The sequence below is a fragment of the Mustela nigripes genome, chromosome 4 (assembly GCF_022355385.1).
Source record: "Mustela nigripes isolate SB6536 chromosome 4, MUSNIG.SB6536, whole genome shotgun sequence".
NCBI lineage: Eukaryota > Metazoa > Chordata > Mammalia > Carnivora > Mustelidae > Mustela > Mustela nigripes.
Genome location: NC_081560.1, coordinates 81,896,117 through 82,040,295, shown reverse-complemented (window position 1 = coordinate 82,040,295; position 144,179 = coordinate 81,896,117). Strand labels below are relative to the sequence as shown.

At 36.8% G+C, this 144,179-nt stretch overlaps 1 protein-coding gene across 4 annotated transcripts; it reads left to right on the top strand.

Annotated features, from left to right (window-relative positions):
• The first annotated feature begins 50,959 nt into the window (after positions 1-50,959).
• Positions 50,960-132,090, top strand: CD36 (CD36 molecule). Of its 4 annotated transcripts, none has more exons than XM_059396955.1 (15): positions 50,960-51,096; positions 101,159-101,252; positions 101,728-101,937; positions 111,560-111,720; positions 115,947-116,094; positions 116,555-116,734; positions 117,986-118,077; positions 120,034-120,080; positions 122,889-122,958; positions 124,077-124,264; positions 125,321-125,439; positions 127,077-127,150; positions 127,712-127,766; positions 128,656-128,820; positions 131,166-132,090. In XM_059396955.1, exons 3-14 carry the CDS (start codon positions 101,818-101,820, stop codon positions 128,818-128,820), a joined length of 1,419 nt encoding a protein of 472 aa, XP_059252938.1. In that variant the 5' UTR covers positions 50,960-51,096; positions 101,159-101,252; positions 101,728-101,817; the 3' UTR covers positions 131,166-132,090. The 4 variants fall into 4 exon arrangements, with proteins under 4 accessions (XP_059252938.1, XP_059252936.1, XP_059252939.1 ...); XM_059396953.1 differs by lacking the exon at positions 50,960-51,096 and adding an exon at positions 87,234-87,340; XM_059396956.1 differs by lacking the exon at positions 50,960-51,096 and adding an exon at positions 93,100-93,159.
• Positions 132,091-144,179: the final 12,089 nt, after the last annotated feature.

Genomic DNA, 144,179 nt, shown 5'->3' with positions numbered 1-144,179 from the left:
AAGGTCTTGTTTCAGAGTTGGCTTCCTGGGGAACCACACCAAACAGCATGCTCCAAGCCAAAACGGGCTGCCACCGATAACAAAAGCACAACTTCTAGCAAACCTGTCATTTACATGGCATTTTGTGTGCTGAACGTTTTAAATCAATCAACCAAGGTATTTTTGCCACTTAATCTCACTTTATTTTCACATCAAAAAAAAAAAAAGTCTACTAATTTTTAACAGACTTTATTTTTTTTTAACAATCTAAGACTTACAGCAAAATTGAGCAGAAAACACATAGATTCCTTATATATCTCTGTCCCTATATGTATAGCCTCCCCCATTACTACCATCCCCACCAAAATGGTACATTTGTTACAATTAATGAACCTACATTGACACATCATTATCACTCAGAGTCCATGACTTTAAATTAGGGTTCACTGTTGGTATTGTACAGTCTTTGTGTTTGGACAAGTAGATAATGGCATATATTGATCATTATAGTATACAGAGTAGCTTCACTGCCCTCAAAACCCTTTGTGTTCTTTTTATACATAACCCTTTTTCCATTAATCCTTGACAATTGCTGGGGTTGTTTTGGTGTTGTTGTTGTTATTGTTTTGGTTTTCTTTTACCATCTGCAAAGTTTTGCCTTTTCCAGAATGGCATGTAGTTGGAATCATAAAGTATGTAGCCTTTACAGATTGCTGTCTTTCACTTAGCAATATGTATTTAAGTTTTCTCCATGTGTGTGGCTTGACAGTTCATTTCTTTTTAGCAATGAATAATATTCCACTGTGTGGATGTATCACAGTTTATTTTTTTCATCACTCACTGGGCAATATCTTGGTTGCTTCCAAATTTTGGCTGTTACAAATAAAACTTCTATACATCCACATATAGATTTTTGTATGGACATAAGTTTTGAACTCTTTTGTATAAATACCAAGAGGCACAATTGCTGGATTAAATGGTAAATTATGTTTATTTTTGTAGGAAACCACCAAAGTGTCTTCCAAAATGGCTGTGTCATTTTTCATTCCTATCATCAATGGATGAGAATTCCTGTTGCTCCACATCATTGTCAGTATTCTGGATTTTGATCATTTTCATAAATGAAAATGGTCACTATCTCTTTTTTAAAATTTTCACATCTCTGACATACGGTGTGGAACATCTTTTCATATGCTTATTTGCCATCTAAATAGCTATTTCTGTGTCTTTTAAGGAATTGGTCTAGGTTATCAGATTCAATGAAGCTATCAAATTTGTGGGCATACAGCTGTTCCCTCTAACGTAAATGGGTAATGATACCTTTTCTTTCATTTATAACATTAGAGATTTGTCCACTCTCTTTTTTCTGTTAGTCTGTATAGAGGCTTATTGATTTTATTGATCTTTTGAAGAACCAGCTTTTGGTTTTATTTATTTTCCTCTATTGATTTCCTGTTTGAAAAGTTCATCAATTTCTGTTATAATTTTTATTACTTATTTTATTCTTTTTTTATTCACTTTGCATTTTTTTCTTAGTTTCCTAAGATGGGAACTTAGATGATTAATTTTAGATCCTTAGTCTTTTGTAATATATGCATTTAATGTTATAAATCATCTTCTAAATATGATTTCACTTCACCCCCACAAATTTTGATAAGTTGTACGTTCATTTTCATTTAGTTCAAATATCTTAATATTTCTCTTGAGATTTCTTCTTTGACTCATGTGTTATTTAAAAGTGTGCTGATTGATTCCAAGTATTTGGTAGAATTTCTACCTTTTAGTAATTGATTTCTAGTTTAATTGCATTCTGTGATTCTACCCTTTTAAATTTGGTGAGATGTGCTTCATGATACAGACTGTGATCCATCTTGATGACTATTCCATGCAAGCATGAGGAGATTGTATATTCTGCTGTTGTTGCATAAAGTAGTCTATAGATGCCTGTTGTTTCTGGTTGACTGATGGGATTGCTTTTTCAACTGTATTCTTACTAGTTTTCTGCCTGCTGGATCTGTCCATTTCTGATAAAGGGTGTTGAAGTCTCTAACTGTGCTAGTGGATTCATCTATTTGTCTTTGCAGTTCTATTTTTTATCTTGTTTTGTTGCTATGTACATATACCTTAAGGATCATTCTGGAGAATTGATACCCTTATGTGTCAGTTATGTGACAATTACATGACACATTGATGTGTCAATATGTAACACCTACTTTATTATCATTTCTCCTTCAATTTTGAAGAATGATTTCTTAGAGTACAGAATTTTAGGGTTTTTTTCTCAACACTTTAAAATATTTTCATTCTGCTCTTTTCTTACTTAAATTGTTCTGAGAAGTTGGTTATAATTCTTATCTTTGTTTCTGTATAAGAAAAGTATTTCTTCCCCCCTCCACTGACATTTTCAGTATCTATGTTTAATCTTTGATTTTCTGTAGTTTGGATATAATAAGTCCAGGCATATTTTTGGTTTCTGTTTGTTTATTTGTTTGTTTTATCATTTGTCCTTCTTGATGTTCCCTGAAATTTCTGCATTTGTGGTTTGGTGTCAGACATTAATTTGGGGAAATTATCAGTCTTTTTTTTAGGTATTTCTGCTGTTCCTTTCTTTTTTCTCCTGGTATTCCCATATTTTATACTTTTTGTATTGTCCCACAGTTCTTGAATATTCTGTTCTGGTTTTATTCATTCTTTTTTCTCTTGCTTTTCAATTTTGGAGTTTTCTACCAAGATATCTTCAAGCTTAGAAATTTTCTCCTCACTCACTTGCTCATTCATTCAGGCTGCCTGCTTGAGAGCTTGCTTGATTTGGTATTCAGTTCAACAAGCAGCAGGTTGTCTACAGTACGTAGGGCTCTTCCTGATCCAGCTCTTCCTTCACTCCCCAGTCACATTTCCTTGCCATCACACCACACCCCTATTTTAATCATATTAAGTTGTTTATAGTCACGATATTCTTTCTTTAAACTCTAGATATTTTGCACAAACTTCTCCTTCTGTCTTGGCTTATCTTGCTAGTATTATTCACTAATAAATAAAGTTGCATAGTTGTTAATTTCTTAAGTTAGGTTCCAAAATAATTAGAGAGGATTCTTGTATTATTTACTATGCTAGTCTTTGATCCTGACATGGTATATACTCAAATTAAAAAAACAAACAAGTGATTTCTGTGTTGAAATGTTGTTGTTGTTGATTGGCTTATTTGATATAATCAAATTGTTTTGAATGTGGCTGGGCATAGTTCTAAGCTATGGACATTTTGGGGGAAATATTTTTTTCTCTTTAATCAGTTGATATAATTTTAGGGCTCTGCATCAATCAGAATAGAACAAGAAGTAATGCATTAACAAATAATGCCAAAATCTCAGGAACGTGAAACAATTATTTCATATAGTCGTTACATAGAGACAACATTGATGCAACAAAAAAACCAGAATTCTGAGAACAGAGTACTGGGGAATGTTTCACAAGTGAAATAAAGAAGAAACTTTTTCTGTATTCCAGTATAACTACATGAAGATAATTATTTCTGTATTTTCTACTATACATAAAATGCATTTATGTGCACCTATATGAATTATAAACTCATACATATAAAGTTCATAATTGAATGCTGAAGAATATTTAGATATTTAAGCCATTGTTACTAATTACATTTTCAAGAAAGTGAGACATTTGTATTCTGAGTTATAGGCCTATTTTATCTAAAAGAGTGATTATTTAATTTTTTTCCTAATATTCCAGGACAAACTTACATGAAGTATATTTTCTTTTTAGGTATATGAATTAGCAAGAATGAAAAATTTTCTCACAGCAGACCTTAGTGATAGTTTGCAAATTGTTTGCAGGTTACCATATTTTTTCCAGGTTTTATGTTTTACATCAATTCTAATCAAATTCCAAGACCTTGTTACTTTTATTTTCTTTAATATTTGGTTATAGCAGTTTATTCCTGTTATTTAGAGAACTGTTTTCTAACTGGTGTGCTAGCATTCTCGAGCTTATTTCCCAGAAGGGGAGAGAATGTCTTATTTCAGGAATTTTCGTTTTTAGATCTCTTACAACTAAGAATGCAGATTATAACACTTTAGTTAAATGAAAGCATATATTACTTCCAACTCTTGCTCAATTTCTTCTAGCATATTGCTTCTTTCTATAGGCAATATTCTCAAGAAAGAATCTACTCTGCTTATAATTAGAATAAGTGGATTGATAAGCATACCATATCTTTTGAGTGGTTCCACATTTCTCCACCACCCAGTTCCAGCATCTTACGTTCCCACATTGGCCAGGCTTTTTAAGAAAAACTATTTTGGCACGTTTATAATGTTAACTCACCCAAATATTTTTTATCTGTTTTCTCTATGTTGTTGCTCTGTTTTCACATTTTATTTCTCAGAATATTAAAAAGCAGTGTTAGGGGCACCTGTGTGGCTCAGTAAGTTAGGCCTCTGCCTTCAGCTCAGGTCATGATCTTAGGGTCCTGGGATCTAGCCCCGCATCAGGCTCTCTGCTCAGCAGGGAGCCTGCTTCCTCCTCTCTCTCTCTCTCTGCCTGCCTCTCCGCCTACTTGTGATCTCTCTCTCTGTCAAATAAATAAATAAAACCTTAAAAAGAAAAAGCAGTGTTAAATTGTTGAGTTATTTTATAACCATAAATGCAAAGGAAAGGAAGAGAGAGGCTTTAGTCATAGGCCAGAAACTATTAGCATAGCTCACATCACTCATTTTCTTGTTCCATAAAAATTACTAACCAAGGGAAGATTAGAAAGGGTCAGGGAAAGCTATCCCTCTCTTCCATGCCTTAGGAATACATTTTTTCTTCTGTGAAGGAAGATATGTATTATATATTAATATATATTAATTATCTAAGTTGAAAGGTAAATAATAGTGGAAGGCACACAGTTCCATTATAACTATTTCCAACTCATTTTGCACAGGTAAGATTATGTCTTCTGAATTGGACTGAGAACTTTCTGGGTAGAATGATTTCATTTTTTTTTTCTTTTCATTTCCATAGTACCTGGCATATCAAGGCCTTCAATAAATCCTGCTAGAGTAATGAGTGAATAAATAAATGGATGGATATACCTTAAAATGTTAATTATTAAAGAGCTTTCTGGAATAAAAACCTAGAAAGTCTATTATTCTGAGTAGTTTTTTTTTTTTTTTTTAAGATTCTGATTATTTAATTGACTCAGAGAGCTCACACAAGCAGGGAGGGCAGCAGAGGGAGAGGAAGAAGCAAACTCCCCACAGAGTAGGCTCCCCCACCATGTGGGGCTTGATCCCAGGACCCTGGGATCATGACATAAGCTGAAGGCAGACATTTAACCTATTGAGCCACCCAGATACCCCTCTTCTGAGTAGTTTTAAAGCAGATTTAAAAATTGATTTAAATTTTAAAATTAAATTTAAATTTTAATTTTAAAATTCCCAACAAGTACTTCAGAATACTCAGGTGAAATTCATAAGATTTTTGTGAAAAATAAAGTAGGTCAGACATCCCTCTGTGAAAGATATAAGGGGCCCAGTGAACGAGTTACTATTTTCAAAAAGTCTTTTTTTAACAAGTGAGCCAGAATATACTAACCAGAGAGGACACATAATCTAGGGACCAACTCGGTCAAGCAAAGCCCATCCATATCTCCCCTAGTAGCAGTGATTGGGGCACCACATATCTCCTTGGGGGAGATTAACTGCAGTGTTTATAGAAAGCTGGTTTGGTAGTGAGTTAATCTGGGGCTTCTTTTTTGAAGGGGCATGATAGGAGCCTCACAATCCCGTGTCCTCTACTCTGAATGCACTCGGATCTGCTGGGTTACTTAATTCATGCCTAGTCCTCTGTCTCTTCTTTCACATGACTGCATCTAGTCTTAGTTGTACTGGGTCCATCAGCTTTGGGGGTCTTAAACATGGATATAATTATCTTTGTGGATATATGCAAAAGATATTTATAAACACGTGCTTTAGCCTTTCTTTGGAAGAATAAAAAAAAAAAAAACTTTCAATGCATACTTACATGAAGACTTAAAAACCTTACTGTGTAGACTAGTTACCAGGCCTATCTGAGAGAAATGCAAAGGAATCACGTGAAAGAAAATATGAAATTTGAATTTAGTAAATCAAAGGAATGCAATGCCTTATGCCAATTTACCTTCAATCACTCATGCTCTCATTATTACTCAAGTTGTCACTGACAGATGAGAATTAAAACATTTTTATTTTTGCTATCATTTGTATGCAGTGTTGTTCTGTAACATGTAAGTAGTTTTAAAAGTTTGGTACAGATGGGGTGCCTGGGTGGCTCAGTTGTTGGGCGTCTGCCTTCAGTTCAGGTCATGATCCCAGGATCCCTGGGATCGAACCCCACATTGGGCTCCCTGCTCAGCAAGAGGCTTGCTTTCCCTCTCCCAGTCCCCCTGCTTGTGTACCTTCTCTCACTGTGTCTCTCTCTGCCAAACAAATAAATGAAATATTTAATTAAAAAAAAAAAAGGTTGGTACAGAAATCCAACTATAAAGTAGCTCACTTACTTCCTTTAATGTATACCTTGAGGTAAACTTACTTGTTGTTTTATTCTCGTAGAGGCAGTGTGAATGCCGAGGAGGATACTGGGGCGTCACTGGACTAATAAGAGTCTCTGATTATTTTTTCCTTGACTTCATCTGCTATTTGCCTATAGCCTGACTTCTTCAGGGCTTTCTTCCTATTAACTGATCTTGACAACCAGCCAAAAGGAATTTCAAGGCAAACATAGTAAAAGGGCACATTCAGCTTTTTCTTCACTCCTGATCACAAAGCTATTGTTGATTTCTTTTAGTTAAAAATCTCATCTAGAAAAAGTTATGGAGTAGAAAATTTAGGGCTTTCACATTTTAAACTTTTGGAAACTCATTATGTCATCCTGAGGCTCTAATCCTTATTAGAGCCCCTCTCTCTCCCTCACCTCCACCTCCCTGCCCCTCCAGACCTCAGTAGTTTTACTGCTTCACCCTCAATTTCCTGGAGGTTTATTCCCAACTGTGGAAGTTGGGAGCTGGGAGATCCTACTGAGCAGGGGATATGTTTATGGATCTTTTAAAATTTTGTCTCCCCTAGGGTCCTTGAAGCAGGGAAGACCCTTAACGCATTTTCTGACTGCTTCACTACATGTCCACTTAAATGAGAGAATAAGTAAATGAATAATTAACAGTTTTTATTACACTTTCCTACTTTGCCCTTCTTATTATTCTCTGAAGTTATTTTAAGACAACAGTCAATGTACTTAACTTCTTCATTATATTTTGAATTTTTAAAAATTTTTAACAATCTTATGGTTTATGACATACTACTACTTGTTATTTTAAATGCTTCAAATGTTATATTAAACTTTAAAAACTATGGTGCCCTTATAAATATTTGAAACTAGCGTTGTTTTCTTTTTCTCTATTCTCTCCTTCCCTTTGTACTGCAGAAAAAGAGAAAGTACAGAGAAAGCAAAAGAGAAAGCACAGTTTGTTCTTATCAAAGAGGTATTTATCAGAGGGAATAGAGTCTGCCTTCCTGGGGTTCTTTATCCTTTCCTATAAGGCTTTCTCGAGGTAATGCTCACAACCTGTTAGCCTTACGGGCAGTTGGGCAATGCTTTATTTCACCTGTTGTCTCATATTTGTTCGATAGCTCTATAGGTAATAAGAAATAAAAAGTGAAAACTTACCTGTTGGGGATGCAAATAAAAAGAAAGTGAAAAGGAAGCAATAAACAAAATAGAAGTCTTACTATGAATAAAATGAGCAAAATGCAAATAGAATATTAAGAAGTAAGATATTAATAACTTAATTGACATAAAAATCTCAGAAAAGCTTGCAAGTTTATGAAATCTGGGGAAAACAGAAGCTTGGAATTTTATGGCTAGATAATATGAGAGATTATATAATAAAAAGGGTTTTATGCCATGGAATAGAGACCTAGGTTGGGTTTTGTTTCACTTTGTTTGTTTGTTTGTTTTTGTTTTCATAATTCAGCCAGTTCAGAGCTAAGACAGAAATAGAATCCAGGTTTTCCTATGTTAAGCCTGGTTCTAAGATGACTTTTATTTTTTAATTCTTTTGTAAGATTTTATTTATTTGAGAGAGAGATACAGAGAGCAAGCAAAGTGGGGGGCAGAGTGAGAGGGAGAAGCATACTCCCCATCTAGCAGGAAGCCTGATGTGAGGCTGGATCCCAGGACCCTGGGATCATGACCTGAGTCAAAGGCTGCTGCTTACTTAGCCAACAGAGCCACTCAGGCACCCCTCTAGGATGACTTTTATAAGGTTCATAGTATAAGCTCTCTGAGAACAAGGATTTGTGCCTTCTTCACTGTGGTGTCCCTGTGTTTAAAACAATGTTTGACCATATTAGGTACTTAACTATTTTAGAGACACATGAATATGCACTGAATACATTGATTCGTTAAAACTCCATTTCTGAAGGGTTTGTAACAAAGCTCCTATGCAAAATAAGCCATAAAATATTTATTTTCTCTATATACTGAGGAATTTTTAGTAAATATATTAAATTATATGTAACTACTGATAGTTCAACATTTTTGACCTATAAAAATGGCAACATCATGGTTCAATTGAAAAATCACTGACATAAACTCAATAGTGTATAATTGTAAGAATATGAAAAAAATAATAACGCTGTGTAATGTTGGAAAAATATCAGCTCTGCTAGTGGTCTCTGCAAATTGCAAAAAGGTTAGTTTTTCTGATCAGGCTGGGTGATTGAACATAGGAATCATCCTGGAAGCGTTTTAAAATATCCATTTCTGAATCTCTACCAGTTGGGATTCTGGACCAGAAAAATCAAATCTAAACTCCCCAGCATTCCAGGGCCTTTGTACCAGGTTGTAGCTTCAGTGTGACAATATCACCATCTCTTCACCAGTCTCATTCTGCCCCTTTGCCCCCAGTCACACACTATAGATCTTAAGTCTCCTTGTCTTTGTTATCTCCATCTTTATCTCAAATGCTACATCACTGTCAAATTAAGTCATTTCTAAGCGGTTTCTTTACAGATTTATCTATTATTCTTTCCCTCTAGTAGGGAGAAAAGTTCCCCAATGACAAGCCCATTCACCAACATTTTCCAAGTTCCTGGTAAATTTTTCTGGTAAATAGGATAGAATTAACAAATATCTGTGATATCCATAATTGGAATGATATATGCCTACTTTGCTATAGTAAGAAGCATAATGACATAAATATGAAATAGAAATGCAGATTTCATGCAATAGGGCGGGTTTATTAACTCTGCTTGGGTAGAGGGTGGCTATTAGGAAAAGCTGCATTGAATTGGTGTCAAGTCAAGGTCTAGCTCATAATCAAAGACTAGGGATTTTCTCTATAGGCAAGGACTGACTGAGATTCTGATTTTGAGTTCTCTCACTCACTCACTCTCTTCTGCTGTCATTCTTTCTCTCAAAATGGCACATTTCATAAATATGGACTTTTTAAAATTAATTTCTCAACTGTTATTATCTACCCCTTATTATAGCTTGAGAGCTCAACTTTATCTTAATTGGTAGTTTATGTGTTTGTTTAATATAACCGGTTTATTACATTTTGAGAATTTTTCTCTTTTAAAGTGAATTCCTGATTGGCTCTCTCTAATTATCTTGGTTTTTGTGCACAGTGTTAAAAGGAGTTGACTTTTAGAAGCATTCTAGGATCTGTGACCTATGATTTACAACATTTACTTCATGACACAAAAGAAAACAAACAAAAGAACATTTTTTAACATCCCCAGAGACTTTCCCCATTAATGTCTAATTTTAGATTGTGTCAGTTCCTGCTATTGGCAGTCTTTGGAGCTGCCAGTTCCCATAATGCTTTCAAATTTACATGAGAAAGCAGAGAGAACATATGGGACCAAAGTTCTGTTTTTCATATTCTCCATTTTAACCTTTCCCTTTAAAATTTAATCAGCATGAGAGGAAATAAACACTTTTCGCCTCCATTGTACAATGGGAGTGACATCCTCTTCCATTTCCCCAGTGATAGTCAGGTTCCAGATGGCTGCCTTAGACACACATTTTCGATCAGGTTGACTCCTAAGAGTAACTTGGCTAGTATTTTTGCCAAATGGAGTCCAACTGTTTCTTAGATGGTGCCAAAGGGCTAAATACTAGTCCAGAACTATTCACAGGACTTAACAGTTCAAATCTGTAATAAGATAACATGTGTCAAACAACTAGTTTACATTTCATCCGAGATAGAACCCAGAAAGGAAAAATAATTAAGAGGAGAAGTTTTAGGACTCGTGGAGCATTATGTAGCTGTCAAAAAATTGGGATTCGTACTACAGAATGTCTTTTGAACAATTAACATGTAAAATTTAAAAGGGAAATGAACAGAATTATTAAAACCCCACTGCTTTTTCTGAGCTATTTCTTCTGCTTCCTTGGTGGGGGATGGAGGTGATGGGCAGCAGAAAGAAATACTGGAAAAATCTATAGATACTAAACATGTTAAACATCTTTGTTTATTATAAAAAGAAACCCCACATTCATTAAATATTAATTGCTTCATCTTGGGTGTATGTGAAGTGGAATTGCCCAGCTAGATATTTATTCCTTATAGTGTTCATACTTAATAGTACTAGATTTTATTGACATCGGACTCAAAAGTCAAAATTTTCATTCTTAAATTTTAGAGGGGAAACATTTTAAATCTAAGAGAAGTAAGTTTTGCTTTTCAGTAATTATGCCATTTTGATAAATAATTGAGTCTTTTTTTTTAAAGAAACACTTGACAAATTTTATCAACTTCTAGTTCTGTAACAATCATCAGATAAATATGATTAGAGTTTCCTTAATTATTTGTTGAGATATTTCCTTTCTAAATACTTTTGTTGTAGGTTCTTTTTCTAAATAGTTTAGCAATTAGATCATTTCATCATTTAAAAAAACATTTTCTAACATATGAGATACATGAGCAATATTTTAAGTAGCAATGATTCTTGTTAACTGAGCTCCATTTGTATATGAGAGACTGGCAAGATCTTTGCACATACTATCTGTAAAAGATTAGAATTTTCTTCTGTATAAAAGGGCATAATAATAGTATTTACCTCTTAGTGGTGCTGTGCAGAATAAGGAGTAGTTGAATAAAAAAGCACTAAGAACAGTGCGGGCCACAGAGGCACCTGGGTGGCTCAGTGGGTTAAGCATTCAACTCTTGCTTTTGGCTCAGGTCATGATTTCAAGGTCATGATCTCAGGGTCATGAGGTGAAGCCCCACATGAGGCTCTGCCTCAGCGTAGAGTCCTCCCTCTCCTTCCCTCTCTTCCTCCCTACTCCCACCCCCACACAGAAGCACATGCACGTTCTCACTTGCTCGCTCTAAAATAAATAAATAAATAAATAAATAAAACTTACCAAAAAAAAAAAAAAAGAAGAGTGCTGACCACATAGTAACCCTGTATGTGTTAGGTATTACATAATATAATACCTGATATATTAATAGAATTGTCCCATGAGGTTAATATTTAAATGTCAGGAAAATTCACACTTAGGAGTTTAAGCCACTGGGCCAATTTCATGAAGTAGAGAAGTCCCAATCTAGACTCCAAAGGCCAGGTTTGTAAATTGCCTCTCCTGTTGCTCTGGTATGCCCCACCCCCATAGCATTCCCCAGTATATACAAGGTAAATATCAGGGAGACTGCACCCAGCACACGTGCTCAGTTATGGAGATGCCTATCTTGCTTCCAGAGAAGCACCTCCCTGAATTGTGCCATGCAGATAGGATTTTTCTTACCATTTTGTATTTACGAGATGCTACTCTTTCTTCAAGTCCCATTTTTTTTAATTTTAATTTTTTGCTTTCTGGCTCTCCTGCTCATTCTCTCTCCTACTCCATCTTTGTCTGCAAGCTAAGAGGAGGAAGATTATTCTATCCAATTTCAGGAAGGTTGTCCTATCTAATCTCTCATAGCGAAAACCAGAAGTTTCTCTCCCACAACATCTCGGTCATCAGTGGGCATGGTGCTACATTTGCCTCAATTACCCAAAAACCTTCCTTAATTTGAGTTGGAAATTTTTAAGGGTGGTTAGGAGTACTTCAGATGACTCTCAAAAGGTTAAGATAGGATCCTTTGAGCGGCCATGTGAATTTATGTTGGAGAAATGAAATACTGATGCATTTTTGGTAAATACCGTCTTCAGGCTCAACCTGTGTGACTGCCGTGCGGAGGAAAGGTTATCCTTCCATGCAACGACAGAAAAGTGTTGTATTTCACGTGCTGTGTCACGTGATCTTTGTAAAAATATAACCAGACAGAAAGAAATAAATGTTTTAGGCCAGAATCCACAAATCAGGGAAAAAATTCAGGGGGGTGGTGACTACTTGGAGAATTAATTTTCATCTTTGATGGTAGATATACCTACTTATCTAGGTGAAGAGACCCTTCTGCCTCTTTAATTAACAACTTGTAAACATGTAATTACTGGGATAAAAATCAAGAGGAAAAGTCATTTTGCTACTTCCTGCCTTTCAATCAGGAATATAGGCAGACCTTCCGTTACTCTTCCTGTTAGCCTTCATTCTAATGACCAAAGATAACCTTTCCTGATAATAAAATTTTCCAGCAAGAATTATAATTTCTCCTACTGAGTTGCTGTGGAAATAGGGGCTATTTATACTGCTGTCTCTAAAGATATTACTCTTAACAATGGTTACATTGAATAATTTCATGCTTTAAATGTGCTAAATAATCTATTGGGACATAGAACTTATAATTTCTAAGAAATCCAGAAATTCACACTGCTCCATAATCTTTTTTTCTTGCTTTGAGCCCCAATTCCTGAGTGAATTGATCAGGTAGCTAACACAGCATATCTAACTTGGGAATTTCTGAAGGAGTCAAAACTATTTGTTGAGAATGGCTAAATATTTAGTGTAAAGTAAGACATTTGTAGAATAAACTCAGGAATATCTTTTTATGAACACTGAAAAACTGTAGAAAGTTTTAACTCACCTTCCAGGTACTCATCTCTCACTGATAACTTATTGATGAGACCAAATATATTCTTATGTATTTAGAAAACTAAGTCATTTTTCAATGCATCTGTGTGTCTTCTTTCTAACCAATTTCTACAACTTTGCTCAACTTAAAAATTGTATTCAATTCTCCTCTTATGACTCAGAATCTTATGATATGCACATGTTTGAATATGTGATATGTATGATCATGGAGTTTGCGGGTAAATTGGTGCTGATTTCACTTGGCAGAAAACTCCAGATTCAAGTCTCAATAGATGCTTTTGAGATGTCAAAAATGATATGGCAGGGAATGGTGCTAATGGCTAGAATTTCTTTGGTCATCTAGAAAGTTGTCAATAATTTGTGGGAAAATTTTTATTTTCTTCTGTGTAATTTTCACTGCTTTTTCACTTTCAAAAATATTTTTTATAGTATTTTATTTTTGCTTTTGCTGTTGTGTATGTTTTATTTTTCTTCAGTAAGTCTTTATGAAGCTAATTCTACTCACAGACAATGTGTGCTAGATAGATATCTCTCTTTTTAACTCAATTAGGTATGCCAGATATTAGGTGTTATGAACTGATTGTTGTGTTCTCCCAAAATTCATATATTGGAAACTTAATTTTCAATATGATGGTGTTTGGAGATGAAACCTGGAGGAGGTAATTAGATTCAGATGACGTCACAAGGACACAGAATCTAGGATGGGATTAGTGCACCTAAAAGATGCAGAGGCCGGAGCTTGCTCTCTGTGAGAAGGGAACTGTCTAGAAACCAAGAAGTTGGGCCTTACCAAGAACCTGACCATGCTGACATCCTGCTATCAGACAGAACCTCCAGAACTGTGAGAAATCAATTTTTGTTGTTTAACATTTCTGTTACAGCATTCTTTGAACTGACTCTGATACTGGGATTTACTGTCTGGGTGACCTTTTTTGAGTTGTTTATATTATATACATATACGAGTGAGGCATGCACTAAGCCCCCTCACCACTTGACTACAGTAAAGCTGAAAATTAAGAGGTCGTATGAGAGCCACAACCCTTTAGCCATGTTAAAAAAACAAAACAAACAAACAAAAAAAACCAGAAAGCATATTTCCATCTTGGATGGTTGTTTCATTCTTCAGGAACACATTGGAATTCTTTAAAATTTTTTTTTAATGTTTATAATAAAAATTTCAAAAATAGAGATACCAGAAAGGACAATACAGTGAAACCCATGTGTCCAATCCTTCATCTTTAACTGTTGTAAGCATTTTTCCATATTTGCTTTAAAAATTTAGAAATTAATAGTGGAAAAACCAGAGTGTGCATTTTAGTTAAACTTTCTAAGGTAAGGCACTAGGATAAAGTCATTCAGAGGTTGCTTAGAGATAAGACAAGAGGATACGGGACAAGAAGGAAACCAAGTTTATCATAGAGCTGATATTTGGATTATGTGAACACCAAGCTCAAGGACATGTTGATGTAAAGCACAGTGGGGACCGAAGGGATTGAACTTTTTGCATCAGGCATTATGCTGCATGCTTTCATCTATATTGTATCTTTCATACAAGACATCCTTTTTTTTTTTCTATAAGTATCAGAAATCTCTTTAGATTTGTCATTTGGAAATTCTAGCATGTTAAGTTGAATAGCTTTCAGGGAAAAAAGAATGAAATCATGGAGGTTGGTTTAGGAGGCAAGATTTGATAACCATGTGAGTGCTAATAAAGCTGGGCACATGGCATGGTGAAGGAAAAAAAGTTGCAGACACATTTTTTGGGTGAACTTTTGAGGAAGTGACAACTGGGTTGGTATGAATCATGAAGGGGGAAGGGAAGAGGCAAGATGAAGAGACTGGTAAGCTAGTATTTACTGAATATTCACTCTGTAAAGTATGGTGCTTAGTATTTTAGTAAAATTACTGCATATAATGCTTGCTAATTTCAAGGTCAAAGGTCACGGGTTTTTCTGTTTGTGAAAATAGGAAGTTGAGGCAAAGAGGAGTTAGAACATTTATATTAATAAACAGAACTTCCAAGCAGAAGGCTCTTGCAAGTTCAGTCCTGTTAGATGTTATAATCCCTCATTTGTCTACCTTACCTCCCTAAAAATGCATTTAACAGGAAAACATTGAGTCTTAGTGAAAGAAAAAAGGATAGTACTACTAATGATGATAAGAGGAAAAACTAGCCATGGGGAATGATAATAACTTTGGTTTGCACACTGTAGCAGTGGGGAATGATAATGACTTTGGTTTGCACACTGTAGCAGAAAACTCGGGTTGTCATATCCATTCTCCTTTTCTTCCATGATAAATTACCTTCCAATTTTTAACTGGTACCCAGCTGTCTAGAATGAAGAATACAATTTCCAGTTTCACTTACAAACAGGTGCTGACATGTGACCAAAGTCTGGCCAGTAGAAAGTAGGTGAAATGTTAAGCTCAGTGTCCGGGTAATGTCATTAAGGAACAAAGTTACGCTCTACCTCTGTACCTTCTCCTTAATAGAGGGCCGGTGGAGGCCACGGCTTCAACAGCAGTTCTGAATGATTTATCTTTTGGGCCATGAGACTAGAAACCACAACAGAGAATAGTAAGAGAAGTGGCTTGGATCCCTTCCACTGTGAAGTGAAAGAAAGAATAAACTTGTTTAAATTATGATTACTCTAGAATTTCTGCCATGGGAAGCATAATCTTATCCTTCCAGAAACTAATATACTGAATTTGATTCCTATTACTTCCTCATTCCTTTTCCTATTATATATAAGTAATAAATACCTTCAATGCATAAATACCTATACTTCTATTTACATGTTATTCATTGTCTTAAATATGTTGAATGATTATTTTTAGTCATATGATTATTGTTAATATTCATTCCTCCTGTGAAAAGTATTTTGTGTACTTGAACTTAGATATCAGGTATAATATAGAATTGAATTCATCTATTTCATATGCTAGCTGTCTGTCCGTGGAAAACTCCTCAGTGCATCTGGAAATCATTTTTCTCACCTCTAAAATAAAGACAAGAGTATCTGCCTGCCTTAAGCATCACTATGTAGAGTAAATGAAAAAATATATAGAAAATACTAAGTAAATTTTAGTTCTCCTCTAGCTCATGACTCGTGCCTGGCACACAAAATGTGGTAATTGTTGCGTGAATTCTAGTTTGACAAGTCAAAGCCCCAAAATAAATGTAGTTCAAGTATTAAACTCAAGACCATATTGTGAAAACTCTGGACATGAGGCTAAAGAATTCTCACAATTTTTTTTTTTTTTTGAGAGTTGGCTGTAATTTAATGCCTTATGTATTTTTTTCAATTTAAATTTTTATGAATGAAAAGACTCCACGGAGAAGTATGCTCCTGGGTAAAGAAGGACTTAAATTTGTGTGCAGATACCTCAAAATTTACAGAGTATATACTCTTGGATAGTACAAAAGTAACAAAAACCTTCAACTTTTGTAACACATAATATCTCAATTCTGATTCTTAGTTGACTCCCATGGACTACTCACATAAATTTGTAATACTGTATCCCATTTAAAAGGCAGTAAATATTTTGAGCTAAAGATGCCAATACTAGAATTATTTAGGTAATTATCATCAAATAAATAACACTACTAATAAATGCATAATGATAAGAACAGTTGGGAAATCTTCAAAAGAAAAGAAATGTTTCTGGAACCAGTAATGAGTTGTATAGGAAACATCATCTCTGGCTATCAAATGACCATATTTGATTTCTAGGAAAACTATGGGAACTTTAAGGACATACATGTTTCTTTAGAATGAACATCTAAGCATCTATCTAGCTCTTGTAGGGCTATGGATTGTTTCAAGTTATTTCCCTAAACAATATGTAATGTATAATAAATAAATAACATACAATAAATAATTGAAAAAGGGCTTACAGAGTCTGCGTGTAGGAGACATTTTGGTAGGGGACGAGAAAGAAGTTAAACAAAAAGGGTGATGACTTATTAAGGAAAGTCACTTTAGTGGCAGGAACACAAGCTTCTTTTGTCATCTTGGATGCAGTTAGGATACACATTGCTTTAAGTTACTTTAATTACTGCAGTATGTTCCTTTGAATGTGTTACTGAACACTTGGGGGGCTAGGTCATGCTCAGCATTATGTTTAGGTTGCATGGTGGTTGTGACATGGAAAGGTTTTTTTTTTTTTAATTTCCTAATAAAAGTGGGTTTTAACTACATGTAAAGAAATACTGAAACTGGTGGACCCTTTGACTCAAATATACATCAGAAACAATATGGAGCATTCATTTCAGGGACATGCATTGATGGTGTATTACATACTGCAACTTTGGAGCTAGGCAGAAAAGAATGATTGAATTTTTGGTAACTAACCTCAAACTGCTACATCTGTATTTTGTATGTGCTCCTTGTATCCTGTAAGAGAGGAAAAGCAAAAGGACTTAAAATAAAATAGGAAAACACACGGGTGATTACAGATAAAGCTATCATTCTTACTCTAAGCTGGCCATGTACTCTCCTGTAGGTAGAAATCAAGTCTCATTTATTCTTAGAACTTAGGATATGGATATACTCCACAATTATTTGTCAAATGAATAAAAGTGTAGATGGTGAATTCAAATGACCATCCCACACTATGCTACAATATCTCTTTTTTCAGTTTTATATATATATGAGTATAAACCATGAGTGAGAGTTGATATATCTATAAATGACATACATATATATACAAAAACTATGTGTAAATTATGTGTTTATGTGTTCACATATAGGTAAGATAATGAGATTGACAATAGTAATGATATCTGGTTAATATATATTAAACTTCCACTGTAGTCTAGATGCAGTACTAGGTGCTACCATTTTCTTTCTTCCTTCCTTCCTTCCTTCCTTTCTTTCTTTCTTTCCTTCTTTCTTTCTTTTTTTTTTAAAAGATTTTATTTGTTTATTTGACAGAGAGAGACACAGAGAGAGGGAACACAAGCACGGGGAGTGGGAAAGGGAGAAGCAGGTTTCCTGCTGAGCAGGGAGCCCAATGTGGGGCTTATCCCAGGACCCTGGGATCATGACCTGAGCTGAAGGCAACCGTTTGACTGAGCCTCCCAGGTGCCCACAGGTGCTGCCATTTTCTGCTTAATCATCACATGAGTCCATAAATTAAAAATTCCCACAAACATTGTACCATTAGGAAAATGAATGTGAATGCCACATTGTTAGTGGCAGGGCAAAATTTCAATGCATGTATATTTGCCCAAAGAGACTACACTTTTAACCAGTATGTATATATCTATAAAGATATCCATAAGATCAAATGAACAACCATAGTTCACTTTCTTTTTTCATGAACTTATAACAAAAGGTTTGAAAATGTTTTACTTTTGTATGCAGCCACATATACATGCACAGAATAAAGAAAACGATGTGTCATTCTCACTATCCCAGTTATATCATTTCCTTGCTTTTAAGATGTTGTTCTAAAGGAGGTAGGGGCTACACCAATGAAGCTGGTTCATTGTAATATGTTCAGAGTGAATTATAATGTAACTTGCTTTTTTGAATGAAGCAGGAATATGATTCCTATTGGTGTTCTATTATCAACACCTATATGAAGTATTGCATAGAACATAAATGTATCATTATATGGAATATGAAATCAGAATTATTTTGGCCTCTGTTCCTTTCATTAGTTTAGAGTCATAAGATTTGACCTCCAGTTAAGTCCTTAGTCCATGAAACTCTTAGCAGGTTTCTCAGCTCATAGCCTGGACATCCTCCAGAGTTCTCTCATGTTCTGGACTCTACTCAAAACTGTCAGCCTCCTGAGTCACCTGATAAATGAGCTGAAGCGGTGTTCTCAAATGTCATGTATGCTGCTTCCAAATCCAGACAGGCGAACCAAACTGTGTGCCTCTTTCTTAGACGTACAAAGTGCAAGGCCAGAGGGTCTAAAGGGTCTGTCCTTTACCTTAAGGGGGATATCCTAAAAATCAACATATCACCATATTCCTAAGACCCTCTCTGATGAGCCCATGAATCTCTGTGGGCTTATCTTGGACCCTCTAGGTCCAATGTGTCTAACAAGTCCACACAGAGTACTTGGACTTTATACACCAGTTCCAATTTCCATGAAGTTATAGTCCCTTTCTATGAAATTAGTGACTTTCTGCCGCATACAAAGAAGACCAAACATCCTGTGTACTCTCTTATGATAGAGACAGCAAACAATTGAACATGGCTTTGGACCATGATTGTAAAACCTTACGGTTGCCCTTCTTGCATAAAGGCAAGACGAAGATATAATTATCTTTATTGATAGGATTGAAAAATATCTGTTTGCCAGATCAACAGATCCATACCAAAGCCAGCTGTTGTGTTGATATATTCAAGTACGAACAACACATCTACCTTGCAACAGCAATTGGAGCCACTTGGTGAAGTTGATATTACATTGCCATCTGTATAGTTTTTTCCAAGAGCCGTTCAAAAGAAGTTAATGGAAATATAATGGAAACTACCACACCTATATCCTTAAATCTTTAAGGATGGCACTACACCTTGCAATTATGTCTAGAATATGGTATTGCTTCTGAAGTTTCAAGAGTGAGAAATTTCAGGGGCTTTCATTTGGTCCTTTTTATGCTACTTGAATGGCTCTTACTGTCAGGTCAAGGGTCAGTATTAGGGTTTTCCAGCTACAAAATGTATGAATCCCAATGAGGCAGTGGGGATTAAAGAAATAACCACAGAGTGGGTCTTTGGTTTAGGCCTTAGACTCTTTCTGTTACATGGTCTGTTTTACCCCACAGTTTAACTGAGAAGTCAAGCTTACTTTTATGTCCCTGATTTCAGTGTCAGGTTTTATATGTGTTTATTTCTTGAAGAGAAGAGTATCAAATAATTGGTGGACATATTTTAACCTGGCTATAATGTGTGATGGTAGAAAGTCCATGTTAGCCACCTGCTTTTATTTTGCTTCAGGAAATATGCCAAAGATACTCTTTAATGTATACTCCATTTATCCTGTTTGGTGTTCTGTTTCTCTTAGAATTGATGGGAACAACAAAAACAAAATGACTTTCTGACCCTGACTATCTTGAACATTTTTTGGCTGGATATTGCATTTTTTTTCTATGTTTAGGATAGATTGTTTCCACTGAATCATCAGATTATTTGAAGTGGAAATAATCTATCCTAAACATAGATAGATTATTAACTAGGTCAGTGTTTTTAAAAGCTGGCTGTGGAAATGTTTGTTGTTGTTGTTGTTGTTTTAATTGTAGTTTTCTGTGGGGGGACAGTATCTCTGCTACACATCGAGCCAAGTAAATGGAATTTCTTTTTTAATTTCTTTTTTTATTGTTAGTCACCACACAGTACATCATTAGTGTTTGATGTGGTATTCAGTGATTCATTATTTACATATAACACCCAGTACTCACTACAACATGTGCCCTCCTTTAATACTGATCCCCCCGCTACCCTGTCCTTCCACCCTCACAGATACTTTTCCAAAGAAGACATACAAGTGGGTCACAGACACATGAAAGAATGTTCAGCATCATTACCCATCACCTTACCAGTTAGGATGACAAAAAGTAACAAGGCAGGAAATCACAAATATTGGCGAGGATGTGGAGAAAGGGGAGCCCTCCTACGCTGTTGGTGGGAATGCAAGCTGGTGCAGCCACTCTGGAAAACAGTATGGAGGTTCCTCAAAAAGTTAAAAAAATAGAGCTACCGTATGACCCAGCAATTGCACTGCTGGGTAAATGAAATTTCTAAGCAGTAGGTACAATCATCTGCATTTTCAACAAACTCCACAGCTAAATTTTGCTCTATTGGTTTAAAAACTACTGAAGTCAATTAAGTTTCTCTCTGTCTTAAATCATCACTTTCAAAGTTCTGCTTTGATTTTATTTTCCTGGTTCACTAATGGTCACAAAATACAATTTGAGATAACGGTCTACAGCATCATAATTTACATTTCAATTAATTACTCTTATCATTACATGATTGTGGTCTCTCTTTCTGGGACTCTGTGGCCTTCACATAGTAGAATCATCAATTCCTGGCATTGATTATTTTATATAATGGACTTCTTTCTGAATTTCTTTCTTAGACTCTAAGTTCCAATGGGAAAAGAGATAAATGTTACTGAGAGTGTGGATTAGGTTCTATGATCTTTAAGTTATGGTTCTTTAGCCCTACGCTTTCCTTTCTGTGCACACTTTAAAATATTACTGAGAGTGGTCACAGAATTATTTGAAGTTCAAAAATGAGTCTCTTGATACATGAAGAATCATTTTATATTTATGTAGAAGTTTTGGGGGTTTTTTGTTTATTTTATTTTTAATATTAGCATAGAAACTGAAAAACAGAGAAAATGCCTCATGTGTTCTGTTAGGCTGACCTAAATATAGTCACATTACTCGTATCATTCAGTTGATGTCATCCGATACCATTCAGGCCTCTTGTTTTTATCCTTTTTTTTTTAATTTGTTGGTTTAATTTTAAGTAATATTTGAAAATGCTTTACAAAGTAGACAATATAGAACCTCTAAAAAGAAAACACATAACCTATGTTTTGTTTCGGCCTACCCCCACTCCCATTTCTCTGAAGTAACCTCTTAATTTTTTTCTAGGTTCAGTCTTGTAGTAGTTCCCGCCCCATGTATGTATGCATAGTTAGCACAATGTAGTGGCTTAAAGTGTAGAACTAAAGTACTGACTTCAAATCTTGACTCACCGCTTACGAGCTGGGTCACCTTGGGCTTAAATTTCTATGCCTCCATTTTGTCATCTATAAAATGAAGATGAGAATATCAAGTTTGTAAGTCCTAATACCTTAAAGTATTCTATTTTATTATTTTTTTAAGATTTTATTTATTTATTTGACAGAGAGCACAAGTAGGCAGAGAGTCAGGCAGAGAGAGAGGAGGAAGCAGGCTCCCTGCCAAGCAGAGAGAGCCTAATGCGGGTCTCAGTCCCAGGACCCTGGGATTATGACCTGAGCTGAAGGCAGAGCAGAGGCTTTAATCCACTGAGCCACCCAGGTGCCCCAACCTTAGAATACTGTTTGGCAAGTAGAACACTAGCTGTTCTTAGTACCTCCAAATCTCTAAATACTAAATAGTTAATAGCTGTATTGCTATTTTTTTAAGTTATCAATTTAAAATATTTTCTACTGATGGGATGAAAATTTAACTTACATAGACCAGGTTATCTGTCTGCTTCACTATAGTCATTTCTGTATCTATTTTAGGCCATGTTACTTATTTTACTTCATATTTCAGTAATTTCCAGTCCCTTTACCCTTTTCCAGAAATGTGTTGGAATCTCCTATATACTGAAAGTTCTCCTCCAACCCATTTTATTAGAGTTATATACTTATTAGGTTTTTATTACTATTTGAGTGGGGTTTGAGAAGAAAGGAGATAAGTAATATGGACGATAAATAATAAGGAGATAAATAATAATAAGATTAGATGACCTCTTGAGTTTAAAAGAGATGAATTTTCATTAAAATTCATAAGTGAGATAAAGATGGCAAAATGATATGTACTTGTATGTGAACAGGGAAGATAGAGAATTCTTTGAAAATTTCTTTCAGTTATCTAATATTTTTGATACTTAATCTCCCATCTATAAGATAAAGTACAGGAACATATTGACTTCTGAGTTCCTTCCAACTTGAACTTTTTATCATTATATTAGGGTTTTTTTTTCCCTTACAAATCTCTATCCTCCTCCTCACTGAACTCTGCTAGCCTAGTCAGTATCAGCGAAACATCATCTACACATACTGCCCTCTCCCTTTATATCCTCTGTTCACATCTACACACCAAATTTGAAAGATAACACAGAAACATTCTGCCACCTTTCATTAATAATCAACTTCTTTCAAGATTAGTAATTAAAAGGAAATACTCTGTAAGCTTTTATCTTCACTGTTGTTGAAGAATTAAGCTCAGAAATGGCCAGTGTAGTTAATGTATTTGGGAAATATTTAGTTACATATTTGGGGGATATATCTATTAATGGCTTCTGCATATTTTGACCTAATAAAGCTGGTAGAATATTACTGTCCTCAGGAAAGCTTACTCATTGATGAAGTTTGAGTTAAATGGCCCTTCAGAGGCATACATCCGGGATTCATCATGATTTTTCCAGTTTCTTCACATCCATCCAATATCAAGTCAGTTCATCAGGAACTATGCTTTACTTCTTATATGTATGTATAAGAAGTTGACCCTTGGGGGTGCCTGGATGGCTCAGTTGGTAAGCAGCTGCCTTTGTCAAGTTATGATCCCAGGGTCCTGGGATTGAGCCCTATGTCGAGCCCTCTGCTCAGTAGGGCTTGCTTGTCCCTCTCCCTCTGCCTGCTGCTCGCCCTGCTTGGCCCCTCTCTCTCTCTTTCTCTGTCAAATGAGTAAATAAAATTTAAAAAAAAATCAAGTTGACCCTTGGAAACACAGGACTGAGGACACAAAACCCCTGTTCAGTAAAAAATCTGTGTAGACCTTTTGGCTCCTCAAGAATTTACTAAGAGCCTATTATTGATCAGAAGACTTACCAATAACAAAAATAATTAACTTATATTTTGCATGTTACATGTATTATATACTATATTCTTACAATAAAGTAAGCTAAAGAAAAGATGTTATTAAAGAAATCATAAGGAAAACATACTTACTATTATACTGTACTGTGTTTTTCAAAAAAATCTACATATAGGTGGACCCACATGTATGTTCAAACCCATATTGTTTAAGGGTCAACTGTTGTATATATGTATGTGTATTACTATGTATATATGTATGTGTATTACTATGTATTACTATGTGTGACTTTTCTCAGCATTTTCACTGATACTACCCTCTGTTGGGTCACCCCTATACATCTCTGGTCTCCTAAACTAATCTCCTAATGAATCCCTTTGCTCCCAATCTTTTCTCTACATTTGATTATTTTAAAGATTTTGTTTGTTTGTTTGTGTGTTTATTAGACATAGAGAGAGAGAGAGAGAGAGACAGCGAGAGAGGGAACACAAGCAGGGGGAGGGGGAGTGGGAGAGGGAGAAGCAGGCTTCACCCTGGGCAGGGAGCCTGATGCGGGCTCTGACCTGACTGCAAGACAGATGCTTAATGACTGAGCCCCCCAGAGGTCCCTACATTTCCTTATTTTGAAAGGCTTCACAACACAATCAAAACTCCTACCACGACCTATAAACATTTCTTAATCTGACCTGACCTCCTCCTACCTTCTCTTTATCTGTTCCCACAATAATGGCTTTGTTCTTTCTCTAATACACCCATACCTTTCCATCCTTTGGACTTTAGGCTTGTGGTAGCCCTGCCTAGAATGGTCTCCCAGCTTTTTCTGTGGCTGATCTATTTTATATTCGGTTCTTTGCTTCATTGAATGATCTCAGAGAAGCCTTCCGAAAGAACCATGCTCTTCCCTCATCCCCTCCCAACATAGCATTCTGTTCCCTTTATCTTAACTTATTATCCTCATAGCACTTACCATTTTGTACTGTCACATGGAATTATTTATATTTATGGATATATGTTTGTTTATATTTTACTTCTGCCTCCGTCTCTGTCTTTGTCTCTTTCTCTTTCTCCTTCCCTCACCCAAAGAAGGTGAGGCGGAGGTTTTGCCTGCCCCCTTTTCTGCTGTACTGCTCTTTATAGCACCTAGGATAGTGCCTAAAAAATAATAGGCACTTAAGATATTTTAACATTAAATTCTAATTGCATGTTTAATTACTTATAATTCCGAGTAGTCTGGAAGCAATTGCAGAGCAGGAACCATGTCTGCTTTACCATTTGATTCCTAATTCAAACTAGAGTTCTTTTAATGGTCTTAAAAGAGAGAAGGAATAAAAGTTCTGAATTCAACAGTGAGTCTTATCTAGAAACTACTTTTTGTGACATTGATATGAAATGTTCTAAAAATTTAATTATTGGCTTCATGGCATTTCTAGGCTGAGGGGCACTTTGAATAACTTTTTAAAAATGACAGTCAACTTTTAAAATTGAAAATCCACCCCAATTTTTTTATGATGATGACTTTGCAAGTATTTGTGGTTTTCTGTCTCTTACATACAGACATCTTCAGTTTATCAATGTCCTCCACTACAGTTAGACACACTGTATTAGAAATGAGGACATTTTCAATAAGCCTAGGAATTCAGGCAAATCACTGAATCCTAAGGAACCCCATCTGCTTCATTTGTAAGCTGAGAAGAATGGTATAGAGGTTCTCCAAAATGCTGTTTTTCTTGCCATACCACATGTTTTATGTCATAATGTTATCGCTTTCCATAAAAGGGTAGTGAGTCTTTATTAATCATACAGTCAAACGTTAGTACCACTTGGAGATGGGTTTAGTTCTGCATGACTGTTTCAGGAACATTGTTTTAGTGTTTGGGTAGTGGTTAACTAGTGGATTATGCTTTCATGAGCTGAGCACACTAGCATTTGTTCTGCTGTCTGTATGGATTACATAAACAGAGCCTCTTCAGTTCAGTTAGGCAAGGTTGCTGAACCTTGACTTTATTTCTCTATTGGATTATCATGTCTTATTAAGGCAGATGACTTTGAATTAAAAAAAGAACACTCTAAAAAAATTCTAAAAACCATGTTCAATGCTTTATAGTATTGTTTCACAATGTTTGTGGGTAAAATGAATGTATTCTTTAGATGAACAAATCATATGTTCAGTGATGATTGTCACTCAGATTCTCTTATTTACTATAAACATATTCTTCATTCTAAGCATTTTGTTTACTTCTCTAAATACCAGTATTTTGCTAATCATTTTTTTTAGTTCATTCTCTTGAGCTACCCTAAAGTTCTTTAAATTTGATTTAATATAGAACCCAAACTACAAAGGCCAGACAAGGAATATGATTAATAGAGGCCATAAAGGAATGCCTTTATAAGGTGTTAATTTTCTGCTCACTAATGTTTCAATATCATCCTAATTTTTTCAGGAATAGTTAAATCTGTGGGGCACCTGGGTAGATCAGTTGGTTAAGAAAATGCCTTCAGCTCAGGTCATGATCCTCCAGGGTCCTGGGTTGGAGCCCTGCATTGGGCTCTCTGCTCAGCAGGGAGTCTGCTTCTCCCTCTCTCTTTGCCCTTCCCCTTGCTCATACTTACCCCCCCTCTCTCAAATAAATAAAGAAAATCCTCCTCCTCCTCCTCCTTTCTTTTCTCTTTCTTTTTCTTTTTCTTTCTTTCCTTCTTTCCTTCTATATGGCCCCTGCAAGGTATCTGGGTATGCTGGGGTGGGGGATGGATGGGGAAGTGTTAGAATCAGCACTTTTAGGAAAAACAGCTTAAGGAGAACTACTTTCTATTGATGATAAAGCCTTAGGCTAACCTTGATATGTGTAGTCTATACCTATGTTCTCAAGAGAGGGTGGCTAGGTTGATGTGGCACATAGGAGGCTCTCAGTTAATTGTTGAATGGGCTATTTTCCTTATATTCCTGGAGTTTCAATCTCTGCCCTTCCTCCTGACTACTTCCCAACAGCACTTCATCGTGCTTCATCTCTCCATCCCATTTCTGCTCCTCAGACCCATAGGTTCTTCTCCACTACCTTATCTCCCTTTGGCAGCCAAATTTCCTTGTGCTTCTTCTTCCCAATGTTCATGCCTCTCCAGTCTGTCTTCTACCCACAGAAGTGTGTCTGGTCAAGGTCAGCCGTAGCCCGACCTGCTAATTTCACATTGCTCAATTCTTACTGTACTTATTCTCTCCCACTTTTGAGAAATACTCTTCCATCAGCCTGTGTGACCTCAGATTTCCATTTGTTTTTTTTTCTTCCTCCCCCGGAGGATGCTCATCTCAGTCTCCTCGGCCGCTCCCTCTTTCTCTGCCGAGCCGTTAAATGTAGTGGCTATTAATATACCGCAGGGCTCTGGCCTTTAACCTCTCCTCTCTTCATTTTTCGTGGCTCATCTCACCTCCTTTGGCTTCAGTTACTAGTTATACTCTGTGGCTTCCCAGTCTACCTGTAACCCAAACACATCTCCTAAACCCAGAGGGATATTTTCTAGTACATATCAGATGTCTGGATATCCCACAGGCAGCCCAGACTCAAAATCTCCAAAGCCAAACTTGCCATTTCTCCTCAAAACCCACTATTTCTTTTTTTCTTTTTCTTTTGTTTTTGTTTTGTTTTGTTTTATTGTGTTTTGTTTTGTTGTTGTTGTTGTTGTTATTGTTCTTTTACCTTTGGACTCTTTTCACCCATTTCTCCCCTTTTGGCAGCCATCAGTCTTTTCTTCATATCTATGAGCTTTTATCTTTCTTTTTAAGATTCCACATATAAGAGAGATCTAATGGTGTTTGTCTTTCTCTGTCTGATTTCACTTAGCATAATGTCCTTATTGCAAATAGCAAGATTTCATTCTTTTTTTATGGCTGAATAATATCCCATTGTGTGTGTGTGTATACTGTAATATATACTATATATATATTATAATATATACATATGTATAAACATACTGTATATAATATGTACTATGATATATCTTTATATAACAATTTCTTTATCTGTTCATCAACCAGTGGTCACTGAGATTCCTTCCATATCTTAGCTTTTAGAAATCACTGCAGTGAAATAGCTACAGTGAACATGCAAATGTATAAATCTTTTTTTTTTTTTTAAGTTATTTGACAGACAGAGATCACAAGTAGGCAGAGAGGCAGGCAGAGAGAGAGGAAGGGAAGCAAGCTCCCTGCTGAGCAGAGAGCGCAATGCGGGGCTCGATCCCAGGACCCTGGAATCATGACCTGAGCCGAAGGCAGACGCTTAACGCTTAATGACTGAGCCACCCAGGGCCCCCAAGATTTTATTTAATTTTCAAAATAATCTTTACACCCAATCTGGGGCTCAAACAACCCTGAGAACAAGAATCACATGCTCCACTAACTGAGCCAGCCAGCTGCCCCCTAACAAGTGTGGTTTTGATTCATTTCTCATTGTGGTTTTGAATTGCATTTCCTTCATGATTAATGATGTTGAGCATCTTTTCACGTATCTGTTTACCATGTGTATGTCTTCTTTAGGAAATCGTCTATTCCGTTCCTCTGTCCATTTTTGAATTGGATTGTTTGGGAATTTTTGCCATTGAGTTCTTTATATATTATGTTCTTTATGAGTTCTTTATATATTATGGATATGAACTTCTTATCAGATATATGATTTGCAAATGTTTTCTCCTGTTCAGTAGTTTACCTTGTCATTTTGTTGATAGTTTCCTTTGCTGTGCAGAATCTTTGTAGTTTGATATAGTCCCACTTGGTTTTTTTTTTGCTTTTGTTGTTTGTACTTTTGATATCAGATTCAAGAACTCATTGCCAGGACTGATATCAAGGAACCTATGTTTTCTTCTTAGAGTTTTATGGTTTCAGTCTTTGGTTCAAATCTTTAGTCCATTTTGGGTTAATGTTTTGTGTATAGGACAAGATAGATGTCAAGTTTCATTCTTTTGCATGTGGCTGTCCATTTTTTTCTAACACAATTTATTGAGACACTGTCCTTTCCTCATTGTAGATTCTTGACTCCTCTATTGTAAATTAATTGACCATGTGTGCGTGAGTTTATTTATGGGCTCCTCATTCTGTTTCATTGATCTGTGTGTCTGTTTTAATGCCAGTACTATACTGTTTTAATGACTACAGCTTTGTTGTATAGTTTGAAGAGAGAGAGCATGATGCCTCCAGCTTTGGTCTTCTTTCTTAATATTGCCTTTGTTGTTTGGAGATTTTTATTATTGCATTCAACTTTTAAGATTATTTGTTGTGTGTCTTTGAAAAATGCCACTGGATTTTGATAGGGATTGCATTGATGCAAAGCTATAGATTGCTTTGAGTAGTATGGGCATATTAACAATATTGACTCTTCTAATCCATAAGCACACAATATCTCTCTATTCATTTGTGTCTTTTTCAATTTCTTTCATAATTGTCTTTTCAATATGCAAGCCTTGACCTCCATGGTAAAATCTATTCCCAGGTATTTTCTTCTTTTTGATGCAATTATAAATGAGATTGTTTTCTTAATATTACCCTTCCAGGATTTTGTTATTAGTCTTTGAAACAGATTTTTGCATGTTGATTGCATATCCTGCAACTTTACTGGATTTGTTTATTCGAACAGATTTGTGATGGAGTTTTTAGGGTTTTCTTTGTGTAATATCCTGTCATCTGAAAATAGTGACAGTTTTACTTCTTCACCCCCTCCCTACTCATACACTCGAACTTCAAAAAGTTTACAGATTTTGGGTCTGGGAGGCCTCAGTTTCAGACATTAGGTAACTCAAGAAAACCTGACTGCAGACTGGGTATATAGTGACATTTTATCTTCTGCATGCCTATTTCACTTCTCAGGGCTATAACCTCAGCTCTGTAGATCTTTCTGCTGGCATATCTTAGTTCCCTTCATCTCCTCACACAGCCCTTCCTAACCACTTTCCTTTGCCATCAATACCTGAGCTGAGGTTAAATTCTGTCAGTCCCTTACCTTGTTTTGAATTAAGCAGCACAGTGATAAAACATGGGTCTATCTATAAAATAAAAAGAGCCCATTCTGCAATTAAAACCAAGCCTTAAAACACTTATATCCTTAAAGCACATGAATAATATTTGCTTATTTTAAATATTAAGCAGCATAAGTGTAAGTTTTCATAATATTATTTTTTTTTAAGATTTGTTTATTTATTTCAGAGAGCATGAGTTAGAGGGGTGAGGGGAGAGAGACTCTTAAGCAGACTCCATGCTGATCGCAGAGCCCAGGGTGGGGTTCCATCTCATGAGCCTGAGATCAGGATCCAAGCTGAAACCAAGAGTTGGACACTCAACTGACTGGAACCCCTAAATGTAAGGTTTCAAAAGAGGGTACCAATGGAAATGGCACAACAGCTTTGATGGGAGAAGAGAGAAGCCAAATCGAGAATAATTTCACAAGAATGGGAAGCCAAGGAATCAAACTAAAACTTCGACTTCAAATTTTTGCGTAAAATGAGCCTTCAGAGTCTCTCTTACAAAGGTTCCCATCTAGGTGTACACAGCTCGCCTGAGTTCCTGCTGGTCACCAGACTTCGTTTTGGACCACTGGATCATTCTGCAACAAACGAAAAAACTACAGATGAGCAAGGCAGTATTATTATTTCCATAACAGACAATAAGACTGAGGCCCAGAGAACTTACATAAGTAACTTTCCTGAGCTTAAGGACTGCATCAAGAATCTGGGTCTCCTCCTTGCTCTTAGGAGACCATATCCACAAATCACACTTCAAAGATATGATTCTAGGAAAGCCTATCATGTTTGCTTACATCCTGTCCCCATTTGTTCTTCACTTATTAGACTATTATTCTGCATTCTTTTCTGTCTTTTTCTCTGTTTCCCAAGCGCCTTTGTACTTGACCCTTGATATTATGTGTGTTGCTCCATTATCTTAAATAGACCCAGCCAAAGATTCACATGATAACCTCTGCCATAAGCATGTTGGTCAAGGTACTAGGGAGGCAGGAGGTGTGCCAGCACATTGCCTAAGTGCCTTGATCAAGTAATCAGATACTGTGACACAGGACAAAGTGACCAAAGGAAGCAAAGAAATAGGGTAGAGTAAAAGTGAAAAGGAGAAAACCACAGAACTGCTAAAACAATGTACTGGAGGCAAAATAGGCTGAAATTCTTCTGCAGTCGTACTGTTAGAGACTTTACTGACAGAAGGAGGTTTAAATCAAATCCAAAATCTAATTACATGGAAACTTATTGGGCCACTTGATCCTTGATCAAAGACAAGAAATAGACATTCCCTTTGCAGCCCTGAGTATGTGATCTCCCCCAGCGGAGCTGGGATATACAAAGCTATAGAGGAACCTCACTAGTACTATTTGTACTTTTTTCTCTGAAATTTGTTGCAGGTTCTGCTCCGGAAGATCATAGAACTGGGAAAAGTCTTAGATGGCCCTTTTATGCAATCTCTGAAATGTCATTTGTTTTGTAAAATTTTTAAAGGGAAGGTATTTCATCTCATATTCTTTTATTTTAACTACCATTTTCTGCTCACCCTCAAATGATTGTTTTATAATGTCTTTGCATATTTAGCAAGAAATGCATAATTAGTGTACTCTAATTTTATACACAGCCAAGGTTAGAAATGGCAGTGGGAAGAGATGCTTGGGGAAGGTCCTAACATCTCTACCTGTCCCTTGTAGAACAGCCTCATGATGGTAGTTTTCCAGTACATCTTGTTCATCCCCTACTTTCACTGACCTTAATGTCACCACTTATCAGTACCCAAGATTTTCTAAATAGTTCTTATGCTCTAAAAAGAAACATTCTGGGAGTGGGTGTATTAGACATGTCTGGATGTCAGAGAATTTAGGATATGAGCTCATTCTGTTTATTTAGAGCTTGATTTCTCTTGGGAGGAAATGTACTCCCTTTTCACTTACAGGATCTCCCTGGTGGAAGACAGTTGTGTTTAAGTCATTCTGTTGCCTCTTTCAGTCAAAGTTCTTGGGCTTGAGACTCATTTTTCTTCAAGGCTGTATAAACCTTGGAATTGGCAGGATGATTTTGGAGGAGGTACAAGATGGCAAAAAGAGAGCACAGACTAGAAGGCAATAATTTGACATAATATTTCTTATAATTCCTTGAGAAAGCTTCAACTGTGTGGTCAATTCCTCCCAACTGAATGAATACTTATTTTTTTTTAAATTTTTTTTAAGATTTTTTTTATTTATTTGACAGAGAGAGATCACAAGCAGACAGAGAGGCAGGCAGAGAGAGAGGAGGAAGCAGGCTCCCTGCTGAGCAGAGAGCCCGATGCGAGGCTCGATCCCAGGACCCTGAGATCATGACCTGAGCCGAAGGCAGCAGCTTAACCCACTGAGCCACCCAGGCGCCCCATGAATACTTATTTTAAATTGCATTAATATCACAAAGGAGTTGTAGAAAAAAATGGAAAATATATTGTTTATAAGGCAATGCTTGTTCTGTTTCTTATTCTACCATAAGTAAATAAATATATTTTATTTCCTATACTCTTCCATTAAAAATGTAATTATAACTGATGGGTAGCATAAATTACTTCCTTGGAAAATATTCAAACCATAGCTTTCAGATTGTCTTCCTTGATACAGTCTTTAATTTTCTGGTTGATTTATTCTGCATAAAGATGAACATGTTCTTTAAATGTATATAGGGAAATACTTGAAAATGAAAAAAAAATTTCACTAAGTAAAGGTGACCTTTAAAGGTTTCATGTATTTTCTTCTAGTGAAAAGGCTATTTCTTATCACTTAAGAGTGGTTGAAGATAAACTATTGTATAGTATTAAAAAACTAAGAAATTCAGTGTTATTAATTTAGGATTTTTTTTAAAGATTTTATTTATTTTATTTATTTGTCAGAGAGAGAGAGAATGAGAGTGAGCACAGGCAGACAGAGTGGCAGGCAGGGTCAGAGGGAGAAGCAGGCTCCCTGCCAAGCAAGGAGCCCGATGTGGGACTCGATCCCAGGATGCTGGGATCATGACCTGAGCCGAAGGCAGCGGCTTAACCAACTGAGCCACCCAGACATCCCTTAATTTAGGATTTGAAAGGAATGATTAGAACTAAAAATGGTCAGGGTATCTGGGTGGTTCAGTGGGTTAAGCCTCTGCCTTTGGCTTGGGTCATGATCTAAGGGTCCTGGTATCAAGCCCCACATCAGGTACTCTGTTTGGTGGGGAGCCTGCTTTCCCCTCTCTCTCTCTGCCTGCCTCTCTGCCTACTTGTGATTTCTGTCTGTCAAATAAATAAATAAAATCTTTAAAAAAAGAAAAAGAACTAAAAATGGAATGGTCATACTGAATTCATCATGACAACTTAGGTACTTAGGTCTCATTCATTTAGGCTTTGCTTCTATTCTTTTATTTATTTATTTATTTATTTTTGGTTGGAGTATTTTTCTAGTGTTCTAAATACTTATTGTTATTTTTTTAGTACCTCTTGTTATAATTGATTTTGACCATTATTTCTAGATGTTATGACAACAAACTTCTACAGCACATAGTAAAACACAAACAACTTTGATTCTGATTTCAGGCCCTTTGTGCATTTCAACTTCAAATTTATATAGGACAATTTTATAATACATATAACCCAAACTCTAACTTTCGAGAGCCCAGGATTCTGATACCTGTTGCTCAGACCTGAGACCTGTGAACCCAGGATTCCTGTTGTTCAGACCTAAGAAAAGGTTTTATTAAGCCCTAAAAGGGTTAGTTGAGGCATGTGAGTATTGGGAAATCATCCAGGTGTTTGGAAAATAGAGAGTTATGGATAATCCATTAGACATTCATTTCCTATTAAGAACTCTAGTTGTAAGAGTAAAAACATAACAACTGGCTACCAGAATAAGGAAGGATATTCTAACCAACTACATTTTGACACTTGATTAGTAGCTATTCTAACAGCAAGAATAAATAATAATGCCTGGCTGATAAATAGGACAGCTTCTTCATGAAGTAGTTTATCTGCTCAATAAAAGTGTTGTTAACCCAAGACACTGAATGAGGCTTAACTGAGATGTAACTGTAAGATGGAGTGTCATGGCGGGAGTAATGAAAGTATAGGTATAAACTAGACATCAAAGGAGCATAAGCCCTGCCTTATACCTTGGAGACATAAATTCAGTGTAGTGTAAGGACCAGGAGTTGGCAGTGGAGTCACTCACTAATAGCAATGCGACCAGAGGACGGCATTTAACTTTTCTCATCGGCCATATGTGTCGCCTGAGTTGACTGGTAATTTGCATTCACTTTGAATACATTGCTTGATGTATATGTGTCAACCAGTTTGGTTTTTATAATCACAAGTCATCAGAGTGGTTCACAAAAATCAGTCTTGGTCTAGAGAGTGCAAACATTAAGAAATCATTAAGAATGGCCTGACATTGAGGAGAATTCTGTGACCCAAGGGGAAAGATAGCTTATGTTGATTGTGCATGATGGAGACTCGTTATTCGTGATTCTGATAGTATGGACAATCAAAATTCAGTCAAACTCGTGATAATTATTACATTAAAAATTTTGTGAACTCATGCATTAAAAATACTGGGTGGCTGCTGTGTTCTAGACACAAGGATGACTGCCAGTCACTTCCCTCCAGGAGCTTCCATTTCAGTGGATGATGATAATTAACACCACAATGGAACATTTGTTAATTTTCAAATGAGTATCACTGAGAGTAAATTCTCCAGGAATTCTTAAGAAGAAACAATCTTCCTAAACAGAGAGGCTCATGCTCCCTGACAGGAATTTGTCCAGCTTTCACGTGAAACCAAACACTCAACTAAATGTACATTCTTCCCCAAGGAGACTCAGCTGCTGTTTATATTGAATTCCTTTTGGCTTGATTATTGCCATACAAACTTATTATTATGTAATTATTATTATTAACTTACTAGCATTTGTCCAATTTCCATAGAAAGCCGTCAGTGGGACGGGCCCTGAGCTTAAACGAGAAGAAACTCACTAATCCTGAGTTGTGATTGGCAAGTAACAGAGCCAAACCTCCAAAGGACTTTGTATGATAATATGACAAAGGTCAAAGGTCGTGGAGTCGAGTTCTCCTGTTGAGTTTTCATCAAGAAAAGTAGAAGTGACATTTTTAGACTCAATGATTTATATCATCTCTTTGTTCCTATGGATTATTCTCTTTGTTCCTACAACCAATGTATTATAGCAAAATGAACCTGATCAGTTTCTTCTGGCTTGTGCACAAAATAAACATAACATTTCATGACTGCTTTTATCTAGTGACTCCCAGCCTTGGTCTTTGCAGTTCTAACCGAATCTCTGATTTAGCTTTCAACTTTCAATTTTTACATTGCATTTTTCATGTGTCCTACATGCTTCCCTTCCTATTATTCATCAAAGGCCTTCTGGACTCAGTATATAAAAATGATTTCCTCTCCAAATAGCAAAATATTGATAAACACTGAAGCTGGGAAATGGTCATATACACCTTTATTTCCATGCTTAGAGAGTCCAAAACACAAAGTCAAAAGTGTTTTCTGTATCAGTTTTGTGTGCAGTTAAGTCATTGTACGAAAGACTGTCAGTCTGTGTGTTGTTTTTTTTTTAAAGATTTTATTTATTTATTTGACAGAGATCACAAGTAGGCAGAGAGGCAGGCAGAGAAAGAGGAGGAAGTAGGCTCCCTGCCGAGCAGAGAGCCTGATGTGGGGCTCGATCCCAGGACCCTGGGATCATGACCTGAGCCAAAGGCAGAGGCTTTAACCCATTGAGCCACCCAGGCACCCTACTCTCCTGTGGTTTCTAAGTTTCCTCAATAGGGTGATATCATGTAAATTGTGATCAAGAGTGAGGCCTTAGAATCCTAACTGCTAATTTCACCATTTCTATGTGGTGGACATTGTTGTTAAATATAAAATTCCACAAGTTGGCGATTCTTTTTTTAACACATTACTATTGTCAGGGACCAGATGTTTCCTTTAGATCATGTTAAGGCTTCTGAGTTGCTTCCCTTTTTGCTCTTATAATACATTACTTGCAATATCTTCCATGTAGTTGTTTAAGGAACATTACACTATAGAGTCCTTGAGCTGGAATCTTGAAATAGTGTCTCAGTGACAAGGAAGGAAGCTCTAAGTGAAAAATGTGGAAAGAAAATAATAATAATAATAAAAGAAACAAATACAGTATATGGATATACCAGATGAGGCAAAGAAAAAAAAAAGGCAACATTCTCCAGTTGTTTAACTATGATCTTAATGCAGAAGGAAAAATAAAACAAAACAAAAGAAACAACCTAATGGGGAAATGTTCCAATTCACATTGTTAGTTTAATACTCAGAAAAACTTTTAGTAACTGTCTTTTAGAACATGACAGTATCTCCATGACTTAATAGTCTCACTGTATTGGGGCACGTGGGTGGCTTAGTCACTTAAGCGACTGACTTGTTTTTTGGCTCAGGTCACGATTGCAGGGTCATGAGCCAGCCCCTTGGTCGGGTTCCTCCATAGGCACTGAGCATGCTTAAAATTTTTTTCGGCCCTTCCCCTACCTCTCTCTCTAATACATATATATGTTTTTTTTCTCATTGTATCATTAAATTTTCTATTATATGCCATTTAATGGGAAAACAGATATTTAGATTATTCATGATTTTTCTTTTGATGTAACTTTTTTTCCATGTGATCAAATAGAAAATATGCATCAACAAAAGGCATTCAGGATTGTAATGGCTATTATAAAAATCAAGTTACTCAGGTTTTATTAGTTTATCATCTTGCTGCTGTGTTTTACAAATGATAAAATCAAGATTTACAGAAGTTAAGTGGCCTATAATCACATATATTATAAGTGGGAGAGTCACCATCCCAGATCTCCTGATTCAGTGCTTAATTTTCAAGGGCTCCCATTATGTAAAAAGCTCTTTTTTTCCCCTTTGAATAAAAAAGAAAAATAGCATTTAAAAATATATTCTTTTTTTTTAAGCTTCTCAAAAGCTTTTTCCTCCAGATTTAAATGTGTCTCAACTAAGTTGTCTAACATATTTAAACGGTGAATCCTGTATCTCATTTAAATCTCATTGCAAGTGGTTATGTATTTTTCCCTAACAAACATTATTTCTCAAGATCTCATTATATTTAGAAACAGGATACTTCCAAAGGAAAGAAATGACAAGGCTGTATCTTTTCTTGTTCTTTTTTAAACTAGTGCTATATTTTAGGGATAAGGCCAGCTTCTTCGAAGTCTTATCAGAAATTATGGTGAAGTCTCATTTGTCAGTAGGAAAAAACAGTAACTAAATTTTGTTTTTACATGCTTGACAATTCAGAGCCCAGAAGAAATTGATTGGATTTATTTTGCTATCTACTAATTTTATCTATAAACACATACACAGAATATAAGTAAATTCTTAAAATACCTTTAATTATTCAAATGTCTGTTCTAAAATATATTTTAATAGGTGATAGATGAATTCAAGAGGTCTAAATAGACTTCATTTTAAATTCCAAACTGTTAAATACAGGCTGGTCACTTGGGACACCATATCAGTGTCAAGGAAGAAGATTGAGTTCTTCAAGGACCGAGACCTCATTGAAAATAGCTCACTCAAAAAACTAAGACACCCTCATTGCAGATAGAACGAGCCTAAGCAACGTGAGTGAGATAAAGCTGAGATCCATCTTTCAGGCAAAGAAGGTAGGAACACCAAGGTCATGATGAGGCTTGAAGTTAAAATCAGAGAGAAGTTTCAGAGCTAGATGAGGTAGTTAGCAATGTAATGAACACAGACTGGAAATGAACAAGTAGGTCTGAATTTCATGGGTTGTCTGAGCTGAGCAGCAGAGTTCAGATGCCAGCAAGGCCCACCGATTTCTTACAGATTCTGGATGGAAACCTATGTCAGTAATTAGATAAAATGACTTGAGAACTTTTTCTTACTTCCCTGCTAGGCTTTTCTTGATCAGGAATTATAGCCTGTGCTCTCAGTGAGAGCCTCCCCCCACACACCACACATACACTCACCAGGCCATTTAAACTGGAAATAAAAGGAAAGAAGTTACATGATTACATGTTCAACAATTTATTGACATCTGCCTGCTGGCAAATTTGTGACACACACACCAGGCACATCACTTAGCATTTGTAATTTCGACAGTCTTCCTTCACTGAAAAATGCATGGCAGGCCCCCATTGAGTGCATTGTCATTCCCTGTGGCAGCTCTTGAAATACCTGGGGGGGACATTAAAGAAAAAAATATCCTCTATCATGATGAGCACTGAGTAATGAATAGAGTTGTTGAATCACTATACTGTATGCCTGAAACTAATCAAAGTAGGATCAGGAAACACATAGGTTTTCTTCATCATCTGGTAACAGAGACTGTTGTGATGTGTTATTCAATTATAAAATAATTCAAACTTTCTCTCACAATTATTTGAACTTTCTCTCCTACAAAAACATAAAAACATCTTGTTACATAATATTAAGTCTTTAGGCTTCCTGCCAAAAGTGTTTCAACTTTGATAGATAGGAAATCTCTTTTCCTTGTACCCTTATTGTTATGACTGATTTCTGGATGCATGTTGAGTCACCAGCTGAATCATGGACATGACCAGTGATTATGACCTGAACTCAGTAAAGAGATACTGTGGGTTTGGTTCCAAACCACCACAATAAAGCAAATAGCATGATACAGTTGGTCAAATGAATTTTTTCATTTCCAAATGTTTATGACTCATGTTCACATATACTATAATTTATTAAAGGGTACAATAGCATTACATCTAAAAAGTATACATACTTTTTTTTGCTTTATTGCTAAAAAATGCTAACCATCAGCTGCACTTTCAGTAAGTTTTACCCTTTTCACTGGTGGAGGGTTTTGTCTCAATGTCAGCAGATGCTCACTGATCAGGGTGGTGGTGGTTGCTGAGTGTTGGGGTGACTATGGCGATTTTGTCAAATAAGACAATGAAGTTGGTCGCATTGTTTGAGTCTTCCTTTCATAAATGATTTGTCATTTATCACATGTAACATGTGACGCTGTGTGTTAGTATTTGACTCACAGCAGGATTTCTTTCAAAATTGGAATGGATCCTCTCAATCCCACTACATTTCTGTAATATTCTAACTCCTTTGTGGTCATTTCAACAATCTTCACAACATCTTTACAAGCACAGATTACACCTCAAGAAACCACTTTCTTTCCTCATACATAAGAAGCAACTCCTTATATGTTCAACTTCTACCACAAGTTTTCATTCATTCAGTCTCATCTCTAGGCTCCACTTCTAATTCTAGTTCTCTTGCTGACTCCACCCCATCTGCAGTTAAATTCTCCACTGAAGTCTTTACCCTTCAAAGTCATCCATGATGGTTAGAATCAACTTCTTCCAAATTTGTGCTCAGGTTGCTTTTTTCACCTCTTCCCATGAGTCATGAATGTTCTTTATGGCATCTAGAGTGCTGAATTCTTTCTTGAAGCTTTTCAAGTTAACTTTCCCAGGTCCATCAAAGAAATCACTATCTGTGGCAGTTACAGCCTCATAAAGTGTATTTCTTCAATAATAAGACTTGGAGATTTTGGAGTGCCTGGATGGCTCAGTGAGTTGGGCCTCTGCCTTCAGCTCAGGTCATGATCTCAGGATCCTGGGGTCAAGCCTCACATCAGGTTCTCTGCTCAGTGGGGAGCCTGATTCCCCCTCTCTCTCTTCCTGCCTCTCTGCCTACTTGTGATCTCTCTCTGTGTCAAATAAATAAATAAAATCTTAAAGAAAAAAAAAACACAGAAGAATTGGAGGTCAAAATTACTCCTCAGTCTATGGGCTGTGGAATGGATATTGTGTTTGCAGGCATGAAAAAAACATTAATCTCATTGTCCACCTTCATCAAAGCTCTTGTCAATGAGCAGTAATATTTTGAAAGGAATCTTTTTTTTTTTTCCCCCTGTGTAGTAGGTCTCAAGAGTGGGCTTCAGATATCCAGTGAACCATGTTATAAACAGCTGTTCTCTCATCCAGGCTTTGTTGTTTCACTGATAGAGCAAAGGCAGAGTAGATTTAGCATAATTCTTGAGGGCCTTAGGATTTTCAGAGTGGTGGATAAGCCTTGGCTTCAACTTAAAGCCACCAGCTGCATTAATCCCTAACAAGAGAGTCAGCCTCTGTCCTTTGAAGTTTTGAAGCCAGGCATTGACTTCTCTCTAGTTATGAAAGTTCTACCTCGCAACTTCTTCTAATATAAGGTGGTTTTATCCACTTTAAAAATTTGTTGTTTAGTGGGGCTGCCTTCATTTGTTTAGCTAGATCTTCTAGGTAGCTTGCTGCAGGTTTTACATGATGACTTGCTGCTTTACCTGGCACTTTTATTATGTGGCGACAGCTTCTTTCCTTAAACCTCATAAACCAACTTCCGCTAGCTTCAAACTCTCTTCTGAAGCTTCCTCAACTTTCAGAAAAATTAATGAGAGTTAGAACATTGCTCTGGATTATGCTTTAGCTTGGGAAACTGTTGTAGCTGATTTGATCTTCTACTCAGACCTCTAAAACTTTGTATCAACAGTAAGGCTGTTTAACTTTTTTTTTTTTTTTTTTTTAATCCTTTATGTCTTCATGGAATAGAACTTCTAATTTCCTTCAAAAAAAAATTTTTTTTTTCATTCACAACTTGGGTAATTGGTATAAGAGGCCTGGCTTTTGGCCTATCTCAGCTGTTGCCCTGACTTCCTCTCTAAGCCTGATCATTTCTACCTTTTAACTTAACATGCATGTGACTCTCCTTTCACATGAACTCTTAGATGCCATTGTAGGGTGATTGATTGATTGAAATAATTGACATACAATGTTAAATTAGTTTCAGGTGTACAAGATAGTGATTTAACAGTTCAATACATTATGCTTAACTTGATAAGTATTGTCACCGTAAAATGCTATTACAATATTATCGACTATACTTTCGATGCTGTACTTTTCATCTCTATGACTATTTTATTTTATAACTGGAAGCTTGTCCCTCTTAAACCCCCTCATCCTTTTACCCATCCCCTACCCTCCTCCTCTTTGCCAACCACTAATCTGTCTTCTGTATTTGAGAGGCTGTTTGGTATTTGTTCATTTGTTTTTTAGATTCTACATATCAGTGAAATCATATGGCATTTGTGTTTCTCTGACTTGTTTCACTTAGCATAATATCTTCCAGGTCCATCCATGTTTGCACAGATGGCAAGATCTTATTCTTCTTTACTGCTAATATCTCATTGCATATGTATACTACACTTCTTTATCCATTCATGTATAGAAGGACAATTGAGTTACTTTCATATCTAAGTTATTTTAAATAATGCTGCAGTAAACATAGGGGTGCATATATCTTTTTGAATTAGTGTTTTTATTTTCCTTGGGTAAATATCCAGTAGTAGAATTACTGAATCATATGGCATTTCTATTTTTTTATTTTTTGAGGAACATCCATTCTATTTGCACCATTGTGGCACCAATTTTAATTTCCACCAACAGTGCACAGGGGTTACCTTTTCTCCATATCCTTTCAACAGTCATTATTTCTCATCTTTTAGATACTAGCCATTCTAACAGGTATGAGCTGATATCCCGTTGTGGTTTTTTATTTGCATTTCCCTGATGTTTAGTATGTTGAGCATTTTTAATGTGTCTGGTGGTCATTGGTCTGTCTTCTTTGAAAAAAAAAACTGTCTATTCAAGTGTTCTCAATTTTTAATAAGATTTGTGGAGTTTTGGTATTGTATAACTTATTTACACATTTTACATGTTAACCCCTTATTAGATATATTATTTGCAAATAACTTGTCCCTTTCACTATGTTGCCTTTTGTTGTTGTTGTTGTTGATAGTTTCCTTTGTTGTGCAAAGGCTTTTTATTTTGAAATAATCCCAATTGTTTATTTTTGCTTTTGTGTTTCCCTTGCCTGAGGAAACATATATGTAAATCTATTGTTGACATTCTTGCCCAAGAGAGTACTGCCTGTTTTTCTTTAAGGAGTTTTGTGGTTTCAGGTCTCAACATTTAGGTCTTTTTTTTTTTTTTTAAGATTTTATTTATTTGTCAGAAAGAGAGTGAGCGAGAACGAGCACAGGCAGACAGAGTGGAAGGCAGAGTCAGAGGGAGAAGCAGGCTCCCTGTGGAGCAAGGAGCCCGATGTGGGACTCGATCCCAGGACTCTGGGATCATGACCTGAGCCGAAGGCAGCTGCTTAACCAACTGAGCCACCCAGGCGTCCCAACATTTAGGTCTTTAATTCATTTTGAATTTATTTTTGGTTATGGTATAAAAAAGTGATCCAGTTTCATTTTTTTGCATGTAGCTATCCAGTTTTCTCAACATGACATATTGAAAAGACTATCTTTTCTCCATGATATATTCTTCCTTATTTTGTTGTAGATTAATTGGCCTTATAAATGTGGGTCTATTTCTGGGCTCTTTATCCTGTGCCAATGATCTATGTCTATTTTTGTACCAGTACCATACTGTTTCAATTATGATAGCTTTGTAGTATACCTTGAAATCTGTGACTATGAGTAGGGTTATTAATTGGTCTACTTTCAATATTGTTGTCTCTCAGGGAATAGGGAAGCCCCTGAAAGGGAAAGAGACCAATAACAGCTGACCAGTGCAATAGTCAGAACACACACAAGATTTATCAAGTTTGGTGTTGTATATAGCACAGTTTGTGACACCCCAAAACAATTACAATAATAACACCAAAGATCACTGATCACACATCACCACAACAAATATAATAATAATGAGGTAAACAGTGATTCAGCCTTCTGAATGTGGATAGTAATAACTTTTGTTGGACTTGATTTGGAATAATAGCATATTAGATATGGTTGACAGAATTCCATAATGGTCCCCAATATTCCTGGTCCTGATATGCACACATATGATTTCCTGCCCTTGAGAATAAGTGGGATGTCTATGTTACATTTTTCACTCCAGTGATGACAGTATATTTTATTGCAAAATTAAAGGGAGTCAATGCTGGGGAGGTCTTAAAAGGGATCAGAGATTTCAAGTGTGAGAGATTGTCTTGCTGGCTTTCAAGAAGTAAGCTACTATGTTGCGAGAAGTCCACATACAGCTAGGGCCTGAGGGCTCCCCTAGTAGCTGAGGACAACCCCTGGCCAACAGCAAGCAAGGAAACATGAACTTCAGTCCTGCAACCATAAGGAATTCATTTTGTCCAACAAACACATGAGTGTAAAAGATGACCTCAAGGCCTAACTGAGAATGTAGCTCAACAAAACCTTGATTCAGCCATTTGAGACTCTCAAAAGAGAATTTAGCCACCCCATGCCCAGACTTTAGAAATCTTTAGAACTATGAGATATTAAATGGATGCTGCTTTAAGTCACTAAGTTTGTGGTAATGTGTTATGAAGCAGTAGAGAACTAACTCATTAAGGGTTTTTTGTTTTGTTTTGTTTTGTTCTGTTGCTATTAATTCTCATCATTTCCGGGGGTGGGGCGGGATGGGGAAGAAACTGGAAACTATTCTTGACCTATAAATATTCTATCCCCCATAAAAATTCTTTCATGGACTTAAGTTTCAATGTTAAATCTCAAACATTTTGGTTGTGAGTTAATGTAATAAATATATGACAGATAGTTTACTTAACTTGTTAATAAATATTTTCAGTATGCCTTCTTTCTGTGTACTGGGTAGTCCAAGGAGCGTGGAATATGGCAGTGAACAAGATAGTGAAAATTCCCTGGCCTCAAGGAACTTACATTTTTATATGGTAGATTTTAAGAACTTAAAGAATACCAAACATATATTTGATAAAATCAAGTAGCATAATAAATGGAATAAAGTAGACTAAGAAGATATTGATGAGAAATTGTTCTTTAAATACATAGATCCCAAGAGAGGTAACATGTGAGCAGAGAAGCTGAATGAAGAGAGGAAGCAGCACCAACACACCAACATATGGGAGAAGAGGTTTTTTAAGTAGAGCCAACAGCCATGGAAGGTCCAGATGTAGTCTGACCTGTTTCAGAAAGACCAGTATGGTTTGAGCAGAGTCCCTGAAGTAGAGCATAGTAAGAGATAAACATGGAGAAGTGGTTAACATCAAAACGATATGAGGTCTTATTTATTTATTTTTTAAAGTAGGCTCTACAATCAATGTGGGGCTCAAACTCATGACCTCAAGATCAAGAGTCACATGCTCTACCAACTGACCCCCCCAGGTTCCCCCATAAGAGGCTTTAAGATTCTGAATCTTTTTATTTTATTTTATTTTATTTATTTGACAGACAGATCACAAGTAGGCAGAAAGGCAGGCAGAGAGAGAGAAGGAAGCAGACTCCCTACTGAGCAGAGAGCCTGATGCGGGGCTTGATCCCAGGACCCCAGGATCATGACGTGAGCCAAAGGCAGAGTCTTTAACCCACTGAGCTACCCAGGTACCCCAAGATTCTGAATCTTTTAAGATCTTTTCTATTTCTGAACCTTTTGTTAGAATTCGTTGGAGACACAGTGCCTTTTAATGTCTATCTCATAAAGATCTACTTAATTGAGTTAACTTAGAGTACAAGAAGTTTGATGTCTTCTGAAGGACTGCTGTTTTCTCTTATGATGAGAGCTTTGACATACATTAGAGCTCCCTTTTGGGCCTGCGTGCCAGGGGACACCAATCTTGGCTTTGAGTGAACAAACATTTCTCAGGCAGGGTTTTGGAATAAATCCATTTCTCCTCCTTCATGATTATCTTTGTTATTTATTTCATGCCTCCATGGATTTTATGTTGTTTATTGTCTTAAATAACTCTTAGAAACAGGTACAATAAAAAAAGAGAGGGACAATGAAAATACATGTTAGATGTATTGTCAGAGATCTTTCTTTCTAAAACTCTGATTCATAGTAAAGCCCTTTATTAAATAATTGGTTAGTATCATGGGACTGTGGATTAAATTAAATGAAAACCCTCAGTGTCATCAAAGAGATTAAATATGTATGCTAAGTATGATAAAATATGAGATTATGGGGAAATAAGAATCAAATGTAAATACTATGAGAGGTCAGTACAGGAAAAGCTTACACTGAAGAGACTTCACAAAGACAAGACAGAGGAGACGCGTTCTCATTGAATTTTCAAGCATGATTACCATAGGCTGCTAAATTTGTACAATGAACAATACTAAAGGGTGTCATTAGTACTGTATATGTGATAAATTATATAAATTATAAAAGATAATAGTATAAATATACATATGGCAATTTTCTTATAGAGTATGGAAGAGTGTCTTGAATAAGTGATTCTTTTAATTTACAAAAAGTAACCCTATGGGCTAATAGGAGCACTAAGAGTAATTTTTTAAACATGGAAGTATCATTAATTCTAATTTAATTTGTTTGGGATGGAGATTGAGCATAGTATGTTTTTTAAAGCTTCCAGTGTACACATCATGTTAAAGGATCATTGAATTTCAAGAGTGACATTTAGGTAGAGCTTTCATAATTCTATGCAGAGGAAATATTTGAAGCAGTGGGAAATGCTAGCTGAAAGTACAGGGACAATTTCACTGAAGAAGAAACTTCACACATAAATAGAAATGACATCTGATACCCTTCAACAGTGGTCTAAGAAGTTTAAAGTCCATTCTCTGGGCAATGGGTACAGTTAATGTTTTTTTAAATAAATAAGTCATAAAATCTAATTTGTTTTTGGAAGATTAATCTGCAAGCTGTGGAAAAGATAAATGAGAAGGGAGAAATTCTGCATGCAGGAAAATTAAGAGACCATGGCAGTGAACAAGGTTCATTGGAATCAGAACCCAACTTAAGTAGAGGCAGTGAAAATAAAACACAGGAGACATATAGAAGGTTCATAGTGAAGTTAGAATTATTAAGAATTGGAAGATGATTGGGTGTATGGGAAAGAGTTTCAGGCTGGGTGACAGAAAACGTGGTGATGTAACACTGCAGAGATCAGGAACACAGTCTCAGAGATAGTGAAGTGGAGATGTGTGTTTAAGGCAGCAGAGTAGACAAGTCCACAGCAGTGGGAGATCACAGTGAGTCCATCTCAGCAGCACCTCCCAGCTCAAGAGCTGGATCCATGGAGAACCAGATCCAAATCTGGCTACCTGGAGCCTTCTAACCATGAAGCAAGTAACTTAACTTCACTAAACCTTATTTGAATTTGTTAAATGTTAAATATTAATTTTAGCCCAAAGTTCATTATTTTTTTAAAATCACATGAGATAATATAGACCCTTGACTAGTGTATAGAGAATTCTCAAAAATGCTAACTAAATTTATTAGTAGGCAGAAGTTAAAGGTAAAAATAGATTTGCAAGTTAACTCCAGAGGTGCCAAATTAAGCCCATGGAGTAGGATATGTTGCTAAGAAAGAGAAGATATAGGAGGAAAAGATGGGCTAGATCTAGATCTTTGTAAATGCCTACATTGAGAATGCAGACACAGCAAGGAAAACCCAAACATGGATGGGAAAAGGACAGTCAAGAAAATGGGTGTCTAATCTTTACATGAAAAAAATATATATTCAGAAAAAAAGGAATCATTGCAAAATATGACCTAAGACTAGAGATCTTAAATCTAGAGCTTTGTTAGAACCTTCTAATGGACCTCAGGATTGTACTCTTAATCTTCCCATTTCTGGTAAAGAAAAGAAGAGAGAGCTACAGTGCACTAGACACTGCTTTGTACAATCACCCACCAAGAAAGTACTAAGAATTGTCTGATAATTAGCTGATATTATGTGAGAACATCTAAACAAAATATTGTACACAGTAAGTGCTACAACATGGAAGTAATAATTATAACAAACCAAGGCTCTGTGTCTGGTTTTAAAAACCAGTGGGACATCTGCTTGGCTGCTACCATAATTGGCTACCAGCCTGTTGTTTTGTTGTGCTGGAAGGAGGACTTTATGTTCTGTGGATATTATTTGCTTTTGGTCCAGAGGGACCCAAGTTTCCATTAGATTACAAGCTCTATAGACATAGCCACATGCGTGCAAGACACTTGCACAACTTCTCTAAGTTACTTTAAATTTCTTTCTTTTGAGCACTGGGTTCTTTCAAGCTTTCTTGATACTTTTGTACGAATTGACTGTCCTCATGACCTTCTGGTCTCTGAGGTGTCACTTGATGTGTTATGACTCCACTTGGCGGTTGCTTTGAGAAAATTGCCTGTGATAACCTAAACAAAGATATATAATGTCACAACAGAACTGTTTACTCCTGTTCTCAGTGTACTTAATTCCACTCACTCACGTGTTCATTTGTGCAGTCTCTCATTCAGGAAATGTTTCAGCATCAGCTCTGTGCTGATCACTGACCTAGATGTATTCTCTCCTGTTATCTGAAGAGTCATGTTCTGTTAGGGTCTAGAATGATTTCTGGAATACCTTCGATTTAAAGATTTCCTCAATTAATTATTTTTCTTCCCCTTTGCTCATATACAACAACCACAACCACCACCAAAATCTCTTGATTTTATCTCCTAAGTATATTTTTGCAAATCCATGTGTTTTTCTTTTTTTCCCCTCCATTTTTCCTGTATCCATTTTAGGTCAAGCTACCATTCAAGTTAGTGAGAGTTGCCTTACTGGCTTTCCCACATCCATTCTCCCATTCTCACCTCTCTTCAATCCCAGCAGCCGTGCTGCTCTCAGAGTTTGTTTTTCCAATCTGTAATTCAGACTTGAGCATGTATCTCTCTGGATTAAAATTCCTCAAAGGCTCCCCATTGTTCTTGGGATAAATCTCTGCCAATATCTAAGATGTCTGGCTCTTTCCTAACTCTCCTGCATCATCTCCTGTTACTTTTCCCTATCCTCTCATCCAGCCATGTTGGCCTCCCGCTCTCGTCCTTCAGTGACTTGAGTCTTCTGGCTCCTTCCCTTCCATGGCAGGCTGCTTACAGTTGCTGCCTTCTTAACCCTTGAAAGCTTTCCAAATTCTTTGCCACTTAAAACCTACTCACCCTTAGATATTAGTATGTGTCTGTAAATCAGTGTAAATAAAAATGGTAAATAAAAAGTCAAAGTTTGTGCTCCCAAGTATCTTACTGTTTTGTGAAGAGAGCCAGGCATTATTTAAGAAATCATAATAGATGGTCATAAACTGAGATAAACTAAGGTAAACTGGAGCAAAGTGTAAAGAGATGTTACTCTGTAATAAGCTAAGCTGAAAGGTCACAGAGGCTTCCCTACACACACACACACACACACACACACACAGTCTATGTGTGTACACTTTAAACAAGTTGATTACAATACAAGGGCGTTTTCCAAATAAGTTTTTCCTAAAAACAAGGTAGCAAGGTTAATGTGTTGAAGTATCTTGGTGAATATTCTCATTGTTTTCAAGTGTGTACAGGGGTTTATGCCAAAATTTCCCAACAAGGCCACAAACTATTCCTTCCCTGATAAGTTACAGAGCCAAGGATTCAAAACACTTTAGTGTTAACTCTTACACAATGGACAGAAATATAAAGTGAGGGACAAATCTGAGATTTAAAATTTGAATTTCTCTGAAGGGAACTTTTTAAGGCATATGTTAATTTAAAAGTCCTAAACGCATTCATCATGGAGTGCTTAAGGAGGAAGCCGGTTCTGTTACTAATATTTGACAAAGGCTACAGGATGATGCTGGCTGGCTGAAGAAGAAAGATACCAGGAAGAAGAATGGCATCAAAGCCACAGGACTGGAAGGGGTTGGGAGGACAGAAGACAGGAGTACTGTTAATGCCCCGTATTAATGATGTTGTGTGTATGTAGAGATGAACTGCTTGTTTCGAGAAAAGCTTTTCACAGCGAAATGGGAAATTCCATAATAGCATCTTGTGAGGGCCAGGCTATCGACAGCTGGCAACAGCTGCTATTAGCAGCAGGATTATTGGTTCAACTTTAATACCCTAAAAATCTGCCATTCGGTGTGCAACAAAAAACAGATGTTTTGGTTTTCTCTGGTTCAAAAATTTAGACTCATCAATCCTTGAAAGAGGAACGGTTAGGGGGCATGAAAAGTCCTGGGTTTAACTGACATTCTGTGTTGAAGTGTTTAATTTTGAAGATAGTTGGTGAAGAAAGTTTCTGATGATTCTCTGGATAAGGGGTTAGAGGTCTTGTCCTAGATCATTATCCCAGAGCCATAGTTTTATTTTATTTTTATTTTTATTTTAAGTAGGCTCTATACCCAACGTGATGCTTGAACTCATGACCCTGAGATTAAGAGTAGCATCTTCTACCAACTGAGTCAGCCAAGTGCCCCTGTAGTCTTTTTTTGTTTTTTTTTTTAAACTGGGTCTACCACTAGTATTTCCTTTTTCTCAACACCCCCTGTTCATAGATTGGTGCCTAGCAGGGAGTGAACAATTTAATGACGATGAATAGGTAATTCATGGAAAGGAAATTCAAGATTTCCTATTCTTATTTATAGGACATAACCCTTATCCAAAAATAATGGTGCTTAGAGTGTTGGAGACATTCTATGATATTCATTGTATTCATTGAAAATATGTGTGATCCTGAGTCCACTGGATTTTTTGTCTTCTCAATTCTTGGATGAAACGTTTTATAAATAAATTCAAGTAATAGACATTTTACACACATGAAAATTGTGGAAAATCATGGAAAATCTTTTTTTTTTTTTTTGGAATGAACAGGCTCACATTCACATTCTATGATATTGAAAATACCTCACCCCCCCCACCAGTCCCAACCCTCTTCTCATGTAAAATCTCCCCTGGTACTGGTTGGTTAACCTCACTGGCTGACTCTCTGCCCTGTGGATAGCCCTCCTTTATGCTGGTCATCCAACCTCCACTTGCCAGATGTGCCATTATGGCTGAGAAGTGGCCATCAGACCTGGCCCTCCAGGGTCTGCCAGGTCAAACTCTGTTTATAGAAAATGATGAGGACAAGTTGAAAAACATAAATGTAAGAGATGAGAAAGATCTCTGGCTAGAATTGTGCCTTACAGAACTGTCTTTCCCTTGTGCTGGAGACATAATGCTTCTGGGGATTTCCTGGTGCCATAGCAATACTCCACAGGGACTGTTTCCATCCTTTCCCTAACTTGGTTTTAAAATAAAAAAAAAAAAAAAATTTAAAGCCTTGGGATCTCAACTAGGATGGCTAATCTAATACAGATAAAGCATGGATGAAACTCATTTTTAACCTGCAATTCTACTGTATGATGGGAAAGAAACTCGTGTAAGTTAGATTCTCATATGAGCCACTTACTAGCCATATGTCCACTGTCAGTATTTACCCTTTTAAGTTCCAGCCTTCTTTTCTGCAAAATGGGACCTAGAAATATTAACTGGATTTGAAAGGATATTTTTGGATTAGGAGAAGAGAATGGGATTGTATGATATCTACTTCTCAAAGTGCCAAGAGCACAGTGCTCCATACATTGGACTTACTAAAACACAAAAACAGTGGTTTTAGTCATTGGAAAAAAAGAATCATTCTCCTTTGTGGGATGATAGGTACTACTAGGTACAGGTCAGCATCACTTAGAAAGTGGTAACCCAAAGTCCATTATTTTTCTCTAATGTCATTCTGTAAGACATACTATTAAAATATTTAGTACCTCAAAATATTTGTTGCCTCAAAAATCTCAGGGGAGCCGTGTGACTTTTCTAGTTCCTCTGTTCACTTCTAATGTAGAATTAGATTCTTAAATTATGAATCCTAGAAAGTGATTGATCAGAAAGTTTGCCATCATATCTTCAGAGTCATAACTTTAATCATAGTTTTGCAGGCCAAAGGTAATCTTATTTATATATTTACAAATAGTACGAAACAAAATTCAATTGAAATCAGCTACATTACACAACTATATGGAAAGATTAACTTAAACCAAAGCACCTGGCAACCCATAACACTTTCTGCCTCACTAAGTCAACCAATAAAGAACCAAATTACTCCCCCACCATATAAGAGAAAAGATACTAGAGAGTTTACCAAATAGATATTCACATTTAAGGACTCGCCTGCAAAAGAAACTCAAAAAAAAGTTAAGTTATTCTTAATATTCACTATTCTGTTTCTTTTATACTTAACCAGAAAAGGAGATTTTGAGCTTGTCTCTATGCTATCACAACAAATGGTAATTATGGAGAGAAGCAAATTGATTACTAATGATTATTCGATTTCTCATGTTTCATAAGCACAGAAACTATTTTTTATGGGACATAAAAGGTTTTAATAGGAAAAGGATTATAGGTTTTATTTTCCTCAACTGAGGCACAAAATGAATGAGATTTTTCAAGTTAACTTTCATTCCATCTGGCTCAGGTGTCAGGGATCTATATTTATCTCGAGTTAGGCATGCGCCTGAAGAGCTGGAAGGCTCAGGATGTCAATGGCTTTCAGATGTCAGGATAACCTTAAAGACAGATGAATGGTCAAGACCCCGTGCCTCATTTCTGAGTTCTCAGCTGCTGTGCTGTGGAAATCATGTGTTTATTTTCTGCGTCTCCTCCTACAACACTGTCTCTGAAGCCACACTTCAGATCCTACTTCTAGGCAAGCAAGCTACTCCAGAAGTTGGTGAGCAAAATATTTTTACTTAGGGGTGAGGTTATAAATGTCTTTGTTGTGGAAGGGTTATCATCTAGTAAATATTAATAATTATTATTTTTAACTCTTTAAGAAGATCATACTGTCTGTTCTAATACTTTAGGATGCTTTTTTTTTTAAAACATTTGTAAGCTTTCAACTAAATAGATGAATAGCCTTTTGACACTTAAACAATTCTACTAGTCTCCAAATTTATCTTTTGATATTTCCGTTTGCCCCCTTCATGGCTTTGACTTGGAAAGTATAAGAAAAACATAAATTTCTTATTTCAAAAGTGTAATTTTACTGGAAATATTATTCCTTCAGATTCTCTTAAGTTGATATGGCTTGTCCCAACCTAGTCTGTGTTATTTTAATTTCTGTTTACCTTCTTCTAAGCTTTAAAAATACTATCTTTTTGAAAAGGACACTAAAAATCAGACCAATTAAATTTTTCTCTTCCAAATTGGAAAAACTTTTATTTATTTTTTTAAGTGAGACAAGAGGTTGAATGACCTTTGTTCTTGGGACTCTGAAAATGTTTTTTGGCACACCATTAAGACTAACAAGTATATTTAAGAAATAATTTAAAAGATCAAATCCTCTTAAGCTGACTCATAGAAGGAAAAAAAAGTAAAAATCTTGATATATACTTACTGATCACTGGTGATAATACAAATTGTGCTGACGGTGGGAACCAGATAACTTACTTTGGAGGGAGGGGGTTTTGTCACATAGCAGAACTTTGCTACCTGGGGTGTTTCATAGTAAGGCTGTGTGAGATCAGAGAACACTGCAGAGAATGACAGAGGAGTGACTTACGCAGAAAGGAAACTTAAGGACATACTTAGCTTACAGACAAAACCAGATGCTGATTTAAAAACAGTCCCCTCTGACACCCCACGCTATTTTTAAAAGTTTCAAAAAGAATCGGGTAGAATTCTTTACCTTTAAGAGATCATTTCCTTTTGTTCTTTGGAGAAGTGGTTGTTTGGAGCTGTGCTGAATTCTGGGGCGAACATTCTGAACTGATGCTTACAAAAGTGTTAACCTCTCGTCCACTCCCTGCGTGAGAACTCACAGCTCAGGTGGGAAGTGGATCAGATGAAGAGAAACAGGCAACCTGACTTGTTCTCAGGTACACCTGACTAAAGAATGAAAGTGGGATTTGCAGGGCAATACACGAGACTCCTGTAATCCTGACAAGGAAAGGAGAAATGTTTTCAGATGATGTACAACGCAAACACCAATTATTTGGAATCTGATCCTTTTGTAAAGGACAATGACAACTTTGCAGCTAACTGTTTTGAGAGTTTAAGAAAGCAAACACCTGAGGATAATAAAACAATTTTCACCTGGGAAAAGTTAAGCTTTTGAACTCAGAAGAATCGTTGTCAGGCAAAAGTAGGGAGAAGGAAAAAGGTGGGGGGGACTATAATGTGGCTAACAAATCAGTAGTAAAGACTATTTAAGACTGCAGAGCAGGCCAGTTAAATGGAAGAATATGTTTTTCTTGGAGTGAAGAAATACATAGTAACCTACTGATGTTAATGTGACTGTGGTTAATTTTGCTTTTGGCACAAATGGCTAATTAGGATTATTCATTAAGGAATTTAATATTCTTAGTATTTACAAACTAAACTTCATAGGATTCTGAAATTCAAAAGAAATGCTTAAAATGAATGACAGGGGAAAATGTCTTTTATTGGTCCGTTGTTCATGTTTTTCATCGTTCTTTGGATGAAAACTGCTACGTGCATTACCACTTTCCTGCAGCCTGTAGGAAGTATTCTGAAGTGAGGAACGGGGAGGTGCCCGCAGGTGAAGTGACCTTGTGTTTTCATCGGGTTCCTGGAATCCTAAATTCTGCTGGGTTAAGTGTGATTCTCTCCATCATAAACAATGAACTGTTGTCAGGAAAAAGGAAACAGTCTAAAACTAACTTAAGTGCAGGGAGAATAAAAAATGAAATACAGTTTTATGAATAATTAGTGTTACCGTTTGTTGTATTGTAGCAAAGTGCAGAAATTGACTAAGCCACTAAAAACTTTTGTCTTTTACTAAAGACAGTGAGTCTATGCCCCTGGTTTCCCCATGAACTTTCTAGCCACTTCTTTATGAAGGCGAGTAAGGTGGATTCTGTTTTGTGTCTTCTGAGGAATTTAGCTGTGTGGAAATTGAGTAACACTTTAAAGAAGGTGCTTGGTGGTACATTGTTAAATTGTTTAAAATGTTTTGAAATATACCCAGAGACCTTTGTCACACAAACACTATCATCTGAAAGAGGAAATGACAGAAAATTGGCAAGCATCATTGAGGGGCATAGCAAACAGCTTGGCTACATTCGTTAAGGAGTCCAGAGTATCCCAAATAGAAAACCATTGTTCAGTGCTTGTGGAGTTTAAAAACAGAATAAGAACAGTGCTTTAAAAAAAAAAAAAAATTAGTTTCATCTCTTAATGTTGTTTTTCTCATTAAGTCTTCCAAATATAAATGTTACATTTTTTCCCACTTTAATTTTTAGGAAATCAAAAAATATTAGTAGTCATGTCATAGTTTTAAAAATTAAGAACACAGTCTAAACAAAATTCATGTGGAGGCCCATTTTGTCCTATTCTGGAATCTCATTATTCCATTTGAAATGTAACAGATGCCATTGTAAAGTGTCCTTCCTGTATCTCCATCTAGGAAGATTTAGAAACGAAGTAATAAGAGTTAATTTATTCAGGACACTGGCTCCATAGCATGGACCCTAAACACAGTATCTTTCTAGAACAAGCATAAATTTGCAATAAGTGAGTGGGATCTTTTCAACAAGTGTTGTTACTTTAAGAGGGAACCCTAAAACAGCGAGCCTGATTGAATCAACTGTCAGTCACTTATTCGTTGTTGCATTCATTAAAATATACATATGAGTATTTATTCTGTGTCAGACGCTGTTGTAGGCTCTAGAGAACATGATTAACGATATTGTGCTGGATGTTTATAAGGATCCAGGATCTTTCTTCAGGTGCTTGTTCTCCCCCCGCCCCCCCCCCCCCACCCACCACGTTCTAAATTTTGTTTATATGGAATGAAACTTTATTTTTAAAGATCTTATTTATTTATTTATTTGACAGAGAGAGAGAGAGAGAGATCACCAGTAGGCAGAGAGGCAGGCAGAGAGAGAGAGAGAAGCAGGCTCCCCCTTGAGCAGAGAGCCTGACACGGGGCTCAATCCCAGGACCCTGGGATCATGACCTGAGCCAAAGGCAGAGGCTTAACCCACTGAGCCACCCAGGCACCCTAGAATGAAATGGTTTGATGGAAGTTTCAAAAAACCTGTTAACTTAGTAAATGATAAAGATGTGGGATGATTTTTGTGGACACTTTCCACACCACTGCACACAGACCCCATAATGAATCATCTCTCCTGAAGAAGATGGGCTGGACAGGTGACTGCTAACTTTACAGAACTGGAAGGAAGAGACTGGGCAGAGTTACTTCCTTTGCTAACTTTCCTAACTTCTTGTCACTGCCCCTATAGATAAGCAATGCATTCTTAAAAAGCTAAGGAACTAACAGAATGTAGAAAACCCTTCTGGAATATGATCACATAACTGTGTATGTACTCTCAGCTTTGGGTTTGATAGCTCCTTAGGCTTACTTTGTGATGAACTATTTCATCTGAATGGGGGAACCAACACTCCTCTAAACCTTAGATCTGCCTCTTGGAGGGGAAAGGAAAGACATCGAGTTTCTCTGGAAACTTCTAGTTTCTGGGAGCTGTCTCCTTTTCAGAGCTGCTTGGTCAAAAGTTAAATCTAAGCTGACACATGGAGGGGCAGTTACAGAGCAGGACACAAGCTGTGATAACTATAATGAACAGTGATTAAACCTTCACTGTGCCCTCTGAGTTGGCCCTTTGGCGAGGCTGTAAACTCCAAGGAGGCAGGGGTCATTTGTAACTGAGCATCAGCGCTGCCCTGTGCCTGACACAGATTAAGCCCTTGATAGTTAGATTTTACTCCTTTATTCAATACTAAAAGTTTTACATCTAAATCTTTCCTAACCCAAAATGTTCACCTTCCACTAAGCGCTCTGACTAAAATTCTCAGAAGTTTTAATCATTTAAATGCATCTCTTATGCTTGGTGCTTTAAAAACAAAAACAAAAACAAAAAAAAAACACAACCAAATGAGTACAAATCTCTACCGCAAAGTGATAGATCTGTGCAGTGTTTTGTGTGTGAAATCCTTAGGTAGGCACTTTCAGGGAACGTTACCATGACGAGCACCACTCCTCCCTTCTCAGCACGACTGGGGTTTTGTTATTCTGTCATACAGGGTAGAATATCTGTTAAAAATTGAATTATGAAATGTAAAACTCAAGTATTCTGTAATTCACATAACACGATAATCTCCCAGTGGGTCAAGTCCGTGAAGTTCATTTATTTCCCCAAATGCCACTGATTTCTTAGTCTTCCTCCCACCCCCCTCTGTGGGCAAAACTCAGATATGCTTGTTTTGACATTCAGTCTGCAGTCTTTACTCTGTGTACCAAGTTTTGGAGAATAAGAGAAAATCTCTCTTACTTCTATCCGTTCCATTCTGCGCAGGGTCCAGTAGACATCTTCTAGATTTGCTAACCTGGCCCCAAGTACAGATTATGATTCCTTCACGTCTCACACACTTAATGGGAAACCACAGCAAAGAGAGAATCTGTTGTTCGCAAGCCTAGTCACACAGAACCCCAGAATCCTCCCTTGGGGTGGAAGGAATGGCCAGCTGGGGGAGAGGCATAATCATCCTCTGTTGTCTTCCTCTTGGTCAGGGGACTTCCTTCGGTTTTCCAAACCTCTGTATTGCATCCTTATCCTGCCCAACTCTTATAATCATTCAGTGACATTTTATGTTTTACCCAATGAAGTCAGGAAAAAAAGATTAAGCGGGGAAAATGGTAAATCCTGGTATTCAGAGGCACACTGTAGGAAGCTCACTGGGATGATGCCCTTTATCTTCTCCACCCCATTAGTATTCCTCTTAAGTAACAGAGGTGCCATTTTGTTTTTCTCTCTCAAATCTCCCACACAGAACTTCTGTACATAGTAACCGCAGGAACATTTCTGAAGCTGAAATCCTGTAGAATAAATAAAAGCAGTTGAAACTCACTGAATGGTCTTTTGTGAAAAGAAAACGACTTACTAATTATCTCCCATGGCAAAGCAACAGCTAAGAAGCTTGGCTTTTTTTCTGAGGTTTAAAGCTGGAAGTCGACTTTCGGCAGCCCTCCCAATGTTCACAGTTGCTCACAGCAGAAGCTGCAAACCTTAGAAGTGGGAAGAGTTCTTAGTATACTCTTAAACCAAGATCCACTGATTTTATAAGTGAGGACTCCCAAGGCCCAGAGATGTTAAATGAGCTGTTTATGCCATTGCCTTTGAAGTGCAATGGCATAAACAAAGCACAGGCTTTGAAGTGACAGTCTCCTGTTTCCTGGTCTTCGGTTTTTTAGGGCCCCATTCCTCATCAGCACCTACTAAGTGACCTTATCAGTTTTTATAGTTTTGCCAATAATCTACACATTCAAGAGAACGCAAGTCTGTATCTCGTGGTCCCAGTGCCTGCTGATCAAGGTCTCCATGTGGACACTTTGTATCCTGTGTTGAAAGTATCTGACCCCTTTAAACTTCTAGTTTTGTCTTCTGTTTCATGATGTGCATTTTACGTTCAAGATTCAACTGGAAGCAACCCCAGGATAGGTATGTCACTTACTATGCTTGGATCGATCCTCTTGCTGAGTAAAATATATATACATACATAGACTCTGCAAACACTTCTTAAACAAATGAATAGGTTGAATCGGTAATTATATCCTGCCAGTGAAACCAGAAATTATAACCGCTCTAATCGCAATGATGAAAAATAATTAGTATTTAATGAGAGGCATTGTAAACTGTTGGTGGAAACACTGTCTCTGTAGTCCAATGGAAGAGGTGTGAAATTTGGATCTGCCATTTCCCTCAGCCATGACCCTGGCAAAGTTGGTAAACCTCTCTGAGCTTCTATTTCCTCATCCGTAAAATGGGGATGATGAAAGTACCTACCTCATAAGTCAGTTGCTCAAAGTCAGCGAGTTACTGCATGCAAGGTATTTACGCAAGTGCCTTGTATGTGATAAGTGCTTAGAGGGATTAACTATTGTTATTTCGCATATTAATTTAGACATGGGTAGTGTTAGCCTCATTTTAAGTATGAGTAAACAGAGATTAGGAAACTGGCCCGGGATCTTGCAGCTAGTTCAGTGAAAATGGCATAAACCTAACCTCATCCCACACCCACATCTATTCCTAGTATTTCCTCTTCATTCTTTGCTTTCTTCTTGTTACTAGAGCCTGAAACATAGTACCCCTTCTTGATTTTTTTTTTTTTAACTTTTACCTAGCTAATTATTCCGCAAGGCTGAGCTATTCCTGCTACTTTCTAAATATCTCTCCATCTCTACTAAATATTTCTGAAATCTTTCCCAACTACTTCCTTCCAGCCACTACTTTAATTCAGACCATATAATTTTCTGCCTGGGTTATTTTCAAAAGATTCCTCTAGGTTTCTGTCCAATCTATTCTCCACATCGTGCCAAAGCCATCTTCCTAAACCTAGATTTTATTATGTATGCCTTCCCTAAAATTCTTGAGTAGCTCTAGATTGTTTTCAAGAGAAATTCCCAAGAGAATGAATTCCTGGGTCTTCAGGCACACAACTCAGTCTGGTGTGGGTTGTGGTAGGACTTCGCGTTGTCATCTGTCCCTGTCTCTCAAATATCCCGTCTTGTCTTTCCAAAACCCATATCTGGGACCAAAGCTTTCTCAAATAGCTATATTTACTCAGTATGGTTTTTGTTTGTTTGTTTTTTGTTTTTGTTTTTTTTTAAGATTTATATGTTATTTTATAGAGCTCAAAGTGAAGGGGCAATAAGAGAAGGAGAATCTCAAGCAGATTCTGCTGAGCAGGGAGCCCAATGGGAGATGACAGATGGGGCAGGTGCTTGATCACATGACCCTGATATGACCTGAGCTGAAATCAAGAATCAGAGGCTTAACAGATAGAGCCATCCAGCCACCCTGTCAGTGTGTATTTTCTTATGGAGATTATATATATTCACATACATACATATATAATATATTTATATTTATATTATTTATATATAAATAAATTTATATGTACTTTATATATTTATAAATGCATAAATATACTTTATGTATTTATAAATATATAAAGTATATTTATATATAAATAAATAATTGATATAAATAATATAAATATTTATATAAATAAATAAATATCTTTTATCCATTTTACCCTTTCCCACTTGCTTTACCCGGACCTGTATTGTATACCTCTCAAGTAAGCTAACAATTTTTTCACCAAAATGTCCTTCATCACCCTTCCTCAATCCACTATTCTTCTCCCAACCTCGGTGTACGTGTCACAGTGTAAAATAATTTACAATTATTTATAAAATTGTACAAATACAATTATTTGTAAAGAGACAAATGTATCTTCCTAGCCATGCCTTGAGCTCCTGGAGGGGAAATAGCAGCTTTTTGTTTTGTTTGTTCTCCCATTTTTCCCAGTCAGAAGTCCAGACTTAGACTACCTCAGACTACCTTTACTCTTGCAAAGGCTACAGAAACATTTCCCAGTGTCACTGGAGAAATGAAAGTCGAAGTAAGTGAGAAGCAAAGTTAATGATTCAGACGATGATAGGGAAGTGGCTTCAGAAGTATTCTGGAGCTTTCAAGAATGAGGAAGAGTTTAATAGGGGAAGTGATCCAGTATTAGAACCTGCAAAAGTGGGCGCCTGGGTGGCTCAGTTGGTTAAGGGACTGCCTTTGGCTCAGGTCATGATCCTGGAGTCCTGGGTTGGAGTCCAGAGTTGGGCTCCCTGCTCTGCAGGGTGTCTGTATCTCCCTCTGACCCTCCCCCCTCTCCTGTTCTCTCTCAAATAAATAAAGTCTTTAAAAAAGAAAGAAAGAAAGAAAGAACTTGTTAAAGTGATTGCAAAAAAGCCTGAAGCAAGAATTTGTGTATCTCCTGGGCTGTGATGTGGTGAAGGGAGCGGAACCAGAGCTGGGTTCAGGTTGCATGCATGACCACTCAGCAGGTGCTTGCTATGTGGGCAAAGGGTGAAGGGCAAGATAAGATTAGGGAAGGACAACACTGTGATGGCTGGGCCAAACTCAGAGTCCGCTGGACAAGCAAGGGAATGTTGGAAACTAGAGAGTGAAAAGTATTATGTCCCACCACTCCGCTCAGTTTTGACAGCTGCTTCAATCGGACTTGATTTAGCACAGTAGTTCTCAAAAAAATTGGTGTACATGTGAATAACCAAAAATGTTTAACTCGGTTCTCATAATGCCTGCTTTTAAAAGATCTGTTGTTATGTGGCGTAATTAGCCTCGTCATCACCATCGTCATGACCGCTGTTTCCTTCATCTCCTCTCACATCCTATACTTCCCACCTTACTGATCACCATTAAAATTTGATCCCTTAATATACAAACTTTATCTTAATCCCTTTAAGAGGTTGTTTAAAATCAACCTACTATTATCTTGATAGCCCTTTATTGGGAGAGTCTTGGTTCTCTAATTATATGGTGCTGTTTCTTCGCTTTGTGGCAATTAGAATTGCATAGTATCTTCAGTGTAGTGGCTGAGACGCCTCTCCCTTAGTGGGATTTCAACATACTTGGGATGCCTGTGTGGCTCAGTCATTAAGCATCTGCCTTCGGCTCAGGTCATGATTCCAGGATCCTGGGATAGAGCCCCACATTGGGCTCCCTGATCAGTGGGAAGCCTGCTTCTCCCCTCTCCCACTCCCCCTGCTTCTGTTTCCTCTCTTGCTGTGTCTTTGTCAAATAAATAAAATCTTAAAAAAAAAAAAAAAAAAGACTCAACATACTCTTCTAGCTTCTCTTGAAGCAGAACTATGAAGCTCTTCATTACTTCAATGTCCTTCAGCTCCTGATGGGTTTCTCCTCCCCTGCCCTGGCTTATGTGTCTCATCTTGACCTATTCTTTTATTCTCCATTTGATACAGTTGCTCTAACCTCAAAATCATTGTTTAATGCCACTTTGCAAAACTATAATCATCTCTCTTGTTCCTCATCACCATAGTATCTTCTAATTTTTCTTCAAGTTCCATTTAGTCTTCTACAACATTCTCTGGAACCGTGGTGCTAAATCTGTCAGAGCCTCCTGATACCAGGGGCACGAGAGCCAGGCTTTTGAGATAGTTCATAGTCATTGTGTTTTTCAGCCAAAGACAAGCAGGAACACACCTGCAGTTGAACAAGTTGAGTTGATTACTCATTGCAGAGGGCAGAGGGTACCACAGGGAACCAAGGGTGACTCAGATAGGTGTTTGAAAGATTCTTACAGAATTTGGACTTCGATTGGGTGATTGGGTGGCAGAGGGCAGGGAGAGAGGGCAGTGGCAAGGAAACAGCTTTGCCCTGAATAGAATATTGTTGGGAAGCAGGGTAATTTTACAACTGGGTGTCTAATACAGCTAATCTAGGAAGAGGCAAGATGAGACTGGCAGAGGCTGTAGTTGGCACAGAAACAGCGATAACCTTTATTAGCTGGGAAAGGGGTTGCGTTTTATCTTAGTGTTCATAACTGGTCTATGTTTATTTATTTTTAAAAGATTATATTTATTGGAGAGAGAGAGAGAGAGGACACAAGCAGGAAGGAGGGGCAGCGGGGGAGGGAAAAGCAGACTTCCCGCTGAGCTGGGAGCCCCATGCAGGGATTGGATCCCAGGACCCTGGGATCATGACCTGAGCAGAAGGCAGACACTTAACCAACTCAGCCATCCAGTGGCCCCGATGATTGGTCTATATTTAGACACAATTACAGAGTGTTTTGTTTTTGTCATGACCCACCGTGATCATAGAGTGGCCATGTCTAAAGCTGATATTTGTGAAATTGTTCCTGTTTGACAAGCAGATACTAAAGCCTGGCTCTTGAGTACCAGGCCAGTGTCCAGAGACAGCAAGACCTACCTGTCACATAGCAGTGGGTGAGGTCCTGACATCAGGGGCGGTTTTCTCTTTCTCGTGACAAAATTCTTTGTTATTTCACTGATGAAACCTACTTCTATGAAGTCCACTTTCCGCTACATTGGTGATAAGATTCTAATAGAGCTTCTTTGTAATTTTCTTCCTAAGCCCTAAGGTATGGTCAATGCACTGAGTATTTTAATACAAAATTTTATTTATTTTATGCTAGCTTATTTTTTTATAATTTTATTTATGATTTGACAGAGAGAGACAGCAAGAGAGGGAACACAAGCAGGGGCAGAGGGAAAAGCAGGCTCCCTGCTGAGGCTCCCTGCAGAGCCTGATGCGGGGCTGGATCCCAGGACTGTGGGATCATGACCTGAGCCACCCAGGCACCCCATGCTAGCATTTTGATACTTAGTAAGAACCACAAGGGATCAATCTGTGTAACTATAATGTGTACCAGTTCAATTGATTCATTTCTTGGCACTTGTACCATGAAAATGAATTTGTTATGTAAATGAAAAAAATATACCATTGACCGATGTGAAATAAATGGAATAAAATCTTAATTTCACTTAGTGAAAGTTACTTGTGGAGAAATTAGAGGGTCTTTCCACTTAGTGCATAGGGGAAGAGCTTAATTAATCAGATTGCAGAATCTTGGAGTTGAGAATTACTATAAATCAAAGTATTTCTGGAAATAGATCTAAGTTGAACTTAAATAAATGTGGTTAAAAATAAATATGCCAAACTTCTACTTAGATATTCTAGATGCCTCCTGAAATAAACGGCATAATCTTACTTTTTCTTTTACATAATAGACTATCATTGTAAGTTTTGCTTGAAAGAATATCTAGGAAGTGATTCAAGTTCATGATTGAATAATTTTCAATATTTTAGTAATGTGTGGATTTAAGATAATTAGAAACATTGACAAATACCCCATGCTTATAATTTGCTTTAGAACTTGTTAGGCTTCTGTAGAGGAGGTGTGGGTTGGGATGGGATAGGTTGTGGGGACGGTGGGGAAAAGAAGAGATAAAATAAAAATTAAGCTTGATTCCATAGGTCACATATGGAAAAAATACTTTTCACAATGTAATATTTAAGACACTTGGAATATTGTTAAATATACCACTTGTTTTATATGTACTTACTTTTTAAACATGAGACGCATCATAAATCCAAGATTTCAGTCCCATATATAAGATTAAATTTCTCCATCTTTGGGTGTTTTTTCCAATTAGTCTTAAAATAGAATAAAGGCAGTACAAAATAGAGATTTGTTTTTCACCTCTGCTTTTTTTTTTTTTATCGTATTATCTTCTTAACAAATAGAAGTTATTTTCATTGAACTTTATAGAATTTGCCCTTTAGTTGCCCTGAAGATAGGATCTAAACAAAGAAAGATGTGCATTTTTTATTTTCCCAGTAAGATTTACCCTTTCACATGATCCTATTTCATCTTTCCTGTTTTCAAGTGAAACATGTAGCTTTGTTTTATGGAAGCCAGGAATAATAATTTACCTAATGGGAAACTGTAATTGAGAAGTTAAAGCTCCAGTTAAACATTTCAACTGTTAATTAAGCAATAAAGCTTAAGTCTTTTTAAATATTACAGATATCTGTTAGGAGCCTAGGTGATGTGGGTTTATTCAAGTCTTGTACAACCACTGGAAGCACTTTGGATCCTGAAATCCTGATAGTTCAGTAGTTATAGCAAGATCCTGATAACTGACTTGATTCCTTATTTATAGTAATAAAAGAGAAATAATACCAATAAATATAAAAATATCCATTTGTTACTTGGGAAGTTAGTATTCTTGGACAGTGTTCTTTATTTTATGCAGGGTCAAATTTGCATAAATGTACTTGTGGATATGCATTTTCTTTAATACTGCTGGAAGTTTGCTACAGATAAACATTAATTACTGATTTTTGTAATGGTCAAAGTAATTAATTACTGCTTTTTGTAATGGTCAAAGTATTTTTGTGTGCTCAGTTTAGCAAGAGATACCTATTTTAAATGGAAATAAAAGAGGATTAGGGCCACTTTCCTTACCTGAAACATTCCTGCACTTGGTGTATTTCTGCAAACTGCTCACACATCACAGGTACTATTAAAACAGTTGTTATGACTTAGGTCAGAATAAAATGGCAACTTTCTCCTCCTGCCTATATCTAATCCTTGTTTCTCCAGAGCATATCAGGCTTAGGGGCAAACAGAGGTGATTGTTTTTAATTGCAAAAACTAACCAGATTATTTCTTGGAAAGTCTTCGTGTTTTCCACCGGCTTAAATTCTCTTCCGTTCTTTATCCTGTAGCTCTTTAAACTGTCCTAATGCATTTATGTTTTGTGCACCACTGGCCAAACAAGACACTGTGCATATGTACACCAAAAAGCAGGTTCATACAATCTTTTTACTTATTGCTTAACAACATAAGTTGTTAAGGTCCTTCTCAAAGATACGCAGACTAGACTGACCAGTGTGTCCTACTCATTGGTCCATGGCCTTCATAATAGAGCCCTCTGTCTCTTGACCTTTGTTCTCCAACCTTAGCCCCTGCGTCTCTCCCTGACCCCCCACGATGCTGCAGGGCTCCCCCAATTCTGCTCGACCTTGTGAGCCATACTGCAGCCTGGGGAAAGTGAGAAATCAGGAGTTTAAATGCTTCTTAATAGCGGCTGAAGGCCGTGGGTGCCCTGGTTATCTGCTTTGCTATTTGTTCGCATTATATTATAGTTGGCACTTCAGCCGGTGTAAGAGAAATGCTCCATCCTAGGTTCCTTGGGGTGTTAGTGTTTTTGTCTCTGCCTTTACTGGGGCTATTGGTTCAGCTCTTACTCCGTTTTCTATACTTCTCCTCTTCCTAGCCCTGCTGTTCTGCTCCAGAGCCCGGTCAAACAGGCTTTCCAGGATTATTCCTCCCAGTTAGGAGGAGGACTCCAGGGGCTGGCTTCTCAGTTTGATGACCCTCTTGCCGCGGCTGTCGCCATAACTGCAAATATTCCCACGACGCCCTGTTCTGTCTAGAATGACTCTGTCTCCTCCTCCTTAGACCGGATACGGATACAGAGCCTCGTGTTGTTCATTAGTCTTCTGTAGACTTCCCTCCCAATCTACTGCTTTTAGTACAACCCTTTATAAGGGAAAACTCTTATCTTATCATTTCCTCTACTTACAGTTGCTTAATGAGTCTCTTCAGCTTACAGAATAAAATTCAAGTTTCTTAGAAATATGCAGGGGGCCTCAAAATCTTGTTTCCACCCATTTTCTTCACTTTTTGCTGCTTCCTTAAAAGTGATTTTGTGGTCATTCCCTTCTGACTTCGAATTTATTCATACTGTTCACTTTGCTTGTCCTGCCTTTTCTTCCTCTCGCATGATTGGAAAATATCTACTTATCCATTGAAGCCCTTCCTTTAATGTATAGTGTATCTCCTCTCAACAAAACCATAATCTATTAAACACCCTGTTTTTACTCCTCTTGTATCCCAGTGCCAACCTCAGTGTCTGGATAAAATCAGTGGCCAGTAAGTGTTAAAATGAACATATGAGTAAATAAGTTTCCTAACACGTTTCCTCCCTTTTAATCCAAAGCTTGGAACTTTCTTTACTTCTATTTTTTATAATTTATCCCAGAAAAGCTTAGGAGAAAAGCTTTATGAAAACTCTTGGAGTTTTCCCCAATAGCAATTCCTAAGTGTAAAATTTATATGGCATTAAGTAGATCTGAATTCAAGTCTTAGTTACAGTTTTCATTCCCTTGGACAAATTGGGCAGCTCTCAGTGTCTCAGTTTCCATCTGTAAAATGGGTGCAAAATTATTATACAGTTATGATTTTAAAATCCAAACTATACTAAAACAGTTGGAACTCTAAATGTTTTTTTAATATCCCTCTCAGGTTCAGAATTAGAAGACATGAACTTCGTTTCCTGTTCTCTTACTGTCTGTGATAAAAATAAATTTTAAGTTCCCCTCTCTGCTTTTTAGCTAAAATGAGGCAGCTATACCAGATGATCTATAAAGAATCACCCAATCTAAGTTTACTTGATCATCTGTCATCTGAATCTATTTCCTCTTATGTATATATGATTATACTATAGTTTCCCAAGTATGTTTTTTTAGTTTTTTTGTTTTAATTAATTTTTTTTTTAAGTTTTCCCAAGTGTGTTTTTAAAATTATTGACAAATGAAGATAATTTCAGCAGGGGAAAGTATTCTAAATTTACAGGATAGGTGTCTGGGAGCTGGTATGCAACAGGCTACAATATCCTGGTCAAATTCCAAACACAGAAGTAAATTTTGGTGTGTTGATTTTCTGATCTACAGGCTTGTGTAGCAACTATTTATAAAGACTCCCAATAAAATTTTTAGACTAAATAGGCATGATGTCAGCAAGAGAGCAGTTTTAGAAATTTCTAGCACCCATTCTGTCTCAGACACATCAATCTGAACAACTACCTACACATGAAAATACCTTCACAAGAGCTAAGAATTCCAGGTGAGGAATTACTGTACCTGCGTGAAGCAGGTATCCTGTTTTTATAAAGATGTTGAGACTGTATTAGATGATCTCAATGTTTTCAGTGAAGTAAAAAATAAAGCAGTTTTCTGAGAAGATAAATTTCCTGGGAAACTCTTGGGAAGATCAAGACACAGAAAAAATGAGACAGTGATGGTAAGAAACCCAAGGTTAGGAAGAAAAATTAAAGGATTGAAAGTCCTTACTGTGGACAGCTCAGTTCAGATACAGTATTGTTTCAAAATGTATTTGATTGGGGCACCTGGATGGCTCAGTTGGTTAAGTGTCTGCCTTCAGCTTAAGTCATGACCCTAGCATCCTGGGATCCGGCCCCGAGGTTCAGTGACAGGAGATCCAGCTCCTGTTCATTGAGGAGCCTGCTTCTCTCTCTCTGCCCTTCACCCCACTATTGCTCACTCATTTGCTGACTTTCTCTCAAATACATAAAATCTTGAATAAATAAATAAATGTATTTGATTACCAAATGAATGTGATTGAGCAAAAGTCAAGTAGTATTTTAGCACCTAAAGAAGAACAATTCAGGGATACCTGGGTGGCTCAGTTAGTTTAGTGGTTGCCTTCAGCTCAGGTCATGATCCTGGTGTCCTGGGATTGAGTCCCACATAGGGCTCCTTTCTTGACAGGGAGCCTGCTTCTGCCTCTGCCTGCCTGTGCTCTCTCTCTCTCTCTCTCTCTGACAAATAAATAAAATATTAAATAAAAAATCAATTGCCCTGGTTTCCCTGTCTTCTCCCATTCCTCATGTCTCCTCCCAGGAGAAGAATACCTTGGACTTTTTCTAGATAACATACCTATAGTGTTAATGCTTGATTTTTTTTTTTTTAATTGTTGTCTTTTACACATTAGCCTTTGATTTGCTCCTGTGGAAAAGGAGGACCTCCCTTTTATTGTATATACACACAGACCCCTCCCCCCAGTCACCCACAACCCCCACATGTATACCTTTTCCAATCCAATCAGGGTTCCATCCTGATACTACTGACTGCATTCATATGTACATTTTCTGAAAAGCAGAGCCACAAGTTGAGAATGAATGCTTTCTTTCTGGTCAAATTTACCTTTTCCTGGTGATGCTAATTGCCTCCTTCAATCTTTCATCCTCCTGATCCAATATTACCTTTCTACTCCCCCAAGCCTCTGACATAATTCTTACCCTGAAACTGCCTTTAAATTTCCTCATGGAAATTCCCTTTTTGTCTCTCAGTTGTCAGACCAGCTATTTCTTCAATCATCTGTCTTCTGGTTTCTTGGTTTAACTTCCTTGCTTTGGTGGAGTTTCTGTTCTGGGAGTTCCTTGAGCTCCTTAGGAAAGGGTAAAAAACAAATTTGGGAACTTGCAGACATTAAAATGACTTTACCCTCATTCTTGAAAACCTGTTTGCATATAGAATGACAGAGATCATTTTCCCTCAGATGTTTGAAGAGATTGCTCATGTGACTTCTAAATTCTCAGTGTTGCTATTGAACGTTGTTGTCTTTCAGACTTGGGTGTGACCTTACTCCCAAGCCCACCAGAGGCTTTTAAGACTTTTGTTTATTCTTGGTAGTCTCAAGGCTCATGAGTACAGACAGCTAGGACACCGCAGGGGCCCTGTGAATCCACTGTGCTATGGCTAGGTGACTTCTTGCGCTCCAGACATTTCTGTCCCTCAAGTCTGGAAAATACTCATGAATGCTACCCTTATTCCTTCATTTTCTTTCTGGTTTTATTTTGCTTTCCCTGGAAATGGCTTCATGTGGATGTTGCCTCTGCTCTGCTCCAGTGATGATGCTCTCATGACTTCTCTGCGCAGCCAACACTCTGACTCAGACACTTGAACGGCTCTGCTGACTCTGCCATTTCTGTGAGCATCACTTACATTTTCCAGATTGCTCCCTTTTTTCCCTCTCTGTGATTTTATGATTTTCTATTTCACTATTCAGTCTAAAGACATTAATCACAAAAATATTTAGTGTTTTCTTTATCCCCTTTCGTTTTATTTATCCTTATTGTTTGCTTGTCTGTTTTAAATTTTGTCTTGCATGTCAGGTGTTCCTCAAATGTCTGATGATGGTCCATTTATATTTAAAATGTTGGCAGATAAATAAAAATCTCATTCATATGGGTTTTCTCTTACCAATAGGATAGCCACTAGACATAGGTTGTTCTTGAGAATTCACTTAGTCCAAAATGAAATGTGCTGTTTTTTAAAATTTTATTTTATTTTATTTACGTTCAGTTAATTATAGCATATCATCAGTTTCAGAGGTAGAGATTAGTGATTCATCAGTTGTATATAACACCCAGTGCTCATAACCTCATGTGCCCTCTTTAATGTCCATCACCCAGTTACACTATCCCCCACCCAGCAACCCTCAGTTTGTTTCCTGTGGTTAATGAGATGTGCTCTAATAGTAAAATAAACTTGGACTTCTAAGACTTTGTATAAAAAAGGCAAAATATCTCATTAATAAAAAATACTATAATTTTTATCTTGGTTATTAAAAAATAATGCACTGTAACACTATAATACAATACATATGATATTATTTATACATACAGATGATTATAATTGATTAAAATGATAGTACTTGTGATGTTGGGCTAATTTATATATTAATATGAAAATTGTCACCCATTTATGCTTTTAATGGGCACCTGGACATTTCAAAAGTATAACATGAGGCTCATGGTATACTTCTATTGGTCAGTATCACTCCAGAGGAATCAGGTAAAGTCCCAGCCATGTCGTTGTCCTCCTCCACGGCCCATCTCCACTAGGACGTCCTAGCAACACATTTTCTCTTACACCAGTCAGCTTCCCCAGAAAGAATCCTGTCACTTCTGGCTTGCTAGAGTTCTGTCACTTCTGGCAATCGATAAGGAATCAGTATGTAGAATTTCACTTAAACTTATCGCAGCGTGGATCTCCCTTGTGCCCATACCTGGGCCTCCTGCTCTTAAGCCCAGAATTCTCTGGCTCAGTACCGCCAAAGAGAAAAGACTCCACCTCTCAGCAGGGTGAGGAGGGAGAGAGAGCGGGCTGATTGGAGTGTGTGGAGAGAGGATCTAGGGTATAGGACTTACAAAGATACTCAAACAAATTATTCCCTGCTTCCCATGGCACCCCATGCTGCTAATCCATGGCCCCATCTCTGGGACTCTAGAACAGATTCCTTTTGCTTCTCACTGGCCTCGTGTTCTAGGCATAGGTGCTGAGAATCTGATGCTCTAGGGTCTGCTGAGCCATTACCATTGGTCCATTTGCTTTCTTATTATTGAGTTGTCTCTGGCCTCTCTCATCTAAATACTTGGGCTGAACACGTGCATTCATGTTTTTGTAAGCTCTGTTACTTGCATTTTAATGAAATTTCAAGTGCAAGTGAAAAAGCATACGATCTGCCACGCTGAACCAAAAGTCTTAGAAGCACTTCATCTTTGCTTCTTCATTCTTTTCCATCAGGTTGTTCTCAGGCATTTAAGTCTCCTATAACCCGGTCTAAATATACTTACCTCTACCTGTAGATATATCAAACCAGGCATAGTTTGTTCATACGCCTTTTTTCAATCATGCCAGTTACAGTGCTAAATGCTTTGTGTAATGACCTAGTTTTATTTTCTGAGAATCCTACTTCCTTCTACTTGGATCTCAGAGTTCTGCAAATATATTCTTAGAATTCCATGTGATTGTTTCCTACAACTTACAGTTTTTTTAATAGGATATAATGTTGTTGGGACATACTAATCCAGCTAGTTTTGTCCCTCCCATGCTCGTCATTTGAACTGCAAAATAGGAAGCTGCAAATCGGGGAAGGGCCTTAAGTGGAGGCAAGAAATGGACTTTATGTGACTCTTCAGTTTTTGTTTTTGTTTTTTGAAGATGTATGTATATGACAGAGAGAGCATACAAGCAGGGGGAGTGGGGGAGGGAGAAACAAGCTCCCTGTTGAGCAGGGAGCCTGATGTGGGGGCTGGATCCCTGGACCCTGGGATCATGTCCTGAGTCAAAGGCAGAAACTCAACCAACTGAGCCCCCTAGGCTCCTGTTTCTTTTTTTAATTCGAGAGAGAGAGAGAGCGAGAGAGAGGGAAAGAGCATGAGCGAGGAGGAGATGGGCTGAGGGAGGAGGAGAGAGAGAATCTGAAGTGGACTCCACACTGAGCATGGAGCCCCAAGGAGCCCCACATGGTGCTTGATCTCATGACCCTGAGATGATGAGCTGAGCCAAAACCAAGAGTCAGATGCTTAAGGGACTGAGCCACCCGGTCACCCCAACTCTTCAGTTTTAATAAAGATCTGGAAAGCAGTCATGATCAGCCTGAAACATTTTTCATCCTCAACATTATCCTAAGGCAGATAAAAGATCATTAAGCTTGGACTGGAATGGGAAAACAGCAGCTTAGATGTGAAGGAATCCCAGAAAGTTACTGTGGTCTCCCTTACAGTAGACCCATTGACTAAGGCAAGCTTTCTCCCCTTTCTCCCCTCAGGTGAGTAGGACACTCTTAGAGCTGAGGTGTGGCTCAGAGACTACAGCCTTGGAAAACACTGTGTCCTTCATGGCGCCAGAGCCGTGGTATATCCGTGGTGTATCCGTGGTATATCCTGGGCTCTCTGTGACATATAGGCAGCTGTGTTTAGAAGCACATTCATGAAGACCCTGGGACCCTAACAGTGTGCTCAGGGTTATAGAAGGTTGTGTAACTAAGCAGAAGAACAACCATCATCTGCCAAGTGCTCATGGCCGGCGAAAGCCATAGCCACCATTCAGAGCGGGTTCTGTGTTCTCATCTTTTCCTCTGAATCTAACTCCTACTGAGAAACCTATTGTTGAGAGTTTAAACCTGAAATGACTGAGAATTGTTCAAAAAAGGCCGGGGAGGAGTTTCTTGAAAGTGCCAATATGAAATATGCTGGAGCAAATTGAACGAAGACTTGAAATAAAAAATAAAATGTAGAAAAGAAGAATTTCATTTCTGCACACCTGAGTCAGTGATTTTGAAGCTCATTTCCATTTCAGTAATAAACAGCTATTCCCAGAATCACCAACTGTGAGAGCTCCCTCTTGCCAAAACAAATGGAAAAGTCTTTGAAGTTTACCAGGCCTGCTTCCCTTTGTTGTGTAGAAGTGAATTTTCTATTCTACATTCCTTTTGTCAGGATAGACTGTTCTCTTTCCTGGAGGGATGGAAACTTCGACTGGATTTTTATTTTGTTTTATTTTTTAATTTTTTAAAGATTTTATTTATTTATTTGACAGAGATCACAAGTAGGCAGAGAGAGAGGAGGAAGCAGGCTCCCCACCGAGCAGAGAGCCCAATGCGGGGCTCGATCCCAGGACCCTGGGATCACGACCTGAGCTGAAGGCAGAGGCTTTAACCCACTGAGCCACCCAGGCGCCCTGTATTTTTATTTTAAACTTTGATTTTATTTTGAAACCTTAACATGGAACATTTTCTCCCTTTAAAGTAATACACACCCTTCTAGGTGACGGGTGATCCTGTGGCATTTCTGTGGTCTCTGGTTCAAGCTGATGGCACGCACACACACATACATAAGCAATTTGATCACATAACTGGTTTCAAGATGGTAAAACAGCACAGTGTTCTAGTGGCTGCTTCCGAGAAAAGGTAGCATTTCGGAAGCTGATCATTATTTCCTAATAAGTATTATTTGACAAGTGCGTCGGTGTTCCTCCATACTTGGCCCACTGTTTTTGGAGCAGTCTGCTGCTTGTCGACGAAAGCACCCCCATTGGTGTGGCCTGGGCTCAGCCCTCTTAGACCTTGAGCCAGAGACTTAATCTGTGTCCGTCATTTTGTCCCTCCGTACTTGGGTACTTTGGCCATTTCTAATACCGGGAAAACAATAATCCTTCAGATGGTTGTGAGATGTAATAAGACCCCTATCAAGTTCGTGGAATGGTGTGTGGTCTGTAATGAACACCCTCAGGGTTAACACAACACAGTTTGGGTTTTTCAGAAAGAAAATGTGCTTTTGATAAGATGACCCTTTCACAAATGAAATACAGTGTGATTCTACAAGAAATAAAAATGATGATGTGATTAGTTAAAAAGTCAGCCCGGCCTGCAATCAGATTCTGGAGATAACTGCAGTGACTTTTGAAATTACTCATGAGGCAAAACTTTGGTTTTACTTAATCTTAAGGCTGAAGGGGCAGGAGGTTCCATTGAGGCAACTAGACTAAAATAATTATTTGCCCGATTGTCTCATTCTAGAAGCTTGCCCATATATCCGAACATTTATCCATGAGTTTAAACTTAGAAGCTCAGTGATGTTTGGAGAGAAGAGGAATCCAGTCCCTGCCTCCGGGGACTTTGGGAGTTACCTCTTTGGTAGAGGACAAAGCAAGACTTGACTTTTTATTACCTAATCCAGTTGAGCAATAAAGAGGGAGAGACTCCAGGATAAACTGCCTGACAGAGGTCACAGGGAGGATTGCTTGCTGAGAGAGTGTTGTGTTCTCATTGACTCTTTGTCTTGTTAGGAAAGCCTCGAAGTAAATGATTATGACCAGAGAGCATTTTATTTGGGTGGCACCTGTAGGAGTTTAGATTTTAAAATGAATGATCTGGAGTTGGGAAAAGACTTTTAAAGTGAGGGAAATAGAGGTGATTAGGGGACAGTCAGCACTTTTAGAAAGCCAACTTTTTGACCTAAGGCTGCAGTGTAGGCTCTCCATATTTTAAGAATGTTTTACAGTGAAAAATAGGGGAACTAATACATTTTTCTTTAAGAATTTTTCCTCTGTGCTTCCAAATGGAAACAAATTTCACCCCTCACCCCTACATTTAATTTCTTTAAATAAGAATACATTGCTTAAGTTTCTATCTTTTGTGAATTAGTATTTGTACAACCTCAGGTTTCTTGTTTCCTGAGGCATATGAATGTTTGCTTTCTTTAACGCCTAACATTCACAGTAAGATGATAAGTTTTAGCCATAACAAGAGATATATAAATATATGAAGATCTTCTTAAAATTTACTCAATACAAAAGGAAATTTATAACAGTCATAAGCATGTACATTTTGATATGTTTAGCCTGACTAGTTTTAGATTTAAAAATCATTAAAGTGCTTTGAAAGTTATAGGTACACCTTTACTTTTCATCTTCATTATTTTCAAATTAAATTGGTATGTTTTGGGGTGCCTGGGTGGCTCAGTGGGTTAAAGCCTCTGCCTTCGGCTCAGGTCATGATCTCAGGGTCCCAGGCCTCTCTCTGCTCAGCGGGGAGCCTGCTTCCTCCTCTCTCTCTCTCTCTCTGCCTGCCTCTCTGCCTACTTGTGATCTCTATCTGTCAAATAAATAAATAAAATCTTTAAAAAAAAAAAGAAAAGAAAAAAATCGTTATGTTTTTATAGCAGTCAACATATTTGTACTCATTTTCTAAATTTAAATGACCTTTCATTATCTGTGAAAGTACCAAACAACCAATGATGTTCAGAAAATGCATCCAGTATTTTCTGTTTTGTTGTTTTTCTTTTCTTTTCTTTTTTTTCCTCAGCATTGAGTAAACTTTTGTGCTTCGAAGTAGAATTTTTAGTTCTTTCCTGGACTGACTTATGCAAAGTTATAACTCACAGCAACTTAATACAAATTGCTTTTGAGTTTTAAGATGAAACCACATTTTAACCTAACAGTGCCTGAACTTAGCAGACACTCGGCTGGAAATCAATTTCCTCTAATCTTGTTCATTTTGATACTGCCACAGCATTTTTTTACATTTTCTTCCTTGAAGTCACTAGCTTTCTGGTAGAAATTGCTATATCTTTCTGAAGATGGAGAAATCTCGCCTGTCTTTCACCCTTCTCTGAGTTGGCCAATACATGGTAATTGGTGTGTGAATCATGTGCCTGTGGAAGGAACTGGAAATAGTTCCTCTGTGAACCCTGGCATCTCTTTTTCTGAAATCTCCCCCCTCTGCAAGTCACCCACTGCACCATAAACTTTCCATCAGACCACCTGTTGTCCTAGTATAGTAATTTTTCTGTATGCGTGTCTCACTCCATGAAGTTAAGGTTTTATTTTATTTATTTTCATAACGTCTGCATCCAGAAATACCCAGTGCCAAGAGGAATAGATTTTTAAGACCACAAATTTATTATTTTATTTAACTATAATCTCTACATAAAAGGAATGAAAATAATTCTAAAACCTCAAAGTAGCTTAGCAAAATGCATATGCTGAGAGCTTTATTTTGACAAAAGGTAAAGATTTAGATCTTGGCAAGGAAATGGTTATATGTAACCATATATACTTGCATTTTTCTACCAATCTTTGATACTACTTGTCATTAGATGCATAAACTCAAGGTCATACATTTCATACTAATACTGAAAATCTTAGCATTTGTCTAATTTTCCTAGTTTTCCCTGAGTTAGTTATCTTCTCTGTAAAAATGTAGCTAATAACACCTAATTATAGAGTTTCTTGTGGACTTGAATAATGACACATGGAAGCATTTAGCATGATGCCTGGCCCATGGTATAGTGTTAACAAATATTTGTCTTTTCCCTTGCCCTTTCCTAGAATTTTCACATTGTCCCATGTGAAAGGGAAGAAGTAGAATATATTAATCAAATAGAAATGTTTTCTTTTCGTATTTAGTAATTTAAGTAACTTTTAAAATGTTTAAAGATTTAAAATCAAATTTGAGAGGTCAAAAAAGCAAGAACCAGAATAGTTTTACAAAACTTTAGTAACAGGGGCTAGCATATGGGAATCAAAAAGAGGGTAAATTATTCTGATTATCCAGAAACTGAATATTAAATTAACAAAGTATAACAGAATGCACACAAAAGTAAAGCATTGCCTTAGCAAATTATCAAGGTAGAACCTGGAAGAAGATATGTGAAAAAGAGGTAAAAATCGGAGAAAATAGACACGTAAGGAGAAAAAGCAGTATTCTGGTTGAGGTTTTTGTTTTGTTCTATTTCGTTTTGTTTTGGGTTTTTTCTGGTTTTGTTTTTGGTTAGGACGATGTAGAACAAGCATTTCCGGCTCTCTGGTTCTTTGTAACCTCTTTTGTTAAATGATTGGGACCAGATGATTCTTAAGGTTCCTTCAATTTCTGCAGTGTAAAGGTCATGAACAGAGAGAAGAAATGTGTCATACGCAGAAGTGGGCGAAAGGTCTTTGAACGAAGAGTCACAGCTATTTATATCTGAATACATGTGGATGTTCTGGGAACCCAGGAAACTCTGTGGTCTTCTACCCTAGAAGATTTATGTAGAATTTCCCTTTGTGTGTGAGCTATATCCTTAGAATGAGAGCTCCTTGCAGGTAGGTGTTGCTCAAGGATCCAAGCCAATTTGAGCATCCACTATTACCAGGTTATTTTAGTAAATAGTGGTAGCCTTCAATAACTAACAGCAGGGAGAGCTCAGATCTCCTGCCCACAATAGACAAAGGGAAAGCTCTCTCAGATGGACTTCTGACTGAAACAGATGAGTAACAAGCAGGAACTCAACCTGGTGCTCATGCTCCGGGAACCCTTCGCTCTCCGTAGGCCCAGTACGTCTTACATGGATGAGTCAGAGGCATATGCGTAACATGCTCACAATGGAATTCAGCTAACCACCCAGTTCCAGGCAGATAACCAGGAATACCCCCAAATCAAAAGCTAGACAATGGGTCATTTCTCAGCCTACAATGTAAGAGGAGGGAGTTAGCCATATGTCTAGCCAACTCATAAATCTTTCACTTCATCACTGAAAACCTTACAATTTTCAGTGGACATTTTTTAGGGACATTTTCTGATTTTAGGAGATAAAGATAACAAAATTATAGACTTTGGTTACATGCTAAATAGCTTGACGATGAGCATTCGTAGCCAGGATAGCAGCCCGTTTTGAGAAGGTAGCTTAAAAATGCTTAGTGCTCGTGGGCTGTTTTCCTATAGAAGTATTTGAAGTACCTATAGAAGTATTTGAAGTACTTTACAGAAAACCTTACAATAGGAGTCATGCTTTCTTCCTTTTTGGGACGGACTTCTGGGCACCTCGTGGCCACATGATAAATCTTTATGGAGCACGTGTATGGATAAGGACTCATGTCATCAACAGTCTCCCCAGGGAACTATTGCCTAAATGATGTGGGGAAAATCAGCTTTCATTTTGTCCAATTTAGCATATACCATATTGGTTTGATTTGGTGTTGGAGTGTCTTTGTTTCAATTTTTTATTCTAATGAGTTGCCCACCAAATACTGCTATCCTGGTTCTCTTCTATGGCCAAAGAATGTCATGATTCTTGTAGACCTGAATTTGCTCATTTTGTGAGGCCCTGCACCAGAAACCTCTTCTCTCCAGCTTTCACAAACTAGAATAGTCATCAATGCTTTGTTTCTTATCCTAAAGACAAGCATGCGTGTTGTTGTATGGTTCCTAGGAGGACTGCAGAGTCCTGTAACAAAGACACAGGATGAAAAGAGTCTAGGGAGTTGCCTTGAGAAAGTAAGTAGGGAGATCCCTGGAGAGGGACCTGCTTCTGTGTTCTTTTAAACGTCACAGAGTAATTGTTTCTCTCTCTCTCTCTCTCTTTCTTTTTTTAAGGGAAAGAACCAGAGTGAGGAGCAGCTCACTCTCTTGCTGGGGAGGTTGGTAAACACTGGCGGCAGGGTTTACTGTGGCTTAGGAATCCCACTGCCTAAGTGGAGTGTCACTCAAAATTCCACAGCCATTCTTGGATACTTGGAGGTGGGGCTGACTGATGTACAGCAGGGACTTGACCCTGAACTTGGGCCAGACTCAACCACAGTTATCAGTGTTAATTCCGTTGTCTTCCAACCAGCATCTTGCAAGTGAGTTAATATTGGTGGCCCTGGGTTTTTTCACCGGACTTCGAACTGGTAACTACGCTTATGTAATCACTGTGAAGTTTTCTAGCTTAACAACGTAGGACTCAAGACCAGTGCCTGCAACACTCAGATCTCTATGTTGATCTGATCGTTGCTTTCTTCTTGTCCACTGTAAGCTCTACTTGTATTTTTTCTCTTCTCTCAGTGAGTGAGTGAGACCTGCACCTACAGGCAGCCTAACCAAAGCTTTTAGATAAGAAGTTATAGAAAGTAAAAGAAAATGGGAAGAGTTGGTCAGGTGGAGTAACTTGGCTGTGATCTTGTCAGTGAGAAGTACATTACTAAGTGATAAGAGGGTCTTCAAAGATATTTGAAAGTCTTCAGACCCTCCAATGTACAAGTGCTTATACACACACAGCAACGGAGGAATATCTTAATAGAGCAATAACCTACTAAAGGGCAAATTCATGCTCTGTTGTCTTTTACTCTTTAAGAATACCTATTCCCAGGAAGACTGTTGTAGAGGGTCATTTCTTACGTGAAGAAGCAGTTACAATATCATTACGCAAGTTTTGAACTCACCGGTATTAAGATTGTAAGGCAGAGTGTTTTCTTCCCAGTCTCGGAGGAAGCAGCGGCTCTCTTCCACACTTAGAGTCAGCAGTAATCCCTAGAGGTCACAGGTAGAGTTTGTCCTGCGGACATTTCCTGGTGTGACTCGAGTGGACAGCTGGCTCCTGTGACTTGTTTGAGAGGTAACTTTGCAACTTTGTTTTTTTTATACTCAGGTGAGAGAACTTGGTCATCGTATTGTGATTACCAAATCTTTGATTCAAAGGCTAAGAAGATACAGGAATTAACATTAAAAAATTAGCCATTCCATGAAAAGCAGTTTTCGGGTTGCACATCATTCCTACACTGTTTCTGATGGTAAGAACCAGCCACATGGAATGATGATAGGAGGCATCAAAGATCAGATACTAGAATTTGGTAACATTTTTACAGATTTCAGACATAGCCATTTTACTGGTCGCATACAACCATTTCTAGTCATGGCATTTTATTTTGACCTGCATTGTGATACAGTGTTCTGTGGGAACAAATGATATCTGTATCCCTTAACTTAAATGATCTTAAATAGTTGGAAAGTAAACCTTGTGAATTATAAGACAGCTTTCAGTTCACATCTGTGGGTATTGTGTGAAGACAAGGGGACCAAGGAGAGAGAGTGTTTGACAGAGCTAGGGACAGGAAATGCTAATAGAACCTCATTCAAAGAATCATTTGTGACCTTGCTTGTACCTCAGACCTACACAATTCTGTTTGACATATGCGTGGTTAATATTACTGAAGCATTCTGGACATGCTGTAACTAAACATTTTGGTACCAGATTACAGGCCATTACATATGTTACCTAAATGTAAGCCATTAGAAAACAAACAAACAAAAAATTGAAATGATGTGCTGTGAGGTAATGCAACTAAACAGATATAGTTTTTCTACTAAAGGGTCAGGATTTTGTAAATGCCAGCATTATGCAGATGACTTTGTCTTTAGACAGTTTGAATATGAATATATATATATATATATATATACACACACACATATATGATCAGAGTGTTAAGTGGATGATACCAGGTACAGAAAATGATCAGTACCAAGTACGGGTTGGGCAAACAAATATTTGTTGAATGAATATTTGTACCTGATATCACCCACTTAACACTCTGATCATCAATCCCATATACATACATACGTATATGTATTCTATATATATATACACATATATATATACACACACATGTATATATATATATATATATATATATATATATATATATAATCAAATACTATTCTTTAATAAGTCAAATGGGTGTCAACACAGGAGCATTTTATAGGAGGTCTACTGGGTCATCAGGGAATCCCGCACTAAATTTGATACCACGGGTTTTCGTATTTCTCCCTTAAGGATGATGAAAGATCAGTGAATTCCTAAGTATCTGAAGTCTGCGGAGTCTTAGGTTGCTTAGAGACTGAGTGACTATGGGCTTGCTATGGTAACCCAGTTTATCAGTGAATGCAGAGCCAACATAGCTGGCGCGGTGCCACATCTCCGTACTTCGCTGGTAAGACTATTCAGATCAGGTCCTCTGTTGTAACAGTACTTTCTATTATTTATACAGTCAAACTAAAAATAAAATCACAGACTACCAGATTTCAAAATAGCGACCTATAGTTTATAATGGGTAGAAACTACATGAAAATTTTTGTTATTTCTAGCATATTATGTGTGTTGGTTATTAGTCCATTGCCTACCTTGCTTTTATACAAATGATTTTCATTAAATTGAAAGCATGAGAAAGCAGGACTAGTAAAGTATTTAATCTATGTGATAATAAAAAGGTTCTGTAAATTTGACTTAGATTAATCGCTCCATGCAAATGATCTGTAAATATATCTATGTATGTTATGCTAAACATTTTCATTTTATATTAACTCTTTATTTGCATACAGTAAATGTGTTTTACACAATTTTTTCTTTTTAAATCTTGTGCTTTAAGTGATATGCCATGTCATCTGACACACAAATGTATTAGATCATTTATTTGGAAAGCACATTTTTGCAATAATGGAAAAGACCTTAGAGACCTACTCTCATCCTCACTTTGAATGTTTGCTCCCCGTAGTACCTTTGCAACTATTTTGTCTTTTCTGCTTTTAGACATGGTTTCAGATTTTAATGACATCTTTTCATACTTTTTGTATATTCATGCTCTATTTGACTGTAATCTCTGCACCTCGCCGTAGGTGGGCGCCGTATCCCTCTCCTCTCCCTGTTGATCCCAACTTCCCCGTGTTTATTCTAGTCCCTAGCAGAGCTGGAGCCTGCAGCCTCTCCTGAGGAAAGAATGCTACCAGGTTCTACCTGCCGTCCTTCTCTCCTGGGTTTTGGCATTTATGCATTTTGTTTTGATATTTAAGAGTTCATTGCATTAAAGGTTCTCCTGAGAGCAAACAAAAAAAAAAATCAGTGTGGCTCAGGTTTTCATGGGACAAGGAAGGATACATTTGGTGATATTTCCAATTTGTTCTTTGTACTTTGTTCATTTCGACAGAATTCTGAAACTGATCAGTGTGTTGGATCCTCCAGCATGTCTTTTTCAGCTGGCTGATGCCCAACTTAATGATAATATGTCTCATCTCATGGATGGAAAGAAGTACAAAGACGGAACTTAGGTCATTTTTCTTGAACCAACTGCTCTCAGAACAGAAAAGCCACTTCCCAGGGGTGCCTGTTTAAGGCTCCAATGACTGCACCATACTAACCCTCTTGCCAAAGGTGCATTTTGAAGTCAGATACTAAGGCCCACTGTTTCGTAACAAAATAAGTGAGCAGTCCAGAACAAGTCTTCTAGACAACCCAGAGGAGTCAAACTATTAGCAAAGGATTACCTAAATTAGTTTGTAAAAAGATAGATTGGCATGTAAAAAGTTAGATGGTAGAGTATAATATTTGGAAAACTTGGAAAAAATTCTAATAGGCAAAATAATATAACACCCTGGGGCACCTGGGTGGCTCAGTGGGTTAAGCCTCTGCCTTTGGCTCAGGTCATGATCCCAGGGACCTGGGATGGAGCTCCGCATCAGGCTCTCTGCTCAGCGGGGAGCTTGCTTCCCCCTTTTTCTCTCTGCTTGCCTCTCTGCTTACTTGTGATCTCTGTCAAATAAATAAAATATTTTTTTAAAAAAACACTTATTATGGTCTACATCAAATATTGAATCATGTTTTTTAACAAATTTGGAAATCAGGGACACCTGCGTGGCTCAGTGGGTTAAAGCCTCTGCCTTTGGCTCAGGTCATGATCCCAGGGTCCTGGGATCGAGCCCCCTGTCAGGCTCTCTGCTCAGCAGGGAGCCTGCTTCCCTTCCTCTCTCTCTGCCTGCCTCTCTGCCTACTTGTGATCTCTGCCTGTCAAATAAATAAATAAATAAATAAATCTTTAAAACAATATTTGGAAATCTTCATTTTTTTTAAAGATTTATTTTAGAGAGTGCGTATGTGCACACACAGGTGGGGGCGGAACATAGGTGGAGAAAAGAGGGAGAGAAGCAGACTTCCCACTAAGTGCAGAGCTCATCACAGGGCTCAGTCCCTTGACCCCGAGATCATGACCTGAGCCCAATCAAGAGTTGGATACCCAAACAAGTGAAACTCTCAGGCGACTGTAGAGATCTTCATTTTAATAAATAAATGTCTCTTCCTTGCTGTGGACCGATAAACATAATTGGTATATTAGATTCATTTAAAACACTTGCAAAGATCTTATTATATAGGACCATGTCCTTCATCCTTGCATTGCAGTTCTCAGTAAATATCTGTGAACTGATAGAAGTAAAGCCCTTCATAAGGACATCGTCTCATGTGGAACAATCAGACTGTTGGTTCAATATGTGCAGATTTTTGCTGAAAGCAGATCCCAACTGTACTTTGTTTGATTTCATGCCTGGTGTCTTACTGGGAAAAAAAAAAAAAATATATATATATATACACACACACACATACATACATATACACACACATACCTGGAAAACAAGAAGTCTTTTTTTTTTTTTTTTTTAATTAACATGTAACGTATTATTTGCTTCCGGGGTACAGGTCTGTGAATCAATAGTCTTGAATCAACAATTCACAGCATTCACCATAGCACATACCCTCCCCAGTGTCCATCACCCAGCCACCCTATCCCTAACCCCCCACCCTCCAGCAACAATGTTTGTTTCCTGAGATTGAGTCTCTTATAGTTTGTCTCCCTCCCCAGTCCCATCCTGTTTCATTTTTTCCCTCTTTAACCCCTACAACCACCCCACCCTTCCTCTCAGAGTCTAATCAGAGATATATATGATAATTGTCTTTCTCTGATTGATTTATTTGGCTTTGGCTTAGCATCATACCCTCTAGTTTCATCCATGTCATTGCAAATGGCAAGATTTCGGGGGTTTTTAATGGCTGCATAGTATTCTGTTGTACATATATACCACACCTTTATCCATTCATCTGTTGATGGACATCTAGGTTCTTTTCCATAGTTTGGCTATTGTGGTCATTGCTGCTATAAACATTGGGGTGCACGTACCCCTTCGGATTACTACATTTGTACCTTTAGGGTAAATACCCCATAGTGCAATTGCTGGGTCATAGGGAGCTCTATTTTCAACTTTTGGAGGAACTTCCATACCGTTTTCCAGAGTGGCTGCACCAGCTTGCATTTCCACCAACAGTATGGGAGGGTTCCCCTTTCTCCGCATCCTCGCCAACATCTGTTGTTTCCTCACTGGTTTATTTGAGCCGTTCTGACTGGTGTGAGGTGGTATCTCACTGTGGTTTTGATTCTTATTTCCCTGATACCAAGTGATATTGAACACTTTTTCATGTGTCTGTTGGCCTTTGTATATCTTCTCTGTAGAAATGTCTGTTCATGTCTTCTGCCCGTTTCTTGGTTGGATTATTTGTTCTTTGAGTGTTGAGTTTGATAAGCTTTTATAGATTTTGTATACTAGCCCTTTATCTGATATGTCATTTGTGAATATCTTCTCCTATTCTGTCAGTTGTCTTTTGGTTGTGTTGACTGTTTCCTTTGCTGTGAAAAAGATAAGCAGTCCTTTTAAACTTGATGTCAGATAACCTGGTAACCCCTCTTCTACCAAAGTATTCAACATACCCATGTCTCTTTTTTATCTATGCTGCGGTACCTCTCCTATAGGCTTTTCAGTATCTATTCAATGCGTATTTGAACACCTATTATGTGGCAGCCACTGTTTTAAAATCTGGGATATAATGATAAACACTACTGACATAGTTCCCAGTAAGTACATTATAGGGAGCTCTATGGTGACGGACTCCCTTGCAAGTCATGAATAAACAAACAAATGATGAATTGAGCTTTTTATAACACCTTTTGTGAGTATAACACTAAGGAGTTCTGGAGATACATAGAAGAAAATATAGTCACATGGTATTTTATATGTGCTTAATATTAATATCTCTGTAGCATGTAGTGTAGAAAACCATATTTCTTACTTTTTTTTTTTTAAAGGCCTCCTGGTTAAGTCCTATTTCTTGACCACACTTAATGAACCAGAACTTTGGTTAGATATTTTAGTTGCTTGAAATATATGTGACCTGAGGTCCACATTTTACATAGACTGGGTCTTGTAACCCAAAGTTTGGGTGCTTTTAACTCAAGCTAGCTGAATCAACCCAGGGATTTTTGGCTGTCCACATAACTGAAAACTCCAGTTAGTACTCTTTATGCATAGTTGGATCAAACTTGCTAGTTCTTTCTCCTTAACTTTTTCTGTACTTCCCTTTCTTGGGGTGTTGTCTTTGACTTGGACTGACTTGCCTTGAGATTTTGAGAAGTTCTCCAGCAGCATGCATATGTGTTTCCTTATTCTTCTACATTGAGGATGGGGATGGGGGAGAAATAATAGTAGAAAGAGTGATTCCCACCCATGTTGTGCAATGTTGACCAATGTCTTCTTGAGTCCTGAGGGAAAATGTATGTTCTGGTAACACTCTCCATTTAATTAAAGGAAAGTATTAAATGGAACATTTGTATTTTTAGAGGAGAGTCTCTAGAATCAAAACCTTTATAAATAAAAACAGGGAGCGGTTTTTAAATTTTCCTTCTGAACTTAATATTTAAGGGCATCTCTAAAAGCTGAGTCAGCTACTCATGGCTTCCATGTCACAAGCTGCTCCTTCCTACACGGGAGGAACTAAGGATCTGAGGGTGTGAAGCTCCTGAAGAAATGTTACTGTCTGTCTTTCCTCTGGGAAGTTCTCAAGCATAATGAAATATCCCTTACAGATCATGATTTAGTCAGTTAAAATGGCTGAATTTAGTCAGATTTGTTCATTATGTTTCATCTTTAAAAATCAAAGCCAGTTTCCCAAAACATGTCTTAACACTTGTGTACTGGACTTAAAAAAAAAATTATTCTCAGTTTTAATTTTATTCCCCTAGGATCAGAGGAAGATTGAAAGAGTGACCTAAACAATGGTAGACTATTCTAGAAAGAAAGTTTCCCAAGTGATAAATTTGCACCAAAAGACTTAAAAAGAAAATCAGACAGTATATTTCCCCTAACCTAGCTGACATGAGCCAGAGAAAGTCTACTAGTAAATAGTATAAGTATAATTTAATCTTCATTTTTTTTAGTTTCATGGTTTGAATAATTTAAATATTTTATACTTCACAGGGCGGTAAATAGGAGGTTAAAAGAACAAGTGACAAAATAAGGCAAAGTTTAGGCAAAAGTATTTTCTGATAACATTTGGTATATTGAATTCCCATTTGGAGGCTGGATGCCTTTCAAAACAGAAATATCTGTTAAGTGGATAATGTGCACCTGTTTGTAAAAAGAGCGAAGGGTCAAATGAATTCATGATTTCCGCTGATTTAGGGATAGCCATGCTTCTGTAAATGCAACTGCGCGAAGTAATTTTGGATGCAACTCCAAATTTATATAACCAAAATCATGGACCCTTTTGACAAAATACTAGAAAAATAAAAACGAAATACCCAATAGGTGCATAGAAACCAACCAGGACAAATACATGTAGGGTGACCAAGGAAAAGAAGGAAAAATTAAAAGAGAAGCTTATGAAAGGTAGAAATCTATGCTGAGACTTATTATAAAAACAATATTTGGGGACATGCCTCTTTATAACGTAGGAAATATTTTCATGGTTTCTATTTTTGAAATGAGTTAGTTCATGAAATGGTATGGTTTCCGTGCTTTCATGGACTCCCTTCAGCTCCCAGTATTACCCGAGGTAGCTGCCTTTCCTCCAACCTACCATGATGACCCAGTTTTCCCTGAGGAGTTGTAGGAAATGAGAGGAAAAACAGGCTTAGCCTCATTCTTGGATCATATCCAGGAAATGGTTTTTAGCCCTTGGAATACATGGAGGATGCTGCTCCGAGCCTTGTATCTGTGGCTTGGGAAAACAATCATATTCTCCGCATTCACTCGGAACAGGAAAGCACTGTGCTGTTAACAGAAGAGCCTCACAGAGTCCAGTGAAACGCCCTCAGAGAACAGAAGCACTCCAGTTCACAATTGTCTCCTTACCCATGAGCTGGAGGCATGGTGGAGGGGGACAGTTTGCCTGGCTGCATACCACAACAGACAGACCTCAGGCCCCCACGGCCAGGAAAACAGCTGGGTCCAGTCCCTGAGGAGAGAGGAGGTCATGAAGCAGAACAAAACCAGCAGGACTGAGTCAGGCGAGGCTGACATTCTGTAGCAATTCATACTCTACAAGCCGCTGCTGTTTACTTGAATCACACCCTCAGAACAAAAGAGAAGAATGACCGTCAGGAATCTGAAAGGGATGGTCATGAGAAACATGTTTTGGGTCCTGGGTTGCTTGTTGCAGAGCTAGGACGAGGACAGAGACTTGTGCAGAGAGACGGGGCAGATGCTGCCTAAATCCACCTAAACCTCCCCAGTACAGTTACCTCCAGGTGATTTCCTTGATCAGTTTTACTCTCAATGCCCCAAAGTGCAACGTACGCTTTTTTTTTCTTTTCTCTCTCTTTTTTTTTTTTTTTTTTAAGATTTTATTTGAGAGAGAGAGAGAGATAGCGAGAGAGAGCAGGAGTGGGAGGAGAGGGAGAAGGAGCCCAATGCGGGCTCTATCCCAGGCCCCTGGGATCATGAGCCTAGCAGAAGGCAGATGCTTAAGGGACTGAGCCACCCAGGTGCCCCACAGTGCAGGCTTTAACGCTGCTGCTACTGAAATGTCACAGCCAAAATTCAGTTTCATAGGCAAGTCAAACTTCTTTATGATTCAGAATCAAAGTGTAGAGATTACAGAGGGGAAGGTTTTACTCTACCTCTAATGAGCCATGAGCAGATAACCTTGCGATCACAGAGACACATGGAGGCCAGTTTCAGGGTTTTGATATTTTAGAATTATCCTGAATTCACCTATCTGTCTGTGTCACAGAGTGGTAGTGTATCACTTTTTATTCCATCTAGGTTCTTATGTTTATGGTATCTGGAATATGCCTGTTGAAATATTTAAAAGACGTGAGCTAAATGATTCATAACATTTCCAGGTAAATATTTGCTTCTGGAAACTTTATCATACATATTTATATAAACAGTCTGTGTGTGCATGTGTATATTTTCAGTGTTTTTGTTGTTGTTTTCTTACTACTGTACGAGGCTTTATTCAAACTGAAAACTACCTCTAGTGTAAGATGTTCCCACCTTGAATCCAGTGGATTCTTGGAAATCTTAAGAATATATTTCAAGTTCTCCCAAGGAGCTCATTGGAAACGTAGCACTCTAACCTAAACTTGTGGGTCTCTTTGAAGGCAGGAAACTCAGGCTTGCCCAAGAGCAAACCCTTCTTTTAAGCCCACTAAGAACCAGCATGAATGACGCTGATGATTTGATTTCACTCTAGGACTGATAGACTGTTTTATGCTCCCTTAAACCTTCTAGGAGAGGCGGCTGTGTCACTCAAATGTAGGCTTTATGCCAAGTGATTCTTTGTAGTGTAAAACTCTTCCACTTCAGACAAACAGAAAAAGAAAGGCTACAGGAGTGTATTTTTTCCTGTGTGGTGATTTTTAAAAATAAATTGTTGTTGTATAACCTGCATCTTAGAAACTTCTTTTCATCTTTAAAGAGACCTAATTAGGTATGCTTCTATGTCCCTGGAAAAGTGTGTGCATACATGTGCATGCATGTGTGCATGGTGTGCACATGCATGTGCATTTAACTCTTACAGGAATCTGATGTCCAAGAGTTGTGTATCTTTGAACTTAAGGTAACAGATAGTCCAGTGGCATGGATGTTCATACAATTAAGGTGGTTAGTATGTCTACGAAACGGAACAAAATCACTTTGATTCTCATTATTCAGCTGATTTCTTTGTGTAAATTTTTTTGTTGTGCCTTTGCCACACTCTTCAATTTTCCCTGATGGTTTCCCTGATATCTTTAGCGTTTGAAAGTACCTCATTTTGATCAAGCCATGAGCTAGCACAAACATAACTGGATTTTGCTAAGCCTTCTTTATTTTATTTCATTTTTAAGACCCCACTTCAGGGGTCTTATTTGACAGAGAGAGATCACAAGTAGGCAGAGAGGCAGGCGGAGAGAGAGAAGGGGAAGCAGGCTCCCCGCTGAGCAGAGAGCCGGATGCGGGGCTCGATCCCAGGACCCTGAGATCATGACCTGAGCCGAAGGCAGTGGCTTAACCCACTGAGCCACCCAGGCGCCCCATTTCTTAGGAATCAAATGTGCTTCCTCTTTAGCTCAGTCATTTTTTTAAATATTTATCCTGTGAAATTTCAAAATAATAGGTGTTATATATTTTTTTCCTCAACCTTTTCTAATTTGGCATTTGTTAACGGCTTGTTTTCCTTATTGATTATTGTGCTTTCTTTCCTACTATTTCCCCATGCCGTGTTTTCAGACCTAGTTATCCTTTCACCTGAATATTTTTGTTTTTACCCCTAATAATTTTCCATTTAGTGCATGAGCACAAATTCCTCTGACAACTACGCTGATCATACCTTTTCCTTATGCTTCTTAGTATCATTTAAATATTGCCTTATTTTCTTCCCCCTTCCCGAGCTGAGTCAGCTTAGCAAACTGTTGAAGTAAAGACTAGGTCTGTCAACATTATTAGATGGCCTGTGAAATTTACATATTGATTTGGCCCTGCCCACAGAGCACTGGCCACATATACAGAGGTGTTCTCTCTTCAATCTCTTTTCCACACAGCTCCTACCATGGCTTCTATTAAATATATGGGTAAGTTTACTTTCTCATTTTAATGTAGTGTCTTTGCTTTAATCCTGTGTTTCCAGTCATTAGATTACATGGTTTAAATCTGAACTTTAATTACCCTGACATTCTGCATTTTACCTTTAATGGTGTCCTTGAAATTCTCTTCTAAGGCCATCTTAGAAGCCTCTGTTTTAGTTTCTCAAGCTTTGACTGGCATGACATTATACTGTTATGTCTTAATTATGTGCATCTATATTCATTTATTTTTATTCCTGCATGTGAAGTCCTTTTTCACCATAGAAAGCAGGTAAAACATGCCATTGGTTTGATGCTTTCACAAATAAGCAAGGTAGCAATTGAAAATAATAGATGTATTATATCTATTATATATATGTCTATGTGTGTATATACATATGCATAAATATGTATACATATGTGTATATGTTATGATTAGTTATCCCCAAAGATTAAAGTGATAAATTTTACTTATGGTTTGACATTGGTAGCTAATGTTCTGAAATCATTTACAGGCCTTTAGGAGGATTTATTTAATTTCAAAATAATTCACTTAGTAACCACTTACAGACTACACATTTACTGTTCATTCTCTGTTGTGGTTAGAAATCATTTTCTTCTAAAGGTAACATCAGTTTTTTAAAAATTGTTGTTCAATGTGTACAAATGTGTCAGGGTATATGCAAATTTAGGTATTGATTAAGAACTTTTCATTCTTGTTTTCTTTCAGAAAAGAGTATAGGCTCTTCATTCAGTCTATCTGGGTTTTAATCCGGGCTTTGACGCACACCAGCTTTGTGACCTCAGTTATCTAAAGGCACAGGGAGGTGGTATTGCAGGTCCTTGAGGTAACACAGGTGAAAGACTTAGTTCAACAAGCCTCCAGTGTGTCTGAGCTCCCTTATGTCATCATCATAATTAGTAGGTCTTTGCATACCCATGCAACTAAAATTGCATTGTATATTATACTAAGATTCTTCTATCATACTAAGATGATTTTTCATTTCCTGGCCTGTAAAAAACAAAAACAAAAACAAACAAGCAAAAAAGCCAAACACCTAAAAAATTCCATCTCCTAGTAGAAGCTGCATACAGATTTATATTAGTTTTAAACCTAATACCTGATTTGATCTTTCTGCCTGAGGGTGTAGGTGAATTCTGTATGATTATCCCCTTTGTGATGAATGGAAATCAGAATTACAATGACTGTGTGTTACAGAGTCCACAAATCTTGTTGTTGTTAATAAGCAGTGATCAGAACCCAGGCCATGTGACCCCTCTTTTAGAGTCCTCACACTGTGTACATCATCTGCTTCTCAAATATGTTGCAATATTTGTTACTCAATTCCCTTTCTTCTTCCTCTTTTACTTCATAAGCGTTAAATTCCATGAATCAGCTTATCCAAAAATATTGTTACAAATGATTTTATTTAAACCCTACAAATACTAAAAGAATGATTACTTTTAATATTTTTGAAATGAAGAGAGTCTTTCAAAGTATGACACAATATGTTAAAGGAAATTACTGTGAAAGTTAATGGCATAAAAACTTTAAACTTTAGTAGTATAAAATTAGACAAAAAATGAAGTTAAATATTATCAAAATTTTTTAAAAACTGTCAAATGTCAAAAGACTGGCTAGTTCCTTAGTAATTAACAAGGAAAGGACAAACAAATTCATAGAAGAAAGATGGACCAGAATAGAATCACAAATACTTTAGAGATTTATTGGTTTTAGAGACAGCGTGTGTGCACGAGCATAGGAGGGACGGAGAGAGAGGGAGAGAGAGAATCCCAAGCAGACTTGCTCCTGAGCATGGAACCCACGCAGGGCTAGGTCTCACAACCCTGAGACATCAGGACCTGAGCAGACACCAAGAATCAGACACTCAACTGACTAAGCCACCCAGGCACCCCTCACAAATATTTTAGAATAGAAATGGCTAATATACCTAAGAAAATAGGTTCAACTTCATTCGTTTGAATATTTACCAATAAAAAAGTACTTGTTAAAAACTCAAAATTCAGTATAAACCAGTATGAGTGTGTTTGTAGACAGGTAGTCTCACACGTTGTGGTGTAGATGTATAAACAGAAATCTGGTAAAACTCTACTCCCCACTCCTGCAAAAAAAAGTACACACTTTTGACCTAGAAATTTCACTCACTGCTGTTTATTGGTGTCCTAGAACATGGAAACAAAACTATATATGCATACAATGATATTCTAATAATGTTGTAGGTGACAGGTGAGAGCGACACCTGGAAGCATGGCACAACACAGAGCTGTTGAATCACCATGCTGTACACCTGAAACTAACATTGTGTGTCAGCTGTACTAAAAAAAAAAAAATTTTTTTTCATTTTATTTTCTTTTCAGTGTTCCAGAATTCATTTTTTATGCACTCAAAAAATTTTAAAACTGGGGGCGCCTGGGTGGCTCAGTGGGTTAAAGCCTCTGCCTTCGGGTCAGGTCAGGATCCCAGGGTCCTGGGATCGAGCCCCGCATTGGGCTCTCTGCTCAGCAGGGAGCCTGCTTCCTCCTCTCTCTCTCTCTCTCTTTCTCTCTCTCTCTCTGCCTGCCTGCCTACTTGTGATCTCTGTCTGTCAAATAAATAAATTTAAAAAATTTTTTTAACTGTATATGAATTTTAGCTTTGTTTGGTAAGATCATAGAACTGCCAATAAAAGAAAATATCCATTAAAAAAGAGATTAGTTATTTCAAAGACAGTACATCCTTCACTATGGGATATTTTTCAATAATGGAAAAAGAACAATAACTCTATCCAAAATAGGATATCTCCAAGGCATATAGTTTGAGAAGAGTCAGTTGCAGAAAGTATGATTTGGTATGTGTAGTATTCCATATACATATGTATGTAAATTTAAAATTCATAAAGCTAAGGCAGTTGAGGAGAACATAACTAAATTGGGGATCAAAACTTCTCATTTTATACATTTTTATAATTTTCAATATTTCTTATTTGTCCATATTACTTTAATAAATTCCCCAACATAAACATTTGATTAATAGCCAATGATCACCATAGTTGATTAAACACTCTAAGTTAGGCTCTGTGCTAAATCCTTAGTATTATCAACTTCATCTTTACAACAGCTCTGAAAAGGCAGTATTTCTACTGTAACCAAGAGAGGCAAAGTAGTTAGCAATAAGGCACATACTTTAGGAAGTGATGAACTCCAAATTCAAACTCTGGTCCGTTGACTGTCAAAGCAGATGCTCTACATCTCAAACCATTGAATATTTGTGGTATGAACAGACAGTCTAGTAACCTCTGATTTCTGACCATCCTTGCTATTTCTTTTTAAGGGGGAGGGAGGGAAGGAGAGGGGAGAGAGAATTTGAAGCAGGCTCCAAGCCCAGTATGAAACCTGATGTGGGGCTCGATGTCATGATCCTGAGATCATGACCTGAGCCCAAATCAATAGTCAGAAACAGCCTACTGAGCCACCCGGGGGCCCCCATTCTGACTCCTTTTAAAATATTATGGTTATGACAATTACTGTGTGTATCCATTTATTTAACTGGTTACCAGCTTTGAGTCTGGTCTTCACTCTGGGGATTGAGCAGTGAACTAACTGGACAAATGTCTCCCTCTTCTTGGAGCCAGTATTCTAGCAATTGCAAAAACAGGACAAAAAAATAAGCCAAATCCATGTAGAATAGTGCTGTATAATCATCAGATAATAGAACAGAAGGGAGAAAAGGGACAGGGGCCCAGTGGAAGGGGTTTGAATTTGAGTGCTAGCGATGAGGCCCCTGTCATGTGTTGCAAAGAAGTCCCTCACTTGGTTCTTACCATTCTCTTACTTAGTTTTGTCCATTTTTTAATTAAAAAATAAGAGTAAGAGGTTCTTTAACTACTAACCTCCACTCGATTCAACCAGTGCCCAGTAACCTCAGGATTCACTTGTCTGTGTGATTTCAAACCCTATGTGGTCACCAAAAAGGGTTCCTAGAGAGCTGTGCCTAAACGGACTTTATTCTGTTGCAAGTTTCATCTTTCATTTTACTAGATCTGTCTAGTGCTCTAGTGGATGTACATATGGCAAGGTGTACTCTCATATAAAATACATCCCTTCAAAATACTGTGGGTACATATTCTTTTCTCAAAATGAAAACCTCAACATTGTTTACTCAGAAATGGGTGCAGCATTTTTCTGCTTTATTGTCCCAGTTATCGATTTTGCTCAAAATCTAAATGTATGTACAGATTTTACCTAGTTCTGCTCTTTCTGGGTCTTAGCACACAAGACTCAGAAAGCTACTCAGGAACTGCTGTCTATGGGATTGAACACAGCTGCCCTCTGGGAATGTAAATTTGATTCTTGGACTGCTTGGGAATGTGTGACATTTCTCTCTCCAGAGATAGTCAGAGGGTTTGGATAGCATTAGCCTACTGATGAGTGTTCCAAGTAAGTTCAGTGTCAAAACATCTATTTTGCTTGTATTTTTTTCTGAAGTATCTTTCTGTGATGGTGTTCATGTTTTCATCGTCATTTAACTATCTTTGCAATATGTTTAAAATTTGCTCTTTATAATAGGAGCTATCTGAACTCCTGTGTCTATGAGCTATTTTTGAATCATCATGTTGGGGGCGGGGGCAGTGTGTGAGAATTCAAGTTGAGAAGAAAATATATCAAAGCAGTTCAAAAACAGTAAGATAGATACTCTTAAAATAGTTATTGAAATAGCCCTTTATTACCATTTTACTAATACAACAAAGGTCACAGTCCTTTCAAGGACTCCTCTTATTAAAGTTACCTGAAATCTCTAAGCTCTTTTGTTGAAATGAAAAGCATAAATCACAAGGGGATTGTGCAAGTTCATTTCTACTTTATCTTAATGGAGTGGTCTCAAGATTTAGAAAGAAAAAGCCTAATAATACCTAATACCTAATAAGTGCTAATATCTAAGCATTCATTTTTAAATATAAGCATCTGTGAAAATACCTGGGAAAAAGAAAGCTTGAGGGAAAAAGGGCAGTTGAGATTCCTGTCCAGTTGCACTGCAGTGCTTACAAACGAAGAGAGTCCCCCATACTCAGAAGGGAGAACACAGGCAATCCAGTGAGAAGGACTACTTTAAATATGATCTAATGAACTAAATATATCCTGCCTGTTATTGTCAGCTTGCTTTATTTCAAGGTTGACTTGGAGGCATTTATGCAGCGGCCTGTCTGATAGATGGCAGTTTAACTTTGTAAAGATGTTGACCTTCCTTACATGATTTTGGCAATTTCATTGTATTCTTAGTATTGATGGCTCTCTCCCCCGCAAGACCTTCTGTCTTCATTAGATTTTAAAATCTTGCCTTTCCTTTAAAGTACCTTAAGTATATACCTTTCTACATTAAAAGGTCATCTTAAATGTAATTCTATTTAAGTTATTGAATAGTTGTCTTTTGGCTGAAGAAACCTAAGGGGAATTTCATTTTTGTCTTCATATGGATATTTTGCTGAGCTCATGACAGTTGTTGGAAAACTAACAGAAAATGATAAACATTAGTTAAGAATTTCCAGTTAGAACAATATGCTGTTTCCTTTTTTAAAGTCCGTTGATCATCCTTGTTGATTGACAGTGTCTCCAACTGTTTTCAAAATCCTTAGTCTTCATGCACTTTAGATTAATGCTGTCTAGAGAAGTGCATTTTCTTTCAGTTTTGTGGAGTTTTGTAAGCTAAATCATGACAAGGAAGTAAGATTACCAGTTCTTCTTAATTTACACTTTCCACCCCCCGGACTCAGTTCATCATCTGGAATAATGATTACACTGGAAAATAGAATATATTAGAGGCAGATCAGCAGGTCAGTGCCTTTTGTTTCTCTGGCCTCTGACTTACTTGGATGGGAAAATGGCCAAAAAAAAAAAAGTCTGCTGAGTATCTCAGATATAGGTAATGGGTCCTCACCAGACCATAAAAATAGACCCGTAAGAGCCGTACTAGTAGTGTGATGTGGGTGGGTTTCTTTTCCCTTTTTTTTTTTTTTTTCCTAATTCCTCTGGCAACAAACCACTCACTGGGATTTGATATCGTACTTTTTTTTTAAAGCATATTTAAACTCACAGGCTTTATGTAATGAGGATTTTAGTGTAGAGTTTTTCTGCAGAGTACCATTTGGTCCTACCAAGAACTGTCTGTTCAAATGTTTGAGCCTTTGATTGAAAAATCTTGCTTAGCCTATTTAAAGGTAAGTCATATGATTTGTTTCTAACAAAAAAGATGACTGCAGTATAATAACACTCTTAAGAAGTAGCACAATAACAACATGAAGCTGTAGCTGTTTTTTCAAAGTCATTAGGCTTTTTTTTTAAATTGGATTTGTGTTGTTTTCCAAGTTACAAGTCTTTCTACATTTTATGTTTAAAAAATATTAAAACCTTGTTCAATGGTCAGTGGCATTTTCTTTTTTGATGTTCAAAATTTTACATCTGTAAACATTTATTAACATTTAAAATGATCTATGATCCAGTTTGATTATAGTGAAACTTTCACTGTACACTTAAGCTATTTATACCTGATTTTTAATTTAGGAATAAAAATTCATGGTAAGATTAATATAATGCATTAATTATTATAAATGACTTGCTATTCTTATGTCCACAACATTTCTAGTTTGCAATTAACTACTTATTACTTGACAGAGTCATTAGTGTGTTTAATTTTCTATCTGAATACTATTAATTGCTGGTGAACTTTATCACTATGGTTAAATGCAATGTGTATTTTGGATCTGTTCTTGTTAAACATTTTTTTCCTTAATGAACAAAGAAACTATAATTGCTACTTGGAAAGGTAAATTATATTCCAAATAATGATTCTAGATTTAATTAATTAGTATAAATTATGTAAAACTTGGTAGGTAGGAGAATAAAAAGAAATCAAAATTAATATTTTGGGCTCTGTAGAAAACTTATTACAAATAAATATTAGTATCATAAATAATAAAATAAATAAATAAATAAATCTGCATTATTACAAATACAAATTATTTCCTTGAATGATGACACCAAATTTATTTATTTTTTAAAGATTTTTTTTTTAAGATTTTATTTATTTATTTGACAGAGAGCGAGAGAGGGAACATAAGCAGGGGGAATGGAAGAGGGAGAAGCAGATTTCCCACCAAGCAGAGAGCCCTGTAAGGGGCTCGATCCCAGGACTCTGGGATCGTGATCTGAGCTAAAGGCAGACACTTAGACTGAGCTGCCCAGGATCCCCTAAGTTTAAATTAAGGATAAATCATCCTAGGAAAATTAAAAGTTTCAATTTAATTACAGCAAGTTAAAATTCATACTGGAAATGGCATAAATTCTCTGGAGTAAATCTCACACAGTTTCTGGAATTATTAAGAAACATAGTAAAAGACATTTTTAAAATGTTTGTGTGCATTTTTCAGTCCTCTCCTATGTGGTTTTGAGTTAGTAATGTCTTTTGAACCTAAAAGAAGCATTACTTCCAATATTGGTTCAGAAAAAGACCAAAATGAAATTTTAAAAGGGTTTTGTTATATAGGGTCCAGTGGTCCACTGGATTTTATGAGAGAAAAATATGTAGAAAATCTTTATTTACCAGAATCATTATTATAGCAGAACAATGAATCCATTTCACCATCATCAGATAACAGCTTAGTCCGGGAGGTACACCGACCTTACAATTGGAGAGTACTTGCACAGGATGTACTGGAAAGTTTGGAATTTATAGTTGCCTCCCTTATTTTTTACGAAAATGTTTGGCCCTGTTTACTCAAGCACACTTGAATCTTCTGGGTTTTCTGTTTCTGAAGGAGGAAATTCTGTAACCACCTTTTGATTTAATCGCAAGGTGTTTTCATTCACTGGTCCAAGTTATGGCTAAAAGCTTTAAACAGCATCTCCTAAATTAGCAGCTACCTCCCATTTGAGTGGTAAACTTTAAGTTTATATATATATATATATATATATATATATATATATTCCTATATATGTATAAAAAACCTGATTAAATTTGTGTATATATATATACACAAATTTAATGAGAGTTTATTGTCATCTAAGTGTTTTGCAAATAATTGTTCCTACTTGAATACACTATATACATTTATTAGATTAAAAAATTGGCCAGTATGAAATAACATTTTACTGTTTAATTGTATGGTTGTTCAAAATAATATTTCATGATAACATGTCAAAATAACATTTTTTTAAAGATTTTATTTATTTATTTGACAGGCAGAGAGGAAGGGAAGTAGGCTTCCTGCTGAGCAGAGAACCCGATGAGGGGCTCTATCCCAGGACGTGGGGATCACGACCCTAGCTGAAACCCAGGCACCCCAAAATAACATTTTTTATGATAGGAAATTTTATACATAATCTAATTTACTTTTGAAATTTAAAACCTTATTTGATTAAATTTTAGAGAAAATTTAGCCACAGAGAAACTATCCTATCAAGACCCAAATTAAACTTAAATCACTTGACTTCGAAGTCCAGAATCTGAACCATTGCTAAGCACATGATATCTTACTGTTTATAGTATAATTTAAGGTGGGAAAAAATAGAATTCCTGTCCGAGGTTCAAAGATTAAGAAAAGCTCTAGACAGTCCTATTTAAACCCATCTGATCTTAAGAAAATCATTTCAAACCTATAGTAATTTCTCCAAGTACTCCAAAAAGTAGCCTTGTTTCTAGATGGACTTAGTAATGAAGTCCAGTGTACTTACTGTTTTAAGACTACCACCGAAATAAGTTTTAAATTACAGTATTTGAAAGTTTAATTTAGTGTTCTGTATTTTTGTTTCATATTATAGATGTTTATAATTTTTTTCTGTTGTATATTTTTACCTCCACTTTTTTAAAAAATTAATTTATTTATTTTAGAGGAGGCAGGGACAGAGAGAATCCCAAGGCAACTCCCTGCTGAGTGTGAAGCCCTGGGCTTGATACCAAGGACCCTGAGATCATGACCTGAGCTGAAACCAAGAGTCAGCCACTTAGGTGCCCCTACCCCCACATATTCTAATAGGATAGAAATGCACATGTAAAAAGGACTATGGTAACTTCAGTAAGAAAAGATACTGGATAACTTCTCATCTAGTTATTGAAGTCTTTTTCTGCAGAGCCCTGGGGTTCTGTGAGGATGACTCAGAGCCCAAGCGAAGTAGGACAGGAAGGAGAAAGGGCCACACTTCTTGCCCCCTTTAACCAGAATAGCTTTTCTTTTAGCTATGTTTATACACTGGAATTGCATGTAAAGAATTCTGTCTCTGAATAGAAGATTATAAGTTACGGATCTAATGACTTCTGTTTCCACATGATGAAATGCAAGCACATTTAAATTATTGGTTTACACCCATTGCAACTAGCTTGGGTTTGAACCTGCATCATATTTATGTCTAGGAAATCATGGCATGTAAACACACCTAGGTATGGTGTAGGGTCAGAGTGTGAAAAGGAATCTAATTTTGAAAACTAACTTTCATCATCCATATGCAACCTGTTGAATCAATAACACCAAAAATGGGTTTTGTGGGCACCATATTTATTAGGTGAGGAAGGCCCGTGTACCAAAAGAACAGTGTATGTGTGTGTGGTTGAAAACAGAAGAGTATGATCTGGTTTTCTGTTCTAAGGAAACGTGCAAGGAAGGTTTATGGATAGAATAGGAATTCTGAGCTACTCACTCATGAGTAAGAAAATGTCATGAAGGGCCTAACGTTCATTTATGGTACAAATACTCTTGTAATCTGAGCTTTTTCAAGTTTTGCAGTTCACATCCCAGGAAATTTTACCTCTAGGCTATGCCTTCCCTGGGAGGAGTTTCACAGTTTCCCTGGGAGGAGGAACACAGCTTTATCCACACATGGGAAGAATTTCTGGGAATTTTCTCTGATTTTCTGATCTATTTATTGCAGAGGCTTCTTAGAGCTCAATCTCTCAGTTTCTACCACCAGGTTTCCAACATAGTGGAAATGCAAAATGCTCCTAAATTCATTCTGGAAACACTTTTTTGATTTGACAAGGGAAAAAAAAGAAGAAAGAAAAATTGTATTTTTCTTCCTTCTTTCAAAGATAACCCAAGGGAATAAAATACACTTACAAATTCTACAAAAAGAATAGGATTTACAATCTGTAAATTGATAAGATATCAGCTGGTCTCCCCATAGATTCAAGAAAGGTATGTGATAACTGATATTTTTAAATATGCCCTTTTCTTTTCTCTTCTTTAGAAAACATTCAGCCATTAGTTTTCTGTCCTGTACCTGTGATTGTTCTTTGCTTTCCAGATTTAAGTATCTCAAGCAAGAAGTAAATTATTGCAGATATCAATGTCTTGTCTATTCTTATGAGGGAGAAGTAACAATAAATGTAATCCAAAATTAGCAAGTGAAATAAATCACTATTTGAATATGTAAGGAACTATGTTTTGAAGAAAATCAAATGTGTAAGACACACATTTTACGTGCCCTAGCTAAATGTGAGAGAAGAATGGGAAGGAACTACACTTTTTTTTTTCCCCATGAAGATAAACATGGGTGGAAAAACTATTCAATAGAATGTACTATAACCTGAGCTTTTCTCTTATGTATGTAGTGTGTGTCTTATGTAATGTTTGGCCCTCCTTTGCCTCAGGTGAATAAAACTGATTTTAATTTTATAATATGAAGCATAAGGTTAAAGTATGAATTGAATAACAATACCTAATTACTCCTGGTATCAAGGCACTGAAGGAAAATAAATGAACCCAAGTAATGTCAAATATCTTGCCTATTATTAGGGGAAAATGTCGGAAAGTTACAACAGTGTACCAAAAATGAATCAGTTGAAAATGTGGAGGAAAAAAAAAGACACAAACTCGGTCTTTCTCTCTCAAAAATATTAATACACATGTGAAATAATGTCGGATTACTACTTGTAGCTTTCCTTACATAACATCCAAACCAGTGTTATCCCAGTAACTGTCTAACCATGAGATTCAACAGGATAAATTACTTGATAAATTACTTGATACTTCTGTTTTCTGATGAACTTAAAACTCACAAGCAGTGGGATGGATCCACTATCTCACTTCAGTTTTAAGTTTAAAACAGACAGAGCCTGGGCAGGACCCAGGTTTCCCCATTACTTGACATCTTTGGATCCTTAGTAGTCACAAGAATGGATTTCCTGGTACAGAGAGGAAGGCATTGGACAACATGTGCTGTCCCCTGGGTCTTCGGTAGATGTTCCTGGGACTCTTCCCTCTAGTACATGGGCTACTTAAATAAAGGAAAATAATTCTGGAAACAGTGAGATCGATTTATGACTTGATTATGGTACAAAATCTGGAAAAGGGCAAATATATGCACATGGATCTATTTTAGCAACAGTAGAATTTAATTTTTAAATCATTTTATGTTCCCTCTGTCAGAGTTGCAAATGACATGACTATTAGTGAAGATTTTTAGTGAAGTTTATATGGAACATAAAATGACTTTCCAAAAGGTATGACTTAATATTTGAGGTTTTTTTTTTAAATAGATTCATGATATTTAATAAAGAGAACTGCAATTTAACCATGGGGATTTCCTGTACTAATTTTTAAATGGGTTTGCAAAGCCATTGATTTCTATAGAGATTCTCCTAGAGCTTCCTCCGTGTGGTGGAAAGGAGAGTATCAGGTGGGAGAGGGGGACGAAGCTGGGAATCTAGACCCAGGGTTCCCACCACGGTTGTACGCCATAGTCACTCTGCCCATTTGTCACCCATGTAAGAATCTGAAGAACCAGTTCAGCCCCTTGAAAATTGCAGATCTCGTTGTAGAATCTTACTTTACACATGAGGAAACTGAAGTGTGAGAGATGAAGTGGTCCCCACCCCCCCCCCACCACCGCCACCCCACCCCCCGGTCATCTGGCAAGACAGTTGCAGATCAGTTTTTTGGCTTAATCTCTAGTCAGTGTACTAAGTCTCAACTACACTAGATTAGATCTCTGTATTCGGATTGCTACTTGAGGTAAAACGTGCAAATGGGAGTTGGAGGATGGTCTGTGAAATGAGCATTCAGTAAGATATTAGTTAATAAGCTACCCTGATTCGATTATTTGTTCATAGTGCACAGAACACCAGGTTAGCAATGCATGTTACATGATTTCAGAGAGTAGGGAAAGCTTTTCTTCACACTTCATCCCCAAGCAATTAATAAAAAGCCAAATCCAGACCGCAGGAAACCTAAGTCACTTGTTTAGGCTTATATATTTGCTTTTTACATTGGAAAAAACGTTTGACACTAATAGGATTCAGGCTTCTTAGCCATCAGAACCTCCATATGAAGGAGTTCAGTGCACCCTGATTTACAGTGGAAGTATGCAGGGTGTAAGGCATGGGTAAAGAGATATGACAAAGATAAGAATGAGTAGAGGTAAGTAAATAAAATTGCCCTGGAAAAACCATACCACTTACCTTTCTCCATTTTGAAGACAAGTCTAATTTTTCTTATTTTCTTACCTATACAAGTAATATTCTTAAAGAAATGGTTCCTCCCACGGAAATAAGTGTTCATGATGTCATAAGAGTGGCACTTCTGTTGCAACAACGCTGTAGAGGGAAAATCTGAGACCATAAGAAAAGTAGAATTTTTATTATTATTTTTTTAAGATTTATTTATTTATTTATTTGACAGAGATCACAAGTAGGCAGAGAGGCAGGCAGAGAGAAAGAGAAGGAAGCAGGCTCCCCACTGAGCAGAGAGCCCGATGCGGGGCTCGATTCCAGGACCCTGGGATCATGTCCTGAGCTGAAGGCAGAGGCTTCAACCCACGGAGCAACCCAGCCACCCTGAATTTTTATTATTAAATTTAAAGTATTGGGGCGCCTGGGTGGCTCAGTGGGTTAAAGCCTCTGCTTTCGGCCCAGGTCATGATCCTGGGGTCCTGGGATCGAGCCCCGCATCAGGCTCTCTGCTCAGCAGGGAGCCTGCTTCCTCTTCCCTCTCTCTGTCTCCTTGTGATCTCTGTCTGTCAAATAAATTAATTAAAAAAAATAATAAAGTATTGGCAAAAAATATTTTTTGTGGGTTTTTTTTTTTTTTTTTTTTTTTTTTTGTCTGCAGTCTCCATTCTTTTGGCATTTATGTTTTCCAAGGTCTTGGGCAATGAAGCAGGGAATATTTGTTTCTAAGCTACAAGGCACATTTTAACTGTTCGTCAATGCCAGGTCATCCCCACTTAAATAAGTTGTAACCAAAAATAGGAATGTGCTTTCAAATATTAGAAGGAACAAATTCTTATTTCTTACAATAGAATCCACTCATATCAGAAATAATTTCCTTTCAGTCTTTGTGAAATAACCACATAGTGTATAAAGATACCAAACATAAGATCGGTACAATTACATACAAGCACAAATTAGTTGATTTTAGCACAATTGGTGTGAAGCAATTGCCCATGATGACAAAATAATACTGCAGTTGAATATGCAAAAAAGAAAAACAACAAAAAACAAAAAAACAAAAAAAAACTGAGGCTCGCAACAAAGCGGTGCCTATCATTAAAACTACATATCCTCTACCTCATGTATTTAAATTCTTCACATCTATGGTCTATCCAAAATTCAGCTATTAACAATAAAATTGAAAGTGAAGTACACTTCTTTCAAATAGTTCAGATTTTAACATTATTTATAAAACAAAAAATCAGGCATGAGCTCAATATTCATGAAAATGAGATATTTTCTTTTAGTAGTGGTTATAATTTTGGTGCCATGAGAGAGATTCTCTGGCTGTGTTTGTGTTTGTATTAATTCCCAGTTTATTTTCCCAATTTAACTCTGCATTTTTGTTTTAACAGAGAGCTTACGAATGATTAGAAGAATTGATTCTTTCTGAGACTGCTCAGAACATTCCCTCTAAAATCTGTATCTTGCTGGATACTCGTGAATAAGGTATAGTAGAAACTGCGTGTGTTATCATAATTAGCATTTGGCAGAGAAGACCTCAGTCCACATATCTTCATGAGCAGGAGAGCTCCAGGAAGGCTGTGGCTGGCTGTGTTTGGGAAGTGAAGCCAGATAAAGAACTAGCCAGCATCCAAGGGTCCCAGGAAAGCAGAGGAGGCCAGAAGTACAGCAGGCATGTTCTCCTGAGATAAGATTTCAGTGCTCATCATCCAACGGTAGAAAATTGAAAAGATGAGAATTTTGAGGAAATACTCTCTGACGAAATCTTTTAGATCTTCCACCAATAGACAGTTAACATCGAGAAGGGGAGGACCGAACCTAGAAAGTCCATCTCTAAAACAAAAAGGAAAAGCATCTGTTTATTTATAACTGGCAAAATGACTTTTCAGTTGCGTTGTCTTTGTACTTTGATCTTCTCATACTGATTATTTAAGCTTCTGTTTTATGATCTGTTTCTAAGGCTAAACCCAGGCCTCTTGAAACCATCTAAGCAAAGCCAGGAGTTTGGAAGAAGCAGGTGCTGAACAGTCCTGTTTCCCCTATAAAGAAAATGGGCTGTGATCGAAACTGTGGGCTCATCGCTGGTGCTGTCATCGGTGCAGTGCTGGCTGTGTTTGGAGGTATTCTGATGCCGGTTGGAGACATGCTTATTGAGAAGACCATTAAGAAGGTACAAGTAGTCTAAAGGGTATTTCTTGTCATTGGGATTCAGTCTGCTGTCCCTGTTTTGCTGTGGTACCTGTTTTCTATTTCTTGGTCACAGGCAATGTTGTGTCTTTAATAAAAAGGGGGTAATGAACCATTGCAACTTCACCTGGTAGAGAAATGTTAAAAGTATAATGTACATGGAACATGAACACATCACTATCTTAAGCATAATATTCCAATTCTGACAAAAGCTGTGTAGAGGTACGCAGGTTAGTAGAAGTGATTGCTTTTCACTAGGTCTCAGGACTATGTTGATATGCTTTTGAATGAGAAATAAGTGTGCTTTGTGAGAGTACATTTATAAAATTAGTTGTACTTTGGTTCATACTGATAGAAGTTAATATATTTATATGTAGGTAGGTATATACACATACATACATACACATTTAAAATGGATTATATTTCATAATGAAGCAGGAATATTTGGTAAAACTGGTATAAACTTTTTTATTTTTCAAACTGCTCCTTTTTATAATATGTAATGACATAAGATTGTCTTATAAACATCTCCTATTTATAAAGGTTTATTCTGCGAAAATTCTTTCAGAAAGTTAGGTAGGACATAAGCCAACGTTTATGCATTGAGTTGCCTGTTGTTTTAGCAAAAATTCGACAAACTAGAATTCATCTACTACCGTCATTCTTCCTAATGAGCTTCACATCCACCAAACTTTGACTGAGGGGTGGGGCGGGGAGAGCATGAGAGTAAGAAGCAGGTTGGCTGGAGTCCTAAACCATGGGTGGCAAATTCAAATGGCTTCAGGGGTTATGAAACAGGGTTTTTAAAAATTAAAAAAAAAAAAAAATTCCAAGAACAAAATAACATAAGAACAGGAACTGTTGTGAACCCTGAGAGCATGTGTCCTGCCCCAGGGCACGTATACTAAGGTTTTATTTGGCAAGTATTATATGTAAAAAAAAGCTATCTGAGTGCTAGCCTCAGTTTGCAGCCTGTCTAGCTGTCAGTGGCCCAGGCAGAGGGTTAAGGAGCATAGTACACAATGGAGAGCAACAAAAATCCATAAAATGGGCTAGACCTACCAATTTATACTGAAATTTCTGTTACTGCCAAAACCTTTACTTCCCTCATCCATTCATCCCTGTTGACCTCTTGTTCTTACAATGAGTATAAATAATAAATAGTTTTAAAGATTTTTTTTTTTAAATTTATTTGACAGAAATCACAAGTAGGCAGAGAGGCAGGTAGAGAGAGAGGAAGGGAAGCAGGCTCCCCGCTGAGCAGAGAGCCCAACATGGGGCTTGATTCTAGGATCCTGAGATCATGACCCAAGCCGAAGGCAGAGGGTTTAACTCACTGAGCCACCCAGGTGCCCCCAATAATAAATAGTTTTAAAATTAAAAGACAATGTCTTGGGCCATTGGGTGGCTCAGTTAGTTAAGCACCTGCCTTCAGCTCAGGTCATGATCTCTGGGTCCTGGGATGGAGTCCCACATGAGGCTCCTTGCTCAGCGGAGAGCCTGCTTCCCCTTCTGCCTGCTGCTCCCCTTGCTTGTGCCCTCTTTCTCTGTCTGTCAAATAAATAAATAATAAATAAATTGTTTCTCACTATAGCTATTGTCTTAGTACACAAGATAGGACAGTAGGCCATTTTTGAGATAATGGCTCCTCTATATGAGTGCTGTATTTTCTCAGTAATAATCTAGGCATTTCTAGCATTGCTATTACTAACCCATTGCAAAGCTGAAACCCCATGCATTTAACTTCAACTTTAAAAATATATTGTAAAAAAATAAAATAAAAAGTAAAAATATATTGTAAATGGAATGTTACCCTTCCCTCCTTGGAATTCCCAGTTTTCTTGCTATTATTTATGATCCGTTTCAAGAGAGACAAGCAGATGCTGGTGAGGTGGGGCTCACGTGACCCTGTGAGATGGAATGCCACTGCATAGTCCTCTTCCTACTTTATCAACTGTGCTTCCCTTCTGGAACTTCTGTGGCGAGAGCACAGAATCAGTGTCTCTGCTAATGTAAAGGCTACAATGTATCTTTTGGAAAAGTCTCCAGAACGGAAAGTCACCATAATCTCCCACTGTGCAGCTAAATTTTAGGCTTTTTTTTTTTTTCTGACACATAATTGATGTTCAGTAGCTAAATATTGATCATTTATCTTTTTCTTCTTCATTCAACAACAGTAGTACAGATAGCCTCTCCAGTCAACAGTGTGTGAAGTGCTAACATCTATTTTAAGTGTTTAACGTTTATCTCTACATTCATAACATTGAATGATTAACTAATCATGAGAAAAGTAAGGGTTTTGAGATGCCAAAAATGTGCTTTTATATAGTGACAGAGAGGAAATTTTTTTTTTTTAACCTCAACAAGTTTAAGATTTAACTGGAGATGGTATATCATACCAACATACAAAGAACTATGAGCCTCATGTATCCTATGGGAAAATGCTACTTGGAGTTCTTTCTTAGAATAGTAACTTCAGAAATGTGAACATGTTGGATTTTGATCAAGCATAGGATTTTGAAAGTCCAAAGAGGGCTGCAATAAATGCATCAGAGGACCGATTAATATTATGGAAAAAGTTGTGAAAATGCAACTAACAACTATGAAGAGGGAGGGAAGAATCCAGAAAATGTGCCCAAATACAGGATCAACAAAAGAGATGATTCGAAAAACAGCATGGGGTAAAATTTAGGAAGCTTCGAAGATCAGACAGAAGAATAATTGACTGAATGGCAGGCAGTAGTAATTGGTGGCTGTTTTCTTATAGGCGTAAGAGATAACAAAACCTGCACGTAGAGATTGGTATCATATGGCCAGCATTTATTCAGAGCTGTGAAGAGCTTCAAATATACCAATTCATTTAATCTTTGCAGATCTCTATGAGAAGCAGTTATTTTATCCATTTTAGTCACACGACCTTAAATTGACTTGCCAACTCATGTGGCCAGAAGAGTCCGTTGCCAAACCCCGACAGTGTGTAGGCAGAGACTAGATCACACACAGTCTTGTGCACTGTGATCCTGCCATAGAAAGGGTTGAAGCATGAGGAGGCCAAAAACAGAACAAGGAAAGCCTATGTAAGACATAGCCACTTTCAGGGAGAACCTTAAAAGAGTCCTGTTCGGCAAAATCTCTGCACAGTCTGCACGTGATACCACAAAGGTGCTCTGGGCTCACATGGTAGAGTACATAGGAAAAAAAAAAAAGTGATGGAGTGTGGTGCAGTTTGGATATGGAACTAAATTAGGAAAGAGGGTAAAAATACTTCAAGATGTCCCACTGAGCTATTGGGAAAGATGTGCTATAGGAGGGAGGAAAAAAAAAAGACTCAGGTTTTATGAGTGTTTTGATGAGAATATCAGTGTATATTTCAAAGGTCAGATTGATCATTGCTATAGAGATTACAGATAAAACTAAACAGTCGTGCTTTCTCAAGAACTTGAGTATAGAGACAAAAAAGCAGATCACAACAAGTTTTATCCATAATTCAGAGGTAAGAAGACAAAAACAAACAATTGTATGTGAAGAAATAAAAACAAAAGAGTGTAATTAATTTGGAAGTTAGTGGGGGGCCAGCATTCAAGAAAAGAGAAAATCAAATGCTCTCAGGCCGATGAAAATTCAGGAAATAATGGTTAGAACATGTCACTAAGGTTACTGAATCTATAAATTCAGTAGGGTAGGATAACAAATTTAGCAGGGAAATGCAGCATAGAGATGGAGGACTTCCTCTTCTTGTTGTTGAAGAGTTGTCTGTGCAACCTTTGACAAGACCATGTGGGAGAGTACGGATCTAGAACCTAGAAGGAGAAGGAGGCACGAAACAAATTGAGGAGGAATAAGTTTCAAAAAACTCCTGATAGTTTATATCGTATGCCTGCCACATGTCCGTAGACTAAGACGAACCATTAGAATCCCTTTAGGGGTCAGAATCTCTGACATATTTAAGACTAAGCCTGATTTTCTCCCAGATTTCCATATAGCCACGTTGATCTTGTCAGTTTTAGTCCTATAAAGATGCCAGGGCTGTTTCTTTTTTCTTCAGTTTACAAAAACTGTTCTAAAAATAAAATTGCAGGGACACCTGGGTGGCTCAGTGGTGAAGCCTCTGCCTTCCGCTCCAGTCATGGTCCCGGGGTCCTGGGATTGAGCCCCGCATCAGGGCTCTCTGCTGGGCAGAGAGCCTGCTCTCCCCCACCCCTGCTGGCCTGCCTCTCTGCCTACTTGTGATCTCTGTCTGTCAAATAAGTAAATAAAATCTTAAATAAATAAATAAGATTGCAACATGTATCTGCTTGACTCTGAGTAGGAGTCAAATCTCTGAGTAAACCCATGGAGCCCAGTGCCTTTAAGACCCCCTGCTTCAGGAGCACTTAGGTTAAAGCTATTATTTTGCAAACATATAAATGTTTTAGTTCTGGTTATTGTTTGCTACTGAAACTCACTGAAGATTACTTTCTTCATTTAACTGACTAATAGCAAATTGGGCAAGTTGTTACCTGCATACAAGCACCCTTTAAAAAAAAAATGAAGTGTTTACTTGAAAAAGGTCAGAAAATCATCCTATACTGTTATCTCATTTATGAAGTGGAGTTGGAACTACATGCGGTCTTCTGATATCATTTAGATCTAAATGATATCAGAGTCAGCACTTGAAATAGTCTAAAATAGTCCATAAATTTTCCTTCTTTTATATATATATGTGTATGCATGTATGTATACACAAAACATTAATTTTACTTACTTTCTAAGGGATGTTTTCTAGGGACATCATGCTTTTTACGGATTATAGCTGAATACTTTCCCAGCAGTACTTCTGACTCTGATTGCTAAAAAAGTTCTGTGGAGTCAGCAGGTTTATGCAGTCTTACATAGCTAGACAAAGTCATTGGCACTAGCTGTCACAAATGTGGAAACTACCACAACACTTTGGAAAAAGGTCAAAGTTCTGCCACCACTTACGAAAGATAATTGGTTACTTGATGTTGTTTATATCACTTGATAAATATTTGTGTAACATTGGTAATTTTAAATAAATCTTTATTTCCCTATCATAGTAAGTATAGAACACCAAGAAGGAAATTAAAGCTTCCTTTCTTTCCTCCTAAGAGACTGATGTTAAATTATACCATCAGTCAATTACACCCTATTCTTGAAAAGAACAACCCTTTGGTAGCTTATAAGACATGCCTTCAGATAAAATAAATTGAAATGATAATTATTTATTAAAATAGCCCAGATTTGACTTGATAGTTCATATTTTAAATAGTATATTTATATTATTTCTATAATACCATCTTACAGTGTTTCCAGGTATGAAAAAATGATTTGTAGAAATTGTATTATTTAATGACAATATATGAGAACATAAACATGAACATGAGAACATAAACATGAACATGAAACAGTATAAATTTTAAATTAGAGGTGTAAAAATGAATTAAACACTACATAAATTTTTTATTTGAACTGCGATAATAAAATTACTTAACATAGTGTTTCAAGAAATAGCAGGTATGTGTATATGATTTTCAGCCTCCCATCCAAGTTGTATCAATGTATCAGCATAATTTGGTACTCACGCTGAATGCACAGCCTCTTATATTAAGTTCTCACATCAGTTTTTGGAGGCTAATTTCCTGGGTTTCAACAAATCTTGTGCTGGGTTTTAATTGATGACTTGAGGCTGAAGCTCTTCTTTGACTGTCGGCACAACTGCCACTAATACCATAATTCAGTGTGGTTGGTGTGCACGTGCACACATGCACACATGCACACTCACTTGCATGCATAATGCACACATATTTTTGCATGTGAGGAAATGGCTTGTAACTTGTCCTAAACGGAACAAATTGTGATAGTGAATGGGGAGGGTGAAGACTATTTCCGGTATGTTTCTGCATTTTAAGGAACTTTTAATGTCACTGCGGTGAGAATAAATTTTAAAATGACTAAATAGCAGGAAAAAAGTGCCAGAGAATTCTATGTAAGTTATCGCCACATGACTGGTTGAGACAAAAAATGCTACGAATGAAACAATTCAAGCAGCCCAGAGACAAATGATGTTAGAATTCTCCCCGCAAAGGGTGGATAGGATTTGTATGAGAATAATAGCTAAGATTTACTGAATGTTGCTAGCCATGTGCAAACACTGTTCGAAGTGCTCACATTTATTAATCTCTACAACTAGGAGGCTAAATATTCAATTAAACCATATTCAACTTATGTTGAGTTTCAAAAATGCTAATTTCATGTGGTTCAGCCTAATACTATTTTTTATCCCTATTTTACAGATAAACTGACATGATAAACTTGACAGTATAAAGACATTAAATAACCTGCCTCAGTTTGAGTGGTTTGCCCAGGACCCAACTGGGGACGAACCCCATAGGATCTAGTGTCATTCTTAAATATATCACTCTCTTTTGTTGGAAGAAGCCACTATGCTTGTTCAGGGTGAGGATAAGGGAATCTAAGTCATACACTAAATTCTGCTACACATAATTCTCTTAGCACTTTATGAGATCCTTGAGAAATGGGACAATATTGGGTACACTGGTACCCTACTTACTCCACGCATAGGAGGATATCAAGGGCATTTTAATAATGACACCAAAGTTGCCCTCGGTGGTAATGAACAGTTTTCCTGCAATAGCGATGATCCAGTGGGTATGTAACTAGGTGGAAGACACCACTGTTCCAAACATCTGCTTTCAAATTAATGTAGCAAAATAGAAGTTCCAACCCAGCTGAAGTTCTTGCCACAGGAGAGACATCAGGTTGGAGTCCAGTCAGGACTGGGGATGGTAGACTGTGTGCTTAAGGTCAGGAACAGATAGATCCTGATGGACATGTCAGCCAAGTGAGAGGACCTTAAATTATATTATTTTTTCATGTACATCATTATCGACTCCATACTTTGAATATAGTGAGAGATTTGCAAAATTGGCTAGATAGCCCAAATCCAACTTAAAAGCCAGGATAAAATTCTTTGTTCCTTTTAAAATTAGAGGAACTTGTGGCCACTTAAAGAGTGGCTGTACTATTTTCTAATACTTACAGTAGTCTTAGGACCGGAAGAAATGCATCCCTAATTTGACAGTTTCTGTATTTTTTCTCATTGTCTCTCATCAAACCATGCATTATGGAAACTACACAGGTTTGGAGTAAGAACTGATTTCTCTATTACCTGCTACTAAACTGTCACATAACAATGACTCAGAACTCATTTCTAGATGGGGAAATCTAGAAATGAGACTTTCTCCAGAACTCATTTCTCCAGAACTCATTTCTACCCCTGAAAAAAGCCAGAGATGGGTAAGATGACCCTACTTCTAACAGCTGATAATTCAATGTGTTCATTTCAATTTTTGTGTTTCAACTTGCCCATTTAAGAAAAATACCTCCTGATCAACAAATAAGGCAGAATGATTCCTGGCCTTTAAAAGAAAAGCATGACAGCACTGACAGTCTTTTTGATTTTAAATGCACGCAACTTAGGTTTAGGGAGGCTTTCTGTCCTGCCAAGTACTTTCCATCACAGTTCCTTTTCAGTTCTATAAACATTTACTGAGTTTCTTTCATTAAGAACTAAAGTAAAATGTGTGCCTTAGGAGTTATATGATAAATAATTGCTATTGCATTAGTCCTGGAGATTCTTACAGTGCAAGAGTAGTAGTGCCCATGTTCTCGTGTTCTTTCCCTTATACAGGCTTGTGAAATTGGTAAATTATCCTAGGGTCAGTTTCAAAACCCTCATCAAATACCTTTACATTTAGAATAGCCGTAAGACTTCATCTATTTGTAACTCTGTCTTAATATTGAGCTTGTTTGTATTGGAAAGAAGACTTCTGGGGAGCTAATAAAAAGTTTTTCAAGGACCTGTGGTTGCAAAAATAATGGTCTCACATCATTTTAGCAGCTCCAGTGAGCCCAGTGAAAATGCATTGCAACAGCGTGGAGTTTTGTAATAGCATTTTAGCTTGGTGCCCTGTTCTTCTCTAAGGAATTTCCTTATTCTCTGCATTAAGCAATAAGTAATCTATCCTGAAGATATGAAACTTAGTTTTACTTCTTCCAACTAAATGCAGAGGTAACGGGGGGGGGGGGGGGGGGTGGATAGTAATAGCATGGTGTAAAAGAGGACTAGTCTAAGAGTCAGAGACCAGGATTTTCATGATGGTTCTGCGGCTCTTAGAGTGCCCGTGGGCCACCCACATAGTTCCTCAGAGCCTCAGAGAGCTCGCCTGGAAAATGTGATAATGTTCGGTGTCCTTTCCCAATTCATCATTCTATGAATTGATGCTTCCTGGTGAGGGAAATGAACAGGTCACATTGTTCTGTAGTCATGGGTTTCTTTGGGTGCATTTTCTGTGAAATACTTTTCTTCCTCTTCCTCAAGCTCAAAGATGGAGTTCCATTCTGGGCATTCTTCCTAAGGTACTTAACCGGAAATATCAAATCACCTTTGTTTGCACTGGTTACCATAGCTTTACAGACTTACTCAGAGAGTGGAAGGCACGGACAGAAACTGGGAGAGCACCCATTACTCCCTCAATTAATAGGTAATGAAATTGACCCTGAGGGGTCTGGTGACTTTCTACTCAGTCCCACGGCATTTAAAACAAGGGAACAGGTTTCTAATATTGGGTTTTGTGGTTCCATCATTGGTACTTTTTCTACTTGTTTAGCCTCACTACATGGGGCATTGATAATTTGTAAAGAATTCCACAAAAGAATAATAAGACAACTTCCTTATTTCATCCTTTTATTCTAAAAGTGGTAATTTAATAATGTTAGACTATTGCAGCTTTTGGAAATATGTCCTTTTCAGTTACCACAAATATATTGAGTTAGGGATTGAGAAGGATTTTGAGAGAGAAAAAATATGGGAGCAGACATGGGGGGATGGAGAGGGAAAGAGAGAATCTTAAGCAGGCTCCACACCCGGCAAGGAGCCCTGCTCAGGGCTCCATCTGACTACTCTGAAATCATGACCTGAACAAGAGTTGGATGCTTAATTGACTGAGCCACCCAGTTGCCCCAGGATTGAAGATTTTGAAGAGAAGTCAGATTTGTGTTTTTCATCGAGAAGCCTTTTTTTTCCCCCCTTAATTTAACAAATGTTAAGTGATCATCCTCCGAAGTGTACAACTTCTGAGGAAAAATCAAAGCTTTCAATACTGCCAGATTTTTCTTCACTTTTCTGTTTTGTCTCCTCAGTCTGAGGGCAGAAGAGAAGTTAATGCTCAAGCTGATAGGAACTTTTTGGAAGAGGTTTAATAAAATTTGCTTAATAAATTGTGTTTAACTGTTGCAATATTACCAGAGAGTCACTGTAAACCTTGCCAACTGATGGCCTTAATTCACCAGCCATGTCTGCAGTATCACATACTGATTGCCTTTATAAAAGGTTGACTAAAAGAGGTTGCTATAATAATTTATTGAAAACATTTCTGTTGCAATTGTATGACAGGTTTGCAAGAGTTCTCTTGAATAAGGTCCTTGAGCTTGGTCCTTGCAGTGGCTCACCAAAAGTTCTAAATTCCCAGAAGCGCCCATATTTATTACAAAGAAATAACACAAACTTGTTTTCCTTTTTGTAGCAAGTTGTACTGGAAGAAGGTACAATTGCCTTTCAAAATTGGGTTAAAACAGGCACAGAAGTTTACAGACAGTTTTGGATCTTTGACGTGCAAAACCCAGAAGAAGTGGTTGCAAACAGCAGCAAAATCAAAGTCAAACAAAGGGGTCCTTACACATACAGGTGAGTCCCCACAAGTTAGTGGCATTCTTTCCTTGACCATTTGTATTTCTGAAAAGACTTTCACTTGCAAAATGACGTTTTCAGATGTACTTATTATTTTTTCCAGTAATATATATTGAAATATTTTATTCCTGCCTGTAGAAAATCTTAATCTAAGAGATTTAATGATTATAGGAAATACAAATTTTATTAGAAATTTGGCGGCATCAAATAACTGCCTTACATTTAAGAAGTTATAGGCGTTTCACACTTGTGACACATACTTTTGGCAACTCTGAAATATTCATGCTTACTAGCAAGAAATCTATGAGAACTCTTAAAACCAGAGTATTTTAAAATCCAAAAATTGACTGTATGCATTATACCAGTAGTTCTCGAAGTGTGGTTCGCGCCCCCGCGGCATCAGCCTTCCCTGGAAATTTGCTAGAAATGCAAACTCTCAGATGGCACCCCTGGTCAAATGAGGCAGACTCTTGGGTTGGAGCCCAGGAGTGGTTTTGCAGACTCTCTGGGTGATTTCAGTTCATAACCAATTTTGCAAATCATAGCATTAAACTGATTTTATTTAACTGCAGGATCTGCTAAGGATTTCTATCGAAACTAATTTCCAAGTCAGACAGGTGTTTGTTTCAATTCAGTGGTTTCATCCTTCTGTTTTCTCTAGGACTGAGACTGAAGATGGTACGCCTATATCTTATATTCCTTAATAGTTTAACATACTTTTGAATAGAATCTTCAGGTATTGATACTAGAGGGGAATGATTAGCCAGAAGTTTTCATTTTGTAAACTAAATAAAACTGACACCAGAGGAAGTGAAGTGATGTGTCCCTGTTCTCACAAACCTAGGAAGTGGTGACTCCTAGATTTTTGCATTTTTTTTTTCTTATTTAAGTTGAAGATGATGTAGTTTTTCCAACTATAAGGAAGGAAAAGTGGGGAGGGACTGAGGTGCTAAAGGCACTAACCATCACCAAGGATAAGGAATACATTTACGATATCCATGTGGGAAGTTAAGTAAGTCTTACTGTATTATTCATTATACCAATGTGTGATTTTTTTCCCTCAAAGATAATTATAACTCATTATATAGCACGACCCATTATTATTACAAAATTTCATATTTACAATGACTTCTTATAATTGATCATTTTAATATGTTTTAGCTAGTCTATAATTACATAATTTATTTCTTTATACATTTGCATGTTTTTAGATTGACAACTCCCACTCAAAATGTAATATAACAGCCATTTTGAAGGTAGTGCCTGTTGCCCTAGTGTATGATACATACTTCTGTCCTGGCGATTGTCCCCAAGCCTCTTGTTTCTGTGCAAACCTCTGTGACTATTCACAGTGCTCTTGAAGAACACTTGGTTTTCATTGTTGAAAAAAAAAAAAAAAAAAAAAAACCTTGCAAAATGTTTTCATTTTTTTCATGGTCTTAGAGTTCTCATGTCATTATCAAAAGCCTAATAAGTATTTTGCTCCCCCCAAACATGTTGTAGCAATGATGTATACCTATGAAAATCTAGAATTCAATGTGAACTAATGAGAATCTAAGAAAAATTATTAAGAAAATTACAACCTGAGAGAACTGAATACATGTGAGGAAAGCAGATAGTTGTTAGAATTTGAGAACTCCTTTTCTGTTTTATTTTTGTTTTGGGGAGGTCACATTTCCTATTTTTAAGGATATTGCTTCAGATATGGAGAAATATAAACATAATACAGAATCCAGCCCAAGTCATGCTCTGATATTTCCTTTTTAGAGACTTTAGCCTACCTCTCCAAGGAACAGAGGGTTAGATACACTTGACTGACTTGGAGAGGCAGTGAGGGGAAGGTTGAATTAGAGAAGTTGGCTTTGCAGCTAAAGTTTATAATCAATAAATTCCCATTTGTATAACAACGTTAAAGGGATATCTAATTAACTAGGGATCATCCTGTCTTATGATGTCACCAAAATGAAGCCATTAGTGTCTGTTTAGATGCCTTAATAATGGGAAAACAATCAGTTATCTTTCAGAAAAAGTCAATAATTTCAGTCTTCCTAATAGCTAATAGGTTGAAGCGAACTTGCCTCCACATAAATTATACACTGAATGCAGTTGAAACTGGCAAAGAAGTAGGATTTCCCTCCCTCAGAACCACAGGCTCATTTGACTCATGTCTGCTAAAGTGAGTTCAGTGAAACTTTGATTGACAAGGTATAACATGGGTCAAAGCAGAAATTGCCTGGATTGAGATCTTAATTATGTATACTGCAATTTCATCGTCTCTATGAAGATTCAGTAATTCCCTGAGAATCTCTGATCCAACATTACTGCTTTTTTTGTTGTTTTTAAGTTACTTTGCTCTGGCAGAAGGACAAGGAAAGCAATATGCAGCAAAATCTAAGGCACATTTCTCCCTTTGACCTTACTAACTAACACTTTGCAAAACCTATGTACATTCTTATTTTTTAAACAAAGGAAGTGAGCAGTTATGTTCTCTTTCTAAATGTACATTCTAAACACAGGCGTCAGTGTAAAGGCTTTTTCTCTTAGTGCCATCTACTGGTGTAATATTGTTAGTACAACTTAAGTAAGCTAGAATCTGGGTCACATAGGTTGCTATTGTTTCAGTTATTACACATACATAAGTCTTCCTGAAAATTAAAGTGCTTCAGTTTTGAATGTTAATAGCAGGTTGTCTAATTTTAAGATATAATTACATAAGAAAAAATATTAGTTGACTAGCAATAGACTGTCCAGTTTGCCTTTCAGATTTGTATATTCTTGGTATGTCTACAGTACTCAAAGAATAACTAATAAGACTTTGACAAAATTATGTTAAAAATAAATTATCTCTCCATCCCACTGTGAACTCTTTTGAAGAAATGTTATCCCTTAATTAATTTATTCATCCAAAAATTATTTATCCATAACTCACTAGGTTCCAGTCACTGTGCTTGGGGATATAAAACACTCCTAATTTCTACCCTACAGAAATTTACTTTTTTTGTTGTTTTGTTTTAAAGATTCTATTTATTTATTTATTTAGAGAGTAAGAGAGTGCACATGCATGTGCATGAGCAAGGACAGGAAGAGGGTGAGAGGAAGAGAAAGAATCTTGAGGGGACTTTGTGTTGAGCATGGAGCCCAACCTGGGACTAGATCCCACTACTCTGAGACCACGACACCAGCCGAAATCAAGAGTCCAGTGCCCAACCTACTGAGCCACGCAAGCGCCACCCAGCAATTTACATTTTTATTATACTTGAGTGAAATGTTGTGTCTTTTGGTTTTACATCTTTTTAGTCCCATGTGTTTTTAGTCTTTACCTCAGCTATCTGTTCATCTCCTTTATAGATATTCACATATATGGTAATGCAGTGAATGATGTGTAACTTATTTTGTCTCAGTAAATATCCTGTAGTTGCAAAAGATTTTTTTTTTTTTTTTATAATAATCAGCCTTCACCATGTTCCTAAAAAGTGGTTGGTACTCTTTACAGCCAGGAACTTAGAACTAATGAGTATTTAATATATGGCAGGAGTGGGGAGGGGAACTGGCCTGTAAAATGGAAATTTATTTCATTAGTTATCTTTCATTCTCATTAAAGTACTAGAAAATATAGAAATACCAGTGCTGGCCAGACTGTATACATTCAGCATTCTTTCTAATGTAAGAAAAGGGACTTACTATTCCCCTAAGGGAACCTTTCTGTGGTCTCCTACATACCCTCAGGATAAAGGCTGAATAATAGAGGATAGGATGCAGCCCTTTTATGCTTGAGCTCTTACTCATTTTGATGGCTTTATTTCCCACTATTCTTACTCACTCTGCCATCCAACCAAATTCAACAATTTGCATTTCTAACAATATACAATGTGGCTTTTACCCGGTTTCTCCTCACTTAACTTCTGTCAGTCAGACCACTTACATGGAATTGCTACCAAATCGTGTCTTAACCCTTACTCCTACGATGACCATCATAAACCTGGATTTGTATCTATTTCCCATGGATTCTGTGAAAACTCTTATAAACACCTATTACCTTTCCCATGTATGCAGATTTTAGGTCCCCTTCTCTATTTGCCCAAGACCCAGCACTGGTCTATTTATCGTTTTAAACAAATTGGTTAGCATAATTTTTGACATATTCTATATACCTGAATGGATGGCAGTGGAGACCTGCTCACTTGAGACATTTATTCTGAATTTTATTGATTTCTGTTTTGCAGAGTTCGTTATCTAGCCAAAGAAAATATAACCCACGACTCCGAGAGCCACACAGTCTCTTTTGTCCAGCCCAAAGGTGCCATCTTCGAACCTTCACTTTCTGTTGGAACAGAGAATGACACTTTGACCGTTCTCAATCTGGCTGTAGCTGTGAGTAGACTAGACAAATAACAAAATTGTTTTGAAATACCCTAGAACCGACTATCATTAGTCTATCATCAGATAGTATTCTTGTCATTTTTATAAAAATATATTCCTATGTCATTATTTGAATGGCGTGTAGGACATTTGGAACGAAGACAAAAATCAGAACAACTGAATTAGAAGACCACTTAAAGTAGTATACCATTTAAAAAAAAAAATAGGGTCTAACTTTAAATGTCTCCTTGTGACTGGCACTGAGGCAGAGAAATGTAATTATCTAGGGATTAGACAAACTACATAACTACATTTTTTTGACCTGGCAAGACTGGGTAATAATTTTAAAGATCCAGTCAGATTTTTTCCCCCATTGAACGTAATTGTAGTATTGGATCCATCTATTTGTTAGGTACTAAATAGGTACTAAAATTGATGTCTCAAGCAGTAATTTTTTTTTTTTTTTTTGTAGGCTGCACCCCATCTCTATCCAAATGCATTTGTTCAAGTGGTACTCAATTCACTTATCAAAAAGTCAAAATCTTCTATGTTTCAAAGAAGAACTGTGAGAGAGTTCTTGTGGGGCTATACAGATCCGTTCTTGAGTTTGGTTCCATATCCTATTTCTACGACAGTTGGTGTGTTTTATCCCGTGAGTGCTCAAATATGAATGTTGATTTTTTTATATGTTAATTGGATAAATATGATGGCATTGGTAATCTATAATTTTATAATTTAGTGTGTTTACATGATTTCTGATCTGGGAATAAATATCCTAATTTTTTAACATCTCTGTCTCAGATGGCTTCAGCTTTCCTGGTTGGAAAACTTAATTCATCTAAATTTAACAATTAAATTTAAAATGAAGAAGCTGAGATTTAATTAGTTTTCCACTCTTGGAGAAATTCACAATTTGTCTAAAGTAGGTCGTAAAATACAAAATAAGGCTTTGAATTCTATTTTTGGTTTTGATTTCCCTTCTCAAAAAATCAAGTTTAATAATCATATTTTTATTTGTGTTAAATGGATTCATCTTATCATTCCTCCTTCAGACCTCTTCAGATTTGTGTTAATATAAATTTAAGTTTGCACGCAATGAGACGGATGAATCAGCAATGTCCTATTTTAATGTGCTTGTTATGAAATAACAGCAGATTTCAGAAGGAGCAAACCTGGCAATGCACTTACTTATAGCTTAAGGTTTTAAATTATAAACAGGACAAGCTAACTATCGAATTGGAATTTTGACTGTGGCTTATTTGGCACTATACGTAGTATTAGTTATATTCTCCAATTTGTTGTTTAGTTTTAGTGTTCAGGATTGCAAGGCTATAGGTCAATAAATATGAATGTAGAAAGCCTTAAAAGGATCAGAGATTCAGCTAGTATCTTTTCTTTTTTTTAAAACTCAAAAACTCATAACTCTTTCCTTGGCTAATTCTGTTTTAATTTTGTAGGCCTAATTTTTAGTATCCACTTATTAAAGATCATAGCATTTAGAAAGAAAGAAAAGACCATGACATTTGGAATACCTCTAGAAGTCTGTCCTTGTTCTCATAGGTATTTTTTAATATCCCCTCACCTCAGTATAATAGTAGTGGTAAAATTACCTTACTGGCTTAGCTAGGACAAAGAGCACTACAATTTGGATCATGTCAGCTTCTGCTACAGGTTTTCCTTCCTTTGTCTCAACCTCAAGCACTTATTTCTAGGTGCCTTTTATATGCAATCTTTTTTAAATGTTTGAGACCAATAATGTTAAACCTTCATTGCATATGTATTTCCAGCCATGTAATCACAAACCACCAGAATCTGGAAAAATGCAAAAGCGAGTTACATATTTTAAAACTTGGAAAATATGGCTTGTCCTAGAAGTGATTTCTTCTTGTAACTATCTTTTCAGTACAACAACACTGCAGATGGCGTGTATACGGTTTTCACTGGGAAAGACAACATAAGCCAAGTTGCCATAATTGACACTTACAAAGGTAAAAGGTGAGTAAGTATCCAGCGGAAGTGTGTGTACGGGGAGGCAGGTGTGGTATTCGTTCAACAAGGCACAGGCACCAGACCTGCCTGTATCTCAGCCTTGGAAAGTTTGTTCTGCCTGGTATTAATCCTTTAGTTATGACAGCTGGTCACACCCATGTGTAGCTGCTGAAAATCAGCCCCAGTTGAGAATTTGGTTTACCCTCATGCACAGGTTCTCTTATGTAAAGAAATCCAAAGGGACTATTTCCATCTTTGCCGCAGGATGGGTCTACAGTTTGTGACTGCAAAGGAAGGGATGAAAATCAATACATAAACCAACAACTAGCAGCTAGAAAAACAGTGTGCTGGGTGTGTTGCACTTCTATGAAGCCTATCAAATAAAAATTGTTCATGTCACGGCATGACTGCCTGGGTCTATAAAGATGAAAACTTAATGAATTCATGCAAATGTTTTCATGACTTTTCCCTTCAAAAATTTCTTGAAATCATTTTCTGTATTGGCAAATCAGCATTTTTAAGCCTTTATTAGTGCAAAAACGGAATTAGTATTTCAAATGCAGTTCTAAAATGGGCATATTAAACTTGAAAATAAAGAACGTGCCTCCTTTGAAGGAGTAATAGAATGAGATAAATACATATAGTCATGATTTGCTTTTTTCCCCCCTAGCTCCTGACTGTTCATCTGGAGTATACATAATTTATCCTATGTGTAAAAAATGGGAAGATTTTCAGTAAGTGTCAGGGAAGAGAGTCCTTTTCTAATCAAGGTTAATAAATTTGCTTTAGCTCAGTTATTTCCTGGTAAAGAACACAGTAGTCAGAATTGAAAGAGATGAAATGTTTTTATTAATATAAGTAACCACTGCCTCACACTGTCTATCTAAAAATTGCATACAGCCATTAAATATTCACTAAGGTAGTACATCTTTCTGTAGAAAAGTCTAGTGGAAGAAAAACACTTCTAAATGCTTATTTTGGGGGAAATAGCATCACTGTATATTGGGGAACATGAGCCTTTCTGCCATTTCAATATTACAGAGACATTTTGAGGAGAGTTGCTAAGTGCTTCTAATCGGAGTGAGAATTCCACAGCATTTTGAGATTATGACAAGATCAATTTTACTGATCCTGGCAAGACTGAGCATGACTGTCCACTTATTCTGTTTAAAAAAAAAAAAAAAAAAGCAACAGTTGCCTTGACATGTCACTGGATGATACGTTAACAGTGGGAAAAAAGTTTTCCATCACCAAAAAGTGACTGAAGATACAGAGAAACTATTACTACTGTTGTTTGTAGTGCTTCCAGATACATACATATATACATATATATATATATATATATATATATATATATATATATATATATACATACACATATATATATATCTTGCGTAGACACCAGGGTAGGAATTAGCTCCGTCCTGCTTGAATGCCAGCTTCTGCAAGCATTAAAAGGGAGAAAAGTATAAATTGATGATCTGCAGGTTTCCAGTCTCTTCTTTTTCTTCAACATCTGCTTTTCTTTCCTTCTCCTCACACCCCTCTTCTCCCTCAGACTGAGCTTACATCAGTTAACCACTTATTTTTCTCCTATTTATTTTGAACACTTAAAATACTACCAATTTGTCCATTTCTCCCAATGGGGTGAAAAAAAAAAATTCTGCCCTAGGTAGAGGTCTAAATTTCAGATGTATTTCTCCATTTTCTTTCTTCAGAAATGTTCTCTAAATTGTTTTGAATTAACATTTGGCAATTTTTAATATATAATCTGGCCACTTAATGGATCCTTCAGACAAAACGTGGGCTCAGTGGTTTAGAACAATTCTTCAACTTGGCTTTTGTCACACATCTAATCTTTATTATTTTAGCAGAAGGACCAAATCATAATAGAAAAAGTAATGTGAGAAACGTGCTGTAAAGAGAGAATGTTTGTTGATTTCCTTTCTTTTTATTCCTCAGGAATCTCTCCTATTGGCCAAGTTATTGTGACATGATTAATGGTACAGGTAAGGGCATTTGTTTCGTGGTAATACAATGAACCGGCCTCCCTCTATTGCACAAATTCCACCCCTGTACCTACAGTGTTCTGAAAGTTAAGGATATGCATTTACCTATCTTTAGAACCATGCAATTCAGTCTCTATTGTTACATAGGCTTAGTAAATGTCTGTCTAATGTGATGGGATTTGGGAGGATTATCTCTGAGGACTAGCCTTTCCTGCATGACTAGGGAAGCATTTGCTTTATAAAAGCTCAACTTCATGAGCCACCTTCCTGGCAAAGAAGTAAAGGGTTAAAAAATAATAATAATAAAACTTAGAGCAGAGTTACTATTCACATATTTTATAAGTAATGTACAGATAATTTAAAATTGCCAGAATTTTTAAAATAAAGATAATTACAAAAGGTAAAACATATTTCAAAATGGGATTTCAAGCTGAGGTAGAATCTGTGAAGTCTCAAGACAGCCATCTCTTTTGAATAAAGTGGTTGGTCAGAGTGCGGGGCGGGGGAGAACAAAAACTTAAGGTTAGAGGTGTACTCTCCATGAAAAACGTGCAAAATGAACATTCTAAATTAGAAGTAGGGAAAAGTAGTATGAACTTAGATTTTACAGCAGGGTTAGATCTGGCTGCTTACTCTCCTTGAAGAAAAGCGAAGGCAAAGTGCAGGTAGACCTATTAGTTAAAGAATTAAGGTTTTAAAAAGCAAATGGGAATCAAATACCATGAGGTAATTAAAACTTGAGATGAGGAGAGCTCCCAGCAATGCAGAAGCTGAGACAGAAGCATGAGGTTTCCAAAGTTGGTGAGGTTGTGCCTTGTAGGAAAAAATATATAATAAAGATGAAGACAGTTAAATACAAAGTTATGTAAAGGGTACGGAATAAAAAGGAAACACAGGGAATATTTACTCTTCCAAAGGTACTGTTGGGTTTCACCCATCTGTTTAATTTTGTTGCCACTATCTTATAGAAAAAGAACAGCAAAACCTTGTTGAGTTTTCTTTGTACCAAATTTCAGGAAATCCCTAAGTAAAGCATTTCTGCAAATAAGTTGTCAAGTGTTCTAATGCTACTCACTTCCGTAATTACAGAAGCATAATACTTCAGACCTTAGATACAGAGAAATACATTGTACTGCTCCTATATACTAAAGGATTCTTTATGGGTTTAAGAAAAAACAAAAAAAAAAAACAAGCAATTAAATTCTATCCAAAGGTAAGTTTTAAAAGGAGAGGTAAAGGATTCATTAATCACACACACAAAAATAAATATATGAGCATCAAGCATAAAGTTAAAGGTATCTAAGAAGAAAATAGAAGGAAAACAAACAGGATCAGAGGTAGATTGGACAGGGCAGGGGACTCTGATGTGATCTCTGAGAGAGATCCTTGGTTTATAGCACTGGAGAAAAGAGACTGACAAAACAGAAAAGGTTATGATTATTTAAAAGTGCCTCTTCTGCCTTCTCCAGTAAGTAAGAAGAGACATAAAATGAAAATATTGATATACATCTGAACTTTAAAAAAAAGTCAGCATCTTGTAAGTTATTTCCCTGGTAATTAAGAAGAGTTGTGGCATAATCTCCAATGATGTTTCAGATGATGAGTCTTGGAGCTTTATAAATTATTTTTTATATTAGTCACCATACAGTACATTGTTAGTTTTTGATGGAGTGTCCCATGATTCATTGTTTGCATATGACACCCAGTGCTCCTTGCCAGCCTTCCTTAATACCCATTACCAAGATAACCCATCCCTCCATCCCCAATCTGAAGCCTTCTGTTTCCTGGAGCTTTTTCCTTTTCCTTTAATGGTCACAGTGTTGGGAAGGCAGTCGTAGACAATGTCCACTGAGTGACCTATCTGGAGAGTTCAAGCCATCCTTGAAGATCCAGTTCTCTCAATGCCGGAATCAAGTTCACTGAGATCTTCTATTATATTTCACTTATTACAAGAGTGTAAGTGAAATGTAACAAGATCACAAGGCTGAGGCATTTAACCAGAAAAAGAACCCAGAATGCATAATTGAAGGAGGGGTCTTCCTGTTTTCAACAAACACATTCAGTGGGATGGCTCATTTTAGTGAAACTAACTGGAGAAGCAAATGCAGGAGTTATCCAGTTATTTCTTCATGTATCATGTGTGTGATAGGTATGTTTTCCAAGCGTGTGGAAGAAATTTTGGTTCGTGAATTTTAATAAATTATTTTTAAAAAATATGAATCAGCCATTAGGACAGAGTAGTGTATCACTCCCTAAAGAAAAACATAAATCTAACAGAACTTCTAAGGGAACTTCATAGTAAGAAAAGTGCCACCTACTGATGGGGTGAGGGATTTCAAAAACAAACGCAATCACAATTTTAACATGTGATTTTGCCATTATTTTTGTAAACTTTCATTTTTAAGGAGTGGGAAGATTTAATATGAAATTAAATACCAAAGAGTATATATAGTATATAGACTTATTGAATAGGGTAACTGCTAAGCACATGTTGATATTAAGGAAAGAAATTAAGAAATGGGCTTAATGGAATTATGAATTGAAATGTGCTGTAAATATACACATTGTATTTTGTTAATTTTTGTATCAATTACATACTGAAATGATGGCATTTGAGATATGCTGGGTTAAATCAAATATACCTGTTTCTTTTTACTTGCTAAAAAAAATGTGGCTACTGAAGAATTTAAAAATTACATATACAGGTTGCCTTATATTTCTATTGATCATACTGGCATAGAGATCACAGGATTTTTCTAGAATACACGTTACATCTAATCCCTTTTCACTGGCTTGATTTTTAAACAGATGGAGCCTCATTTCCACCTTTTGTTGAGAAGACACGAGTACTGCGTTTCTTTTCCTCTGACATTTGCAGGTAATACAAAGACAACAATGCAGTTCTGGAAGTCAAAATGTTTTTCCCCAAGTGACAAAACACAGACCTCACGCTCACACTTAATAATGATATTATCTGGGGGAAAAAAGTACACATAGGGAAATTTTTTCCTGCTTTATTCAGAATAAACAAATATTCATAATGTGCTTAATAACTTTCATAAAAATTGACAGTTGCAGATGGATCATATACATTATACAAATTATTTTTTCTCAATTTTTAAGACCTATTTTTCCTTATTTATTTATTGACTACACTAGACTATATTCAATAACAGTCCCATCTAGAAGGTCATGCCCATCTTTCTAATGATGTCCAGAGAAGGGGATGCCATTAATACAGAACAATGGTCACTTGCTCTGCTACTCCAGCCTCTTAAAATGGGTGGCTCCCAGCAGATATTACCAAAGCACTGGAGCCTAGGCCAGCTGAGTCCTAGCCCTGTTCCTAAAGTCTAGATGATGGGAAAACATTTGAAATAGCTCAATATTTTCCTTACCTGTGACATTGAAGAGAGCAGTGTTTCTTTATGTAGGGTTACGTGGGGATTCGAATATGTATTGAGTCCCAGCACATTGTCTTGATGTTGGTGAGTACTCGGTATCTGAAGCAGTCACTTAGGAAATAATGAGATAGGTATATCAAGAACTCACATGCACACGCCGCAGTGTGTACTTGGTTTTCCTCTCCAGGACTGAGTTTTGAAAGAAAAAAATTTTCATTGTATTTCATTTAACCTGGGCACAAATAAAAGATTTGAGGGAAGTCATATGAATATTTAATCTATAGAGGACATGAACTGTGAGGAAAGTCTTCCATATAAATTCCCATGGTAGTTCACAGCAAAAATTGCTCTTGGAAACTTTTGAGCATAAAGGTAAAAATAGTTCATACTCAGGTAGTATGTCTTGGTGTGCCTTGCAGTTTCCCAAGAATTTTTTTCCTGTGAAATAAGTGAGAATTTAAAATTCTGACAAGAGTATCCAATGCAGTTTCTCTAAATTAAAGCAAGAATAGAAATCTAAAAATAAAAGAAAAAAAATCTCCAGAATGTAGTTCAGTTTCCTCAAATAAAGCTCTTTCTTATCTGTGCTTAGGTCAATCTATGCTGTATTTGGAGCTGACATTAATCTGAAAGGAATCCCTGTCTATAGATTTGTTCTTCCATCCACGGCCTTTGCATCTCCAGTTCAAAATCCAGATAACCATTGTTTCTGCACAGAAAAAGTTATCTCAAAAAATTGTACATCATATGGTGTGCTAGACATTGGCAAATGCAAAGAAGGTGAGTAAATGTTCTCAGTAGCACAGTCCATGATACAATTTGCAGTATTCTTTAAAATGCAACCTTTACTCAAGATCCCTTTCCACCAAAAATTTAAAATCAAAGCAAGAAAGCAATAAGGCCAGGAAGTAAATGTGGTGGTAGAAAAGTGTTGTTTTGATTTTGTTTTGTTTTTCAGGTCCCAGTTTTGTTTTTCAGGCCCCACTTAGTTATTATTAGGTGGCATTATTATTTTCTCTGCTGCTTTGGAAAATACCTATTTAGGTCCTTAGCCCCTTTTTTAAAATGGGTTACATGGTGTTTTTTGTGGTTTTTTTTCTATAAATTCACTGTATATTTTTAAATAATTTTTTATTTTTTATAAACATATTTTTTTATCCCCCGGGGTACAGGTATGTGAATCACCAGGTTTACACACTTCACATCATTGTATATTTTTGATATTAAGTACTGATTGGATATTGGTTTGTAACCATTCCTGTGTCTTTTCAGATAGATAAGATAAAAATAATTCCTAGACTCCTCTGAGCATCCCAACTTATCCATCTTCATTTTTCTAGCTTTTTCTTCCCAAGAAATTGGTTAATAAAAATATGTTTTCAGTATGTCTTTGAAGCAAGAATTGACTTAAATGCAATTTGGAGTCTGTCTTATTTAGCTTACCTCCTTCGTACTGGGATTAATGTGAATGAAGAAAGAAAACCTCTTAAATTAATTTTCAGTTCATAGATATATCACTGCCCGAAACATGAACATAATGCTTGAAATTTTGTGCTTAGCAGCTAAACTTAACATACTGAAAATTAACACCTAAGGAAAAACAGTAGACATTGGACATTAACTGCCTAGGATGATGAGGAGATTTGTATTTTATTTCTGTACAGTAGTGATCAGGTCATATCATTTCCTCCCCACCTTTATTCCCCAGTCAGTGTTTAAGCCCAGCTATGCCTTCTTTTATTCAAAAAGTTTTATTTTTAAGGAAATATTTTCTGAGTGGTATGTGAAATGAGGGAAATGATTTATCCCCAATTATTTTTTAAAATTTGTTTTCAGGAAAGCCTGTATACATTTCACTTCCTCATTTTCTACATGCGAGTCCTGATATTGGAGAACCTATTGAAGGCTTAAGTCCAAATGAAGATGAACATAGCACATACTTAGATGTTGAACCTGTAAGCAAATATATTATTGATTAAACTGAAAGAAAAAATAAATTCTCTCCTTCTTGTTAATCACATTTATTGAATCACAATCTTGATAAATTACTATTTTCATTTCAGTGAAAATTACATTGATTTCTTTCTATTGTTGCTTATAAAATGCCAAAGTCATTAAACATTAGTTTTTCAGCGTATGGAACTTTATAGGCCTATTCAGTGGTTCGTAAGTCAGGAATATCGATGAGAAAGTTTCTAATTGGCTTAAAACAGTAAATATTAGATAAGCATAAAACAGCAGTTTATGGGACAACTGGGTGGCTCAGTCAGTTAAGCCTCTTTTTTTTTTTAAGTATAATTTTTTATTTTTTATAAACATATATATTTTTATCCCCAGGGGTACAGGTCTGTGAATCACCAGGTTTACACACTTCACAGCACTCACCAAAGCACATACCCTCCCCAATGTCCATAATCCCACCCTCTTCTAACAAACCCCCTCCCCCCAGCAACCCTCAGTTTGTTTTGTGAGATTAAGAGTCACTTATGGTTTGTCTCCCTCCCAATCCCATTTTCTTTCATTTATTCTTCTCGTACCCACTTAAGCCCCCATGTTGCATCACCACTTTCTCATATCAGGGAGATCATATGATAGTTGTCTTTCTCCGCTTGACTTATTTCACTAAGCATGATACGCTCTAGTTCCATCCATATTGTCGCAAATGGCAAGATTTCATTTCTTTTGATGGCTGCATAGATTTTTATTTATTTATCTGACAGAGAGAGATCACAAGTAAGCAGAGAGAGGGAAGGGAAGCAGGCTCCCCGCCGAGCAGAGAGCCTGAGGCGGGGCTCGATCCCAGAACCCTAAGATCATGACTTGAGTCAAAAGCAGAGGCTTTAACCCACTGAGCCACCCAGGCGCCCCCCCCCCCCGACTTGCTTTTGGCTCAGGTTATAATCTCATGGGTCCTGAGATCAAACCTGCCTCGTGCTCAGTAGAGAGTCTGCTTGAAGATTCTCTGCCCCTGTCCCTCTCTACTCATACCCTCTTCTCTCTTTTTCTCTAAAATAAATCTTTAAAAATAAATTTGTAACTGTAAATATTGCTTGCCTGAGGAAATAACATGTATTATGAGGAATTAAAAGATTTTTATGGATATATGTGAATTGGGGGCAAGATCTATTATAGTTAGTGTGAAGAAAAATCAATTAAAAAGTTAAATATCAAAATTTTAGTGGTCATGTGTCAGTTTAAATAATGAGAAAGGTAGTACTATAATTAAACTGATGATACATTGATTCTGAGTAAATATACATTTGATGATGCAGAGTTCAGGAATCTATATGATCAGCTCAGCACTGCAGTATTTTGTTCATTACCCAAAACCATTTTTGGTAGATACCACACATCTAACTAAAACCTTGACATCTGTTTGGGTGAGGAAATTGTGTGTGCTTGCACAGGCATACCCATGCTTACCTGCATGTACACATGTGATTCTCGTAATATGCAGTGTAATATGTAATATACTTAACATGTCAAAATTAATTTCACAAGTTTCAAGTAGTAGAATTTCATCTTAATTTCCATATAACAATAAAAATTGGGGATTTTTTTTAAGTTAATAACTAGTTTGTTCTCTTTTTAGATAACTGGATTCACTTTACAATTTGCAAAACGGCTACAAGTCAACATATTGGTCAAGCCAGCAAGAAAAATTGAGTGAGTCTCTTGAACAAGTTTATGGTTACCTGATTTTTAGTATTTTCTTGTAAGAATGTGAGTTAGTCTATTAAAGTAAGTGGAAAGAATACAAATTTTCAACTTCTCTTTGGCTTAAGGTCATTAAATCATTATTAAATGCATATGATGATTTTCATTTGTAATTTAGAATTATATCCAGTGTTTATTGAAATGATAACTATACATATTTTGGAGTGTTTTGAGTGTTTGGTGGTATCTCTCATTTTGTAAGCTGTCCAGATATTTCTATGACCAGTTTTTGGAATTCCTATTTCACTTTCCCATTGAGAAAAAGGAAAATCTGTGCTTAGAAAAAGTCAGTCTAATTAGAAATAGGTATTAGAAAGTTTTTTAAGAGTGAAATCTGTCTGAGAAACAGTCACATTAACATTTAAATGATTTATTATAGGGGAAAAAAAATCAAGGAACTTAACCAAGTTGCAAAAGCAGCTAATTTCTGAACATATATTTACATTAGTTCTTATTGAAATTTCTGTCATATATGTGTTTTCATAATTATTTTTTATGTATGTATTACAGAGCATTAAAGAATCTGAAGCGAAACTATATTGTGCCTGTTCTTTGGCTTAATGAGGTTAGTATTTTTTAATCTCTGTCATTAAAAGCAGTAAACTTCCATGTATATAAAAAAAGTTTTTGGTGTCTCAAAACTGAAAATGTATGTATAGTATTTGAAATTGTGTATGTTTTCTTACCCATATAGATAGATGAGTACTATATATATTCTACCTATTTGAAAAAACCCAACCACACAGAAATACCAAGTTTGTGTTAGTTTTCAGTGTTTTTCTTTTAAAAAGTCAAAGCATTTTCTATCATTTTGCTTATTTTCAAAATTTATCTTTTAAGCACTTTTTCTTGTCATAGTGCTTGTTTTAGGAGAAGTCATATGTACATGTAACTCCAAATAACTCAAGACTCTGCGAATATTACAGTGTTACTAAAATCAACCAAGCTTGTAAAGACCCGGTTAGAGTAGGTACAGGCCATCTATCCTATTGCCTGATGAGATATTTGTAGTGTAAACCGTGGAATTTATTAGCCCTAGAATTAGAAAATGCAGAACATAAAACTTGAGAGGGATCAGAACTGTTGACCTTTGCCACTTCATCTGTCAATAGGAAACATCTATTAGAAAATTGTGGAATATGTTAATAAGGCCATTTTGAAGATCAATGAAGCTTAGTATGTTCAATAGCACTATATAACATATTCAAAGGGAAGGGGATTATTACAACATAATTCAAAGGGAAGGGGATTATATTTCACTCTGTAAGTATACTACCTTGGTATTTATTGCTGCCCTTGACATGCAAGGTGAATTCTATTGGCTTGTCTTAAAGATACAGATGACTAACACCTATGCAAGTGTTTGGAGAAAAGAGTAATAAGTAAGTGGAAGGTTTCAAGTATTTTGCTCCACTGATCTACTCCTATAATGCTAATTATTAATCTGATTACAGACTGGTACCATTGGTGATGAGAAGGCAGAAAAGTTCAGAAAACAAGTGACTGGAAAAATAAACCTCCTTGGCCTGGTAGAAATTATCTTACTCAGTGTTGGTGTGGTGATGTTTGTTGCTTTTATGATTTCATACTGTGCATGCAGATCAAAGAGAGTAAAATAAGTAAGTATACCAACAAATTTATATAGTGCTTCAGTAATATTAGTTTTCATATGTTTTCATTTTACTAAAGAGGAGTTACAAATTAGGCTGTGACCATTTCTAGACTTGTCTAGACTACTATCATTTTTAATATACCCTCCAAGTTTTGGGATGTCTAAATTAGAACAAAAACAAAGACTGGACAAGTAAATGTGGCCTGTGAAAAGCAAGCAGATCACTACATTACATCTTAAGTTCTGGGAGGAATGAAATAAAAGATGAAATTATCACCTTTGAAAAGTTAGTATGAATATAGCTTTATTCTGACTCTTCATGTCTTGATTCTCACTAATTATAAAGAAATAAATGGTAATTAATATATCACTGCCTAGAGAAGGTTATGCAAGGGGAAAGGGGGAAAAAACTTAAGCTAGAAATTAGTAAACAAACTAAAAACTCATTACAAAACAATAGAGATAGAAGAAAAATATGCTGTTAAAAGAACACTGAAGTAAAATGAACAAAACTTGTTAATATAAAAACAGAATTCCTGCATATAGACATGCTGGTCTAAAATTAGGGTGTACACCCCAAATGTTTTGTGGAAGCCCCAATATATGATTAAATTGTATGATTTGACTTTGAATGTAACAGTACAAGAGAATATGAAAGGATCATGTTCAACACAACAAAACTAAATTATTCAGTTTAAAGGAAAAATCTCTTAAATGTGGGCAATATTTGAGTTTTAGAAAAATTGTAGAAGTAGTTCAGACCTCTGTGTTTTAGGTATCAGAGCCCATGCCCCTTTGTTCATAAACAGGAATGAAAGCCTGATCCTATCTCCCCTAATGGAAGCCTTTAATCATCATGGGTGGCATTGGTATGGCCTCTAAGGGAGAATTTTCCATTTCCCCCTATGTTTCTTCTACTTCCCCAAATGTTTCCACCAGCCTCTCTTCCCAAGCTCTTCAGAACAACAAAATACAACCTCAGTAAAAGCAATATGCTTACTTGGAAAGTCACAACTTCAAATCAGACTGTTGACCCCAAGATGTCTTATATAGAAATTCTGGAGTTGCTACCCATAACTATGGAGCTTTTTACTTTGTACCAAGAATAATCTTGGAAAAAATTTTTTGCCAATTCTTGCTAAACAGTTTTCATGTATTATCACAGTTAATCCCTAATAAAATTTCATGAGTTCCCAATAGTCAGGGACTATTTAGCATTCATTCTATCTTCTGGAGACATTCCAGAACATTATAACAGTGCAGAATTGTTCATCTTTAATATGTGAATCAGTCAAATTGATTGCTAAAAAAAAATGTACAGTGGAATTTTCTGTTCAATATTTTTGTGTGAGATTCACAGCCTGTGTCTAGAAAAGCAGCTGAATCTTGTTCTGATCATTTTAGCCATTATTTATTCACTAGGAAGTAGACTAGATAACTTTGCCTACATACATTCACATTAGAATAGAGGACATATTGCATCACCTTAAGACCTATCATTAACACTGTAAAAAATAAGTTATGATTAGACAAAGATATTCATATGACAATTTATCTAATAAATTACTGCAAAAAAATTGTTCTAGTGGGAAAGCATACTTTTCAAAAGGTTGTAGTTATAATTTGTTTTCTGTATTCTCTAGCACAATTACATGATAAATTTCATCAGTGTTTAACAAGCCCTGAATGTCAAATTTCTTCAGTCCATACATGCCTAAGTTAAGGTGAATAAGTGAAAGCTTTCAGAGTGTCTTCGTCAGCAAGTATGTTAGTTTTGCTTTGACATGATGTTGTTACAAGAAAAAGTTACTGCTTTTTATAAAACTATTTCTTTGTAAGAGAAGAAAAATTTTCTTTGCAGATTACTAGTTCTAGAAAAATCATGGAAGATAGAAATTTCCTTTAATGAGCATCAGTTTTGAATATTATAAAAGTTAGGTCTTTGGATAGATTTGTAAACAGTTGCAAAACTAAGATGGACATACAAGAGGGAATAAAGATGGTGGAGTTAACATATGGTTTTACTCAATGGATCACAGATTAAGCCAATAGTTCTTTCAAAAGCAATAGTGTATACACCTCTAAATGAAAGGTGGCCTGAAGGGATGGCAAAAAGTGGTTTAATTAGCTACCACTCTTTATCTGGCTAATTCTTGAAAGTCAGAAAGTAGCCTTCCATGATTGGGAATATATAGTGCCTTATCCATAATGTCCATCTGAGAACTTTTCTTTGTCATTTGAAAAATTAGGCTAAATAATAGAAAGAATGATATCTTGTATATATAGAACATAAATATTACCTGTTTTATTTTTCTACTGCTTTAAAGAAGTAACATTTCTTCTATTTTTCAGGCAGTAAATGAGTTTTCACCTTTCTGTACCAGCTACATCAGGACCTTTGTTACTGTTGGCCTACAAAACGAAGACTCAAGATGCTTTATTTTTTCAAAACACACCTTATCTTCTAATTAAAGAAATGGTGGCATTTTTTTTTCACTAAGCAGCAGCACATTTCTAAAGGATTTTAAGATGTTGGTAAAATCCACTTTGCACACAAAACTGGAACTTTTTAGAATTCATCATGTGCGCAATCAAATTGATTTCAGTTTTTATAAACATGGCTCAAGAATGAACCAACTGTTTTTATTTGGTACTGATTCACTAACTGGTTCCCTGGTGGCAAATTCAACACTGTGGACATTCTCAACAAATCTTGGACCCAAACTCCTGTCTTCATTATCAAGGGAAAAACATCAGTGTCCCCGTTCATTTGCAATAGACTGACCCCAGGACTGTCAGTACATCACAGTTCGTGAACACCGACTATTTTGAAAGACATTTAAGAATGGAAAGTAAAGTTATATATTACTCAAGATACTCTCTCTATGGAATCCTCTGTACAGCAACTGCAGGCATTGTAACCATTCTCTTACTGTATAACAATATGGGCTTATATTTTAACACTGATTATGCAAATGGACATTGTTTTCAGCACATTTTGGCTCTTCATGTTTAAGGACTTTGCCATCTTCCACATTCTGCAGCTCTTCTGGCAATATGAATATGTGCTCTTTCTACTCAGTTACATACAATTTCACGCTTGGCACCTTCAGAATACTGTGCTAGGTGTTAAGAGATGTAAATGGTAATAAAAGAATTACTGTATGAAAGACTACCAAGCATAGAATGTGCATTAACAGTTATTTTTTGTAATAGTTCTTGCTTTCATAGTCACCTCAGAATGGTCTCAACCATTAAAATACGTTCTTCCTTCCTATACTTTGTGTGGTTCTTCTGTCACAAGACATTTACCCTAGTTTTCTGTAAGAAGTATTCTGTCTGAATCTCCATTTCCTTCTGGCACTATGCTGAGTTCAACCATGACCATTTTGTCCTAGGCTGTTTTTAAGCCCATATGAGGAAAAACAAAAGATACACTCGGTTTCATCCTTGACAGCACTAGGACTTCAATCTAGAGCTTAAGGATTTTTCCTTCTTATTAGGAGACCTACTATTAGGTAAATCTTCTTTCTTTAGCAAGGGTTCACTTAATGCAGAGCACTAGTTCTCCTGAAAAGCTTTCACAGGAAGGGAAAATAGACCACATTCTATCTTGTGTTTTATTCACAGTGGTTTACATGACAAAGTAGTCATAACTGGTTTGGATACTAAAATAAAAAAATAACTTGTTTTCCTCACATTATCTTCCAGGGCAAATACTGAAAATCCCAAAGACACCTCCATTTTGGAGGGATCTTAAGAAAATCTCAAAAAGTGTACTGATCTATGTCTTTACATTTAGTTGAGAGGCAGCGGGTGAGGAGAGGTATCCCTGTGAGGTATTGAGATTCTAGACATCTGATACTTAAAAGTTGACATGGTGATTTAAAAGATATGAAGGAAATTTAATTCCTTCAGCTAAGTGGGATGAAGAATTGGAGGAAAAACATATATATCCACCGCACACAAGATCTGTGTATCCAAGCAGTGCTTCACACTTTAAAATCTTCACAAAGAAAATCATCTCACAGCATTTAGGTATCAGGAAAAAGATTTCACTTATGTGTCTTTAGTATTTATCTAATTGCATGTATATTCTAATCTTTATCATTACTCAACATTTTCTTTAAATTGTATAAAATATATACAAGAGGAAAGACAATACATATGCAAAGTAAATTATATTAAAAATACCCTATAGGAAAAACAATACTTTCTTTAAAGAACAGGAGCTAGGGCAGGGTTGAACAATAAGGGTCATCTACAGGAGGAAACTCAAGACTATTTCATTTAAGGCAAAGAAAACCACAGAGAGTCAAGTAAAATGAAGACCACAGAAGAATATGTTCCAAATTTTAAAAAAAAATAATAATAATAAAACTTCAGCGAAAAAGCCCTTCACATAGATAAGTAATTTACCTGATAAAGAATTCAAAGAAATTCTCATAAAGATACTCAAAAGACCCAGAATAAGAATGGAGAAACACAGCAAACTTCAATAGAGGGACAGAAGATAGTAGTATCAAACAGCAGTGACAGAGCTAAAGCATAAATAACCACTGAAAGTACATGAGAGGGATTCAGCAGACTAGAAGACAAGATGAAACAGAGGAAAGGGTCAATGAATTCAAGACACAGCAGAGGAACTCCCCCAAAAAAGGAAAAATGTGAAGATAGCTTAAAGGACTTAAGGAAAACATCAAGCAGGCTGACATCTGCATTAAAGGGGGCCCAGAGAAAAGGAGAAAGAGATGAAAAGTTATTTAAATAAATAAAGGCTTAAAACTTCCCTAACCTAGGTAAAAAAAATAGACCTCCAGATCCAGGAAGCCCGTAAAATTGCAAATAAGATGAACCCAAGGAGAGCCTCACTGAGACATGCAAGTAAATGTTGAAAGTTTAAGACAAGGGCAAAAAAAAAAAGAAAAAGCTACTTGTTACATACAAGGGAACTCCCCATAAGGTTATCAGAATTATCAGCAGAAGTTTGCAGGCCACAGTATAGCAGCACAATATATTCAAAGTGCACAAAGAAGAAAAAAATCCCAACCAAAAATGTTCCACCCAAAAGCAAAGTTATTCAGAAGGGATAGAGTTTTCCAGACAAAAAAGCTAAAGGAGTTCATCATCACTAAACTGGCCTTATAAAAAATTTAAGAGGACCTTTAAGCTGAAAAAAAAAGCAGGCTAATTAATAATAAAACATATAAAATATAAATCACAAATAAATATGTAAATGTTACAGATTAATCACTACTAAAGCTAGTATAAAGGTTAAAAGACAGCAGTGAAAAACTATAATAACTAATTAAGGGTCACACAAGATTCAAAAAAATGTAAAATGTGATGCCAAAAAAATGTGGAGCTTTAAAAATGCATTCAAACTTAAGTTCTTATCAACTTAAACTATTACAAGTTTTCCATATAAGTATCATGATAACCACAAAGCAAAAACCTCTCGTAGATACGCAAAAAAATAGAGTAATAAATGTAAACATAGCATTCTGAGGGTCATCAACTCACAATGGAAGAAGGCAAGAGAAGGTATAGAGAGAACTACAACACAGCCAGAAAACAATGAACAAAACGGCAAAAACACATTCCTATCAGTAAATACTTAAAATGTATATGGACTAAATTTTATTATCGTAAGACAGAATGACTCAGTGGACTTAAAAAATGAAAACAAGACCAAGCTATAGGCTGCCTACAAGAAATTCACTTCAAGTATAAAGATACACGCAGACAAAAAATGAAGGGGTGGAAAGGGATATTTCATGAAATGGAAACCAGAAGAAAGCTGTAGTAGCTATACTTACAGCAAACAAAATATGCTTTAAGATGAAAACTGTCATAAATGACATAGGACATTATATAATGATAAAGGTATCAATCCAAAAAAAGGATAAAACATTTGTAAATATTTATGCACCCAATATAGAAACATCTAAAATTATAAAGCCAATTTTAACAAACCTAAAGAGGGAAAGAGACACCAATATAATAAAATGGGGGACTTGAATATTCCTTTTGCATCAATGAATAAATCATCCAGACAGAAAATCAGTAAAGAAATAACATGTTAGGCCAGATGGACTTAATTGATAAATACAGCATTCCACCCAAAAGAAAGAAAACACACATCCCTCTCAAGTGCACATGGAACATTCTCTAGGATAGATCATCTGTTAAGCCACAAATATGTCTTAATAAATTTTAGAAGATTGAAATCATATCAATATCTTTTCTGACCACAATGGTATAAAACCAGAAATCAATTGTAAGAAGTAGACTAGAAAAGTTACAAATATATGGAGATGAAACAGCATACTGCTGAACAATGAGACAAAGAAGAAATCAAAAGAGAAATAAAAAAATATCTTGAAACAAATGAAAATGGAAATAAAGCATAGCAAAATATGTGGAAAGCAACAAGAGCAGTTCTAAGAAGGAAGTTCATACCAACAAATGTCTACACCAAGAGACAAATATCTCAAGTATATAACCTAACATTACATCTCAGAGAACTAAAAAAGGAACAAATCCCAAAGTTAGAAGAAAAAAAAATAAAGATCAGAGTAAAAATAAATGAAAAAAAGAATAAAAAGAAAATATAAAAAGATCAATGATAATAAGGGTCGATACTTTGAAAAGAGAAAAATTAACTAACTTTTAGTTAAGACTAATCAAGAAAATAAAAAGAAAACTCAAAATCTGAATGAGAGGACAACTGATACCACAGAAATACAAAGAATCATGATAATACTATGAACAAATATGCTAACAAATTGAGCAAAATTAGAAGAAATAGAAAAATTCCTAGGAATATGCAGTCAATCAGGACTGAAAAATGATGAAATAGAAAATCTGAACACACTTACTAGAAGATTAAATCAGTAATTAAAAACCTCCCAACAAACAGAAAGCCAGAACAAGACAGCTTCACTGGTAAATTCTACCAAACATTTCAGGAAGAATTATTACCAATCCTTCTCAAACTCTTCCAAAAAAAAAAAGAAGAAGAAGAAGAAGAAGAAAGAACACTTACAGCTTCATCACAAATCAAGCAATGTGATACGCCACTGAACAACAAAATGAAGAATCATATGATTGTCTCAAAAGATACATGAAAAACATATGACAACATTAACAACCACTAATGATAAAAAAAAATCTTAACAAAGTGAATATAGAGGGAACATAACTCAACAAAGGCCATATGTGACTCCAGCACAGCTAACAATATACTCAACCATAAAAAGCTGAAAGCTTTTACTCTAAGATCAAGAGCAATACGAGACTGTCCACTCTCACTGCTTTTATCCAACATAGTATGGGAAGTCCTGACCACCACAATTAGGCAAAAGAAAGAAGTAAAAAGCATCCAGATTAGAAGTAAAATGGTGACTATTTGCAGATGACATGATACTATGTAGAAAGTCCTCAAGACTCCACCAAGAAACTCCTAGGACCAACAGATGAATTCAATAAATTGGAGGATACAAAATTCATACAAAGAAATCAGTTATACACCAATAAAAGAGTAATTAGGAAGACAATCTTTTTTACAATTGCATCCAAAAGAGCAAAATAACTAGGAATAAATTTAAGCAAGGAGGTGAAAGGTCTTTAGGGCAAAAGCTATAAGACATTAATCAAGGAAATTGAAGGTAACACAAATAAAGGGAAAGATAGTCCATGCTCATGATTTGGGAGAATATTGTTAAAATGTTCATACTTTCCAAAGCAATCTACAGATTCAGTGCAATTCCTATCAAAATTACAATGTCATTTTCCACAGAAACAGAATAAATAATCCTAACATTTGTGTATAACCATAGAATAGCTAAAGAAATCCTGAGAAAGAAAAAGTTGGAAGGATCATGCTTACTGATTTCCAAACAGTATGGTAATGCCATAAAAACAAACATAAAGAATAGAGACCCGGGGCGCTTGGGTGGCTCAGTGGGTTAAAGCCTCTGCCTTCAGCTCGGGTCATGATCCCAGGGTCCTGGGATCGAGCCCCGCATCGGGCTGTCTGCTCCATGGAGAGCCTGCTTCCTCCTCTCTCTCTCTCTCTGCCTGAATAAATAAAAATCTTAAAAAAATAAAAAAAAAAGACACCCAAGAAACAAACCCATGCATACATGGTCAATTGCTTTACAACAAAAGAACCAAAAATACACAACACATAAAGGGCAGTTTCCTTATAAATGGTATTGAGAAAAATGAATGACTACATGAAAAAGAATGAAACTGGACCACTATCTTACAACCTGCACACAAATTAACTCAAAATGGATTACAGATTTGAATGTGAGACCTGAAACCGTTAAACTAGAGGAGACATAGGTGGAAAGCTCCATGACATAAGTCTTGGCAATGACTTTTTGGATCCAACATCACAAGTAAAGCCAACAAAGGGAAAAATGAACAAGTAGAACTACATTGAATAAAAACTTTCTGTACAGCAAAAGAAACTATCAGAAGGCAACCTATGCAAAGGAAGAAGATACTTGTAAATGATATATCTGATAAGCATCTGCCTTCGACTCAGGTCATGATCTCAGGGGTCCTGGGATCAAGTGCTTCGTTGGGTTCCTCGCTCAGTGGGGAGTCTGCTTCTCCCTCTGCCTGCCACTGTCCCTGCTTGTTCTCTCTCTCTGATAGATAGATAGATAAAATCTTTTTTTGAAAAATTTAAAATAGAACTGCTATAGCATTCTGCTATTCCACTTCTGTGTATTTTCTGAAGAAAACAGAAATTCCAACTAGTAAAGATATCTGAATACCGATGTGTATTGCAGCATTACTTACAATAGCCAAGATATGGAAACAACCCAAGTATTTGTCAATGGATGAATGGATGATCGATTCATCCATCCATCCATTCACCACACACACACACACACACACACACACACACCATGGACTATTATTCAGTCATAAAAAATGCCCTTTGCAACATGGATGAAATTTGAGGGCATTATGCTAAGTGAACTAAGTTGGTCAGAGAAAGACAAATACTCTATGATCTCATTTATACAAGGAATCCAAATAAATAAATACCTAAAAAGGCCCAGCTTACAGATAAAAAGATTGGTGGTTGCTAGAGGTGGGGTGTGTATATTCGGGGATTAAAATGGTTGAAGGAAGTTGAAGGCGGCAATGTTCCAGTTATAAAATACCTAAGTCATGGAGACATAATGTACAGCATGGTGACTACAGTTATTGATAACGATATTACAGATTTAAAAGTTACTATGAGAATAAATTTTAAAGTTCTATCATAAGAAAGAAAGTTTCCTAACTACATACAGTGAGAGATGTGACTTGTAGTGGTAATCATTTTATAATTATACAAATATCGAATTGTTATGTTGTAATGCTGAAACTAATACTTTATGTCAATTATACCTCAATTTTAAAAAAGAATATTCAGCTCTGCTAAAATGGAGAGATGAAACCAAGTGTATAAGGAAGTAGTTTGTGTGACATGTTAGACATAAAGTCAAGCATGTGATAAAAATAGGAAGGTATGAAATTACCAAGTATGTCTGAGTCACTAAATGTGTATAATACGTTTATAAGAGACACAGACATATCTCATTTCTCCCCTGCCAGTAACATACAGAAAAAAGCAAAAACCAAAGCCATGGCTGTCTATCAGGTCACTGGTTCTCCACAGCTGTGGCTAGACATACTTTTTCCTGTGTCTAATTCAACAAGGGTGGATTTTGACACCAAGCACCCTTGTGTTTTGGACCCCCTTGTTCAAATCCCAACTCCGGTCTTACTCTCCTCACCATCAGCAGGGTAGACTGCCGCAACAGTGTGGGATTCAGGCATAGTGGGGCTTCTCCCACTCTGTCCTAAGTTTGTAAACCTACTCAATCTTTCATAGCTCCTCACTGTGCATTTTAAATTGATAGATCATGGCATTAGATAAGCTAAGTTCTCTGAGATGTTCTGTGCCAAGACCTGTGGGACAGCTCCTGGACGTACTCAGAGGATACTACGAGTCAAGAAGTTTCCTACACAACACTATAGTTCCTCTAGTAGGACTGAAAAAACAATGAACAAGTTTGTTTAGAATAACTCAGCAATGCAAAATAGGAAAATATTTAACAGTCTTGCTAAATAAACAACAAATTACAAATTGTATATGCAGCATAAGGCCCAGATGGCAAATAAGTTCATTTAGCAGCTGTTTGATGGTAGTTGCATGAAATCGTTTGGTTGAAAAAGAATGAACTGGCTGAAAGAGATAAGTAGACAGGTCCAAGATCTGCATAAACCAATGGCCCTGAATAGTTAGCAAGGTCTATCATGGGAAACACGGAGAGAAAAATCCCTGGTCTCTAGAGGAAGGGGAGGTCCCTCAAGTTAACTATGAAATGGGCAAGTTGATGTGTGGGTTTAAACACTAACACCCTGCGATGGGATAAACATATGATCAATAAGCTTAATTCACTGCCACATTGTAGAAATATTACCATCAAAAAGTGTCCCAAGTTTTATTAATCCTAGGGTTTACTTCTGAACAAAGTTACATGGGACTCAGTTTCACATACAAGCATTAAGGTATTTAACACTGATGAAAATGTGCTTAAGCTACTAAAATAGGAATCAGCCATACTTTTTCTGGAAAGGACCAGATAGAAAATATTTCAGGCTTTCCAGGGCCTAATGGGCTCTGTGGCATTTGCTACTACTTAGCTCTATCATCATAGCAATGAAAGCAACCTCAAACATGGCTGGATTCCAATAAAACTTTATTTACAAAAACCAGGAATGGACTAAAATTGGCCCCAGGTCATAGTTTATGAATCCCTGTGCTAGGAAGTACTTAAACTTTGTAAATTATGGTATGATGGGTGATTATTTTGAGTGGTTTGGTTAATGGGGACGTTTCCTATACAGTAATATTAAACCAGTCTATCATTGCTATGTAAGACATATGTCATCCAAAATTTGGGCTATAAAGAACAGATATTTAACTGTGTTGCTTTACCACACCAAGAATGGAACTCTTGATTTTTGGGACTAGAAGCCTCTCTCACAGGGGTTGCTCTGTCTGATACTATCTGAATGGTTAAATAAGAATTATCATATTTGAAACTGGTAGGGCCCTCCCTTCTAGTTCAAAACTCTTTTTCTCTTTTGTCAGATACTCTTTATACTTATTGGATAAGAAAATTTGTATCTGCTTTTATCTTTATGGGAAGATATTTGAAAATTCAGGGTTTTGATAGTTGAGAAAATCTTCAATTAGGTTTTTTATTTTTACTTTGGTTATAATAGTTCTGGTTTCTACTGTGACTAAATCTAAAAATTTATCTCCTTTTTCTTAATTTGGTGGTTAGAAATTTAGTTCTGCTGTCTGGGTTTGAATTTCAGGTCCACCACATACTGTATGGTCTTGGGATAATTATTAACCCCTCTATGTCTTAGTTTCTTCATCTGTAAAATGAGGACATTTATGGAGTGGCTCTGAGGGTTAAGTGAGGTAACAAAGTGCTTTCAAGGCGCGCCTTGGTGTCTCATTCAGCTGCCTTCAGCTCCGGTCATGATCCCAGGGTCCTGGGATGGAGCCCTGCTCCTGGCTCCCTGCTCAGCAGGAGGCCTGCTTCTCCCTCTTTCTCTGCCAAGATCTCCCTCTGCCTCTGCCCCTCCCTGCTGCTCATACACACACACACACACACCACACACACTCTCTCTCTCTCTCTCAAATAAAATCTTTAACAAAAATAAAGTGCTTTCAACAGTGAATGAGGCAAAGTAAGCACTCAGATGCTAACTAAGACCATGTAAATTTGGTAGACCCCAGCAACTGTGAGAGAATTGTCTAATAACTCCTATTTCTCCTCTGCCAAATAGAACTCATAACCCTGGAAAAAATTATTCAAATTAATCAACCTTTGGAAGGAGCTGAAAGTTGATTATTACCGTGTTATACTGTTGCCCCCTTTAGGTGAATCTACTCTATTTACAAGCTAATAATTTAGTCTATACTGTTCATAGATATTGACAGCAGACACAGGATACTCCTGGGAAAGAGACAAAAGACTGTTACTGGTAGTACACCAAAGCACAAGCAACAGCATATTTGCTCTCAGCTGCTCTTAACCATAAATCTCACAGAGCCGATGGAGTATGGCCCAGATGGGTGTTGTGGGTGTGTATGCACATAGTGGGTTTGCATCCCAGCTGAGGAACATGGCGTTTCAGGAATCCACCACTTGGAGAGTAAATAGTAAGCAAGGCTGCTTTTTGTTTGGGATGGGAGTGAGACATTTGCTTATCCCTCTCCATCGATCACTGCAAATACAAACCTTAGAGAAGGACTGCCTAAGAAGTAGCCAGGACCTTCCTTTCTTGGCACATCTTGCAAGACAAGAAGCCTGATGGTTCCTATCTCTTTCAGGAGCATACATGGCTAAGCAGTTTGTGTTAGGTTCGTTTTCCTTCACTCTTTTTAGCTATATGATAAATAGCTATTTGATAAATGTGGGTAAATACCATTAAACTGATTTCTTCCTGGGATGCTTTTCAGACACTTTAAGGTGCTATAAATCTCCAAGAGGAAAAATTACTATTCAATGATCTCAATGTTTTATGACTTTGAATTCCTTTGGCTTGAGAATAATTACTTATGAATGCTAAGTACATTCTTTAAAACACCATTGGCTGTTCCTATTTTGCTTGTTTCTCACAGTTGTTTTTTTTTTTTTTTTTTTTTTAGTCACTGTAAAATAACTGTACCTTTAATGCATGAATATAAAGTGCCTGGGGGGGGGGGAAAGGCATATATAAAGTGCTCAATATTTAAAACAGTGTCTTGGGCACTGTTTGGCTCAGGTCATGATCTCAGGGTCCTGGGATTGAGCCCCACAGCAGGCTCCCTACTCAGCAGGGAGTCTGCTTCTCCCTCTCCCTCTGCCTGCTGCTTCCCCTGCTTGTGTTCTCTCTCTCTCTCTTTCTCTCTCTCAAATAAAATCTTTAACAATAAATAAAAATAAAACCATGGTTTTCCCCTACTCTGGCTTTCATTGACACACTAACTTTAATCATCTGATCACGGTAGTGACTGCACTGTTATAGTAACTTTGTGTGCCACATGACACATTCCTGGACTACACAGCTACCCTTTTTCAGCAAATGCCAAATATTCCTTTGGTTCCTCGCCAAGACTTTCTGAAATTCTTCTCTCACTAGGACATGACACGTATCTTACTAATGCTTTAATCTTCTCTCACATTCAGTATTTCCTCATTCTTCGGCAGACTCTATTTACCATCTCACAACACATGTAGTAATCTCTCTTGACATTCAGAAGACAGTGAGCTCCTAATGCCATGGAAACTTCACTCATGAAGCAGCACTGTTAGTAACAACAGAGAAGGTGCCGAACATTTTGTCTACTTCCCTGCGTCTCTCAGACCCCGACATTTAGGTCTTGGGCAATAAATTCTGGCCAATTGTCTACAGATAGAAATGTGATGCAATACTTCCTCAGAAACACTGAAAAGCTCTTAGATCATTGTTACTTGTTGCTACACATGACACCACCACAGAGGAAGCCTGGTTTCCTGAGTGACAGCATCACAGCCACCAGCCCCAACTTAGAAACACGTGACATGGAAAATAAGTTGTTGAGTTATGCTGTGAGGGTCTGTTATAATAAAAAAAAAAAATTCTGAATAAAAGATCACCCCCCTCCAAAAAAAAAAAGGATTCCTCCAAATGGTTTCTTTTAAGTTGTTTTTGGAGCCACCAACAGCTTATGTACAAACTGTGTTAATAAATTCAGAAACCTGGAAGACCCTTATACTGAGAATGAAGATAGCCTGTAGTAATGTTTACTAAGTGGTGTCTCTTAGCACACTAATTCTTGGATTAGTTCTATAGGGGGGAAAAATTGGTCCTCTGGTGAAATATTTAGGATATTACAAACTAAATAGCCCTCTTAAAGAGTTGTGAGATATATAAGCATGATATATGTTCCAAGATACCACTGAACTCCTTTAATCCAATGTTTTCTAAAGTTAAGCATGGAACACAGTGTTTTCCAATAAGTATTTGTAGTAGTGACTCAAAAAATTTCAATTTGGGAATGCTGATGTGGAAGAACGTTTAAACCTTCTTCCCACTCAGTCTACGGTGTAATAAAGGAATTCTGTATATTTCCTATTGCTCAAGAGCTCCAGGATAATGGGTATGATATAAGTAAGACAAAGAAGATAGACCGTGACTCAAAAAAGGAACCTCTTTGTTCCTATGCAAGTGCTGGGATACAGATAAATACGGACGGCACTGAACTTCAGCAGGCAGCCTTTGAGCTTCAAAAGCAAACAGATTATTTGGTGGGGTGCCTAAAGCACCTGACCCTTAACTTCTCAGTCACACAAAAATCCATGTTTCACGTAAAGTTTTAAAGCAGACAAAAAGGGAGAAATCCAGGGTTTGTGTGTGCACATATATGCATGCACTTACATGCAGACCGTATACATGTGTGCACATGTGTGTCTGTAGAACATAAAAATGGCCTTGGTGCATGGAATGTTAAGTTTCTCAAACAAACATGCACCCTGAATTTTATGAACAATACATTTGGAAAGGCTAGAGGCTTAGATGAAATTGAGAGATCAAATATTTACTGAGCACCTGTTATGCGCCAAACATTCTCCCAGGATCATCAGATACAACAATTTTTTTAAAGAGAGGTATAAATAATTAAATTAAGGTAATACAATACAGTGCTGAGCAGTTCCTCAATACTAGGGACTCAGGGAAGATCTCTGCAAGGATTTGACATTTGCAGTAAGAAGACTGGCCTTCCAAAGATATCTATGCCCTAATCCCAAAAAGCAGAGACTCTGTTTTGTTATAAGGCAAACAGACTTCTCAGCTGTAATTCAAGTTATAGACTTCAGTTGGGAGATTATCCTATATTATCCATGTAGGTCCAAATAAATCACAGGAGCCCTTCAAACTACAGAATTTTTTCTGCCCGGAGGAGAAAGAAATATAGCACAAGGGGACATCAAAGAGCATTCATTCAGGTCCTGGTAAATGGAGGTGAAGAGTTAGACTAATTTCCATACAACAGGACCACATTGTAAGAACGTACCAAGACTTATGAAGAACAGCTATGGGAAAGCAGTATTTCGCAAACTTTTTTTTTTTTTTTTTTTTTCAGAGCAACTTGCAGGACTAGTGTTCTGCAGAACAGGCTTCGGGAAACAGTCATCCAGACAAACTATAATCCATATTTGTGAGGAATAAAATGTTTTGGTTGGAGAGTAATAGACCAGCAGACAGGTGCTCCAAATTTAGTGCTGCCAATAACTGTCTGATTAAATT

Excerpts from the sequence above, each read along its gene's own strand:
- CD36 (XM_059396955.1), top strand. The coding sequence starts at position 101,818 with ATGGGCTGTGATCGAAACTGTGGGCTCATCGCTGGTGCTGTCATCGGT. Across the intron at positions 122,959-124,076 it reads TTTTCCTCTGACATTTGCAG|GTCAATCTATGCTGTATTTG; the intron begins GTAATACAAAGA and ends ATCTGTGCTTAG. Across the intron at positions 127,151-127,711 it reads AAGCCAGCAAGAAAAATTGA|AGCATTAAAGAATCTGAAGC; the intron begins GTGAGTCTCTTG and ends TATGTATTACAG.